At 28.5% G+C, this 137,679-nt stretch overlaps 7 protein-coding genes and 4 long non-coding RNA genes across 22 annotated transcripts; 7 read left to right on the top strand and 4 right to left on the bottom strand.

Annotated features, from left to right (window-relative positions):
- The first annotated feature begins 3,890 nt into the window (after positions 1-3,890).
- LOC136078686 (52 kDa repressor of the inhibitor of the protein kinase-like) lies at positions 3,891-4,339 on the top strand. Its single transcript, XM_065794471.1, has 2 exons — positions 3,891-4,234; positions 4,330-4,339. Exons 1-2 carry the CDS (start codon positions 3,891-3,893, stop codon positions 4,337-4,339), a joined length of 354 nt encoding a protein of 117 aa, XP_065650543.1.
- A 1,803-nt stretch (positions 4,340-6,142) lies between these two features.
- Positions 6,143-6,960, top strand: LOC136077739 (uncharacterized). Its single transcript, XR_010637239.1, has 2 exons — positions 6,143-6,456; positions 6,812-6,960. It is a non-coding gene; the product is annotated as an uncharacterized LOC136077739 (long non-coding RNA).
- A 32,234-nt stretch (positions 6,961-39,194) lies between these two features.
- On the bottom strand, positions 39,195-41,096 carry LOC136077738 (uncharacterized). The gene is made up of 2 exons (XR_010637237.1): positions 40,059-41,096; positions 39,195-39,376 (listed from the first exon to the last, which is right to left on the bottom strand). It is a non-coding gene; the product is annotated as an uncharacterized LOC136077738 (long non-coding RNA).
- A 9,783-nt stretch (positions 41,097-50,879) lies between these two features.
- LOC105846434 (uncharacterized) lies at positions 50,880-101,782 on the top strand. 12 transcript variants are annotated; one of them, XR_010637580.1, is made up of 8 exons: positions 50,880-50,981; positions 51,241-51,297; positions 63,978-69,330; positions 88,160-89,659; positions 95,390-96,380; positions 100,524-100,723; positions 101,102-101,251; positions 101,621-101,782. XR_010637580.1 is itself a non-coding variant. In XM_065793266.1 (6 exons), exons 3-6 carry the CDS (start codon positions 63,980-63,982, stop codon positions 101,716-101,718), a joined length of 7,011 nt encoding a protein of 2,336 aa, XP_065649338.1. In that variant the 5' UTR covers positions 50,880-50,981; positions 51,241-51,297; positions 63,978-63,979; the 3' UTR covers positions 101,719-101,782. The 12 variants fall into 12 exon arrangements, 8 of the variants coding, with proteins under 8 accessions (XP_065649338.1, XP_065649342.1, XP_065649340.1 ...); XR_010637582.1 differs by lacking the exon at positions 95,390-96,380 and having other exon boundaries at positions 101,190-101,251; XM_065793266.1 differs by lacking the exons at positions 95,390-96,380; positions 100,524-100,723 and having other exon boundaries at positions 101,190-101,251.
- On the top strand, positions 57,749-58,270 carry LOC136078685 (uncharacterized). Its single transcript, XM_065794470.1, has one exon. It carries the CDS (start codon positions 57,749-57,751, stop codon positions 58,268-58,270), a length of 522 nt encoding a protein of 173 aa, XP_065650542.1.
- Positions 85,489-87,637, top strand: LOC136078166 (uncharacterized). The gene is made up of 3 exons (XR_010637584.1): positions 85,489-85,616; positions 85,732-86,229; positions 86,333-87,637. It is a non-coding gene; the product is annotated as an uncharacterized LOC136078166 (long non-coding RNA).
- A 2,222-nt stretch (positions 101,783-104,004) lies between the features above and the next one.
- On the bottom strand, positions 104,005-121,723 carry LOC136078165 (uncharacterized). The gene is made up of 2 exons (XM_065793262.1): positions 121,588-121,723; positions 104,005-106,907 (listed from the first exon to the last, which is right to left on the bottom strand). Exon 2 carries the CDS (start codon positions 105,709-105,711, stop codon positions 104,968-104,970), a length of 744 nt encoding a protein of 247 aa, XP_065649334.1. The 5' UTR covers positions 105,712-106,907; positions 121,588-121,723; the 3' UTR covers positions 104,005-104,967.
- LOC136078684 (uncharacterized) lies at positions 106,317-106,730 on the bottom strand. Its single transcript, XM_065794469.1, has one exon. It carries the CDS (start codon positions 106,728-106,730, stop codon positions 106,317-106,319), a length of 414 nt encoding a protein of 137 aa, XP_065650541.1.
- LOC136078683 (zinc finger MYM-type protein 1-like) lies at positions 111,960-113,530 on the top strand. Its single transcript, XM_065794468.1, has 2 exons — positions 111,960-112,395; positions 112,479-113,530. Exons 1-2 carry the CDS (start codon positions 111,960-111,962, stop codon positions 113,528-113,530), a joined length of 1,488 nt encoding a protein of 495 aa, XP_065650540.1.
- Positions 113,582-114,505, top strand: LOC136078682 (zinc finger MYM-type protein 1-like). Its single transcript, XM_065794467.1, has one exon. The coding sequence runs from the start codon at positions 113,582-113,584 to the stop codon at positions 114,503-114,505; it is 924 nt and encodes a 307-aa protein (XP_065650539.1).
- A 2,547-nt stretch (positions 121,724-124,270) lies between the features above and the next one.
- On the bottom strand, positions 124,271-126,076 carry LOC136077737 (uncharacterized). Its single transcript, XR_010637236.1, has 3 exons — positions 125,750-126,076; positions 124,876-125,089; positions 124,271-124,755 (listed from the first exon to the last, which is right to left on the bottom strand). It is a non-coding gene; the product is annotated as an uncharacterized LOC136077737 (long non-coding RNA).
- Between the last annotated feature and the right edge of the window lie 11,603 nt (positions 126,077-137,679).

Below are 137,679 nucleotides of genomic sequence, written 5' to 3'. Positions count from 1 at the left end.
ACCCGTAAGTTGCTATACTTATGTTTGCTTCATTCGGCGCATCTGGGAAAGTTTTTGAGATTATCGCATCGTTTTTTTCTAACCTTTTTATTAAAGTAATCCTCGAGGGTCAACACTCTTCTTTATTTCCATTAACTTCTGGCGTATTTCAAGGTTCTATCTTTGATACTGTTTTGTTTCTTATCTACATTAGTTATTTTCCAGACAACCTTATATTTAAAGTGTCTCAATTTGCTGAAGACTCAAATTTATACTCCTGTCTTGACAAAAAGTCATCTCTTTTCAATTGCTCAGAACAAGCAGTGGTTCACTTATATAACGGCTTGAGGCTTGCAGTAGCTGGCTTCAAAAAAACTTAGTTTACTGCAAATAACTATTGCAATACTGTTGACATTCCTATATTAATGAATAATAACTCTCTCACTGAATTCTCTTTATTACGTCTTCTTGGACTATCATTTACTACTGATCACTAATGAAAGCCATATATACAATCAATTGCAAAGTTGTATACCATCAAAATATGCAATCAATTATACGATATATATACACATAATATATGTTATATATACAATATATAACTATATACAATCAATTGCAAAGCTTCTGCTAAGGTTGCTTCTCTTTACTTTGTTTGTCATTACCTTACTTCTGATTCTATTCTCTGCCTCTACAAATCTCAATTTGAACCTGTATGGAATGCTGATACCATATTTGGGTTGATCCTTCTAAAAAAATTTTCTCTTTTTTGTCTCGTTTTTGTCTTTTAGACAAGGTTTAAAAACACATTTTGAACGTGGTTAGGTCTGCTTTATCTGCTAGGCTCGAGCCTCTCTCTCATTGTCGTAAGGTTACATCTCTTTTTCTTTTCTGTAGAAAAAAAAAACAGATAACCTTACGACGATGAGAGAGGCTCAATACAAGGACAGGCACAGTAAAAGAATACAACTTTGCTTAATGACGATTCAAACGAGAATTAGTTTTGGTTGATGGAACTAGAGATGGTAGCTCTTTTGAGTGGCGACCATTATAGTATTTGAATACAGATATTATCATGATAGTATTTATATACAAGTACTATCATGGTCGCTGAAAAAAAAAGTAATGTGAAAATTTTTTAAAAAGAAATAACCCCTTAGCAATAACATGGGTTTTTTAATAGTGGAACTTGACAACAAGTTTGTCTATTTACTTTTATTGGTTTATATAAAAAAGATGCCTATAAGCGAACATTTCCCACATTTTTATTTACTATAGTATTTCCAAAATCATAAACATTAAAATTATTGTTTGCTATTTATCATTTCAACCTTTTAATTACCTATACAACTGAAAATTTTTTGAATAACTTTTTTATGAAAAGGAAGTCTTTATTTTTAGTTTATTTCGCCCTTTACTATAAATACAATTTTCATATATATTACAGGGGCGGATCTAGGGGGTATCCTGTGTTGCCCAGGATTCACCCATAATATTCTAAGAAGTTATAAAAAATTCCGTTTCATAATATAAAAAATACTAAACTTAAATTTATAGTATACTAATATGTATATATGAGTTCTTTAAAAAAATAAATATAGCCTTTATAGAAAAACATACACGGCTTTCACAATGTTTCAAAGACTTCGCTCTCCTCCGTGATGTTTTAAAACGCCGCTATTAATCAGGATTTTTTTTTTAAAGTAAACGGAACCGAAAGAACCCTTTTAATCAACCGTTATTGGAATGTATTTATTTTGGTTGCCGTAATTAAGGCCAAAAAAATCCCTATTGTTTTAGGATTCATTTGACCCGAATTTCCGGTAGACAACAAAAAAAAGTTGCAGGAACGTTTGATCAAAAGGGTTCTCTCGATTCCGTTTAAATATAAAAATGAATCCTTAATTATTCCAATAACGCCTTAATTATTCGTATAAACTTTAAATGAATAATTAAAGCTTTAAAATAAAGCTCTACGTATTCCAATAAATTGAAGTTTTATCAAAAATTAGTTTAAAGTAATTTTAAGTACAAATGTTATTTTTGTTTGCAATTATGGATTTGTTGCTATCCAATGCCATTAAAGCCAAGCATTTGCCTAATATTACGACATACAAAGTAAAGCTTCGTAATAATCTCAAAGATTTAAATTCAAAGTTTCCTGTTGTAAACAAAGATCTTCTTTCTTTAAGAAATTCTGAAATGGAAGCTTTTATTCCCATGCAAAAAGAAAATGAAGACTATATTGTTTTAAAGTATGAGTTTAAACGCGTTTTTTTATGTTTTATTTTGTTTATAAAACAATTCTTAACAAATAACCTTTAGTTACATATGTTTTTTTTAGTTATATTTAGTTTATATATGATATGACTTTACAGGTCAATGGAAAATGGTAACTGTCTTTACAACTCTGCTGCTTTATTAATAAATTCATCAGATAAAACACATGAAATTCTTCGACTATTAACTTCTGTTGAGTTGTTTGAGAAAGCAACCTTTTATTCAAGATACCCAATAATCTTAAACCAAGTAGAATCTAAAAGTTTTTCTTCACTCTCTAGTGTTTTCACGGCATGTGTTTCATTTGAGTCTTCTGATTCTTTTACAGAATTAAATGATATAAATATTTCTGAACTTATAGAAAAAGAAGCCTATAACAATTGCAGAAACAATAAATTTGCTTCTTTTCTTTGTTTCATTGCATTATCTAAATTCTGAGTATTTTATGGTGTAACACTGATTGTTGCTCTATTTCTAAGGATAAAGATATGTGGTCACCAAATCATTTTGTCCCTATTGTGAAAAGAGAAGTTTTATGCTTAAAGAAATTTGTTAAAAGTGATTTAAAAAGAGGATCGTGTTCAGTTTTGCCAAGTGTTCTATCGCATACTTATGTTACCACTAAGGTTCTTAATTTATCTTGTCAACCTCCTAAAAATCTATTTTCAAATAAAAAATTATTAGTTCAATCTCACATAAAGTTTTGCATAGATAATGAAACTAAAGTTGTAGATGTAAATATTGATATTACTCCTAATCCAATCTTAGTTAATTGTATTCCTTGTACATCAGATCAGTCTTCAAGCCTTCCTTTTTATGATGTTTATATATACTATTTTTGTTCACTGTGCATGCCATAAACTTAATTTAGTTATTAGTAAATCATGCAATGTTCAGAGTGTTAGAAATGCTCTTGATCAAATCAAAGATATATCATATTTTTTTAACATATCACCTAAACGTGCTAGCTGTCTTAATAAATTCATTTTTCCTGGTCAAGCAAAATTAATTGGTACATGTCGAACTAGATGGGTTCAGAAACTTAAAGGTCTGGTTATTTTTTTAATAACTACATATCCGTTTTTCATTTAATGGAAGAAATGGCATACAATGAAGGTAAGAGTTATAATATTGATACTTCTTCAAAAGCTTCATGTTTTTTAAATCTTATGAAAAATTTATCTTTTATTGTGAGCTTAGTTTTATCAAAACAAATAATGGACTATTTCTACGCCATCACTGTTGTTCTCCAAACTAAAGCATTTGATATATCACAACAGTGTAATGAGATAAATTGTTTGAAAACTCAAATTTTAGATTTAAAAAAAAATATTGATGTCTATCATAACGAATGTTACTTAATTGCTCTTGACCTAGCTAAGACTCTTGACGTTTCGAAAGTTAAACCAAGGCTCTGTGGCAGACACATTTATAGAGATAATTATCCTTCTGACACAGTTTCAGATTATTTCAAATATTCCATCACATCTCCTCTTCGATAGATTTGATGAAGGTGAGATGATTGTTTACAAAGGTTTATCTGGTATTCTTGCAACTGTTGTAAAAAAAATAAAGAAAAATGTTTTTGGAAGTCAGATTTTATGGAACTTTTACATTTTTATATATCGGATATGCCTCATCCTACATCAATTCATGCTGAATTAGATTTGTGGGAAACATTTTGGAACAATCAATCTGTGATCCCATCCACTATTACAGAGACTTTTAAGTCTATTGATATGAGGGGTTTCCCAAACATTAGGAAAGGTTTTTTAATAATGGGAACAATTCCAATTACTGCATGTGAATGCGAGAGGAGCATTTCTGTTATACGCAGACTGAAAACTTATATGCGAAGCCTCATGACAGAGTCAAGATTTAATTCTTTAGCTCTGATGTCTATTCATCAAAAAATAATTCCTGATGTAGAAAGAGTTTTAAATATTTTTTCTGTTTTAGGGGAACGACACTTAGAGTTGGTTTTACCTAATATTAATTTATTAATTTCTTTTTTGTTTATTGACTATATTCGTGTATTTTATTTTATATTTAAGTTTATCTTATATTTAGTGAAAATTAGAAAAACCAACATAAAAATTAAAAAAAAAAACCCTATTAAAAAAAATTTGGCCTAACTGCCTATCAAGAAAAGGAAAGAATCCAGAAATGGGGGACTAACCTAAGGCAACAATATTAATACTTTACTTAAACTGCCTATCAAAAAACGGAAAGAATCCAGAAATGGAGGGCTAACCTTAGGCCATATGACAGTTTACAGATGGAGTGCAAAGTCCTTTGGCTTACCTTCTCGTTGGTGCACTTCGTTAAATAGGTTAGACAAGTAAATAATGTCTAATTTATGAACAGAATAGCCAAGGCAATATTTTTATTAGTTTTGTTTTATATGGGTAATTGAGAACAATGCCAAGTAAGTAATAATAAAGTACTGATGCCGCTTTGATGACGAATTACCAATATATACTCGGCGATATTTTTTTGCAACCTCCCCCCTCCCTAGCCCGGGGGAGGGGTTTACAAAAAAATATCGCCGACTATATTTTGGCAACACCCACAAAAAATCCTGCATCCGCCCCTGGGAAAAAAACCAATAAGTTCATTTGAAAGATTCAATATTTTTGAAAATATTTTAAAGTTCAAATACAAGAAAATGCAAGGTAACTTCTAATGTTCACTCTTTGAAAATAAAAATATTCTAATTTTTATTATTGCTGAAGAGAGATGCGTGGGTGGGTAAAAATTTAAGTGAAAATAATAATAGTTGTATTAATAATAGTAAAAATTATGGTATTGTGGCAGAGCTTTTTAAACAAGAAAATCCAAGTTTAATACCCAACATGTCCCTTAAAGTACCATACTCGAATCATATCTAACCAGAACAGCCTTGTTTGTCAGGGTTGGTGTTTAAGTATTCAGTTAAAAGCTAAAAGTTATATACTTTATATATATATATATATATATATATATATATATATATATATATATATATATATATTTTATATATATATATATATATATATATATATATATATATATATATATATATATATATATAAACTATAAAATATAGAAATATTCTATAGTTTAAATATATATATGTATATATATATATATATATGTATACATATATGTATATATATATATGTGTATATATATATATGTATATATATATATATATATGTATATATATATATATATGTATATATATATATACATATATATATATTTATATATATATATATATATATATATATATATATATATATATATATATATATATATATATATATATGTATATATATATGAATATGTATATGTATATATTAGGGTGTCCCATAAAACATCATTTTTTGAAAAAATCTGCTCCCACCCCCTAAATGTGTTCTATCTAATGCAAAAACACTAAGTTTAAAATTCTTTTAAATAAAAAATATTTTAAGGGGTCCCTCAAAACCCTCAAATATTTAATGGCCCCTAATATTTAAAAAAAAGTTTTTTAAAAATATGTCAACCTGGTACTCAAATGAAGCAAAATTATATAAAAATTTCAAGAATAATATTTATTTTGAAAAAATATTAACTTATCAAAATTTTTATAAAAAACATAAAAAATGCATTTTTTTTTCATTTATTGTTAAAAAACGTAATTTTTTATGTAATAAAACCAAAAAAATTTTTCGAAATGAATATTATTCTTGAAATTTTTATATAATTTCGCTTTATTTGAGTACCAGGTTAACATATTTTTTGGAAAACTTTTTTTTGAAAATATTAGAGATTAAATATTCAAGGGTCTTGAGGGAACCCCTTAAATTATCTTTTATTAAAAAAATTTTTAAACCTAGTGTTTTTGTATTAGATAGAACACATTTAGGGGATGGGAGCAGATTATTTTTAAAAATGTTGTTTTTTGGGATACCCAAGTATATATTAGAACTTATAAAACTTGTAGAAAAAGGTTACTTATGTGCTCACAATATATATTTAAACACAGTATTTAAATTTGGTTAGATATTTAATCATGCTTTTAATTTATTTTATTATTTTTTAAGGTCACTCAAATGAGAGATATGGGAAATGCAACTCCACGGATAACAGTTAAAAATGTTGTAAAAATGATTTCATGGTATACACGCATTATTTAATAAGGATAGAAGAGAAGGAAAAATAAAATAAAAGGTGAGCATTGAATGCAAGTTTTTAGCTATTGCATCTTATATTAGACTGAAGCTTTTCTGTTAGCAGTAAATAGCAGAAAGTGAAACAGATTTTTTCCTATACATTGTTTGCAAATATATATGCGGTCGTTTTTCACTTTAATTTACCTTTTTTATGTATGACCTTCCAAAAACGATAACAAGTATTTTAGTATAAACTTTTATCATGGATGTCTTTTAGTTTGTTGACTATTTAGTAATTAAATTCAAAAGCAAAGTTTCTTTATTTTGCTTTTGAATAAAATTGTTTATTTTTGATTTTCTAAAACATGCCCCATGATTGACATAAAATTTTGTAATAAATATTATTTCCTTAGAATCTATTGTTGGTGACAAAATGGGTTATGATGCAAGCAACATCGAGGATGCCATTGGCGCCATATTAAAACGAGCCAAAAAATAATGTTTTTGTTAGATTGTATTTATATATTAATATTGTCAAAGATATTATTCTTTTTGTTTTTTTGTAATGATTTGTGTCAATAACCTTATTATTATCTTAATGAGGGTTTCCACACGTGTTGAATTCCTAAATACGTCTATGTTGAATTTTGGCACTGTGGGAAAAAATGACTTCATTTCCTATATCAAGACTCCATTTTTTATAGTTGTTAGAAATGGAGTCGGTATAAAAATGAGTTAAATAAAATTAAGCGTTGAATGAACGGACAAAATTTGGACGTTCTACGGACGTCCAATAGCGTCTATTGTGGACCTTCAACCGGACTGTTTTGGACGTTCTTGGACGTACTTTAGAGGTCCGAAGTGGACGGACTTTTCATTTGGTACGTCCAACGGAAGTCCGTGTGCCCATTGGGCTGTGACAAGGTGTATGTTACAAAAATTTTATTTAATAACTTTTTATTTGATATTGTATCAATGAGTTGCTGTTTTTGGAAAACCAGTGATATAAATTCTCTTTCAAAAAGTGTTTTAGATGTTATGACTACTTGTAATACAAGTTGTATGTTTGATGGTCCTAAATTTCTTTTGGAAATGTTGTGAAAACCTGTAAACAAATAAAGTCCTAATTTTTATGTGATCAAATTTGTTTTATGAAAAACCTTGGTTAGCTGCAGATGGAATTCTTTTTTTGGAATGACTTTGGTCCACGTTATCAAAAACATAAGAAATAATGGACTCAAAAAGCAAAAGTTTTTATTCTAATACTTACAATGCTCTTCCTAATCACCCTGAAACTTCTAACATTTTAAACGTTGGCAAGACTGTTGATTTTATTAAACTTGGTGTCACATAATAGAAAACTTTAAATGTAAAAAGTGTGGGCATATATTTCTGGTTCAATAATGATCAACAAATTTCCTCAGAGATCTAGATGGTAAAAAAAGAAGGTTTATTTTGGATTTCGGCGATACAGCATAATGCATGAAAAAAATTAGTAAATAGGCATAAAATATCAACACATGTCACAAGGCATTTCACAAATTATACACGTGAAAAAAATAGTCTAGCTGAATAAAACGGTAGAGAAATGCTTTTGTTACTCACTTATTATGTTTAGAAAATTTGTTAAAGAATTACTTGAAACAGAATTTTGAAATGAAAGAAAATTCTCTGTTGACATAATTTTTAAGGTGTTCTTAGAAAATAAAGATATCTCTTGTTTACATAAATATGTATTTTGAAATTATGATTTGCTTAACGAATATGAAATTTTTACCAGTATAGTGTTTTATTTTTTAAACTTTGGTCAAAAAAATATCCAAAATCATTTGAAATAGGTGAATTAAAAAGTTATTTTGACAATACTGTTCAACGCCTTCTTGTTCTTCAACTTGATTAAAGATAAAGTTCGTTTGACTTCCATATTCAATACTTTTTTGCTTTACTACGTTACTTTATTGAAGGTGAGTGTTATCATTACAATAAACTTTCCAATATTTTTTATCAAAAACTACTGAAAACTTTCTACACTAAAATCAAACAAAGAACTGTGTTGTTTTAAACAAAGAACTTCGTGTTAAGTTTGTCTTGTTAAGTTGATATTTATTCATTGACACTTTTGTTTTTATTATTTGTGTGGGTACCCTTCCATATCAACGAATTTTAATTCATATATGTGATCAACATATAATATCAATGAATTTTAATTTTAGTCGGCAAGTTTAGCTTATTTAGACCAGCGAATCGGCATATGTAGACCATATATTATAAAAAATTTTTAGTACTGTCGGCAAATGTGAAAAGTGAGGCCCCTTTTTTTTTTCTTCAGACAAAAAAAATACTTATGGTATTTTTGTTACAGGCAATAAAAATCCTGGATCCGTCCCTGAGTAGCCAATTACTAAAATACAAAAATAATATACAAAAAACTTGGAACATTATAAAAAAAGGTTATAGGTAAAAAAAGTGGGGTTCCTCAGGGATCTACATTAGGACTACCCCTATTTCTCATTAATAATTTAAGCAAAGCTTGTAGTGAACCAGATACTATTTTATTTGCAGATGACGCAAATCTATTTTATGCACATAATGATATAAATATTCTGTTTAACTCGGTAAACAAAGATCTATTAAATATTACTGAATGGTTTAATGCTAACAAATTATCGCTAAATGTAACTAAAACAAACTATACTTTTTTTAATTGATTTCATGACCGAGATAAAATTCCTTTAAAACTTCCAAAACTTTGTATTGCCAATCAGGACATAAAAAGAGAAACCAATTTAAAATTTTGCGGCGTGCTTCTTTCTTGATAAAAATGTGACGTGGAGAGACCACATACTCTCGAAATAAGATCTCGAAAATAAAATCTCAAGGAACATAGGCCTGCATTGCTGAGCAAAGCATTTTTTTAAATCCAACTTGCTTAAAGCTTTTATATTTCTCGATCATTCATTGCCATCTTAATTACGCAAACATTGCTTGGTGCAGTACAAATTAAAAAAAACTAAAAAAAACTATTTAATAAACAAAAAAATGCAATCTGAATCATTTCCAAAGTGGGTCGTTATACAGACTCCCAAACATTATTTGTTAATTCAAATATAATGAATGTTTATCAATTAAATGTCTATCAAATTTTTATATTTATGTTTAAAATTAATAAAAATATATCACCTAAAATATTTTACGCACTATTCAAAATAAATCAGAACAGATATCCAACCAGATTTTCAAATAACAATTATAATCAACCCAAAAGTTATTTTGCGGCGACTGAATTTTCAATTTCTACTACAGCGCCAAAATTATGGAATAAAATATTAACTAATGAACTTATAGCTACACTTAACAAGTTTAAGAACAAACTGAAGCAAAAACTACTGATGAACGAATTTTTGTTTGAAGTTTTAATGGTTGATACTGTTAAACTTATCCAACAATTAGAGGTTTGTCATTATCGGCTTGACAGTCTTAGAAAAGGATTGTGCCACTTGTTATTGCTTCAAATCTTTTTTTTTTTTTAAACTTATGATTTAAAAGAACTATTCAGATATTTCAAGGTATATGCTAGTGTAAAAGGAAAGCTTTAGGATTATGCGTATTTGCTCGCATGCTTTTTAGTAATTTAGCTTTTTTGTACTAATTACTTATTTTTCTTTTTTTTTAATTTTTCTTAACCAATACAAAAACAAAAAGTAAAAGTAGGACATGAAGTCTTTAGAAAAACGGTTTATATTATATAGTGTTCTGTTTTTAAATTATTGTTGTTTTATGTTTACGGTATAGACTAAGGGGCTTGGTGATAAGGCAAGTTATGCCTTTTTTTTGCCCCTGCTATTTGTATTTAAAGTATGTTTTACGACTTGAATAAGTTTATATGGCAAAAAAAAATAAAAAAATTGTTATCTTGCTCTATAAACTTCATCTCTTCTCTTCCAGTAACTTCCAACTCTAATAGTGGTTTCTTGTAGCCTTGTTGGAAGTAAAGATGTTGAAAAAAAAAGTTTCAGTGTTCTGAATAAGTAATTGTTTATATTGTGAGAGATCACGTTGGAGCCTTGCAAGAAGAGAACTCTTAGCTCATTGGATAAACACTGCAGCAACTTTTCCCTAGATAGAAAAAAGTTAAAGATGTCTTAATTCGAAAATGTCATAAATTTAAAACTTTGGTGCAAACAGAAAGATCCCGAAGCTCATCTTGAATACTTTGTTCCTGAGCTCTTATGTTTATATATATATATATATATATATATATATATATATATATATATATATATATATATATATATATATATATATATATATATATATACATCCAATTAATTATAATATTCAAATATAAATAGATTAAATAATATATATGATAAAATTATTTAATCTATTTAAATTTTTTGATACAATTTCCACAACACTGGATGGACAATTTCACTGGATTTTAGCTGTTTTGCATAATTTTTATGGTTAATTTTACGTTGGTATCTTTTTTGAACTCACAAATGAATAGCTTCTCCTGTTTTCTCACAGTAAGTATTATATAAATGTTATGTAAACGTTATATTTTTTACTGACCCATAGGCTGTGATTTGTAAAATGAAGAAAAGGAAGTGTATAGCATACTGCTATATAAACTTTCCTTGTTGCACTGAGCTCAACACTCGAATAAGTCATGTACATATTCAATTAAATCTACATAGGACTTTTTAAACTTCCAAGCAGCAGTTTCAATGTTATCTTGTGGTATCTGACGTGAGACTTTTGCTTTTTAAAAGACATTTAAATTTTCTAAAACAGTTTAAAACTAGAAATAGTTATATTTTTCATTATTATTAGTATCTCTTTCAAGTATATCAACTAGTTTTAGGTACATTCTTTCATTTTTTCTATCAAGTACTACATCTTATAAACATAATGCAATTTATGTTTAAACACTTCTCAAACAAAGACCATAAGCTAAGAAGTAACACTGCAAGTTTACTTGTACTTCCATTAAAACATTGAGATCAGGAACAGGAGCTTACTCCTTAAGATGAGTTTCAGGGTCTTCCTCTTTTTATAAAAGTCTTATATTTATAATATTTTTAAAGTGTGATATCTTTAGGTTTTTTTCTGTCATGGGGAAAGGCTCCAGAGTGCAGGATCCATCACAATATAAACAACTTTACTTACCAGCATGAATACTTATTCTGAATACTGAACTTGAGCATTTAAGATCAAATGGAATATAATACTTTATACATTGTAATTTCAGAAACTCAATAAGTTTGCAAAGGTTACTGTTAGCTTTAGCCTATTCGTTCTATGTAGTCTCTCACACTTAAATGTACACTTAAGTATAACATACATTTAAAAACTCAAGTATATTGCACATGTAAATGTAATGTATAACTTATGCAATACAAGTTTATACATATACATACATTTACAGTATACTTAAATGCCTCAATCTATATAATGTGATGAGATCTCATATTTTATTCATCCTATGTAATCTCATCACACTTAAATGTACAGTTAAGTATGACATACATTGAAAAACTTAAGTATATTGTATATGTATATACGTATAATGTATAACTTATACAATACATTTTCATACATATACAATATACTTAAATGTCTCAATATTAATCATACTTTGAGTATATGCATATAAATAAACATTTGTATATACATACAAAGGTAATTAAATGTCCATTTTAGTATATGCTTGAATTGAGAAACTGTAAGTTTTTTTAATAAAAGGAACTAAAGGTTTTATAACATTATTATTAAAAGTTATTATTAGTAAAACATACATGCTATTATAAAACCTTTAGTTTTCTCAATTCCATATTTTTAGTTAAGAAAATGCAGTGCCATAGCAAGCCAAAACAACACACTGTGCGAGACTGAAATTTGCCCAACCTTTCCCCCCCTCCCTCCATTTTAAAAAAGTTTTTTTTTAGTAAAACTTTTTTAAACCAGTAGTTTTGAAATATAGATATAAAAAATATAGATATTTTATAATTTTTAAACGCAAATTTTTCAAGCCAAGACAGATTATCAAATTGCGCATTGTTACTTGAAATCTACTCATTCAAAGACCAGCTATCTTTACTAAATTGGAGTAATATAAACATTAATGACAATGCAAATGACATATATATGAAACTTTTTTAAAACTTTTAATTCGGTCTATGACGCTAACTTTCCCTTTGTCGAAATAATTGCAAAACCTAAGAGTTTGAACTCTCCTTGGATTACCAAGGGATTAAAAAAATCATCGAAAATCAAACAAAAGTTGTATATAACTTTTCTTAAAACAAAAACAACTGCAAACTGCAAACAAAATTTACAAAAATTATAAATATTTGTTTGAGAAAATTCGTAAAAACTTAAAAAAAAATTGTTATTCAGAATTAATTAACAAATTTAAAAATAACACAAAGCGCATTTGGGAAATAATGAAGGAAATTACTGGAAAAAAAAAATCATGCTTAGGTTTTCTACCACAAATGATTAAAATTGATAACACTGTTATATTTGAACCAAACGCAATATCACATGAATTTAATAAATTTTTTACTGAAATAGGTCCTAAACTATCAATTAAGATCCCTAATATCAAAGCCTTATTTAGTGACTTCTTATTACCATTGGATAAGTGAGTATGCTCTGATGAGTTGTCCTCTGATTTATCAACTGAAGAACTTGAAAGGGCGTTCAAATCTATGAAAAAGAATAAATCATGTGGATCAGATGAAATAAACGGAAACGTGATTATAGATAGTTTTGAGCAATTAAAAGATGTTCTCTTTAAAGTTTTTAGCGCATCAATTAAACAAGGAATTTTTCCAGAGCAATTAAAAATTGCTAAAGTGACTCCTACTTATAAAGAGGGCGATCAATCTAAAATAACAAACTATCGCCCCATCTCTGTGTTTTCTATATTTTCGAAAGTTTTAGAAAGAATTATGTCTAACAGAGTATACAAACATCTTGACAAAAATAACTTACTATACGCTAATCAGTTTGGTTTTAAAAAGGATAACTCAACGGAGCATGCCATCATCCAATTTGTAAATGAAATCTCAAAATCTTTTGAACAATCAAAATATACTTTAGGTATTTTTATTGACCTATCGAAAGCCTTCGATACGGTCAACCATCACATTTTACTTGAAAAGCTGAAATACTATGGAATAAACAAACATGTGTTAAGGTGGTTCAAAAGTTACTTATCGAATAGAAAACAATTTGTTATTGGTAATGACAGCTATCAAAACATTTGTCTAAATATAACATGCGGGGTTCCACAAGGTTCAATCCTTGGACCACTCCTTTTTTTAATCTATATAAACGATCTAAATAAAGCAACTAATCTGATGAGCATCATGTTCGCAGATGATACTAATTTATTTGTCTCTAAGAGTGATATTAACGAACTTTTTGCTACAGCAAATAAAGAACTTGAACATTTATCCCACTGGTTCAAATCTAATAAACTAACACTAAACACCGAAAAAACTAAATGGACACTTTTTCATTCGCTTAAGAAAAAGAATTCCTTACCCTCAAACTTGCCTCAAATCTTTATTGACAATATTGAAATTAAAAGAGATCCCGTCACCAAATTTCTAGGTGTTTATCTCGATGAGAACATTACTTGGAATCAACACATAAATTATATATGCTCTAAAGTCTCTAAAAACATTGGAGTTTTATACAAAGCTCGAAATTATCTCAATAAGATAAATTTAAGACAACTCTATTTCTCATTTATTCATTGTTACTTAAACTATGCAAATATTGCCTGGGGAAGTACTGAAAAAAGTGAACTACAACGTCTTTATCGCTGTCAGAAACAGGCAATTCGCATAATTAACTTTGCTGATCGTTTTTCTCATTGTAAACCTTACTTTATTGAAATGAGAATTTTAAATATATGAGCTCAACGTCTGGAAAATTTTATGTTTTGTTTATATGTGGAAAAACAATCTATCTCCTCCAGTCTTTAAAGATCTCTTCAATTTAAAACCAACCAACAAATACGAACTTAGAAATATAAATTTTTTAGAAAAACCTTTTTGTCTCACAAATTCTAATCAATTCTGTTTTCAATTGCCTATCGTGCGCCACACCTGTGGAATAAACTTGTTTTGCCAAATTTTGATTTTGATCTAACTAATTCTCTTCATCTTTTTAAAAACAAAGCAAAAAATTTTATTTTTTCTCAAGATAATATTTTACAATATTACTAATCACTTGAAAAAATTTAATTTCTTGTTATTTTAACTTAACTTGTGAACTTATTTGTTTATTTTTTCTCACGTTTTGTATTTTATATTGTTTACAATATTTTGCTAGTTTATATTATTTACAGTTTAACTCGTGTAAAAGATTAATATATATGTATTCTTCATAATACCTTGCACTTCACAATTATTGTAAATAAAAAAATATTAAAAAAGATGTAAAAAACTATATATTTTATTATATTTTATAAGGTCCCGATGACAAGATCCTTGTGATCTTCTTTCGGAAACCTAGTTTATATTGTTAGTCTGCTATATTTATATATTTTTAAAAGTATTTTAATAGTTTAATTTGTTGTATAACGACTGACTTTGTAAACTGAAATAATAATAAAATAAAAAAATTTGTCTATCATATCAATTGAATCAACACGTGTTGATTTCTAAACAAAAACATAAAGGGAAGTTTACTAAAATATATAAATAAAAAATATCTAAAAGTAATTAACTAACATTAACAAAACAAAAACGCTATAATTAATTAGCTGGATACAATGCAATGAGTTCTGTATGATAAATAATATAATATTTAATATATAATATAAGATAATAAATAAGATAAATTAATTGATTTTTTTACTTTTCAATTATAATCTTAAAAGTTTAAATACTGTCTAAACAGTTTTACCTCTCGTGGTTTATCTCTGATTTGTCAAATATTCTGAAGCGACAAAATAATCCTCATCAGAACCGGAAAAGTCCAAGTCCAAATCCTTGAGAAGACTGGATTTAAAACCAACAGTTTGTTAACTTTGATGTTTTTGAATCTTCAACTCAAAAACATTTTGATTTTGACAACCTATGTCTTAAGAATGTTATTGATACAAATAATGATTTCTAAAAATAAATTCAGAGCATAGATATCTACAAAATTTGATGCGGAAAAGTTTTATTGCATTGAATTGAAAAACATTTTATGACTCTAAATTTACAGCTGTTAAATTTCCTAGAGTAAAATTTCCGTCGGTAAAAAGTTTTATAACATCGACCCATAAACTATAATTATACCATGGCGTTAAACAGACAATAAAACACGAAAAAATGCCTAATGAAAAACAGAAGTCTAGGAGAAGAGTACAATAATATTATTAAGCAGTATCAAGAAAAGGGATACTTGGAGAAAATTAACAAAAGGAATCTAGAAGATGGTTGGTACTTACCACATTATCCCATTCTCTGTCCCATAAATCAATTACAAAAGTCAGAATTATGTTTAATGGATCTGCAAAATATAATGGTAAATCAATTAATGATGTTATCTATCAAGGTCCAAAAACTTCAACAAGATCTTGTGACAGTTTTGCTAAGATTTTGAAAATATCCAGTGGTTTTAGCTTGTGATACAGCAGAAATGTATTTAATAATTTGAATAGATAAAAATAACCAAAAGTACTAGCAAATTTTATGGAGAACCTGGATCCAACTGCTGAGCCTGAGGTGTTTTAGTTTAATCGACTAGTATTTAGAATCAACTCAGCGCCTTTCATGGCTCAATTTGTAACGCAAGAACACGCTAGAAAGTGTGCGTAAAAATTTCCTTTGGCTTCTGAAGCTATTCTTGAAGCAATTTACAAGGACAGAACAATAACTTCTGTAGTTGGTTAAAAAATAGGAATTCAATTATACAAGGAACTCACGCTACTACGAGGTTCAGCAAGAATGTTTGCACGAAAGTGGCTTTCAAACTCGGTCGAAGTTCTTAAGGCAAACAGTATACTGCAGGGAATTGCAGCATACTGTTCAGAGTATTGCAGTATACAGGCTCAGTACTACTAGATTCATCATTTTGTAACAACAAAAGAGGCGAAGGAGGCAATAGGAAAAGTCCTGGTAACGATGGTGATGAATCAGGAGTTGTTGATGCAATAGAAAAACCTGTGTAATATTATATATTTAGAATAAATGACATATTTTATCACATATATAGTATACTTACCACACATATAAAGTTTAATCAGTTATTGATAAGAAACATTTTGTATTATATTTCTAAACTTTTAAAAGTATGTATTTCTAAACAAAAATTGTCGATACTACACTCTCCCAGGCGTATAACTTGAAAATACAAAAACAAAACCAATCAAATAAAAGCACTTTGAAAAAAGGGAATATACTTTTTAATTAAATCTGCACATTATTAAGTGTTCCCATTAATAGTAACAACTTACAATATACTTGCCATTCTTGGCCATCAAGAAGAGCCAGCAACACTTCCCCCTGAAGACTAAGTAAAACATCACGATCCTTTTTTTCTGTTCCATCACAGTTTGCAACAATTTTACCTGTGGAAAATTGGAACTTCTCAAAAACTGCCATAAAAATTGAAAAGTTAATCAAAAATTTATTTTTTGAATCAATATTAATATGTTGAGTTTAATTTAATTAACATTAAATTAGCATTCTCACCTTTTACTACCCTGACCATATCTTGAACAGGGCATTTCAAATTTGGTGACAATTTTTGATTAATATAAGAAAAACTTGATTCTTGTTAAGTATAAAACATTTAAAATAAATAAGGATTTGACAGTTTTAATTAAAAAAAACTTGAAAAAAGCGAATAAATTATAAACGGTGAATAAATTATAAACGGTGAATAAATTATAAACGGTGAATAAATTATAACCGGTGAATAAAAACACAGAAAGCTAAAAAAGAGCAATATAATCAAAAAATAAATAAATACATGTTAATGTAAATTAAGCATTGAAATCAAGTCATTATACTATGATAATTAAATATATTAATCAATAATTTTAACTTTATTCCTCTTTTAAGCATATACAGTGACGAAAAAAAATGCCTTCTTGATTATGTACAAAATAGCATCCCATAAATGGACGATTGACCTGCTCTCCAGGTTATTATAACAACCATTTGTTAGAGCATTCTAAATTATAAAAATCAGCAAATTCTATATATTGTTTTACTATTTTCAAAAAACAGGCAATAATCAAGTTCCTTAAAACAATAAAATATACTCAACTTTTCCTAAGGAGGGCATCTGATTGCTAGCTTTTCTCTGACAAATATATTCATTTGTATAGAAGAGGTGTCCATGAATTTAAAGTTTTTTAATGGATATGCACTGCTTACACCCATTTAATTGAAGCATATTATCAAACCTATTTTTAATAGCACCCACAAGTTCTAATGGAGGAGAACTTATTAATACAACTTTCTGACCACAAAGTTTCTGGACCTATAAAGTATGGACTTTTTCCAAAATTTGTAACTCACTTGCGCATCTCATGTCATCGCTAAAGTGAATGTTGCATTTTTAAAATTCTTTATACGACGTGCAACTTGTTTAAAGTACTGATGTTTAGCTTTAAATCTCATTACTCAGAGATGTCACAAAGGTCCAAATCGTGCTAATAATTTACGATAAGGTACTAAAAAATGTATCTTAGGTACAAATGATGTACAAATGAAACTTTTGAATAAGATGCTCAGGAATAAAAATCCAACCTATATCAATTTCTGGAGCTGAAATGATTTGTACTGTTTGTCGTCAAAGCAAATAGCTATTGTTTAGAAGTACAGTAGGGTTTTTTACTAAACGACTTACAAATACTAGTAAAAAGTAAAATAGTGACCATCACTCTACTGCTTTTCCATGAATTGTTTTATTGCTTGTTGCTAAATCATTTGGAATACATGGTATAGCAGGTTTATCAGAACTATCTGGAAGGCTGTATTTGAATTTTTCTATTTCTACTTTCAGCTCAACAATAGTTAATAACTTTTCTTCGGTTTCTAAGGTTCCGCACTACAATTGAAAAATTTACACTCAAAAGCCCTTCAAGTCTATCATGCATAAAGTCCCGTAGGAAACATTTAATTCTATTAAAATATGGCAAACTAGGTAAAAAGCAATTTCTAAAAACATCATACACACCACTGAGTGATTTATTAGTCTTTACTTCTTGAACATGATAACGATGCAAATCTAATATTCTCAATTGACATGAAGTTTCTGAATAAACATTTGAAAAAAGTTATACAAAACCATGTGGCGACAAACTCGACCTAATGAGAAGCATGTTGAAAAGCCCCCAAAAGAATGATAGGATAAATTATCACCAGAAAATGTGACAATAAAAGTATAGGCATGAATAATATTTCCTGCAATATTTAAATCAAGTCCATCAGTTTCAAGCAAATTAATATCATGCATTAGTTTATTGAAAATTTTATCATATCCAAACTTTTCGATAGCATTATATTTTGCAATTTAAAAACTAAGTGAATATAATCAAGGTTTGTCCATAAATTAGTTTTAACATTCCCGACTAAAAAATAAAAAATTGAAATCTTTTGAGAACCCCTTCTGATTCCTATTGCACTACATATTTCTAGCTCATCTTAGTACAAATGCGAACGAATAAACTTATCATCGACATTTAATGACTTAAAGTGTAAAACATCACAGTAATCTCGAATAATTCTATCATTTTCAAAGGCTTTTAAATGATTCCGTTCACAAATAGCCCATTTATCATCGTTTTGAAGATAGTTTGAAGAATTAGTTAATAACCAAATTAATTAATTAATTTATTTTTTTTTGGGGGGGGGGGGGGGATTAGTTAAATTTTCATTTTTTTTTGCATAAACATCTGTGTTTTTTAATACAGAAGCTGCAATGGTTCGATGTTTATTAAATTGTTAGAAGCTTGATAGAAGCTGCAATGGTTCGATGTTTATTAAATTGTTAGAAGCTTGATAGAAGCTGCAATGGTTCGATGTTTATTAAATTGTTAGAAGCTTGATAGAAGCTGCAATGGTTCGATGTTTATTAAATTGTTAGAAGCTTGATAGAAGCTGCAATGGTTCGATGTTTATTAAATTGTTAGAAGCTTGATAGAAGCTGCAATGGTTCAATGTTTATTAAACTGTTTGATTCGTCAACGCTTTCAAAGATTTGATGATTTTCATTAGTCTGCATGTCAAGCTCTTTTGGGGCAACAAAATCAAGGTTTTTTTGCATGTATAAATTTCTCAGATGATCAGTTACGAACAATTGAGAGACTGTGTCATAAATAGAGAAAAATGTTAATATTTGACGCAGCACAGAAATGTTATTGTAACTCAATACTTAGTACTTTGGGCCAATGTCTTAGTAACGATACAAAACCGTTCTGGAACGAATCAAGCAAGCATTTAATTTTATTACATTTTACAGAAGCCGTTGAAAAAGGTAGCATATATTTTTCACGCAACTACAACTGTGTTATACACAGATTATTTCCAAAACATTCTAAAAAATCAGAAAACTCTGCAATCAGTATATTACTACTTTCATCTACACTGTCAGTAATAGCTTCGTTCTCGGCTTCCGTTTCCTCAAGGTTTTCAATAACTTGATCTTAATCAATTTCTACACTATTTTCGTATGCAATTTCAGAAAGATTGACAAGTTTTTTGAAGTTAGCAAACAGAAGAAGGAAACAAGATGAAACTGGTGAAATTTGAAAACGTGACATCGAAACATATTAATAGTATTGTAATAGTAGTTGCAATTATTTAGGCTGCACAAAAAATTTATGTTTTTTCATGACTATGCTGCAACACCATGTGATTGATTAATCCTCTTACATCGTAAAATCTTTTTCTACAAAACTCTACTTGACAAAAACAGTCCATTTTGTAAATATAAAATCTTCAACAGATTAACTTCAAAATACTGCATTGAGCATTAAAACCAGTTGCAGCTATAAAACTATTAAAAATATAATAGTACAAAAAATATTTAAGCATTTTAAAAATGTAAATAGCTTGTTACCGTAAAGTTTTTTATTTATCATCAAACAAAAAATGTATTTTTTCTTATTATATGTTATTTATGGTTATTCTCTTCTTATCTATTTTTTTTTTTTTTGCTAAGAGGTTTTGTTTTGAAAGTTGTTTTAGAGTTTGCAAGACGCATTATGGCATTATCTAACTAGGGTAGAAAAATGCATGCTTAAGGTAGTATTTTCTACCATATTTCGCAACGTGGGTTCAAGATACGACTTTACTACCTTAAAACTTTAGTTTTTCTACCTTAGGGTAGAATAACGTACCCGCATTAAACCTTTTTTTTTAAGTGTCTAAAGCTTAACAAGAAAGCTTCAAAGAAGAATATAGCAACATTAAAAAAAGAAAACCGATAATAATATCAAGCAAAATTATTTCTTTATATCCGCAAATTGACGAAGACAGATATTGCGATTTTGTAGTCGATTGCAAAATGCCCATTACATACCCTACGATATTAAGCATCCAATCATTTTGCCGAGAGATCGTTCAATAACAAAATTGATTGTTAAATATTACCATAACGAAGCCAATCATGTGATGGGAACAAACTAATTATTAACAAAATTATCAGAACGATATCGGGTCATACAAGGAAGAGAAGAAATCTTAGATGCAGAAGCAAAATGCAACGAATGTAAATTAAGAAGATGTAAACCTGCTCAACAGCTGATAGCCCTCTTTATCAGCAATACGCTAAAAAGAATTACTACGTGCGTTTGCTAGAATTTGTATTTATTTTACTGATCCATTTCTTACTATGCAAGTGAGATGGAAGATACGACAAAAGAGATACTTATGCTTGTTTAGCTGTTTACTATCACAAATAGTACATCTTGATATAGCTTATAACCTAGATACAAATTCTTTCCTCAATGTATTTTATCGAATGGGAATGGATGAGGACTACTATTAGAAGTTTTGACTGGCAATGCTCACAGCGGATAGCTGTGAGTATCTTAACCAGCACCACTTATTGAAGAGGCTGCACGTGATACTAAGGTTGCATACTTTAGGTTTGACTACATTGACCCCACACATAATGCACAGAATTGGTTTTTAGTCCCTCTGCGGCATCATCAAACCGTGCTTTCTCATCCCTTTTTCTTTTCTTTTGCTAGAAGTTGTAACTGGGCTATGTTTTAGTCTCATATTTTAACTAATGTTAAATATAGATTACTGCTGCTCCATAATTAACATTTTACTTAAAATTTGTTATAGGCACAGGCTAAATATTCATAATTTAAAATTTCATTATCTACGGGGGTGGAATTTCCAAGAGGTATTGTTTCATTCATGATAAGTGTAAACAAATATAAGGTTTATTTGAGCTTAAATGCAGTTGTTATACAAAATAAAAAAACACATTAAACACATCCAAAATATAAATAATTAAACAAGTTCACCAAAAAATTTTTTGAAAGTATATTTTAAAGTACATCATATATGTACTTGCATTGATGAAGAAGTTTTGACATGAAGCTTACACCTTGCAAGGAAGTTAGCAATCAAAAGCACAGATCAAAGGTTATAGTTTGATAGATTTTTTATATTGTTCCATATCTTTGAAAAGAGTGGAATTACCCCCACTTTACCATACATAAATTTAAATAATCAATATGGTATAATAAGTGGGGATCGGAAACTTAAATAAATTTCCAAACATTATATTGAAACTTTTCGAACGTTATGTTGAAACTTTTCGAACGTTATGTTGAATGTTTTCAAGAGTTCTGATGGTGATAAAGGAATCGCAACTACTACAATTTTTAACATAAAAATCTTTAATTTTTTTTTTATTGGTTAGTTAACATTCTTAAATTTTTATACTACAATTAATGATTTTAAACTTTAAAATTGAATGAAATGAGTTTTAAACTTGTTGCTCAACATTAAATTAGCATTATAACCAACGGGCAGGAAACCAGATGCTAGGATACGCGTCAACAGCCTAACTAGGAAATTGCGAAGATTTAGAAACTTTCAAACATTTTATGATTAAATTAAATTATGTCACTTTTTTTATTAAAATGACATCACTGAGGATGTCATTTTAATAAAAAATTTTAATAAAAAACAGTGTAATTAAAAGTGATAGTAATAAAAAATTCCGTATATTAATGAAAAATACTATAAAAATAAGTTTTTGCTTTTCTTTGTTAGCCAATCTAGATATGTTAGCAAACTTACCAGCCGTCATTCGATTTCCATTTTTTCCGTCAGACAATTTTTGTTTTTTCAGAACAGAACTTAACTCTGGTAAATAAGGGTTTATCACTGACCCAAAGGTACAAGTTGTGTCAGCAAAAAGAGGTTCTACAAGAGTGTCGCAGAGCATTGGCGGCTTAGGTCGCGAGTAAATTACTTTAAGCTATGTTTGCTTTGCCAGCATGTAGATATTGCCACCTTATGTAATCTATACAGTCCATATTTATATATAAACTGGATTAAAAAAGGCCCTAAACGACGCTTATTCTAACAGTAATAAGGGCTGAATGGAGTACTTTTATTTTTCGCAATTGTTTTAAAGAAGTTTCTAATTCGATGTACAGTTCAAATAATTTGTGAAATGTGGCGATCGACCCATATTCAATGGCCACATTTCACATATTAGCTTCATTCTTGGCAAAAGTAAATAATGTTGGCAAAAATAAATGTTATCCTCCTACGCATTCCTGAACATCTTACCCATCTTCTACAACCTTTTATCATATTATCTACGCATTAGTTTTTTGATCTATAAAATACTTATATCAAATATTGTTTCAGAAACATGCAAGAACGCACAATGGACCAGTATTAAAAAAAGCACTTTACACAGCTACTTTGCACCCTATTTCAAAATTCACTTCCCGTGGAACAAATAAAAAGTGGTTTAAGGAAACTGGCATTTTTTTTTCTGAAAAAAATGCTGTTGAAACATGCTTATTTAATCAGTACTTTCAGTTACCAATAGCAACAACAAAGAAACCAAAATTCTCCACTACTCATTTAATAAGATCATTTTTAATGTTCAACTTTCAAAACACTTTTAACAATGCTTTTATGTCACAATATCGTATGTTTCATCAGCACTTATTTCTACACCATCTTCAGAACGCTCCTCATTCAAAGATTTTTTTCAGAAACAAATACAATTCAAAAGTGCAGAAACCATTTAGCGTGTAAGACCTGCTCATTTTATTAGGTTTCGCTATCGTAAAAGTGTCAATCTAAAGCATGTTTAAAATGAACGAGAGAAAAAGCTTTAAATTAATATATATCAGAGAATGAGGATTGGTTACAGATAAAACTAATAGTGATGATGAAAGGAATGACACTTTTTGTCTTAAGTTTAGTGCCCATAGAGATAGAGGTGATCTATAGGTGTGCTTTGATGCTTGTGTTATTTGGTATCAAGTAATATGTACTGATGTGAAAGTCAGGGAGCATAATTGTGGCGATTGCGGTGAGCTTCTGTAAAAATACAAACTTAAATTTTTTTTTTGCTCAATTTCCCCTGTTTACTTGCTCGTTTTAACTATTAATAGTCTTTAATGAAGTCTTTTCATGGGCTTCTGCATGAATTTTCATAGAACAGGTAGGGCATTTTCAAACATTGTGCAGAAAATAAGCTGACTGGAGCCTGGAAACAAAAATATTTAAAAATATTTTCCACAAATGTGAGGTAAATTAATGAGATAATTTAATATTAATTTTACTATCTAATACTAAACTCAAATTCGTTAAATTTTTTATTTCTTTTTGCAAAATATGCTCAACTCACATAAGCATGAAACATTCTCAATTAACATACTATGACATGTCAATTGAGTATATATATACATATATATATATATATATATATATATATATATATATATATATATATATATATATACACATATATATATATATATACACATATATATATATATATATATATATATATATATATATATATATATATATATATATATATATATATATATATATATATATATATATATATATATATTCTGAATGTTTTTAACAATATAAACAATGTTTTTATTTTTACTATTTTTAATTAAATGTTTTTATTTTTATTTTTTTTTACTGTAAATCATGCGCGGAGTGTTGCTACATCGACTGACATTTCTTTTCTTGCGATTTTTTTTATTCAACTTTTTACCGGTCTTGATACTATATAGAACTTTTTTTCTTCAGCATATAGTGTTTAACCTCGTATACAAATAAGTTGTCTGTCACTAGGAGAAAAATCATTAGTTTTACTCATTTAGTTCATTTATTTATGATGCTTACTTGTTTATTTCAATAGAAAATCTGGAAGTGAAATGTCCTTCTTTTCCCTGATACAATAAATATTGTGAATATAAAACATATATACAATATATGATAAAAGTAGGTATTTTTTTTTTCAAAATTATCTTTTTACATCTTTTAATTTTGTTTTAAGTAATATATAGAAGTAAAAAAAAATATAGATTCACTAAATTGCTTTTTTTTTAATATGGTTGATTGGTTAAAGATGGTGATTGCTTCCGGATTTTTAAGGTATAGAAAAAAATTTCTGGAAAAAAGTCTGTGTTTCCTAAAGTAAGTTATGGTGATATCTACACATACAGATGCGTTTTGAGTATTCAGGTTTTTTAGAGTAACTGTGGTTTTTGTTGCAGTTTTATTTTAATTTCTATTAGGAAATTACTATCTATTAAAAAAAAATTAAAACCTTATGGAAATTTTTGCTTCCTCGTAACTACAGCTTTTATATGTGAGCAGAAATTTAAGATCGTATCAAATATTTGATATAGTAAATGAAATACTGACTGCATAAATCTTCTGAAATCTTTAAAAATAGATCACGACTTGTAAAAGTAAATGATTAAATAGTAGATATCAAATAATGGCCTGTTACAAATATTTCTTTCATTATAATTTATGATGAAAACATTTTTACCAGGATTTGCTTTCATCATAAAAAATATTTGAAACTGAGTATAGTGGTCAATACAAAATTAAAAGCGTACTCATATCTTAAAAGTAATTTTTTCTATAAGTTGTATTCAAAAAACTGAACAAATATAAGAAAGGATATCTGAGTTTGTTAGCAATGAAGAATGTTGGAAAAATACAGTACGACAAGAGGGACTCGTTGCCCGTTTCGGAACATTAAGGCACTTCTGCAACAAGGCTTAACATTTTGTAATAAGGATCCTGTACCATTAAGTAAGAAGTGATAGAAGATTTAATTGGAGTTTATGAATGCAGGGAGGTGTTACAACTAACCCCTTTTTGAATGTATCAAAAATAATTTGGTGATGTGTCACCTCGGTACAACTAATATAGTAGCATTGGCGTTTAATGCTGAATTAGCAATCACGTGTTTCGCAAAAAAAAATTAAGAGTAAGATGAATGATTTAGCTATCTTTTTTCACTGCATGACCCAGTACTTAAAGAAGATCATTTAATGAGTGAGGAGTTGTATGTCGTGGTAATGGTAAGTACCAAACGCATTGCCCTGTTTTCTTGTTTATTCAAGGAATTTGACTATACGGATGTTATGCATCTTCAAATTTGTTAAGAACAAGGTGAAAAACTTGCAGGTTAATTAAAAATAGTATAACATTCAAACATGCTAATCTTAAGGCAACTTTAAAAATGGTTTCTGAAAATATGACAAATGTCTGGATTTGCAGAGCAAAAGCCTGTGAACTAATATGCGAAATAAATTGCGCTTTATATGTTTAATGTGTTTTTTAACTAGGGATCTGTCTTATTTTTGAAAATTTATTTAACTTTTACTTTACAACACATCAACGCCGTCTTGCACTATCGTTGGCAAGAACGTTTAAGCTTGTGCAACATGATTAAACAATTTTCAGAATTCTAGTTTACTCCATCTCCATATTTTGGCTCTTATAAGACTGTAATATGAAAAACTTTTACTTAGATGACAAAGCAGTATTAGTACACCCAATATAGTTGCCATAGGATGTGATACTTCTAAAAGAACACAATCTGTAAATGTTGCTTAGCAAACAAAGCATTACGGTATTAAGTTGGATATAACTTCATGCGACAAAGCTGTTTGGTATTAATGACTCACAACTAATGTATCCAGACATGCGAATAGTGACATAAAAATTTGAGTACTACATTAATTGTCAATCTAGTGCCACAAAGTAACGTCTTTATTGCGCCTTAATCTTGCGATAATATTGGATACTGCCCCGCATGTGAGAAACTCGGTATTACAACAAATAATGAAATCGAAGCCAATAAAATCAAGCAAAATTTGAAATTTCTTCATACCAGAATTCAATTTTAATGCAAATATTACATAAACCTAATTTTATGAACAAACATACGAACTCAATAAATCTTCTATTACCACTTTCATCTTAGATAAAAATTAGAATGGCAAAAAAATATTTTAGAAGTGCAGTAATTTTCAAGGTGTGTTCAAAATGTAAAGAAATGCATCAAGCGTGTTAGCAAGACGTTAACCAAAGTTAAAAAATAATTAAATACGAAAACATTTTCACATTTTTCAATGGTTTTTTTTCAACCAAATAATTTATTAAAAGAATCTCAGATATTATGTGTCGAAGGGAAACCCAATCTCCATTTAATTAAAGAAGTGATAACCTGTTGATACTCCACGTTTCTTACGGCAAAACAAATATTTAAACTTCTCTCCTACGCTAAAGATATTTTTAATTTGGAAACAACACGATAACTTTAATTCGGAAGCAATACGATAACTTTTAATTTGGAAGCAATACAATAATGTAACAGATACAATATATTGCATCTGTATTTGTTGTATGTATGTATTTGTTTAGCAAGTTTGTGTTGTTTTTTACATTATTGTATACAATAATGTAAAATACCAGCTTGCTAAACAAATACATTTGTAAGCTTTTGTCAAATAAACTTGATCTGACTTGGGAAGCAACTAAATTAAAATAAGCGATTTGATTAAAATCGCAATTTTTAGAATCTTAACATATTTACAAAGTAAATATGTTAAGATTCTAAAACAATTTAAAAAATTAAAACCTCTTTATTACATTCAAAAAACGCCTAAAAATTATGTCGGACTTTATCTGGCAAAAATGTTTGTGAATTAGTTTTATAGGCAAAAGCGAGATATACAAAATAAAATATAAGTTAAGAGAAATAGAGGACAGATCCCGCAAAAACAATTTAAGAATAGATGGTATCAAGGAAAGTGAGAACGATAGCTGGGGCGAAAGCGAAAATGAAGTACAATAATTATTTTCTGAATGTCTTGGTTTTGATAAAAAAAAAAAAATTAACATTGAACGAGTTCATCAAGTTTTCCAAAAAAAAAAGGTGGTAGAAAGAATCGAACTTTTGTGTTAAAATTACTGGACTACAAAGATAAAGTAGATATTATGAAAAAATCCTACTAACTAAAAGGAAAAAACATTTTCATAAATGAAGACTTTTGAGCTGATACTTTAAATATAAGCCACGGGGTGATGGAAGAAATGAAACATGGTGCAAAAATGATGAAACAAATTTGAACTAAATAAATATATTTCAGTTTACCAACCATGAATTTAAAACAGGTGGAGGCCTGAGTACTTATGTTTACAATTCTATTAACTTTATTTACTTTATGATCTTTGCGTGAATAAAACAGATTGCGAGTCATTAGGCATTGAATTGATAAGTAAAAACAAATAACAGCATAATTATTAATAACATATCTGGTAATAACATATCCGGAAAACCATCTGGTACTTTTAAAAAGTTTAAAAATTGTTTTAAAACATTCTTGACCAAAGTGAATAAAACGCAGAAGAGTGTTGACCTTGTGGGGGACCTAAACATTAGTTTATTAAATCATACATGAAACAGAAATATTAAACATTTCTTAAATTCTCTACTCCAAAATAACCTTATTTCAATAATAAACATGCCGACAAGAGTAACCAAAAACTCCTCTACTCTTCTTGATAACATAATAACGAACAACTTTTATGATGACATCTGGTATAATCAAGAGTGAACTCTCTGATCACTTTCCCTCTTTCTTAGTTTCTAATTGCATAATAATTAGCGGATATCCGTCTAAAACGACAAGATAGTCGTTTTAGATGGATCTATAGGCCACTGATCAATGAAAAATCCTTACAAAAGTTTAAAAATCTTTTACAAAATAACGTCAGTTGGTTGTCATCTTATTCTAGAGTTGCAAGAGGTTAATAATGCATACAATTTATTTCTTAAAAATTTCTGAAAATTATACGAAAGAGCATTTCCTGAAAAAAGTTTGTCATAAAAACCAAGTCTCTTATAACTCCGTGGATATGCGTAGGTCTACTTAAATCCTCAAAAACTAAACTAAATTTGTATGATAAACTTCTAAAAAAGAAAACGTATAAGAATGAGAAAATATACAAAAATTATAACTTAACTGAAACAATTCCGCTGAGCTCATCAGATTTTAATTCTTATTTAAAAAGGTACACTAATCAGTACACTAATGGACAAAACATACTTAAAATTTGCGAATTGCGAGATGCTTTTAACAGCCTTAAAAAAAAATAAAAGCGCAGGTTTTGATAAAATTAGCGTCAACGATGTAAAACCTGTATTTAATGTCATTGAGCCATCGTCATTTCATATCTTCAAACTTTCTTTAAAATCGGGTATGGTTCCCGATAACTTAAAAATTGCCCGAACTACCTCTTTTTTTAAAGGAGGAGAAAACTCCCTTATTTCAAACAATAGACCAAATTCTATCTTGCCTTGTCTCTCTAAAATACTATAATGTACAATAGACTTTACGACTGTCTAACAAAGAGTGACAGCATAAAAAACAGTTTGGTTTCAAAAAAATGCATTCAACTGAAGACGCCTTTGTTAAGCTAGTCAACGAGATATCTGACGCTCTAAACAACGATTATTTTACATTAGGAGTTTTCATTAATATATCTAAAGTCTTTGATACAGTAAACCATGATATACAGCTAAATAAACTTAAAAACAATGGCACTAGAAACAAAACTTTATTTTGGTTCAAAGACTTCCTAACAAACAGAAAAAAATTCATATGCTATGAATCAATAGTAACTGCTAAAAACTCAACAACTAGTGGGATTCCTCAGGGTTCTATTATAGGGCTATTATTGTTTCCAATGTACATAAATGATCTATACTTATTAACTCTGATAGATTTAAGTTTATTTAATGTACATGCAGAATATAATATTTATATGAGTATATACATTTTTTGGTCAGGTTAGGTGCTACTGGTAACCCAGTACAAACTGCTTTAGTGTGGTAACATGTAAATCAGTACAGCCTGCTTCAACCTGTCCTACTGCCTTGTAGAATACGCATTTTTAGGCAAAAGCTAGGAGAAGCCAACACCAACTTAAAACACTCCCAGCTTTAGGGCTCTTGGTTGAGCAAAGGCTAGAGATGGTGTTCCGATAAAAATGCTCATCTGAGGCAGATGTTAATTGCATCCGGCTACTGTCTTTTAGAAGGCCTCCTAGGGAAAGATTTATGGAGAAAACATATTTTATCTTTTGACCAGCCTTGTACCCCTTCTTTATCTATTAGGCTGGCACATTACATTGTTTATATTACAATACATTGTTTCTAGTTTACGATGTTGAATGGTGGATCTTCTTGACTCAATGCATGGGTTTTGCTTGTGTCTCTGTTTTTATGAGTAAACAACTCATTTTATTATTTCCAAATGAGGGTGCAGCTCTAAAACGCAGTTTTATTGTTCTGAGGCCGGCTGGTAGTCAGGTTTCCCAAACTCTGCTCTCAGAGAGGCTGATTCCATCAACAGTTGTAAAATTACCAAAGTATTAACAGTGTTATGTTGCCTATGGATGGTGTCAATGTTTTTACTTTTGGTGTGCATTCTCGAGGCCACATTTGAGCTCTTTTTTTACGGCTTAGGGTTTATTAATAGTAATGAGACAATTGCTTGGACTATTAAATAGTGTACTGGGTACTATCTATGCTTTGAGTCAAGTTCTTCAACAAATTTAAAAATGAATAAAGTACCAAAAACTATAAAACATAAAAAAAACCATGGTCATCACCAGGTTCTCTAAACCGATCATTCACTAATATTCGTGGTCTTCGAAGTAATTTTTCTTCTGTTGAGTCTTATCTCTCGCAAAGTTCACTAGACCTACTTGCTTTTTGTGAGACTAATTTGAGTCCAGGTGTCTCATCTTGCAATCTTAGTGTTGATGGTTATCTTCCTTTAATTCGTAAAGACTTTAATTGTCACATGCTTGGCCTGGGCATTAACATTTATAAAAGTTCACTTACTTGTCGGGAAACTAGGTTTGAATCCACAAACTATTTGTTTATGTGCTTCGTTTACCCCCACTTTACTCGATTGTCTTTCTCTTTGTTCTCTATCGCTCTCCTTTATCTCAAGACTGCGCTCTTTTTGATGTTATATCTGATCAAATTAACCAAGCTCTCTCTTTATCCATCAGCCAATATCGTAGTTGTTGGTAACTTTATTGCTCATCACAATGAATAGTATGATTCTAGTGTCAGTGATTTTGCAGGCATTAATGCCCACAACTTTTGCTTTTCTCAATCTCTAACTCAAATAGTCAACTTTCCAACTCGCGTTACAACAATCATTTAACTCCTCTACTTGACTTATGTCTTGTTTCTGATCATAGTCAGTGCTTAGTTTCTCCTCATTCACCCTTTGGTGCTCTCTAAAACTATTATTTCATTCTTCTTCAACATCAGAATCCCCCTATTGTTGCAACTCCTACAACTACTTTAAAGCTGACTGGGACTCTTTCCGTAATTTTCTTTGTGACGGCCCTTGGGTAAAGATCTATTGTCTTCCTGCTGATAAATGTGCTTTTGCATAGCTTCGTGGATTCGGGCTGACATGGAATCTTTTATTTCCTCTCGACGGTTCCAAGTCAAGCTTCACTCTCCCCCATTGTTTTCCTCACATTGTGCTGCTGCAATCGCCAATCGAAGCAATTACTTTCCTATCTATCAGCAAAGTAGTTCTTCAGAAAAATTACGTCTGTTTATTACTACTAAAAACCATTGTAAAAAAGGTTTTGTCTAACGCCAAAGCCCGCTATTCTCAGGTAATGAAATCTCGTATTTCATCACTAATTAGGCTCTAGTGACTTCTGAAGAATCTTTAACAGTATCATTGATAAGGGAAAATTTGTTATTCCACCTCTCTTGTATGGTTCAGAATTTGTCACCTCACCTAAAGACAAAGCTGAATTGTTTGCTAAGAACTTTTAACCAATATCGTCGCTTGATTTCACTAGTTCCGTTCTACCTGATATAGCCGTCAAACATGTTGATCCATTGCTTGTTATTCGTATCACTCCAGCTTCTGTATCTAAAGTGATTTCCTGCTTAGACTCTTATACAGCTTGTGGCCCGGACAACATACCTGTCATAGTTTTGCAGAAGTGTTCTCCGGAGCTGTCATCTATATTTTAAAAATTATTCAATAAGTGCTTATCAGAGTCTTGTTTTCCAGCCTGCTGGAAAGAGGCTATCTTCAAAAATTCTGGAGAGCAATCGGATTTGCTTAACTATCGTCATATTAGTCTTCTTTCTATCATAAGCAAGATTTTTGAATCTTTCATTAACAAACACTTAATTTCTCATCTTGAATCTAATAACTTACTTTCTGATCACCAATATGAATTTCGATCTTCTCGTTCTACAGCTGATTTGCTAAAAGTAATAACCGATAGTTTTTATCGTGCATTAGATAAAGGTGGAGAGGTTAAGAATATTGCTGTTGACATTTCTAAAACTTTTGATAAAGTTTGGCATGCTGGTATTCTCCATAAGCTTTTTTCTTACGGTGTATCAAGTAACAACTTTAAGATTTTTGAACCTTTCCAATCGTAGTGTAAAAGTTGTCCTCGATAGACAACACTCTTCTTCTTATTCTGTAACTTCAGGGGTGCCTCAAGGTTCTATTCTTGACCCTATACTCTTTTTAATTTACATTAACAATCTTCCAAACATTCTCACATCTAAGGTGGTTTTGTTTGCTGATGATACTACCATTTGTTCTTGTCATTATAAAAGCCAATAAAAAAGCCTTTGATTGCTTGGAGGGCAGCATTTGAGCTTGAAAAGGATATCACTTCTGCTGCAGCATAGGGGTCACAGTAGCTAGTAAACTTTATTTCAGATAAAACTCAATTTTATTCAGCCAATTGTTATCGCAATAATTTAGATCTTCCTATAATTATGAACGATAATGTAATCGTGAGTCATCTGCCCTTCATTTTCTAGGATTAACTCTTACTTCCGATGTTTCTTGGAAACCGTATATCAAATCCATTGCAAAATTTGCATCTGCTAAGGTTACATCTCATTATCGTGCTCGACACTTTCTTACTCCGGATTCTATTCTTTCCTCTATAAATCTCAAATCCGGCCTTGTATGAAATACTGTTGCCATATCTGGGGCGGATATTCTAATGATTGCTAATAATAGACAAGGTGCAAAAACGCATTGTAAACATAGTTGGACTTGCTCTTGTAGCCAACCTGCAACCATTATCACATCGTCGTAATGTTGCTTCTCTTTCTTTTTTCTACAAATACTATAATGGGTACTGCTCTAAAGAGCTAGCGTCTCTTGTGCCATCTACTAAAATTCATTCTCGTGTTACTCATCATTCAATTAAATCTCATTCTTTTTCTGTGACTGTTCTTAACTACTCCAAAACCTCTTATTTGTTTAATTTTTTTCTTCGAACATCAGTTCTTTGGGATTCTCTTCCTTCATCTTACTCTCCTGATTTATATAACTTGCAGTCTTTTAAGTTGTCTGTCAATCGTTATGGTTATAATACCGTTATAATCGTTATAATAATGGTTGCTTGCAACCTTTTTGGAAGTGAAGATGTTTAAAAAAAAAAAAATTGCTAAATTTATATTATTCCATGAATAAAATTCATAACATCCCATTGAAATTACTAAATCTTATTATAAACAAAACTATTATTAAAAGGAAATCTTCAGTAAATTTTTTAGGTGTGGAACTGGATGAAAATTTACAATGGAATTTTCATATAAACAATGTAGAAAAAATTTTTAAAAAACTGTTGGAATGATATACAGAGCTAAACCATTTCTAAATTTTATATCACTAAAAGTTTTATACTTTGCTTTTATATGTAGTTACTTAACGTATCATCGTAATATCTTATATTCATCGTAACATCTTACATTGATCGTAACACCTCATATTTATCGTAACATCTTATATACATCTAACACCTTACATTTTATATATAGTTACTTGACATACTATCGTACCATCAACTGTAACATCGCTTGGCAAGTACCAATCATACAAAACTAAAAAAGCTTGACAGTAAACAAAAGCATGCATGCCGAATTGTACTTGGTACTAAGAGAGAACCTTGCAAACCTTTCCTGTGTTTACTTAGATATTAAATATTTATAATATCAATTTACACCAAATTTTAGTCTTTATGTATAGAACTAAGCTAAGAGTGTAGCCAAAAACATTTGAAATCTATTTTAGTGAAATCTGTCATAAATACAATACAAGTTTATCGAAAAACAATTTCGTTGATCAAAAATATAGTTTGAAATTGAGCTCATACTCAATTAAGTATCGTGTGCCATATCTATGGAAAACATTTTTAAATGTAGCTAATAAAAAGATAACCTCTCTAGATCTATTTAAAAACGAATCTAAACGGTTTTTATTTTTTTATATGTTACACTTTGATCTTAAATGTTTCTTTTAAATAAAGTTAAACTAAAATTTAAAAATTAGGATTAAATTGAAAAAAAAAAAAATTAAAAATTAAAAAAATTTTATTATCAAAATCCATATAGCAAAATTTATAAACGTTATGACCTCTCTCTCAGAATGGTATGAGTATGTGTGTAATATTTATTTGTTTTTTGCTACTGTAGAAAATGTAAACAGTTTAGCAATCACTGTTTGCTTCTTTATGTATTAAAAATTAAATAAAACAATATGAAATAAATAATAAGTTAAATAAAACAATATATTATCTTATAGTTAACATATTTACGTCTTTATGATAAAATATTTGTAAATTACGATTTTATAAAAAATGGTGCTCGGTGATAATACATTATGTCTTCTTCTTGCTCCAGCTATTTGTTTTATTGTATATGTATATACAGGGGCGGATGCAGGATTTTTTGTGGGTGTTGCCAAAATATAGTCGGCGATATTTTTTTGTAAACCCCTCCCCCGGGCTAGGGAGGGGGGAGGTTGCAAAAAAATATCGCCGAGTATATATTGGTAATTCGTCATCAAAGCGGCATCAGTACTTTATTATTACTTACTTGGCATTGTTCTCAATTACCCATATAAAACAAAACTAATAAAAATATTGCCTTGGCTATTCTGTTCATAAATTAGACATTATTTACTTGTCTAACCTATTTAACGAAGTGCACCAACGAGAAGGTAAGCCAAAGGACTTTGCACTCCATCTGTAAACTGTCATATGGCCTAAGGTTAGCCCTCCATTTCTGGATTCTTTCCGTTTTTTGATAGGCAGTTTAAGTAAAGTATTAATATTGTTGCCTTAGGTTAGTCCCCCATTTCTGGATTCTTTCCTTTTCTTGATAGGCAGTTAGGCCAAATTTTTTTTAATAGGGTTTTTTTTTTTAATTTTTATGTTGGTTTTTCTAATTTTCACTAAATATAAGATAAACTTAAATATAAAATAAAATACACGAATATAGTCAATAAACAAAAAAGAAATTAATAAATTAATATTAGGTAAAACCAACTCTAAGTGTCGTTCCCCTAAAACAGAAAAAATATTTAAAACTCTTTCTACATCAGGAATTATTTTTTGATGAATAGACATCAGAGCTAAAGAATTAAATCTTGACTCTGTCATGAGGCTTCGCATATAAGTTTTCAGTCTGCGTATAACAGAAATGCTCCTCTCGCATTCACATGCAGTAATTGGAATTGTTCCCATTATTAAAAAACCTTTCCTAATGTTTGGGAAACCCCTCATATCAATAGACTTAAAAGTCTCTGTAATAGTGGATGGGATCACAGATTGATTGTTCCAAAATGTTTCCCACAAATCTAATTCAGCATGAATTGATGTAGGATGAGGCATATCCGATATATAAAAATGTAAAAGTTCCATAAAATCTGACTTCCAAAAACATTTTTCTTTATTTTTTTTACAACAGTTGCAAGAATACCAGATAAACCTTTGTAAACAATCATCTCACCTTCATCAAATCTATCGAAGAGGAGATGTGATGGAATATTTGAAATAATCTGAAACTGTGTCAGAAGGATAATTATCTCTATAAATGTGTCTGCCACAGAGCCTTGGTTTAACTTTCGAAACGTCAAGAGTCTTAGCTAGGTCAAGAGCAATTAAGTAACATTCGTTATGATAGACATCAATATTTTTTTTTAAATCTAAAATTTGAGTTTTCAAACAATTTATCTCATTACACTGTTGTGATATATCAAATGCTTTAGTTTGGAGAACAACAGTGATGGCGTAGAAATAGTCCATTATTTGTTTTGATAAAACTAAGCTCACAATAAAAGATAAATTTTTCATAAGATTTAAAAAACATGAAGCTTTTGAAGAAGTATCAATATTATAACTCTTACCTTCATTGTATGCCATTTCTTCCATTAAATGAAAAACGGATATGTAGTTATTAAAAAAATAACCAGACCTTTAAGTTTCTGAACCCATCTAGTTCGACATGTACCAATTAATTTTGCTTGACCAGGAAAAATGAATTTATTAAGACAGCTAGCACGTTTAGGTGATATGTTAAAAAAATATGATATATCTTTGATTTGATCAAGAGCATTTCTAACACTCTGAACATTGCATGATTTACTAATAACTAAATTAAGTTTATGGCATGCACAGTGAACAAAAATAGTATATATAAACATCATAAAAAGGAAGGCTTGAAGACTGATCTGATGTACAAGGAATACAATTAACTAAGATTGGATTAGGAGTAATATCAATATTTACATCTACAACTTTAGTTTCATTATCTATGCAAAACTTTATGTGAGATTGAACTAATAATTTTTTATTTGAAAATAGATTTTTAGGAGGTTGACAAGATAAATTAAGAACCTTAGTGGTAACATAAGTATGCGATAGAACACTTGGCAAAACTGAACACGATCCTCTTTTTAAATCACTTTTAACAAATTTCTTTAAGCATAAAACTTCTCTTTTCACAATAGGGACAAAATGATTTGGTGACCACATATCTTTATCCTTAGAAATAGAGCAACAATCAGTGTTACACCATAAAATACTCAGAATTTAGATAATGCAATGAAACAAAGAAAAGAAGCAAATTTATTGTTTCTGCAATTGTTATAGGCTTCTTTTTCTATAAGTTCAGAAATATTTATATCATTTAATTCTGTAAAAGAATCAGAAGACTCAAATGAAACACATGCCGTGAAAACACTAGAGAGTGAAGAAAAACTTTTAGATTCTACTTGGTTTAAGATTATTGGGTATCTTGAATAAAAGGTTGCTTTCTCAAACAACTCAACAGAAGTTAATAGTCGAAGAATTTCATGTGTTTTATCTGATGAATTTATTAATAAAGCAGCAGAGTTGTAAAGACAGTTACCATTTTCCATTGACCTGTAAAGTCATATCATATATAAACTAAATATAACTAAAAAAAACATATGTAACTAAAGGTTATTTGTTAAGAATTGTTTTATAAACAAAATAAAACATAAAAAAACGCGTTTAAACTCATACTTTAAAACAATATAGTCTTCATTTTCTTTTTGCATGGGAATAAAAGCTTCCATTTCAGAATTTCTTAAAGAAAGAAGATCTTTGTTTACAACAGGAAACTTTGAATTTAAATCTTTGAGATTATTACGAAGCTTTACTTTGTAGGTCGTAATATTAGGCAAATGCTTGGCTTTAATGGCATTGGATAGCAACAAATCCATAATTGCAAACAAAAATAACATTTGTACTTAAAATTACTTTAAACTAATTTTTGATAAAACTTCAATTTATTGGAATACGTAGAGCTTTATTTTAAAGCTTTAATTATTCATTTAAAGTTTATACGAATAATTAAGGCGTTATTGGAATAATTAAGGATTCATTTTTATATTTAAACGGAATCGAGAGAACCCTTTTGATCAAACGTTCCTGCAACTTTTTTTTGTTGTCTACCGGAAATTCGGGTCAAATGAATCCTAAAACAATAGGGATTTTTTTGGCCTTAATTACGGCAACCAAAATAAATACATTCCAATAACGGTTGATTAAAAGGGTTCTTTCGGTTCCGTTTACTTTAAAAAAAAAATCCAGATTAATAGCGGCGTTTTAAAACATCACGGAGGAGAGCGAAGTCTTTGAAACATTGTGAAAGCCGTGTATGTTTTTCTATAAAGGCTATATTTATTTTTTTAAAGAACTCATATATACATATTAGTATACTATAAATTTAAGTTTAGTATTTTTTATATTATGAAACGGAATTTTTTATAACTTCTTAGAATATTATGGGTGAATCCTGGGCAACACAGGATACCCCCTAGATCCGCCCCTGTTTCCATATTGTCAACATTTAAAGTAAAATCAACATCAAATGTTTTCAAGCCTATTAAGAATTTGGGTTTGCAAATCTTGAACCTGATGAAAATTTTTCTGCAAATTTAAAAGCAAATTGTATTGAAATTCAAAAAAAAGAATGAAATCAATAAAATAAGCAATAAGCAAGTAGATATATGGATACATGAATGTATTCAAGACACACAAATTAAATTAAAAAATTAATTAATATTAAAAAATCTTTCAACTTAATGGAATGACTTTAATAGCTCTACTATTTAAGCCACACAACTAATAATAGCCTTGCTGATTTCTCTCTAAATAATTTATTAATCTTAAAAAATTTATAATAATTTTTTTTTCATTCAAATAAAAAACAAAAAAAAACTCACGTTAATTTTTCATCTCTTGAAACAAAACTCTACCTTCATTAATTTTCCCCATTAACTTCTCAATGCATTTACAATTTTTCCTATCATAATCATCAATTATTTTACAAGAATTAGAAGCCACAGGTTACAAAAAAATAGCTACTTTCTCTTTTTATTTAATTTCAATATATATATATATATATATATATATATATATATATATATATATATATATATATATATATATATATATATATATATATATATATATATATATATATATATATATATATATATATATATATATATATATATATATATATATAGGTACGTGGACTGATTTTTTTAGATTGAGCATATCCTAGAATGTTATATATCATTAGAAAGCCCTTCAGTACAGTATTTTAAAGATGAAAAAATTATTAAAAACGAACAATTTAAAAAAAAGTTATGACGTTTTTAGTAGCAAATTTTCGATATATGGATTTATTGAAGAAACTGGTTCCAAAAAATTTTTTTTTTCCACTAAAATTGTTATAACTTTGTCAAATCTTATCCAAATGCCTATACCTTGGTATCAAAAGATAGATGTAAGAGTAGGCTATAAGTTCACATAACTCTATAGATAAAAGGGGTGTTTAGAGGGCCAGAGGGGGTACCGGAAAACCATCATAACTTTAAAAAAATACAAGTTTTTCACACGAAAGAGTGTTTTTCTGATAAAATATGTTATCTTTATACATAAAAAGTTAATCTGATTTGCTTCCATTCCATTCCCAAATATTAGTGGTCTATTTTAGATTAAAGGGTGGATGTCTTTGTTACGTTTAAACACCCTCGTAGTGAAATGTTACATTTTGATAAATATTTTAACCTAAAAAACATTGATTATATTTTGTGTTAAAAAGTTTAAATTACATTTTCTTATTTTACATCATATATAAGTGGTGTATAAATTGACATTAGAGGTGGGACATGTGCCACGCCCAACGGCCGCGCCCAACGACCCCCCCTCCCCTCCCAGTCTTATCCAACTTAAAAAAAAAATTTGTAAGATATTCGAAAAAAAGTTTTAAATTGAGTTTATTGAGAAAGAGAAAAAAGTATTCGAAATTATTTTACTAGAGGAGGGGCGTGTGCCACGCCCAATGACCCCCCCCCCCTTCTTATTCAAACTTGAAAAAAATGTCAATGAAAATTAAAAAAAAAATTTTTAATTGTGTTTATTTGAAAAGGGAGAAATAACTTTACAAATCTCACCACATTACACTAAACAAAGAAATAATATATAATAATTTATTAGAAATTAATAACATTATAAATAATGTAAAAAAATAAACTATTATTTCAACATCAATAATGCAAATATAATTTTTAGGAACTGTAAACATAAGGTAAACTAATTTAAAATCAAATAACTATTAACAAAGTCAACAGTTTAAACAAACTAAAACAAGAATAGTAAATAAGTATGCAAAATACTCTTCACATTTATTGACATTTGAAATATTCTATATTCTAAAATCATTAACATATACAAACTGATACAAACTTACCAGTGATAGGCTGTGTAGATTCAACTAAAAATAACAAAAAAATTGTACACAAAATAATTTGAAATTGTCAACAGTAAGTTACAAATTTAACAATCGTCAAAGCTGTTCTGCTTTAAAATGTAATATAAAACAATTTAATATAAAACAATTTTATATAAAACAATTTTATATAAAATTTAATATAAAACAATTAATTGTGAAAGTGATAGACTGAATAAATAATATGAACAACGTATTAATCAATGATAGCTTAAAAAATGTTAATGAGAGTAAAAACTCCACTGCACTTTGAGGGATAACACAATACTAATGCATTAAATAATGTATATAAATAGAAACATAAATTCAATAATCATTCAGAAACATTTCTAAATCATAAATTTACAAGCAGAAGGTTGTGCACATGGAACTAAACATTTTATAAAAATTTGTAATTGATAAGAAAGGTGTGTACATGTTTGCAAATAATAGTTTTTAAACTTACTAGTCATAGTAGTCGCTGAAGATGTAACTAATGATTTCAAAGTTGTAATTAAAAATAAATACTGTAACTGCCAAGATATGCATAAACATATTAAAAAGTAAAAATTTGTAAACATACCACTTATAGTAGATGTAGAAAGAGCTGAGGTTAAAAAATACTTAAAAAAAATTTATATTTCAGTTGTCGAAAATATATACACATATTAAAAAGTAATAATTGGTAAACTTACGATTCGTTGAAGACAAAGATGTAATTAAAATTCAAAATTTGTAATAAAAAATAAATATTGCAAATAATGACTTTGAAATTAGTAATCTTTAAAATCTATTCACAGATTAAAAAGTTTTAGCAAATTCTATAATCATTAACATATACAAACTGATACAAACTTACCAGCGATATGCTGTGTAGATTCGATTAAAAGTAACAAAAATAGTTGTACACAAAATAATTTGAAATTATTAACAGTAAGTTACAAATGTAACAATTGTCAAAGCTTAAGGTGCAACAACTATACTAATGAAATGAAAATAAGCAATGAAAATATAACTATTAAAATATAAAGATAATATATTTATAAGCAACAAGATAACATTAGGAATAGTTATAAATTTATGTAAACAATAAACACAGATAAAGATACTATACAATAAGTAAAAAACTTTAACTTAAGTTTTTTAAGTGTTTCTATATAAAAAAGATATTATAAATGTTTACTATTTATGTTTACATTATGTTTACATTATATTACATGTTACATATAATTATACATTATATTACATAATCACTTACTATTTATGTTTACATTATTTTACTATTTTACTATACTACTATATGGTTTACTATTTATGTTTACATTATGTTTACATTATATTACATGTTACATATAATTATACATTATATTACATAAATCAAGAATACATTACATTACATGTTACATATAAATGTTTACTATTTATGTTTACATTATGTTTACATTATATTACAAATGTTTACATTAACTCATTGTATACTATTTTCTCTTTGTGATTATGTTAATGTTTTTTTAATGAATAAACCCAAAATTTATGTAATTTATACTAATGAAATCTCAAAAAATCAACAAAAAGCCAGGTAGGATCTACTAAAAAAGAAATAAATATTAGACATGCTTATATAATGATTTAAACAATAACCCAAAGATAAAGAAGTATATAATCCAAAAATAATAAAAGACAATAATAATGATATCTTTTGTTATATTTTAAAAACACGAAGAAGTTTTTTGTTAAGATTAAACTAATGAAGTATGAAATATTTTTATTAATATGTGATATCTTAATAAAATTGTCAACTGGTACTAACTATTAACAATCAATTCAATAGTTTAATAGGCTATTATAAACCACATATAAATAAGTATATTACATACTTCATTAATTTAATCTTAACAAAAAACTTCTTAGTGTTTTTAAAATATTAAATGTTAGTGTTTTAAAATATTAAAACTGTTGCAATTGAATACCAACAGTTTTAATCTGAAACATTAATCTTTTTTTTATATGTTACATAAAGAACTTTTTACATTAATCATTATATTTTGGATTTGAAAATAGTTATTAATACTATTATCATGAATAAAAAAAATTGAACTTACTATCTGTTAGTGCATCTAAAACAGTTTTATTAAGCTTGATCATATTAAATTAAATCTAATAATATAAATTAAAATAATTTAAAATAAGATTTTTATTTGAATCGCCCCCTTATCCGGATTTCGGTCCCACCCGGATTTCGCTTAGCAAAAAATAAACAAACAGAAAAACTGAAATTTGGTACCTAAAGTCCAACACTAATTAGACTAATTGCTTATAATTATTTTTCGTTGAAATTTGGCATGTTTATAGAAAATGCATGTAGCAAACTATTTTAATAATAAAAAAAGCGGACTCTACATTTCTTCGACCACAAATCCAAGTGACAACATCAACCAAATTTTCATGCAAAATTCTCAGCAAAATACTCCATAAAAAAGTATGGTAGCGATACACAATATTTATATAAAAATCAAGCCAAACCTTTCTTCTTTACAAAAGTCGTCAAGGTTTATATATGTTTCTAAAAAGAACCACATCAAAAAACCGTTTGCCTAAGGCTACCTGAAAAAAGTGGTATACTTGGTATAACACTAATTAAACTAATTGCTTATCATTATTTTTCGTTGAAATTTGGCATGTGCATAGAAAATGCATGAAGCAAACTATTTTAATAATAAAATAGGCGGACTCTACATTTCTTCGACCACAAATTTATGAGAGAACATCAACCTAATATTCAGGAGCAAAATATCCCATTAAAAAGTTAGTAACCATGCATAAAAGTATTTAAAAGATCAAGATTAGCTTTTCTTCTTTCCAAAAAGTATCTATGTGTATATGTGTTTCTAAAAAGAAACTTCACAAAACTACGTCTGTCTCACGCTGTCTAAAAAAGAGTTAAAAAAACGAGAACCAAAATTTTAGCATAAAAATCGGTTCCGTAAATCGCGATTTCCACGTACCTAATATATATATATATATATATATATATATATATATATATATATATATATATATATATATATATATGTATATATATATATATATATATATATATATATATATATATATATATATATGTATATATATATATATATATAAATATATATATATATATATATATATTTATATATATATATATATATAAATATATATATATATTTATATATATATATATATATATATATATTTATATATATATATATATATATAATATATATATATATGTATATATATATATATATAAATACATATATATAATATATATATATATATATATATATATATATATATATATATATATATATATATATATATATGTATATATATATATATATATATATATATATATATATGTATATGTATATGTATATATATATATATATATATATATACATATATATATATATATATATATATATATATATATATATATATATATATATATATATATATATATATATATATATATATATATTACTCTATTTATAACTACTTTAACTATGTAAAAGAGACTTTTTAAATTAAATAATCTTCTCTTAACAGATTAGAAAAATATTTTATATAAAAAATCTTCAAAAACTATTTAGATTAAATCTCAAAACCAATATTCAGTTCAAACTCTTATGGAGAGTTATGGTGAATAAAGTTTTGTTTATCTTTTTTGTGCACCTTCATTATACGCGTTTCAACATAAAACGGTTCAACAAAAACGGTATTCATTCTACTTCGGTTTTAATTTTCCTTTGAATAAAATCCGGTAAAAAAAATGTAACCGTCGTAGAATAATTTACTTACAGTTTCATTTGCGATATACTTTTAGTTAAAGTTTAGTTTACCAAAAACGGTAAACTAAAATGTAACTAAAAGTAAATTGCAACCTCTGACCCTAACTCTGACATTCGATATAAATTGAACAATAATCAATGCGAGCCAAGTAAAGAAACTTAAAACAACTATAATTAGTTTTTGAAACCCCCATCAGATTTTTTGAAATCATATTTTAAGTTTCATCCGAAGCAATACAATTTTGATCAAAACGTTAAAATTAATTAACAGAAGTTTTATTTCAAAAACAATAGGTCTAGTCAACGGCTGACCTTTGAAAAAAACGCACAAAAACTGATTTGTTTATTTTGTCTGGCTTTTTGCAAAGCCTCAGATCAATCAAGATTCTTTAGTGGATATAACTTTACGAATTCCAAGCATAATTATCAAAGAACATCAGAACATAAAAGCAGTGCACTCTATGCTGCCTGCACAGAATATTTTAAAAATCAATGTCAAAGCTATTATAAGCATTTATACGCGCCGACATGATGAAGAGGTTAAAAAGAATCGTTTGATTTTAAAAAGAATCATAGAAACTTTAAAAGTTTTTGATAAGCGTAGATTTAAAGGTAAAAGTTTTAAAAGTATTAAAAGTTTTTGATAAGCGTGGATTTAGCTTCAGAGATGCAGAAGAGTCTGGGTTTACATTGCTTGATGACAGTGTAGATCATGAGAACTTTTTGGATATTCTTTTGCTTATTGGCAAATTTGATCCGTTGTTGGAACCTCATATCCACATTGTGGATAGAAAAAGAAAATTCTAGCATTATTCAGTTGGCAACAGAAGAGGTTGTGGCGACTTGGTCATATTTCTGTCAAAAGTGATGTTCTATTATGATCCAATATGTTTATGAAGCTGTACATGAACATGTAATATTGATAGCCAGTTGCACATCAGCAGCGTCAAGAATTTGTAGTTTGGTTTGTGCCATTTTTGAAAAGGTAGGCACTTAAGTAAATGTATTGGCTACGCAACCGATAGAGTCTCCAGTATGCAAGATCAAAACAATGGATTCAATACCTGGTTAAATATAGTCTCCTCGGGTCAGATTCATGTATGGTGCTCTGTGCACGTCTTAAATTTGAAAATAGGTGATGTTACTAAAAAAGCGGGTAAAGTTGTTACCTTATTTAGTTTTTTAAACACATGTGCAGTGTTTTTACTGGAATCATACTTACGCTAATGTTCAGCATGAATTTAGCAAGTTGAAAAATATATTTGTAATTGGTGAAACCCGTTAGTGGGCGAAAGATAGAGCTCATCCTAAGATATTTGGAAATTTTTTCATCAAAACCTCCAATCGAGAAACACAAGTTATTGATTATTTGTATATTGAAATGTTACAGATATTTCATGATATTTCTATTTTACATCAATTAAACTCAATAATGATGTCCGTACAGAGTCAAAGCTCTTTTAGATTTCTTGACAACTTTTGAATTTATTTTGACGGCATAATTGTTTTTGAAAGTGTTTGAGAACACAACGCCATTATCTGAATAATTGCAAACAACTCGAATGAATATAATACAAAAATATTGATTTGAAGTTCAGACTGGTTTGAAAGAGAAAAGAGTTAGAGCCAACAAACTACTTGAAAGTGCGAAAGATAAATTTAGTGTAAATGTTTACAACATTGTCATGATTCAAATAACCAGTAGTTTAAAACAGTGATTATTTAAGCATGGTATATGCTGATTTATCTTGTTTAGATCCAAGAGATTTTGCAGAAATTCCCGAAAAAAATGCCCAGTGATGCATTGCAGCACCTCAGTGGTTTGCTTAGAAAATTTAATACTTGCGTAACAAAAGACCAGCTTCAAACGGAATTATTATACTTTGCAGAGAATTTAAAATTGTCTTTACAATCCCAGCAGTAGAAAATAGCAACAACCACAGAAATAAATGCAAATCTTGCAAAATATGTATCGTTACACAATGCAAATTGAACTTCTGGAGTAACGATACACGTTACTACTGAAGTTCAATTTGCATAGTTTTGCGCATTAAATTTGTTTCTGGTTTACAAATTTTTGATAAGACAAGTCCGTCTTCTTCTTGCTCCGGCCGGGATTTTCTATTATTGTAATTTCTTTTTTGTAATTTTTAATAAACGGCAAAAAACAAGAAAAAAAAGTTTTGAAACATCTCTTGAAGATGAGTATAGTTTGCTATTTGACACGGAAGTATCTAACTCCGACAATCTAAATCCGTAGAATTTAAGTTTGTCTTTACAATTCCAGCAGTAGAAAACAGTGACAGTCACAGAAATAAATGCAAACCTTGCAAAAAATGTATTGCTTGTTGTTACTTTGTTCTCCAGAAGTTCAATTTGCATAGTCTAGCGTATTGAAATTTGTTTCTCGTTTATAAATTTGTGTTGACATAATCCTCATTACAAGTTGCTCGTGAAAGGTCATTCTCAAAACAAAATATATTTTAAACAGATTAAGAAATTTGATGAGCATTTCGAATGCTCATGTCTAATGTCTTGTGAAATGCTAATGTCTTGTGAAAATACCTTCTTCCAAGATTTTATAACAATGCAATCATTGATGTTTTGACATCGAATAGTCAAGCGATGAAAAAATTACTATACTTGTAAATTGTGAATAGCGATTGTGTCTACTATTTATAGACTTCAACTTACAGCAGTGTTTTAAAAATATCCATTTTTTATCAATATTTAGGCTTAGAAGTTTAAAAAATTTTTTATACATAAAATAACAATAAATAAATGAAACATAAGATGAGGTGGGCCGCCATGACCAAATTTTTTCAAGCCAGTCTGACCCTGCCTACACTTCTGTAGGAACATTTCATCAAAATTTAAAATACAATCTAAATCTACTTTTCAGACAATCAAACTAAAGCTTCGATATTATAGGAGCCAAAATATTCAATAAAGCCAACTTTTAATATATCCAATTTGTTATGTTATGTGCATATAACACTCAAGCAATGTAAGAGGTAATGGTAAATAAAGATTTCTAACGAGGCTAAGATCATTATTTTCTACTATTTTCTATAACTTATTGAAAACAAATAAAGAATAAATAGGAGGTGTGCATCAGACCTTTCATGACCCGTATTAAGGGTCCGGACTTTCTAGTCTTATATTATTAAAACACAATAATTATATACTTTACTAAAATCTGATTTTAAAACATTAGTATTAATAAGTTCCTCATAAGTAAGCTTGTAAGAAAATCAAGCATATTTTACAGCAATAAAAAAACTGGCTTCTTAATTTTTTGTCGTAAAAATCTACAAACCCGGCCGTGTAATTATCGTAGACCATGCACTGTGGAAAATCGTACTACAAAAACGTACCATAAATGTTTTTTGCTCAAATTTCAATTTCACTGCAGAAATTATACTTAGTTTTTTTAAATAGTTTAATAGTTAATCTTTACTATAATGCAGAGATTTCAGCTAATTTTATGTAAAAAGATAATTTTTGAAGCCTTTCTGTTTTATGTTTTTGTAAATATTCAATTGAAACTTATTTGCTTTATCATTTTAAAAGTTATTTTCTATAAAACTTTTTATGAATAAGCATAAAGTGTTATACATTTTTGAAAGCATCTTGTTATGGAGATTTTAAAACAAATTCATATTTTTGATTATATAATTTTGTTTACTAATAATTAATTGAACTATAAAATGAGCTGGAAAATAAAAATTCATAAAGTTCACCGATATTTTTAGTAGTTCCCCACGCTTCATTTTTGTAATTGATTTGTAGCTTAGGTGTCTATAAAATCGATTTATTAAAAATCAGGTGCGGATACGTGCGGTTTACAATAAATGAAACATAAGATGAGGTTGGCCGCCATGACCAAATTTCCTGGTGTCTATAAAATCGATTTATTAAAAATAAGGTGCGGATACGTGCGGTTTACAAAATTATAGATAAAAAAATGATAAAAGTCAGAAAACAGAAAACCGCTTTTATCGTGGTTTCAGACTATATATGTTTTTAACAATAGTTTTACGTAAGTCATTTTGTTAATTTTTTTACTGAGACTTAAGTTTGATGGACATGCATTCTATTATTGGGGTTATTATTGCTTCATGCAGATTAAATAAAAAGCCAAATATACTAACGCCATCTTTTATTAAAAGCCAAATATACGGCCATCTTTTATTAAAAAATATTGTAAAAGAATACTAGTGGGAGCATGAACTTTTTTTAACAATGACAGATGGAAAAGTGGCTCAGGTATTAACGGATACGCCTTCTGCGTCTACATGTACAATATGTGGAGCTACTCCACGACAAATGAACAATTTGACAAAAATGTCTAAATTGAGAAAATACGTATTGTGATACGAAAATGAATATTCGTATCACAATACGTATATCAATACAATCAATACGCCAATACAATCAATACGTATCAATACAATACAATCAATACATCAATCCGTCAATACGCGAATACAATACAATCAATACGTAAATCAATACAATATGAAGACTGTCCGCATTAAATGCCTGCATTCGGTGTATGGAAATGATATTACATATTTCCTACAACCTGTCTTTCCAAACATGGTCAGCTAAAAGTGAAGAAAAAAATGACAAGAGAAAAAAAGAAGACCTTGGTACAGAAACGTTTTCGCGAGCAACTAGGGTTAATCGTCGACTAACTGAAACAAGTAAGTGGTAATACCAACGATGGTAATACTGTCGACTAACTGAAACAAGTAAGTAGTAATACTAACGATGGTAATACCGTCGACTAACTGAAACAAGTAAGTAGTAATACTAACGATGGTAATACCGCTAGGAAATTTTTTTACAATGCAAGCTGCTCTTCTGAAATCACTGTAGTAAATGAAAAATTGAATAAGCTACTTTATATAATTCTACAAGCTTTCTCCTCAGGTGTTATGATAAATGCTGAAAGTTTTGGTGCGTATGATGCCGAAATAGGCCACATTTATGTGAGTAATTATACCTGGTACTATATGCCGTCTTCATTGTACAAAATTTTACTTCACGGAGAAAATATCGTAAAACATTTTACAGTAATGCCTATTGATCAACTTTCAGAAGATGCGCAAGAATCTCGTATTAAAGATTATAAAAAATTTCACCTTCGTCATGCCAGGAAATGTTCTAGACTACCTACAAATAAGGATGTATTTCATACTCTTCTGTACCCTTCTGATCCCTACATCACCAGCATTAGAAAACCGTTCAGCAAAAATGTCCACGAACTTGATGAAGATACTTTGCAGCTTTTAAAAGTCGACCTATATTTTATTCAATAAAAACTCGCTGTATAAAAATTGTTCGAATAAACAATTGTAAATATTTCTATAATAAGCATTTTATAAACTCTTGAAAATATTCGTGTAAATGTTGAAATATATGCAAATTAATTAACTACACGCAACAATTAAAAAATCAAATTAGGGAACGTCCATAAAGTACGTACGCTCGGAGGGGAAGAGGGGGTCTGCAGATGGCGTTTATATATGAAAGAAGACTCTAAATTAAAAAAAAAATCATAAAATGTTAGATAAATAGGTTAAAGGCGTAGGTACTTTCAGAGAGATGGAGGATACTCAAAAAAGCATATTGCAAATGCGGGGTGGGGGGTGGTTAACAACGACAAAAAAATGTACGTACTTTATGCACGACCCCTTAATAAAGTAATTAAGCTTAATATAAGAAAAATGTTTGCTAAAAAGTTTAAAAAAGTACATGTGTATTTTTTGTCTAGAGTTTAACCAAAAGCTCGCATTAATAAATAAATTTAATACGAATATGTTTTCCAATTAAATAAGCATTTTATGTTTATTTTGCTGTTTCGAATACTTTCAAATTTTTCATCTAATTAACAAGAACATGTTAAGTTAAAGATAAAATAAAAAATGAAAATTTTGAGTTTTTTGATTTTTGTTTACAAATTTTATATTTAAACTTTTTTATAAAAAATATTTTCATAGAAGTGCCATCATATACTACTTTACATTTGAGCAAAATTTCAAAACTTAATCTTTAGTAACAAAAAAGTTATTGGTTTTTGATCCAAAACAGACCTTTATTTTCCTCAGTGCAGTGGTGTAACTAAAATGCAAGTTTTTATTGCCGTGCGATTAAAAAAAAAAAAAAAAAATTTTTATGATGTTAAAAAGAAATGTCAAATATCAAATTCTCCGAAACAAAAATTTCTACGAATTTCATACGAATTTGCGCATAAGTCGTATCAAAATAACTTTTTTACAGCAGATGTTTATGGTAAATCTTATTTCCCAGAATTTTATTCAAATCAAACAAAGCAAAGTTAAATAATAATCACGCCATTAATAATATTAATCATCATAATTATAAAATAATAAAAACGCCACTGATGATAAAATGTATAAAGCGGATAATAATAAAGTATATCTAATTATTAATAGTATATAATAATTACAGATAAATAATACATTTCGAGTAATCTTGTTTATTATTTGTTATATATTTCTTGGTATGGTTGAATGTCGAGGTAGGATTTCAAAGTCGATTGCTGGCCAAAAACGTTTAGTAGGACTGATAAATTTATAAGACTTAAGCTAATTTTTTTAAATACCACAATTTTTCGTAGACTTGAGACACCACTAACAAACATAGCTAATTTAGCAAAAGCTGTTCTGCAAAGAGATTTAAAATAAGTTTTAAATGAAAGATAAAGCTAGTGTATATCAATAGTGTATATCAATTTTTCAGCTTAAAAGCCAAATAATAGTAATTATTGTTGTTGTTATTGTTGTCGTTGTTGTTGTTGTTGTTGTTGTTGTTGTTGTTGTTGTTGTTGTTGTTGTTGTTGTTGTTGTTGTTGTTGTTGTTGTTGTTGTTGTTGTTGTTGTTGTTGTTATTGTTTATGTGTTTATGTATAAAATATATTTATTCCATTTTAATTAACTTATTCTTAGACTAGACTCTAAAGTAAAAAATATTGATAAAATTAAAAAAAAAAAATCTAGAAAAAAAAAAAGAAACAAAGAAGAAAAAGAAACACAAAAAGATAAAGGTACTTAACTTAAGTTTTTATTTAATCCTACTGCCTCTAATAACTACCCAGTTAACCAGTGCAACTGGGTCCCAACCAGGATCCAACAGGGGAAATGCTGGGACCCATCTGGGTATCTCCAATTGTGATTTTGTCAGCGTGATCCAACTGGGTCTCCTCTTGGAATAGTCTGGGTTTTTGATGGAAAATTCCATATTGAACCTAGATATTTTTGCTGTATAGCGCGCACTTTCTTATTTATTTAAATTTTTTTTTTTAGATTTGCAAATTTTTTCATTCATGTGTTGCAATTTTTATTGAACATAAAAAAGTTAAGGTACTATTTATATTAAATTCGGTGAAAAGCAATAAGTTGTAATAGGTGCATGATTATTTGGTCTGACATAATTTGTATGAAGTAGTTTAAAAAACAGATTCGAATTTTATGGTATTTTTAAGCAATAAAATACTATTATTAAACAATGATTTGATTCAAACTGCTCGACAATAGTTCTATGCTGCCTCAGTAATTCTCTCATTACGCCATGATCGCATGATAATATTCTGCTTTAATTTTATCGTTTTTCTTCTTTAGTGCTTTCATCCTTTTTTACACTAATTTTTAAAATAAAAATAAAGGTTTGTTGTCACCCATTAATTACATCAAAGCAAATTTAAAAGCAAAACACTATTACTATTAAATCTTATAAACAAAAAATTTATCATAATTGTTAAAAATAACATAAATAAAAAATAAAATATAAAAATAAATAATGGAGAGCCTCAATATGAAACAAATAGATAGTTGTATAAATATTTTTATTTAGACATTAAAAAAAAAAAAGATTTATTAGCTATTCTTCTAATATTAAAAAAATCAGTAAGAACCTTGTCAAACTAAAGAATGAACTATGATATAGCAAGAATACAATGTTGCGTATTTAAATTTTTAAGTCTTGTTTAAATTAAGATGATATCAAATCCTTAGTCATCTTGGCTGATGGTTTCATATCTTTAAATTTATAAATTCAAAAATAGTCAATATCAATAAAATTTTGATTATATCTAACTAAATAATATTATAACTTTAAAATTATAATTTACTATAGTTTAAAAATATTGAAAAATTAAAAACAATTGTAATTTTGACTTATATTACAATAGCAAAATTTAATATTAAACTTATTATCGCAATTAAAATCCACCTACAATTTTAACTAAGTGTACTTACAACTATAATGACGATTATTCAAATAAAATAAAGGAATTTTCAATTATTTAGGACCAAAACTTCTTTTATGATTTCATATTGCATTTGAGGTACATTTTATGATTATATATCAAATTTATTTCACAGCAATTTCTGAAAAAATGTAACACCCTGAGATAAATTATTTGTAAAACTAATTATACATAGATGAATTTTAAACATTACTACAGTGTGATTAATGACTTTACATGAAAATACATGCTGCCATATACAATTTAATAAAATATACAATTTAATAAAATACAATTTAATAAAATGATTATTGAAATGATATTGCATAAATAACATATAAGCTTTACCATAAATGATCTAATTTTAGAAAAAAAATTATTAATCTACTAATCATCTGAATAAACATGTAAATAAAAATTATAAAAAATACCATGGAGGTAACAAATGAAGTTTATGTGAAAATTCCTCCAAGTGTTTACTTACTACAAATTATGTCATATTACTATATAAGTACTTTTTAAAAGGATTTTTCTAATATTTTTTTATAACATTTTATTGAAAACAATGCAAAACAAACTGTTTTTGGTCTGAAAAATGTGTTACTATTATACCATTCATGTAGTTGTAGTTGATATATCATTTCATAACCAGAAAAAATCTCAGCTGTAAACTCTTAAAACATAACATAGATATTATTAAGCCTCTTAAATAAAAAGATTTATTCAAGTCTTAAACAAAAATAACATAAATAAAAAATGCATTGCTAAAATAAATTATTGTTTAAGGTGTTTTTTTTTTTCACTAACACTCCATACTATAAAAAAAAAAAAATGATTATAAATGCAAAATTACAATACATTAACAAAGGTACAATTATTCATGTAATCTAAACATTTAATACAAATTTTTTTTCATTTTTATAAAATTAATATTGCTATCATATCCATATCAAGTTCTCACTGTCTTACATTTCAACTTTTAAAATTTTCATTCGTATTATTTTTACTTTTAAAAAAATATAATATTACGATGCTATTCTTACATATTCAGTTGCCATTGTTTTAATCATTTAGGCTAAAACTTTTTTTACCAATTTTAATTGTGACAAGTTTACTACAACCTAAAAAAATAAATATATATATTATATATAATATATATAAATTTTTGATTGAGCTTGAAAAGAATTTTATAATTTTTTTTTTTATTTTTTTTTTGTAATTGTAAATTGTATATTAGATTTATTTTACAACATGTCTGAATAATCATGAATGTTTTGTAGGTATTTGTAACTATATCTTGCTATAGTAAATCAATTTTCATTGTGTTATTGATTATATCATAATATGTAGTAACGTTTAATATCTTTTTTATAACTTTGTAAATACACATATAATATTATATCATTGTATGGCTATATGATATAGTCATATAATAATATAATGTTATACATGTATTAATAGTTATAAAAAAGATATATTATATAATAATAGTAATGATAAGATATATACTATAGCAAGTTACTAATATTTGCAAAACATTCATGATTATTCAAACATGCTGTGAAATAAATTAAATATACAATTATAAAAAGGTTCTTAAGTTCAATATAAAATTGAAAATTTAGTTTTGATCTTAAAACATTGTAAAAAGCTTATGTCATAAGTTTTTTGCAATATTTAGAATCAAAAGTACATTTTCAATCTGTTATAAATAAATATGCAAAAAAGAAACCCAGATTCAATTTGTGGCAATAACTTTACACCATATGGAACCCATCTTGTACCCAGATCAAGTTCCAGCTCAAACTCTATCCCAGCTCAATTCCAGTGTAAATGGTTAACTGGGTACCTAGTAAACAAATTCAAAATTTAACTGTTTATTAAGTAATAATATTAACATTAATAATTTTAACATAAATATTATATTTAATATAAATAATATTGTGTAATTCACTTTGGTCTTTACACTGATAACATCTAGTTCATCAATATTTCTTGGAAATCAATAGCATCAAATATATCTCATTCAATAGACATAAGTGTGATTGCTGCAAGATTTTCTTGATTCAAAGAAGATTGGAAATGATTTTTAAATATTTTAAGTTTGCTGAATGATCTCACCTGTGTAACAGTGAGTGTTAAAATAAATTTAACTGCAGCATACAATTAACAATATGTAGAATGCATATTAATTTGGTATAATTATTTTTGTAGGCATAAATTATAATCAAGCATAATTAAGCATGATTTTGAACTGTGATTATTATTAATATATTTTGATTTTCCACACCATGAAAAAAAAACAACATTTTTTTACTAAACATATATAATTAAATATAAAAATAGCATATTTTATAAATACTGAATACCAGCTATAATTTACTTATTACGTGAGAGTCTTTCAATAAAACTGGATCTTAATTATTCAATATTTGATCATAATGATGATGAGAAATATTGAGGAAAAATCTATGGAAACAATTATAAATAACGCTACTGACACAGCAATTAAACTTGGAACAAGTATAACAGACACATTAGACAAATTCTACAGGATCAAAACAGCTGATATGATCAAAGTTGCGTTGAGAATAGCCATAATTGAAATGAAACAACAACATGATAATGACATCAAAAACTTACGCGAGTAAATCGACGCTTTGGCAAACAGACCTCCAGCAGCAAATTCATGAACAACAAATGAAGAACTATCCTACCTTGACATGACAAAAAGGAACTAAATTGTCAACTTAGCGGCAGCTAAAATAAAGACAAGAAAGGACATATTGAGTCATTGTAGGACTCAAGAAATCAACAAACATAAGTGATGAAGAGCTCGTCAATGAGTTCTTTGATGCCATTGAAGTGAGATTGTACATGTTCACCGATAGACAAGATTGTACATGTTCATCGATATAAAAAGAGAGAAAGGAGACAGAACAGCTCTCAAAAAGGTGATCAAAACTCAACAGAGCTGGTCAGGGTCAACCAAGTAATACTTAAATCTGCAATCACCCAATGTGAGGCACTGAGAAAGGGTAACTACCACAGCATAGAACAATTTGCACAAGTCTACTCACATGGAAACGTCATTCCAGCCAAACAAGAAGCAATAAACAAACTATTTAATGAGATAAAGCAAAAGAATGAAGAGCTTGTAAAGGCAAAATTGGATAAGCCCTTTCACTGGATCATCCACAGATTACTGGATCTGTGCGATGCATAGTCATGGTTCACTAACACGCTAGACATTTGACTACCAGGATACCAAATACACAAAAAAAACAGAGGAGTTAGGGGAAAAGATGTTGCAATATACATAAATGACATACCTGTAGCTGAAATAGATATAACGCAATTGAATTCATCGGATATAGAGCAAGTATGGCAAGTTATAAAGTTAGGCAAAGAGTCAATTCTCCTGGGTTGCATTTATCGTCCACAAGACAACAACAAATTAATGCTTGAAAAAGGAATAAAGACAATTGGAACTGCAAAGTGAAGCATTTCATAACTGGAATGCTCATCCATGTTTATCTATGGCGACTTCAACTTCATTCACACAATATATGAAGAACTTGACTTGGACTGAGCATGAGCAACAGTTGCCTATGTGCAAAATGAGCATCAAAGTGATATGTTATTCCAATGTCTAAACATGAACTTTCTTACACAAATGGTAATGTTCCATACTTATAGAAGAAATAGGGAAGAAGAGCCAAGAAACACACTTGACTTACTTATCATTGAGGAACCAGACCGAATTATCAAACTGCATAAAGGTGACTCACTAGGTCACATACACCAGCAGGTGAAACAAACAACGACCAAATGACAGACAGCAACAAAAAGAGGTATATATGGATTAGTGCAAACTACGATGCCATCTCAGCACATATAATATCCATTGATTGGACAAGTATCTTCAATTCCTTTACAGCTAGCAATAACTATAAGTTATTAATAGAAAAAATTAATGCAGCAATCGAAATCTAAAAACCTGCAATCACATTACCTTTCAAGAGTAAAAAAGAACCATGGAACACCCTTGAAGTCGAAGTAGTTTTGAAAGAGAAGAGAGCAATATGGTGCAAATACTTAACAGCCGGTAGATGGGCGCATGAGGGAATTCGTAAGGAGCACAAAGCAGCATGTAAAAGACTCAGCAAGGTGGTGAAAGCAGCAACAGTTGGCTACAAGAGGAAGATTGCAGCATGTTATAACCATGACCCAAAACGACTTCATAACCAAGTTAAACATAAGCAAATAGAAAATGAAATGGTGAAAATGATGCAAGAAAAGTAACTAAAAGTATGCATGAAATTTCTCATTTACTTAGTAACTATTTTCAGTCTGCATTTGTTGTTGAGCCTCTAGATCAATTGCCAAATTTCAGAGATCAAATGCAAGCGGTAGTGGTGTAGTGGTAGAGCGCTCGCCTCATAATTGAGAAGTTCTAAGTTCAATCCCCACCACCTCCCTGGTAGTACAGCGCTCAACTTGTTTCACTGCGCAGCGGCCTTGTTTGTCAAGGTTTGTGTTTTGGAGTTATAGAGTTGAGGGAGGGTTGTAACTGCAAAAGTAGCCTCCTTGATTGTTGTGGCCCTTTCGGCCTTGGGGAGGTGAATAATTAAAAAAAATTAAAAAAAAGCATAGTATGATTTAAATGAAGCTACAATCATGCATGCAGTGCTACAGCAAAAGCTTGAAAATCTAATCAAAACAAAATCTAAATGACGGAATGGACCCTTGTGTACTTCACAATTGCGCTGCTGTGATCTCTGTACCATCAGCAATGATCTACTGTAAGTCTCTCTCCAAAGGCAAAGTACCCAATCTTTGGAAACTGTCAATTATAACACCAATCTTCAAGACCGGTAGCAGAAAGAAGTGCTCACACTACAAACCAATGTCACTAACATCAGTACCATGCAAGATAATGGAGAGCTTCATTCATGAACGAATCATGAAGCACTGCTTTAATAATGGTCTATTTAAAAAAGCTCAACATGATTTTTTACCTAAGCTGGGCTGTGTGTCTAATCTACTAGAAGCTCATGACATTCTGACCGACGCAGTACATTGAGGCTATGCCATATGTGATATACACTGACTTTATGAAAGCCTTCGACAAAGTGCCGCACAAAAGACTTCTACATAAACTAAGAGCTTATGGTTTATGTGGCTCACTGTTCAGGTGGATATCAAACTGGCTGGCTAACCGAAAGCAAAGAGTTGTTGTTGGCAAAGTTGAATCTGAGTGGAAAGAGGTAACTAGTGGAGTGCCTCAGGGATTGGTGCAAGGACTGTTGCTCTTCATCCTCAACATAAATGACCTACTGTACATAACTCACCACATCAAGATATATGCTGATGACAGCAAAATATTAGGTGTCATCAAAACAGAGGAGGACAAAGCACGCCTTTAGCTAGACATTGACAAAACAGTAAAATGGTCCAAAAAGTGGCTAATTTAATAAAAAGTGCTCTTCAACTTGGACAAATGCAAATGCATGCACGTAGGTCGCTCCAACAAATCAGTCTTTGTCTACACATTGACTGATCGGATGGGAATAAGACAAGAACTGAGTACAACTTCAGCCGAAAGAGATCTAGGTGTTCTTGTTTCAGAAGACTTGAAAGTCAAGTATCAAGTTGAAGCAGTGGCTGCAAGAGCAAGCCAGGTTCTAAGTTGGCTTAAGAAATCTTTCAGCAGAGGTCTCATTCTTTGGAAAGTCCTTTACAAATTGTATGTTAGACTACACCTCGAATTTGCTATCCAATCATGGTCGCCACATCTGAAGGGAGACATCAAGGCTATTGAAAGCATTCAAAAGTGTGCGACAAAGCTGGTCACAGACATCAAACATAAATCATATGGAGAAAGGCTTACAATTCTTGGCCTAACCAAACTAAAAGAAAGACGAATTAGAAATGATTTAATTCCGCAACATAAGATTGTGTATGGTGTTGAGAAAATCGAATTTATTGTGCCTCGAGTCTACGCACAAACGCTTTCCCAGTATAACCTTCGTGGTAATAACTCAAGACTTACTAAACCATTAGTCAAGTACTGTGCCGAAAGATAATAGTTCTTTACAAACCGCGTAGTCAATGCATGGAATGCTTTACTGCCAAGCGTTAACTTCTTTTCAACTGACACATTCAAAAGCTGATTTGACGCACTAACAATATAAGAATAGACACATCGTATGTCCAGTATTTGTCAGCATGGAGGTGCCTGGTGCTGCAACTCTTCATCAATATATTATAAACATTTTATTCCTTATGAACTAGAATTATTACAAATATTATTGATAAACCTGAATTATTATTGATAAATCTGAATAAACAAACAAATATATATATATATATATGTATATATATATATATATATATATATATATATATATATATATATATATATATATATATATGTATGTATATATATACATATATATATATATGAAGCAAATTAGATATGCAATTATAAAATATTTCATAGGCACATACTATTATTATATGCCTTAAGTAATAAGGCATATAATAATAGTATGTGCCTATGAAATATTTTATAATTGCATATCTAATTTGCTTCATATATACCATACACCAGTAAACTGCTATTGTATGTCCAATAGCATCAAAAACTTTAAGAAATAAATGAGCTGTTAAAATAACTTGGAATTCTCACAATTTACTTTTTAATGAAGTTGCTTTATATATGGATTTTTGATCAAAGATTTTTGATGAACAAATCTGTCAAAAACACACAAAGCATTTTTTCTAGATCATATCAGTTTTTCTCATTCCCCTAATGTTATATTGTTCTAAGTGTTCTAAGTTTTTTTATTCCAATTTTTGCGATTCTTTTTGCAAATGCTCATTTATTTATAAGAATCAGAAAAAAAGGTACTCAAGCGATTCATGTAAATTCTTGGCTGCTATATTGTCACAAGTATCACAAACATGCAAATTTAAAATATGTACATAGCATCAAACACAGGTACTGTTTTCATTTTATTACTTAATAAAAGACATTGTTAGACATTCAAATCACTCCAGCTTTGGTTGATAAAGCCACATCTTGATTAAACTCTACTATGGATTGTGGTCCAGACAACATTCATGTCACAGTCTTACAAAATTGCTCTCCAGAACTCTCTTCAATTTTCTTTAAACTATTTAATAAGTGCTTGACTGAGTCTTGTTTTCCTGCCTGCTGAAAATGGCACCTGTTGTTCCAATTTTCAAAAACTCCAGTGAACATTCTGACCCTTCCAATTATCGTCCAATCAGTCTTCTTTTTGTTATTAGCAAGGTCTTTGAGTCTTTGATAAACAAATTTCTCACATCCCATCTTGAACCAAATAACTTGCTGTCAGACAATCAATACAGTTTTTGATTCCCTCGCTCCACAGCTGATTTGCTAACTGCTTTGACTGAAAGATTTTATTGTGCATTAGATGGAGGCAGAGATGCTTGGGCTATTGCTCTTGACATATCTAAGGCTTCCAACTAAGTTTGGCATGTTTGTCTTTTCCATAAGCTTGTTTCATATAGCTTATCTGAGAAAGTTTTTGAGATTATCAAATCATTTCTTTCTAATCGCTTTATTATACAATGTTCCTAATACCCTTGCATCTAAAGTAGCTCTTTTTGCTGATGACTCAACTTTATACTCCTGTCTTGACAAAAAGTCTTCTCTGATAAATTTCTTAGAACAGGCAGCCAATCATGAATCTGATCTCACTTCTGTAACAGATTGGGGCTCACAGTGGCTTAAAAACTTTAACTCCAACAAATCTCAGTTATATACTGCAAACAACTATTGCAATACTGTCGACATTCCTATATTAATGAATGGCAACCCTCTCACTGAGTCCACTTCTTTATGTCTTCTTGGATAATCATTTACTACTGACCTATCACGGAAACCATATATGCAATCGATTACTAAATTAGCATCTGCTAAGGTTGCTTGTCTTTATTGTGCTTGTTAATTTCTCTCTCCAGATTCCATTCACTATCTATACAAATCTTTTATTCGTCCCTGTATGAAATACTGTTGTCAATATTTGGGCTGGTTCTTCTAATAATGCTCTTTCTCTTTTAGATAAGGTCCAAAAATGCATTTATAAAAAAAAACTTTTTTTTATAAATTCTTCTTTGATGGTTATGAACATAAGTCCTCTTAAAATGCATGCTGTGAATAGGCACTCAAGAATTGCTCTTGTTAAAAAGAAATTATTACATGTTCGAAAAAGAGTAAAGTTAGGTATTGCAAGGACTTTAAAAATATAGATCTTGATCAGTTTAGCCAAGAAGATTCCTTCAATAAATTGTCTAAGGAAGTTAAAAATAAAGCAAATGACATGGATATACTTATAGGAAAAATCAAAGAAAAAATGTTAATTTAAATCGGAATTAGAAAATTCAACTACTAACACTGATTCCAATTTCTTGGTCTAACAAAGACATAGAAAGAGAATTTAGTGTTACTAATTATATGGTGCAGATATCACGCAAATTGCTGCAGAAAAATGGTATTTTATTGTTCCCTGAAAAAAAAAAGGAAAAGAAATATCTCAAGAGACTGTAGATAGAATTATTGAATTTTATTGTAACGATGAAAATAGCAGACAAATGGCTGGTAAAAAAGATTTTGTGAGTATAACTCGAAGATCTCACATGCAAAAGCGTTTAATTCTCTCAAATCTAAAAGAACTATTTGCTAACTTTAAAACCAGTCATCCAGATATAAAGACTTGTTTTTCTAACTTTTGCTCACATTGTCCAAAATGGTGCATTACAGTAGGAGCATCTGGTACGCATACAGTATGTTTGTGCATCTACCATCAAAATGTTAAGTTAATGATTAGTGCAGTTGAATTATCAAAGGATCATCATGAACTTATTGATATGCTTGTTTGTAGTAGGGCTAACAAGAATTGCATGATAAATTGTTGTCCTTTGTGTCCAGAAGATTCTAAATTAAGAAATTATATTGAAAACGAGTTGAGTTCTTAAGAAGATATTGATGGAGGCGATGATTGTTGTATAGATTATAAACAATGGAAAACAACAGACTGATCTGAGCTAGTAAGTCAAACAGAAACCATAAGTAGCTTCATTAATACTCTGAAAAATAAGTTACAAAAGCTTACTGTTCATTCTTATATTGTGAAAAGTCAAGCTGCTTCTTTAAGAAAATTAAAAGATGAGTTAAGTAGTACTGAGGTCATTGTCCTTTGTGATTTCTCAGAAAACTATGAGTTTGTAGTACAAGACGAAGTAGAAAGTTTTCAACAAAATTCAAGCAACATAGCATTCAACAGTAGTTTACTATAAAGTAAATAATGTTCTCAAATGTGATTCAATATGTTTTATCTCTGATGATTTACTGCATGATGTAGATATGGTATATCATGTGATGAAGTTAATAGTTAAACATATTAAAAGCAATATTTCTCATCAAATAGAAACTGTTCATTACTTTTCAGATTGGTGTGCTGGCCAGTACAAAAACTGCAAACACTTCACAAATATATCCCACCATGAACAAGATTTTTTTGTAAAATGTACATGGTCTTTCTTTGCTACAAGTCACGGTAAATCACCCTGTGATGGTATTGGTGGGAGTGTTTAACAACTAACTTCAATTGCTAGCCTTAATCAGACAACATCAAATCATATAATTACAGTATCTGCAATATTTTATTTTTGTCAAACTGAAATCATAGAAATTAACTTTTATTACATATCTAAGGAGTCAAACATGATAATCCGAATTAAAATGGAGCAAAGATAAACAACTGCAAAATGCTACCAGGCACTCTCAGCTATCACAATTTCATTCCAATAAGTAACACAAAAATTGGAACTAAAGTTATTTCTGAACAATTGGAGTATTCATTTGTTTTTAATTTTCAAACTGATGGGATTGTTAAAGAATGCTTGTTTAATATAAGCATTGGAGTGTGTGTATGTTTGGTATACAATAAGAATCCATGGATTGGACTAGTTGAGGAGATTGATGTTGAAAATAAAGACTTTCAAGTTAGATTCATGCATCCATGTTACCCTTCAAAGTCATATTATTGGCCTTTTAGAGATGATGTGTGCTGGGTTCCATCAACAAACCTATTGTTAATGATTAATATCCCAACAACTCTCACAGGAAGACAATACAAAATCAGTTAAATTGATCATCAACGCGTTGAAGACAGCTGGGCAAACTTTAAACCAGAGAACTAATTTTTTATATTAAAGATGGTCAATTCTTATTGCCTTCTAATTTTAATTTTTCTTATTGCAGTTTACTTGTTTCTATTTGTTTATTTATTTTTTATTGTTTCTATATTTTTTGGTTTATTATTATAAGACTTTAAATGCAAATAAATCTAATTTAAAAAATAAAACCCTTGCAGTTTTTTTATATTATGGAGTTTGTTACATATAGAACCTTAAGAAAAAATTTCAGAATCATATCATTAAGGCATCTCAAGATAAACATTTTTTGTATGTGACATCAAAAAACATACAATAAGTGTTACACCATTTTGAAATTAGATTTTCATGTAGAAGCTTGATTTTCGGGGGGGGGGGGGGGTTTAGCCATCAGTTTTGAGTTCATTACCCTAACAAATAGTTAGATAAACATTTTTACCACTTTTGAACAAGTATTTCATAAGTTAAAGCTAATTATGTTGTGCAATTAGCTAAAAAAACAAATGGTGCTAAAAAAAACAGTCAAAAAAGAGATTGGGATAGAGTATCAATATTTCTGAAACCGTATGGATTCGAATACTAAAATTTTGAGTGAAGTGAAGAGTGAAAATCTCTCATTAATTTAAGGTTGTATTATAAAAATTATCAAAATCCAAGATGACATGGTGCCGAAAATTTTTTTTTTGGTTGATTTGACACAGAATGACCCAGTAACAAGTTTGTGTAATAATTTACCATCTGAAATCTGTTTAACTTCTGTTGCAGATATCTAAATGATTATTCGAACAAATGTAAGATTACATATTAATAATTATCAATGCAATATTATTCAATTGCAATAGATTTCTCTGGAATTGATTTTCTCTGATAGAGACTTATTTATCTCCAAAAAAAAATTTAACATAATTATTTTAATATATAAAATTGCTATATACTTAATTTTAATTCAGGTTTGCTAAATTACAATTAAAACCCTCTTAGTCCAAACTTTTTACTTTTTTTTTTTTTTATAATATTTTCATAGTTTTTTATTTATTTATTCTTAGTAGAGGATTTTCTAAACTTCTTTTTAATTTTTTATATTTTATATTTATAATATAAAGTTTATATTAATTATCAAGTTACTAATTACAAAAGAAACCATTTTTGAAGCAGAAAACAAAAACTTTAATAAATATCGAATGATTACCTAAATTGTTTCTGAAAAAATTTTATGTTAAAGAAATGTCTTCACTGCGGTAAGGATAAAAGAGATTAAAAGTTTATGAAGTAAAAAAATTAATAGTATGATCATAAAAACATTAAGTATTTAAGTTTAAAGATGTTAAGCTGGTTTTTAAATAGGAGAGTGCATTAAAAATTATGTTTACTTTAGTGCTTCCCTGCATAAAAACTTAAGCAATGAGGAAATATTAAAATTATATTATTAAAGATTATAAAGATAATTTAGTTACATTAATTGAAAATAAGCATTTTATTAACAAAAACTTCTTTGAAAAAAATTAGAAAAAATCTTATAAAAAGTTCTTTGAAAAAATATTAATTTTCAAATTTTTTTTTTTTAAGGTATGGTGGATTGTCTTGACTGTTCTGAAATATTGGTTGCATCTAGCAATTTATTCTTTTTTGTTAAAGCTGATAAAGATGTGCATTTATCGATTAAGCCAGAATTATATCAGTTAGTCAAATTAGAAAAAAAGATTTACGAATTCCAAGATAATAAAAAGTTACGCATAAAATGTAGTAACTGTGACAATAGTATTGGCTGTATACTTCCAATAGGTCCAGATGGAATAAATCTTCTGGCATTTGCTGCTGATAAAGTAAAACTTTGTCAACGCAGCCTAACAATAAAAGAAAAATGGTGGAATACATACAAAAGCTTTGCATCGAAAATAGATCAAAGAGACAGAGATAATTTATTTGGAATGCTAAATGAAAATTTTGTAGAAAAAAGTAACATCAAAAAAGGAGCAACCAAGACAGTCTTTCCATCCGCAGAAAATTTAAATTTGTTTGAATGGTTTTCAGTTTCACTTAAAAAAAATCCACGGCAATATCAGATAGAAGCGTTTGTGGAAGCACTTCAAAATAATTTAGTTGTTGTACTTCAAACTGGTTTCGGAAAAACGCTCATAGCTTCAATGTTAATAGGACGCATGTGTGAATTAAATCCACAAAAAATGGGTCTAATGATTGTTGATAGAGTTCCACTTGTTTTTCAACATGCAGCTTCAATTTCATGCGATACTAACCTAAGAATAATAAGCTTGTGTGGTGAAAATATGAATAAAAATGCTGTCAAACGTATAAATGATGGATGTTTTGATGTTTTAGTTATTACTGCTGGAGCATTTTATGAAATGGTTATGCAAAAATACATTGATGTAAACATATTTTGTGTGGTAGTAATTGATGAGTGTCATCATGCAACTGGTGGTCATAAGTATTTGGATGTTATTCAATTTTTTACTTCCATGCCATTAGCAACTCAGCCTAGAATCTTAGGCTTAACCGCGTCTCCAATTAATGCAAAAACCATTACTAAAGGTATAGACAGACTTCAAAAATTTCTTTTAAGTTTTCCATCTGCTAAGATTTTTTGTCCTGCACTATCAAAATCTGAACAAAATATTATAACTTTGGAGTTTGCATACTCAGAAGATCAGTCAAGTTTTTTAAATCAGGTAGTTCCAATGTTTAATGAACATCTTAAGAATAATATATATTCTCCTTTGAAAATTTCAGGAAATGAATTAAAGCATAATTTATCGAATTCTTACCAGATGATTGGAGATTTGCGTGCATTAGAAAGTAATTATCAAGAACATTCTGGAGTTATCTCAGCTATAAAAGTTGCTTATATTTATATAGAATCATTAGAAATGTGTGCTATTATGGGTGTTAGTACTGCATATAATGTTATAAAAGATTATGTGAAAGAAATTAGTACAGCCTATGAAAGTGTTCATGAAGATTCTGCTCGTCTAATCAAATTATCAAAAATTTTAGGTGATCTGGAGAAGACCTCAAAAGTACTTATTTTTGTTCACACTAGAAATGTTGCAAGGGCATTATACAAGTTTCTGTGTGAAAATTTTGGCATGTTTAATCTTAGAATGGTATTTGGTCATGGTGGATATGACGGTATGTTATGGGAAGGTGAACAAGAGCTTGCAATAAGGGATTTTGCGACAGGTGAATGTAACTTAATTGTGGCTACTTCAGTTTTAGAAGAAGGGCTTGATGTTGCTGAATGTGATGTAGTTGTTTCTTTTACTTCAGTCAAAAGTCTTATCCAATTTATTCAAGTAAGAGGTCGAGCTAGAAAACCTGGAAGTAAATTTTTTTCATTTCAAAGTATGCATGAAGTTGAAAGAATCAACGCTCTTTTTAAACAGGAAGAAATCTTGAATATTGTTTTACAAAAGCATTCTAATTCCCAATGCCATTTTTCTAATTTATCTCAAGATATTATAAAGAAAATTAAAGAACATTATATTGATAAGCCTAAAATGGAATTTGATAATAAAGAAGAAAGTCACGATTTCTCATTTTTAATTTATGTGGAAATCAAAAAAATTGATTTAACTAAAGCTAAAGAAAAAATTCTTGAGGTTCTTCAAGAATGCAGTGAGTTTAAAGTTAAACATTTTGAAATTATTAATACCACTGCTGAGATAAAATCATCTACTCTTCGAGTGTTTTCAAAAGATTGTATAGTTTTTCTTGTTGGTGCTCGAACACACTCACATATATCTACTTCTTTAGATGCGTTTTTACAATTTTGTAGAACTTTCAACTTCATTGTAAAACTTGATGATGTTTGTGTATGTCCATCATGGGCTCAGTTTAGTATTAAATCTTGTAATTTTGAATGCTCAAAAGACATTGAAATAACAAAGTTTGGGATCGGTTATTTTGTCAATAAAACATCATGTGTTATAGCAAAAGAAATTTATGCTAAAAGCTGTTCGTTTACCGAAAAAGAATTTATTATAACTTATTTTGAGGATATTTTTCAAATGTTTGTTAAAGTTCCGTTAACATCTTTTGGATATTTTGGTTTGCTTTCAATTGACAAGGATTCTTTCTCGTTGAGCTTGGTATTGTTGCATGCACCTTTTATTTACATGTTAATAGAAGACAAGAAGGTAAGAGTAATACATTCAGATTTACCAAAATTGTTTTCGAAGTTCTCACTATTGCAAATAACTTTTTCTATAAACAAAGTTCAGGAAGTTCAACAGGCACTACTTTCTCCAAAATTATTTCCAGTTCCGCATTTTTATGTAAAACTAAAAATTGTTGAGCAAGCTAATGATTTAAATGAATATTCATGCAATTATTCGATGGAAGCTTTGGAAGAAATAAAGTGGTATTTAGGTTGTATAAAAGATTCAAGACTGCTCTGTTTACCCAATGATCCACTAAATGATATAGTTAAGCATATAGAAAAAAATGAGTATTTAGGATTATCTTTAAATGAAGTCCTTCAGTTATGTGAAGCAGCAATAAAAGCAGTTTTCAGCCAATTGAATAAGTACTCGTACTTTGACCCTTTTTTTACTATTTATGAAAATGAATTTAATCATATCTTAAAAGTTCCTTCATCAAAATGGGATATTTTAAAGGATGTAATCCCTTCAAATTGTATTATGACCAAACGCGTTCTTGCAACACCTACTCGCATTGTGATGCTGCCTCCAGTTCCAGTAGCATCAAATAGATTGCTGCGCTTACTTTTTTGTTACAACAAATTAATTGTTTCCTTTAAAGATGAAGATATGTCAAAGTTACAAGATACCATGGAGTATATTTCAGTACTTATCAAAGATGGAATTGCGGTAAATGATTTAAGATATTTGTTTTTCACATCTTCGGCAAGTCAACTCAGAGATCATAAGGCCTATTTTATTCAGGTATCTTGTAATACTGAAATAAAAAAATTGAGAGGCCAAATTATTCCTCAGCCAGAACAGTTCAACAGTGTTGCAAAATATTTATCTCGCCTTGGTCTTTATGCTACAGCCGATATGGGAAAGTTTTTTAACATTAGCCTTGATATGTACTCTTGGATAGATGATCTAAAAGCAAAAAATGGTGAACTAACCACTGATGGATGTGGTAAAATATCTTTATCAATGTGTGCTTGTATATCAAAATTTCTTAAAGTTGATCAAACCTCTGCTCTACAAATTAGATTTTCTGGTATAAAAGGAGTTCTAGTGTGTACAAATGATGATGATCCAGATTTGAAAAACAAACCATTTGCCTTCCGTCCATCTATGAAAAAGTTTGAAAATGGTGACAAAAGTTTCTGTATAACTTCTTTCGCAAAATATAATTCTTTGAAGCTAAATAGAGAAGTAATTACACTTTTAAATGCTGTTGATTCTAATTTATTTTCTGGAATTTTATTGAAAATGCAACATGTTGAATTAGAGAGAGTTGTAGAGATTTTTAATAACAAAAGTTCTGCTGAAAAATATTTATGTGAATATTTTGCAAAAGAAAAAGTAGATAGGTTATCTATAGTTAACTTTCACCATGAAAAGTTTTGGTTTTCTGTCCTTCAAGGAATCTATCGACTCAAAGTGCGTAATTTACTGGAAAGAGCTAATCTCTCTGTTGAAAATGGATGTTTGGTGATCGGAGTGGCTGATCCAGTTGGTATTTTGAAAGAAGGGGAAATATTTTTACAAATAGATCATGACAACAAGAAAGAGATTATAATAGGTGACGTTTTGGTGTACAGAAATCCTTGTTTACATCCAGGTGACCAGAGAGTAGTATGCTGTGTTGATGAACCTTCTTTACATTATCTAGTGAATGTTGTTGTATTTCCTGTAATAAACTGTGAATGTTCTTTTGCTGCATCTTGCAGTGGTGGTGATCTTGATGGTGATCAATTTGCAATTATATGGGATAAGAAACTTATTCCACCGAGGCATTTAATATACCCTCGTTTTGACTACTCGCAACTAACTTTAGTTGATCCATCGAATAAAAATGTTGATGTTACAGATGAGAAAGATATTGTAGACTTTTTTATGAAAGTTATGATGAATGAGAGTTTAGGTCGAATTGCTTATATGCATCTTGCACTTTGTGATTTTATTGAAGATGGAGCTCGTAATCCATTAGCTGTTGAATTAGCTAAATCTCAAGCTGCAGCTGTTGATTATCCTAAAACCGGAATACTTCCTTTAGTTCCTTCTGAAGCTCGTAACCTTATTAAAAAAAATGGTTATCCTGATTTTATGGATAAGAATAGCTCATACTGCTCTGATAAAATACTGGGTTATATTTATCGTGAATGTAAATCTATTGCATTCAACTTTGATTGTTCAGCTGAAGTAAGTATGGAAAATGCATTTGGTTCTAAACTTATAGTTGAAGGTTATCAAGAATATTTGGAAGATGCTTTAGAAGTCTATACTTGTTATGTCCATAATATTAAAATGATCATGTCCTGGTTTGACTTGAAAGTTGAAGCTGATGTGGTTTTAGGTTGTGCTACATATAGTTGGAGTAACTATATTGATGCTGATAGAGGAAAAGCTGCAAAGTCTATTGCTGAATGCTACCAAGCGTTGGTAAAAAAATTTCGTGAAATTTTTTTTAGTGGTATTAATGATGTTGTTTCTAAAATGAAAAAAGCTTGTGCATGGTATAACTTGATTAATGACAACACAAATAATGTTTTTGAAAGAAAAAAATATTTAAGTTTTCCTTGGGTTGTAAGTGATGTGCTATGTGAAGTATTCCAAGAGAAACACAATCAAAGACCAAGTAGTTTTTTTATTGAAATTGGATCATCTGCTATCGATTATTTTAATAAGAGTTCATTATTGCTATTAAAGACCATCACAGATAAAGCAAAAGTTTTAGATATTATAGAATGTGAAATTAAAAGGTATGTTTTTTATCCTAATAAAAACTTTGCTTGATTGAAATTTTGAACTATGCATATATATATATATATATATATATATATATATATATATATATATATATATATATATATATATATATATATATATATATATATATATATATATATATATATATATATATAGATAGATAGATAGATAGATAGATAGATAGATAGATAGATAGATATATAGATATATAGATATATATATATATATACATACATATATATATATATATATATATATATATATATATATATATATACATACACATATATATTAAATATATATTTATATATATTTAATATACACATTTGTATATATAATATATGCGTGTGTACATATATATATATATATATATATATATATATATATATATATATATATATATATATATATATATATATGTATATATATATATATATATATATTTATAATTTACATATCAAGTTATAGCAGTAACATTTAACACTCAACCTTTTTTCGGAAATGTACCCCAAATTTGTTCCTACGAAAAACAACAAGTAGTGAAACATGTCAACCTAATTGGTTGTGCTTTTCCTCACACACAGGAAAAGTATACTGCTTTATTTGCAAATTGACTGGGTCCAAAAGTATCACTACTAATTTTTCAAGTTCTGGTTTTTGCTATTGGAAACATGTCTCAGTGCGTGTCAGTGAACATGAATCATCTAAATGCCACCTAGAAGCAATTATAACTTTGGCACAGCGTGGCAAAAAGTCTGGAGGAATTTACCATGAGCTAGCAAAGCAGGAATCTGAAATATGTGTGTACTAGAATCAAATACTGCAACGTGTAATAAGTACTATAAAGTTCATTGCAGACGAGGGTTAGCTTTTTGAGGTGATAATGAAATTGTTGGATCACCACACAATGGGAATTATCTTGGAATTTTAGAACTGCTGAGTGAATATGACACTTTTCTTGCTGCTTACATTAAGATGCATGCGAATAAAGGAAGAGGCCATATCAGTTATCTGTCTTCCACTGTTTGTGAAGAAATTATAAATTTGATGGGCTCACAAGTTTTAAAGTACATTTTCTGTTCTATCAAAAAATCAAAGTATTTCTCGGTATCTGTCGATTCTACACCAGATGAGGCTCATATTGATCAGTTAACTATTATAATTTGTTACATGGGTATGGAAAAGTTAATAATGAGAGATTCCTAACTTTTATCCCTAATACAGGTCACACTGGTCGTGAAATGACAGAGGCATTATTGAAATATCTGGAATCCAATGGAATCAGTTTACATGACTGTCGAAGTCAATCATATGACAATGCTGCCAACATGAGCGGTAAATATTGCGGAATGCAAGCTTTGATAAAGGAACAAAATGACCTATGCATTAATGTTGTGCACATTCACTGAATTTTTTTGGTAAGGCAGCAGCAAATACATGTTCTGCAGCAGAGAAATTCTTTGACTTTGTTCAAGAAGTGTACGTCTTTTTCACAGCATCACCTTCACGTTACCAAATCCTTACAGAAGCACTGTCTAGCTCTCAAGAAAAGACAAACGAGAAAAAACTGCTGACACCTAAAGGATTGAGTGATACTCGTTGGTCATGCAGACATGATGCAGTTAAGGCACTTGTTGTTGGATATGACAAGTTTAAGGTGGCTTTGGCTAACTCAATTAACAAGGAGGAAAAGGATATTGTTCGCAATGCTGCTGCTGGTCTTCACAAGCAAATGTGCAAGATCGAAATTCCGCTATAATCATTGTTTTGGAATGAGATATTGGAGCGATTCAATGCCACAAATAAGATACTCCAGAGTCCTGAAATGGTATTGCAGTCTGCAGTAGATGCCCTTACTTCACTTAAAGCATTCGTGGAATCAAAACAAGAATGTTTTGCTCAATAAGAAGAACGTGCAAAGAAATTATCTGGTTCAACTGAATATTCCCAAGCTCAACGTTGTCAGCAGAATAGAAATGTTCGCCTCAATCCTTTGGGTTATGAAACTGGAGATGAAGTTCAGCAATCCCCAAGTGATCAGTTTCACACAACAGGTTTTATCCCAGTGATTGACCAGATTAATATCTCACTTAAAGATAGAATAAATGCTTACAAGAATGTATGTGAGTATTTTGGCTTTCTGAATCGCCTTGATGAAATGAAACCAAACGAAATAATGATGTCTGCGAACAATTTGGTTAACAAGTACAAGCCTGACCTTGAAGAAAGTCTCGGAAATGAGCTTGTTCAATTTTCAGCCCTTCTAAAGCTTTATATGGATGACTATGATGCTAATGCAAATGTGTCCAAAGAACTTTTCTTTGACAAAATTTTAAATGCCAATAACTTCATCTCAAGTTTTCGAAATGTAGAAATCTTATTAAGGATGTACTTGGTCCTAATGGTCTCTAATTGTTCGGGAGAACGATCGTTTTCCAAATTAAAACTTATCAAAAAAAAAACTGAGGACCAACATGAGCCAAAGTCGACTTTCTTATTTGACACTAATGAGAATATAATGACATAGAATCCAATTTACTACGGGAGATTAATTTCTCAGATATTGTGAAAACATTTGTTTTGCAAAAAGCTAGAAAGGCTTACATTTCTTTATAATCTTACAAATTTTTACAAAGTTGAACAAAATACATGTTTATATCATTATATGTTTCATGTCTATTGGTTGTTTTTATTTGTCCATACATTGCTTTAGCATTACCCCCAATTTATATGATGGTCAAACCTTATGCGGAGTTACTTTAGATTTTAACACATTACATTACAATACAATTTTAGTACCGGTAAACGGTACTAAACATTAGCTATGCTTGTTTCAAAATCTTTCTCGAGGGCCCCCACAAATTTCAGTGCCCCAAGGCCACACAATTGTTTAATCCGGCCCTGTATATATATATATATATATATATATATATATATATATATATATATATATATATATATATATATATATATATATATATATACACTGCCGCTCACGGAAGTTAGGACAAAAAATATTTTTTCAAAAGAACAATATTAAAATGTAATTACGTTATAAAATTATTTACTTATATAAGTAAAATTTATGCTTATATAAAAATAAATCAAGTTAAATAAAATTTGTATCAAAAAAATTCTAAATTAAGTTATTTTAATGTAAATATATTAAAATAACTAACATTAAAAATAACATAAATTGTACTCACAAGTAAAAGTCTTATCATTTTAAATAAATAAACAGAGAACGCAGAAACATATTAAAGGTCACGTATGAATCTGTATTTTACATTATCAACTCAAATCTTTTAAGTTTGTCATTTAACAAGTATTTCTATTGTTTACTGTGTTTTTGCAGATATTTTATGTATTTTGTGTTAGTGTTTTAAAAATTTCAAGTGCAGTAGTTCAAAGGTAAATTTAAAAATTATTTTTTTAGTGTAAATTCAAAATATTGAAAAAAATATGCCTAAAGGTAAGCCAATAAGTGTTGAAAAAAGGACAGCAATACTCACTTTGCTTCAAGAAGGCTATACAGTTAGAAAAATAGCTGAAAAATTAAATCTGAGTGAATCAACAGTTAGCTACACGATTCGTCGATATCGAGAATCTGGAAGTTTGGAATACAGAAATCGTCCAGGTCCTTCTCGCATAACAACAAAAACTGATGACCGACGTATAAAAATCATCAGTAAGCGTAATCGAATGTTAACTGCTCCACAAATAGCAGCTATTTTCAACTGTGATTGAGAAAAAAAAGTTTCTGTCTGTACAATCAAACGAAGATTGCAAAAAGCTAATTTGCATGGTCGTGTTGCTATCCGAAAACCATATCTACGAAAAGTTAATCGACAGAAGAGATTCCGTTGGGCACAGCTCCACAAAAATTGGACGATGGATGAATGGAAACAAGTACTCTGGACCGATGAGTCAAAATTTGAAGTTTTCGGAAATAAGCGAAGAGTTTACGTTAGAAGATCTGCTGAAGAAAAAATGTTAACTCAATGTCTGGTTCCAACAGTAAAACATGGTGAAGGCTCTGTGATAGTTTGGTAGTTTCTCTCTGGATGGAGTGGGATATTTGCATAAAATCGATGGTATAATGAGAGCAGAACATTATAGAGATATCCTAGAAACAAGTGCAATCCCTTCGGGACTTTGATTAATTGGAGATAATTTTATTCTGAGGCATGATAATGACCCTAAACATACTGCATTATTATGTAGAAGTTATTTAGAATCAAAAAAAGCTGAAAATGTATTACGTGTAATGACCTGGCCTCCCCAAAGCCCAGACCTCAACCCCATTGAGTTACAATGGGATGAACTGGATAGAAAAATTAGAACTGTATGTCCAACATCAAAATCTCATTTATGGAACATTATAGAACAGGAATGGAATAATATTCAAAAAGAAACAATTAGAAAATTAATTAAAAGAATGCCGAGAATAGTTAAAGCAGTTATCAAATCAAAGGGTGGTTTTTTTGACGAAAAAAAAATCTAATTATAATGGTTTTTTTACATTTTTATTACATAAAACTGACTAATAATATACTTTATATTGAAAATGTATAAAAAATATAATTTTTATTAATATAAATTAAAAATTCTATAACGTAATTATATATTAATTTTGCTTTTTTGAAAAAATCTCTACTGTCCTAACTTCCGTGAGCGGCAGTGTATATATATATATATAGGAAAGTAGGGTCATAACAGTAAGGTTTAGATTAATGAAATATGAAAATAAAAACGACCTGTGTTTTTTTATCAGTGTATTTCAATAACCAACAACAATAAAAAAAAGCTTTTAATTTTAGCAATTTAGAAAAAAATGCAACAGTTTTTGAAAATGTTATTAAACAAAAATCGCTGGGGGTATTTTCATGGTACAATTTCTGTAGGTGTATCATTTTTTGTTTCTATAGTCTTGTCAACTGTTTGAGCGTTTTTTCTTTTTTTAGTTTTTATAACCATCTGTTTTGCAAGTTCCTCTTTATAAGGTGAACTGGTGAGTATAGCTGTTTTGCCCTTTCGGCATCATTTGCGAGTTTGCTGAGTTTTCTCATTTGAAATACTTACAATTTCTGCAAGTGAAGCAATTGTGAAAGAACCCATAGATGTCGAAGACAAAGTTTCTGATTCAGAGCAAGATGTCAGGGATAAATCTTGCAGTGAAATAGTTTGTGATTGAGACTTGGTAGTTAGATACCATTTACAGCTGTCAACATGTCTGCAGATTTCATATAAGCTATTCCAAATAGTTCTGGAATCTGATATTCGGTCACAACTCTAGGATAATGTGTACACAGCCAAATACGAACTTCGTTCGAATAGTTGCTACTAAATGGTGCCATGAAGGAGACATCTAGTGGCTGCAGATGGTGTGAACAATGTGGTGGAAAGCAAATAACAGCAACATAATTTTCAAGTGCTTTCATTATGAACTCCATATTTTTTGTATGTGTTGCATGACCATCTAATAATAGCAGTACAGGCCTTTTTTTGGATGGCATTACAAAGAACAGAAAATGGTCAAACCACTTCAAAAATATATTTGTTTGCATCCAACCACTAGGGTGATATGATGCAATAGTACCCGGAGGAGCTTTTTCGATAATATTAACATTCTTGGGAGCTCTAACATGGGGAAAAATGATCAAGGGGAGCACATGTATACCAGAGGCACTCATACACATTTCGATTGTTATGAATTTCCCTTGTTCAGTTGATGTTAGAGTTCCAACTTGTTTTTTACCCCTCTTAGCAATTATTTTTGACACTTTTTTTGGTACTGAAGAAATTCCTGTCTCGTCAACATTATATATATTATTTGGAGTTATGTTATTTTCATATATGCTTTTAGTCAATAGTTCAAAAAATTTATTCACAGCAGGTTGGTTAAATCCCATTGCTCTAGCTCCAGAAGTTCCCTCTGGCATACGCAAAGAAATAACAGGATTGCGTTTTAGAAAGCTTTCTGCCCACTGGTAGCCTGCCATTCCTGTTTTTTTGTTAAAGTTATGTGGCATCTTGTTCTTTTCAGCTAGCTGAAATGCCAATTCTCTCAAATCTTTCATTTTTCAGCAATTTTCTAGGAGCGGCAAATTTTAAGATCAACGTTAAATGAAAATTTGCCAAAAAAATTCTTTGTTCTGATAAAAATTATTATTATATATATATGTAAAACATTACATCGATATTTCAATATTTAATTTTTGTAAACAATTTACTAATAAAAATGTCTCTGAAGAAAGTTCCGGGACTCATTTTTGCTTATTCAGCATATTTTAGTACCAATATTATTTCTTTCTTTGAATAGGCGGGTTTTCAATATTGTTATCGTAATAGCTTTATTATTATAGATGATCAGTCGTTTAAATATGTTGGTAATTTTTTTTTTTTAATTAATATGTTTAACAATAATTACGCAAGTATTAAATATTGTCTAACAAGTTTTTAATTAAAAATTTTATTTAGAAGGGAGAAACTTTATATAACTTTTATTGTTATTAAATTCCTTGAAAATGGATAAAAGAAAAAAGTTGTCCGTGTCATGATAAAAACCAAACTAAACTAGATACTTTTTTAGGTTCAGAAACATTTTATAGCCCTAACAATTATTCTGATATAAAAACTTTGCCATATACAATCAATTCAAATGAGATCAGAGTACATGAAATCGAGATGGATGGTGAAGAATCGAACCAAAACAGAGAATCAAGCAAAACTCAATTCTCGAGCGAATCTCGATTCTCGATCGAGAACTGAGATAATTTAATTGGCGTGCTCCCTATTTGTACATTATCAAGCTTTTTTTGGCAAAAAATTTCGAATGGTGAAAGTCATCCTAGATCATGGCTAATTTATTCAGAAAAAGTGAATAAAATATTATGTTTCTGTTGTAAACTATTTAACATCCTTGCGAGAACATGATCTGCTAACTGGAGGCATTTATCACAAAATTTAACGAGGCATGAAGTTAGTGTTAATCATATTGAAAGCTTTGGCAATTGGATCGAGTTGAAAAGAAGACTAAAAAGTTCAAAAACTGTTGATTGTTTAACGGAAAAGCAACTTTTGAATGAAATTGATCGATGGGATAATGTTTTAAAAAGGATAATTTCCATAATCATTTTGATGGCATCACAAAACATAACATTTAGAGGATCATCTGAAGAAAACAATGGAAATTTCCTAAAAATAGTTGAACTTATGGCAGAATTTGACCCAATTATGGAATATCATGTCTCCAAAGTAGGGGAAAATCCAAACAAAACTCATTACGTAAGCAAAAATATCCAAGAAGAAATTGTTCAGTTAGTGGCTCGTGCTACTAGAGAGGAAATCCTTAAAAATATTCGGAAGGCCAAATACTACTCCATTATTACGGATTGCACACCAGATGCCAGTCATCAGGTTAACTCTTGTTATACGATATCTAGTCATAGAAAAACATAACGATTCAGTGGTTGTCGACATCCGAGAGAGTTTCTTAAATTTTATTATTATTGATGATACCACAGGTTTGTAAATTTTTGAAATTTTCCTGATTTTTTTGATGTAATATATGTTAAAAGTTAAGAAACATATTTAAACAAAATTTAATTTTACAGGTCATCGATTAGAGCAAAAAATTTTGTGGCTTTATTGAATGAAAATAAACTTCCACTTGAAGATATGAGAGGTCAGGCATACGACAATGGTGCAAATATGAGAGGCAAAAAGAAGGGTTTACAAAAAAAAAATTTAGATGGAAATAAACGAGCACTCTTTGTCTCTTGTACAGCACATTCACTTAATCTTGTTGTTGTTGATTCTGTAAAAGTTGGATTGGAAATTGTGACATTTTTCGGAATTATTCAAAGCCTTTATAACTTTTTTTCCGGTTCCACAAAACGTTGGAGTATTTAAGAATCGAAGTGTCCATCACTTACAGTTAAATCTTTAAGTGATACAAGATGGGAGAGTCTTTAAGTGATACAAGATTGATCGCTTTTACATCAGAGCTGTAAAAGCGATCAAGGAAAATATGCAAAAGATTTATGAAGCATTGCGTGAAGTTGCCAAAAGTGATTGTGATGGAGCTACAAAATTATCAGCTGAATCCATTGCTGCTAAAATGGATACTTTGGAATTCATAAGTGGAATTGTTATTTGGCATGATGTATTGAACGAAATAAACTGCACAAACAAAATTATTCAGTCAAGTTCATCAAATGTCAAAATTTCTATTAAAGTATTAAAATCCACTGTAGCATTTTTGGAATCCAGTTACAATCAGACTAAATTTGATGAGTACGTTACCACAGCAATAATTTTGGTAACAACTTCGGGTCTAACATTCGAGTTTACCGATCTGTCAACTGAAAGAGTCAGGAAGAAAAAAAAGTTTTTCGACGAAGTTGAAACAAAGCAAGTTCCTGTTTTAGATTTCAGATCAAAATTCTAAAAAAAATTTCTTTGACATACTTTTCAGTCGTGCCATTAAATTTATGAAGAAGCGTTTTGAAGACTTTAGAACAACCGTGTCTTCTTTTCAGTTCTTATTTGAAATTCCGAATATTTCAAACATGAAAGAAAGTATATTGAGAGATAATTGTAATTTGTTGGAAGAAACTTTAAGCGACAAAGACGAAAAGGATATTTCTGGAGAAGAATTGATGACTGAACTTTGTTTGTTGTCATGAAAAACAGATTAAAAAAATCCACTAGATGTTCTAACATTTATATTTACACGTGATCTTGAAGAAATATTCCCCAATACTTGTATTGCATTGAGAATCTTACTAACAGTTCCAGTCACTGTCTGTCAAGGCAAAAGATCTTTTTCCAAACTAAAGTTGATCAAAAACTATTTACGATCAAACATCAGTCAAGATAAGCTGAACGGACTTTCGATTATTTCTATTGAGAGCAAAACAACAAAGTCATTAAATATGAGAGAGCTGAGACTTGAATTTGCTCAAATGAAAGCCAGAGGAGTGCCACTTCCTAAACAATAAAAAAATTATAATTTAGGTTTCGATAAATTTTCGAATTTTCTATACTTTTATTTCAAACCTAAAATTTCGATAATATTTTCATTTTTTATATGTATAAAAAAGTAGTCAATAGTGTATGAATTTAATGATAAATACCAGAAGTTAATAAGAGTTTAATTATTTTTCCAATTTGGAATAATGATTTTTTCTTCAATTAGAGTGACTATTGAGATTTGAAGAGGTATTTTTATATTTTTGCTTTCATTTTTTTGTATAAATATAACACTCTACTCACCTTACTTAAATAGACCATTTTAGATAATATTTTAAATATAAAAGTATAAAGGTTATAAACTGCTGTTAGGGCAACTTTTACCCGATCAACACTATGAAGATGAAAATTTCATTCATTTAAATCGATTGTTGTTCTCTGATATTTTTAAAAGGCTAATTAAGAATTAAGGCGGCATTTTTTTTTTGCACACACTAAGAAATACCCGCGAGCCAGCTCTGTATATATATATATATATATATATATATATATATATATATATATATATATATATATATATATATATATATATATATATATATATATATATATATAATGCATTTCCTAATTTGAATATATATACCTATATATATATATATATATATATATATATATATATATATATATATATATATATATATATATATATATATATATATATATATATATATATATATATATATATATATGATATGTAATATAAATATATATATATATATATATATATATATATATATATATATATATATATATATGATATGTAATATAAATATATATATATTATATATATATATAATATGTAATATAAATATGTATATATAAATATATATATATATATATATATAATATTATATATATATTTATATTTATATATATATATATATATATATATATATATGTATATATATATATATATATATATATATATATATATATATATATATATATATATATATATATATATATATATATATATATAGGTATATATATTCAAATTAGGAAATGCATAATTATATACCTACAAAGAGTATAAATCAATATCTTGTTATATTTAATATAAAAAGATATCGATTTATACTCTTAGCTTTAAATTTTAATCAAAAACTCATTTATAAAAATTAAATAAAAAAATACGAAATCTTATTTCCGACATTTCAAAACAATACTATTTCTATTTAAGTTTTTACATGAAGCATTCAAGTGTGATGATTGTAATTATTGGCATTGATAATTATCTAACGATGACTAATATCAAAAGTACGCGGTTGTGCCTCCTGTGCGTCTATGCGGTTCTGCCCCAAAGGACAGTTTTAAGATAGAATGCAGTTTCATAGGTTGCTCATTAAATTATGCCAATGTCAAAAACGGTTTTTACTTGATGAAATAATGCTGATAACAAATATGTTTAAAACTAAAATCAAATATTGCTTAATCCTCAAAAAAAGGTCTGAAAAAATACGATGTAAATATAATATTTTTATCAAAATAGACATTATTATGTACAACTTCCCAGAAATGCAACAGGCGTTCTTTTTGACATAATCGAAATGAAGGAAACTGATTTACCGATGCATGGTATGCTTTTTGCCATATTAGGTAAGATTTTTCATAAGGAAATGTTGAAAAACGGTTAAGCCTCCATATGCGGTTATGCCCCACTTCCCCTATATATATATATATATATATATATATATATATATATATATATATATATATATATATATATATATATATATATATATATATATATCTATATATATATATATATATATTTATATATATATATATATATATATATATATATATATATATAATAGTTCAAAAATCTCAACAACAAAAAAAACTGCGAAAAAATGCTTTAGGTAAATTTTAAATAAAATTGGGAAAAGAGAAACAGCAAAATGAATGTTTTATTTAAACTAAAAAAGAAAATTAAAAATTAAAATGGCAGGATGAATGTTTTGATTAGGTTTTGAATAAAATAATTGAAAAAATAAATAAATGGCAAAGCAAATGTTTAAATTCTAAATAAAGTTAAATAAAAACATGAAAAAGAAAAAAGAAAAAAGAATAACTTAGTTTAAATTCTAATTAAAATAATTTAAAATAAAAACAGCTGATGAATGTTTTATTTAAATTCTTAATAATAAAATTAAAATATGTTTTAATAAAGAATTAAATATATATGAATAACCCTTTATTTCAACACTCTTTTATTTCTGATATACAGGGACTATGCCGTTGTCAGACATTAAATTTTAATAATCTTATACAAAATAAATAGCTAAAAATAGTAATTTCCAAGAGAAAATTTCCCCATAAAAATTGAAAAAACTTTGAAATTTGCAATAGATTGCTGTAATGTAAAGAGCAAAGAGATATTTTAAAACAAATTTTTGATATAAAAATTATTAAGTGAAAATCACTGAACAGAACCTTCTTATTTTTTTACTTTGTAAACATTATTATATTAGGTGTTAAGTAATAATAATAATATTAATAATAATAATAATAATAATAATAATAATAATAATAATAATAATAATAATAACAATAATAAAAACAACAATAATAACAATAATAATAATAATAATAATAATGATGATGATGGTAGTAATAATAATAATAATAATAAAAACAGTAAAACAAGCATTTTATTTAAATTCTTAATAAATAATTTGTACATAAAATTGATATTAAAATTTTTCATCAAAGTATTTGATGAACAAAAAAAATTTGTTGAAGTTTAAAAAAAAGCCTATATTTTTTTGGCAAGCATTTTTTTAAGCACTTGCCATAGTATTTGCTTGCGTGTAAGTGAGTGCAAAAAAGCTTAAGTGCGAAAGCACTGGTTAATTGGAGGAAACTGCATATATATTATTATATCCTTAACAATTCATAGCTAAGGATGCAAGTTTCTAATATCCTTTTTGTGCTCATTCTAAAAACATGGGATTTAATTTTTCAGATCAAGAATAAAAAATAAAGAATAATGAAAGGAAAGATTGCTTCCCAATGCCAAACCCTTAGTTAATGTAGTAGGATTTCTTTGCAGCAGTAGACAATAAGAAAGTCAATGTATGTACTGAAGCCCCTGCCACAGACTTTCAATACAGTTTTCTGCAGTTTCAAGTTTACACATCTTCGTTGGTATAAGAAATAGGGAATAAGAACATATGATGCTCTAGAGCAGGGGTGGCCAGACTTTTTAGGACGAGAGCCACATTCGAATACTTACGTGAGCCGAAGAGCCGCATTAAAAATTTCGTTAAGATAATTATTATGCATTCTTTTTTTAAAGATTTTTTTGCAAAAAATTTAAATAAGTAATAAGTGTTTTAAAATACTTCATGATATTGAAAATTAAGATTTTTATGAAAAGAAATAAATTTTTCTGAAGAACTTTTTCTAAAAAACTTTTTGTGTACAAATTTGATATTTACTACTAGTTTTTATGTCTAAATTGAAAAAAAAAATTTCAAAGACAAAAACTTTACTTTAAATGTAAGCTTGTTTAAAATTTCAAATTATCTTGAGTGTTTCGAAAAGTTCATTTCAATCAAGTTAAATAAAAATCTGTTTCCCTTTTTACTCAAACTAGAAAACCATTTTATAGAATTGTTAAAAGAAGCATATTCACATCATAAGTTTTTAAAAAAGTAACAAAATTACAAACAGGTATGAATTTTCCAATCAGGTACTAAGATTCTGAACTTTACTTGCAAATCTCTAAAATCTGGCTTCAAACTTGTAGTTGCTGTTCTAAGTAACTCTGACAAATGCTCAGTGGTGAGATTTGCACGATACTTTGATTTGACAAATTTCATAGTGGAAAATAAAGATTCACATGTGTATGTTGAACCAAAAATTGAAATAAATTTTATACTAATTTTTTTTAGTAAGGGATACTTAACCTCAGGCACTATCTTCCAAAGTTCCAATAAAGTTAGTGTTTTATGCAGCATCACAAGACTTTGATCTTCTTGATCAAATATTAATCAAATAAATAGATCTAATAGTTCTGTTTCAAATTGAGATACTTCTTCAACCATGTTTGATAGTATTGGACAACTATCACTAATAATATCAATTAAAAAAGGATTTAATATAAATCCAAAAGATGATTTGAGTGCATGCAAATCTATAAACATTTTTTGAAAGTCTTCTTGTGAATTCTGTAATTTTTTCCTGTATTATTCAATCTTATGATCATCATACTGAATTAAAGGATTAGAAATAATCATCTTTTTCATTTGAGGAAATGGTTAAAGGTTTTTAAAGTAAGATCTTTCTGAAAAAGGATAATTTTTTTTTGAAAACTGAAAATAGTTTGAGCAAGATCAGATATAATTTTTTCTTTTCCCTGAAGAGACAAGTTCAGACTTTGTAGATGTTGCATTATATCAGTCAAAAACAAAAGATCTTGCAAAAAATTCATATCATCAAGAATTTCAAAAGTCTTTTTCTTTTCAATCAAAAAAGATTTAATTGGTTCTAATAATTCTACAAACTTAAATAAAGCATCACTACTTAAAAGCTACCGTACAGCACAGTAAAATGATAAGTCACTTGGTTTGACAGCAAGATCCAATTCATTAATAAAGTTTTTAAACTGTCTGTGATTTTTAGCATTTGATCAAATATAATTTGCAATTTCTGACACTAATTTTAGAATGGTTGAAAAATTAAAATGTTTTGCTACTAAATGTTCTTACTAAATGAATCAAACAATGAACTGGAATGAACTCTAGGTACTTAAGATCACTTTTTAATAAACCAATAAGTCCAACATGTTTGCCAATCATCGCTGGTGCACCATCTGTAGTAACACTAACAAGTTTGTTGATAGGTGCATTGGCTTTAACTTGAACTGTTTCAAGAGCTTCCTTTATATCAACTCCACGAGTTGTATCTTTTAGCTCAACCAAATCTAGTAATTCTTTGTTCACAATTACATCTGATGTTACATACCTTACAAATACTGCTATTTGAGATTTATCTTGAACATCTGTTGATTCATCCAGAGCTAAACTAAATGCTTCACAGTTTTTTAAGTCATTCAACAATTACTGCTCAATATTAGCACTAATCTCAGATATTCTTCTTTCAGCTGTATGTCAAGAAATAGGAATCTGTGAAATTAATCTTTGGATTTTGCTATTTTTAGGATCTAAAACTAAGGGGACATCTGAAATATTTTGCTTTACAAATTCTCCATCAGTGTATGGATGTTTTTCTTTTGCAATGTTCCATGCTATAACAAAACTTGCTTCTGTTGTAATAATTGGTTCTTTACTGAAAGATGAATCATTTATTTGATTGTTAATTATCGTTTTGAGCAACTCAATTTTATTTTTCCTGTAATCTGAATTTAATGGATATTCCTTGGAAAAATTTATATGATTTGTTTCATAGTGGTGTTTAAGGTTCCCTGACTTGTTATGAGCAAGTTCTTTATTACAAATTAAACATATTGGTTTATTATTTTTTTCAATAAATGCAAATTTTTCTGTCCAATCTTTATTAAGTATTCTTTTCTCGTCATTCATTTTTCTTTTCTTACTGCTGTTGCGAAGTGAATTATTGTTAGTATTTACTTTTTTAATTTTATTTACTTAGTATTTACTTTTAATCCATTTCAAAAAAGTTTTGCGATTAAAGTTCCATCATAAAAAGCAAAAAGCACTGCAAATGAGGAAGCTTATGCCACTTAATTTTTTGTAATTTTAGATGATTCTTGAAGTCACAAAAAGCTTCATATAAAGGAAGTCATCTCACCATCCTAAATTTATGTAGAGATTAGGCTCAGCTTTATATTTATAGTTCTTTTGAAGTTTTATATAATTTTTGGTAAATTCTTTCAAAAATATATGGAAGTTGTTGATTTACAATTTATAAACTGAAGTATGCTTTAAAATGAGGTTCAGTATATAATGCTGACATCCTTAATATTTTGGTTTTGTAAAGTCTCTGGTTTCCATTTCATTTTGTATTTTTCAAAACTAAACCATCTAATTTTCCTGTGTTGTGTCACATATAATCATAGTAATACATTTCCATACATTCTAAAATTATTTATAAAGTTTTTTTGTTCTCAGAAATGTCATTGGATTTTTGACTTTTTTATTTAATAATTCCATAGTTGCTTCTATTATTTTCATTTTGAAGCATTATTCATGAAGAAGGTATTAAAATTAAAATTAAGTCAGACAGGAGTATGGAGAATACATAACTTGGTATTCAGTCTTTTATTTTCTTTCCATCAAAATATAGGCAGAAATCTTCTTCTTGTACTGTTTTTGGTAATAATTTTCTTCTTGTTTTCTCCTTGCCTCATAGTTGAAGATTTCTGCCTACATTTTGATGGAAAAAGAAAACTATTACCATAAATAGTACAAGAAGAAGATTTCTGCCTACATTTTGATGGAAATAAAATAAAAAAGACTGAATACCAAGTTATGTATTCTCCATACTCCTGTCTGACTTAATTTTAATTTTAATACCTTCTTCATATTACTTTTTACAGACTCTAGCTGATTTATTTGTACTTAAAGACTTAGTTATCACAGGATTAAATGCTAACTTAGTTCTTTTGAATAATCTCTTGATTTTTTCATTTCCAATGGTTCATAATTGTCTTGTGAATCTAAATCTGAATTACTTTCTGATGCATAACTCTTTCTCATTAAAATATTTGACTTTTGAAGGATGTAATATATATATATATATATATATATATATATATATATATATATATATATATATATATATATATATATATATATATATGTATGTATATATATATATATATATATATATATATATATATATATATATATATATATATATATATATATATATATATTAAGATAGTTAATGTATCTACTGAAGCCCCCAGGATATATATATATATATATATATATATATATATATATATATATATATATATATATATATATATATACACACACACATGCATATTGGCTTGCTACATTTTTATACATACTGGAATATTAACCAAATTCTTTTGATTATAACTTTGATAATTCCCAAATGTGGTAGAATAACAACTTTTTCCACTCTAATTTTTAATCCCCATTTTCAATTGTTTATAGTATTCAGTTGAGATAAGCAATCAAGTGGGTCAAGTAGTTCATTGTGTAATTTTTGACTGATTTTTTAATACAAAGATTCTGTTTTAAAGCCAGGGTTTTATGTGTATACAAAGATCTTACTTTTAAAGGTATATTTATATTATATGTATTGTTTGAAAGGTTTTTGCATTTTGTCAAAGCAATTATAAACATCTTTAATTTTTTTATCATTAAGTAATCTAACTTTTTTGCTTATTTTTTTAGCTATAAGTGAGACTTCTTATATCTTTCCATGTATATTGGACGAAATTTGTTGAATTTGAATAATACTGAATATCTCAGTATAAAATAGCTCAGTATAAAGTTTCTCAACGTTTCTCACAATCAAGAGAGATCACAAGCAAAAATTAAACTTGGGAGTATCTTTTTATAAAGAAGCAAAACAATCAAAACTCTTAGAACTGACAGTTCTTTGCAACCTGTGCATAAAGGAACTTGTGAAAAAAAAAGAATCACAACCCTTAGAACTGACAGAAAAATGTTTACATGCGCTTAAACAGATAAAATCCAGTAAATCTGCTAACCAAGCAAATGAGAGAAGGTATTGACATATCTCACCATATGGTGTAGAGACCTTTGAAGAAATTTGGGTTAATTTCTTAATGGCCGGCTCAAAAACCTAAAATATTGCAAACTTTGGTTAAAAAACTTTTAGAATCGACAAAAAAATATAAAAATTTCATGAAAGATGGCTGGAAAAGAGTAATTATTAAAACTCAAAATTAAAATTTATTTTGTTTTATGTATTTTCTAACATTATTTGAGATTTGGTTTTATTATTTGTTATTGTATTGGTTATTTTCAGGTTTGCTTTTGGGATGAGTTGGTTTTCCAAATTATAATGGATAAATCAGGGGAAAGGCTAAAAATAGACTGGATTGCAGCATCCAACACACCATATCCATCAATGCATAGTTGATTATAAATTTTAAGGGACTAGGCAACTCCAAATTGTTAGAGCTACTGAAAAAATTGTGGCAACACAATTTTTTAGTAGCTCTTCATTGGCGAAGAGTGCATATTTATGCATGATACATGATAGCCCCATGCTACAAGTGCAAACCTATAACTAAATATGAAGTTTCACACCATGCTACAAGTGCAAACCTATAACTAAATATGAAGTTTCACTGCTGTATCAACATATCCATACCCCTGGTGTGAAATTTCAAGAATGATTTTGAAAAGCCAGATTTGACTGGACAGTTATGAACACTTGGGATGATTAGATCAAATGCCCAAAACTATTAAGTAGCTTTTGGAGTTTATTCACATAAAAAACAAAGCTCTCTGCAGCTCATTACAAAAGTTGCATGAACCTCCCTTTGATTGATCTTCCAGATGACACACTTGTTCTGCCTGTCATGGAATAGCGCGTGGTTCTTGGAATATCCAACTGCTTTTTTGATCACTTGAAGATTATCTTGAATCAAAAAGCTTCTTGTTTTCTTAAAGCTACTTTTCTTAAAGCATTTGACTTGCTTGAATCATTACTAGCAGTTGCTAAAAGTGGATTACAAGAAAGAAAAATAATTCCTGCTTTCAGAGCTTTCAATGAAGTTGTAAAATCATGCTTTGGTCTTGATCCTAAGTGCAAAGATATTTGAAATTGCATACAGATATCTTGAAATTTCAATCACTCAAAAAAAGTATGCTGTTATCCAACACATAACCCAATTTCTTGAAAATCAGTCCAAAAAGCATGACTCTGACCAGCAAAGTAAACCTTCAAATACTCAGACAATTTTCAAAAGGACTTAGCTTTTATATCGAACTAGCATCAGAATCTGTTCATTTCAATTTTATTAGGCTATGGAAATATGGTGCCTACAAGAGATATTATTCTTTTGGAAAACAGCCCTAAACTTAAAGATTGTGTAATTGCATATTGTTTAGGACATATATAAAAAATAAGAAAAATAAATAGCAACATATATAAAGGATAAGAAAATAGCAAGAATTTTTACGGAAGAATGTAACATTTTTTTAAAATTGCATTTCATTGTGTTTGTGATTCAAAGAATTTGTAAAAATATTTTTTTTTTTTTTTAGTTTTTCCTTTTAAACTGCTAGAATATATTATTACACAACATATTTGTGAAGAATGAGATAATTTGAACTGGATTTTATGAAAAGTATAGATTTTTATTTATATGGTTTTTTCAAGATTTAAATTAAAATAGTAAAACGGTCATTTAAAAAAGTATAACATAGTTTCATAGTAGTTTAATAATTAAGTACAAATTATATTTAAATTGAAAGTAAAAATGATTTTTAAACTTTTAACTTCAGGTCTGTAAAAAACTTTTGAAAGAAATATTTTTACATTCATTCAAAAGTTATGATTTTTCTTTTAATTAATTACTTCTTTTATCTTACCGCTTACAGAATAATTTTAAAAGTTAAAAAATGATAAAAAGTCGCTTAACCAAATGATTTTTAAACTTTTAAATTCAGGTTTGTGTAAAACTTGCATTTCTTTGCTTTACCTATTTTTTTTTTTACTTTATAATTACAAAATTTATAAATCAGTTTTATACAAAATATAAATTAGTTTTATATGAACTTAATAATTAAGTACAAATTATATTTAAATTGAAAGTAATAATGATTTTTAAACTTTTAACTTCAGGTTTGTGAAAAAAGAATATAGAATTGATGAAGCATTTGAAATATCGATATATGGCTCAACATCAATATATGTGTGTGAACCTGAATCAGACGTTGATATATGTATATCAGCTGTTCAGAGTGTTTTTTTAAGCAACATATTTCCTCCACAAATGAAATTTCTTATGAATAAGCTGGAGAAAGAAAAGCATATTTTAGAATTTGTGATCTCGAGAGCATTGGAATCAGTTTCATCTTCTAAAAGAGAAGTTTTGAACACCAAAATTCCTATTGTTAAATGCACGATAGGTAATGAAGATAGTGCAATCAGTTGTGATGTTTCAATGAATTTGATTGGTCGACTTAAAACAAAATATATACATTTTCTTTATCAAAATAATTTCTTGTTTTTTCCCTTATTTCGGATATTGGTAAGTTGGGCACGAGTTGTTGGTCTAGTAAAAAGCTCTTCAAACGATATCGGAATCATGGATACAGCTGAAATTTATTTGCTTATTATTAATTTAATGGAAACATTGAAGTATGAAAACGATGCTGAAAACAATCGATATTGTTCAATTTCATATCTTTATAGCTGCTTAGATAAACTTAAAAAAAGAGATAAACACGAACTAGGGTTAATGTTGCACACTTTCTTTAAAAAGGCAGCAAATTTGAAAGGTAATTTAGTATTCTATTGGCCAGTACCTAATATTCCAGAAGTTGTAATTGATAACAAAGTAACTGAAAAAATATCAATTTTTGCACAAAATGCATTTCATTTGATATCGGCTACAAAAAGTATAAATGATTTATTTTTTTATATTTTGAGGTCACAAAAAAGTTTGGTAGAATATTCATTTAAATTGCCACTTTCTGTGTCCTATGCTATTAAGCAGGGTATCTCCTTTCATTCAAGTCGACTTTCAAAACTTAGTGGGGCAATTGTTTCTCTAACTCCAAAAGAAGGAACCGTAAATCTTTTGGTAACTGCAGTAGGCTCCAGTTTATCTATAAATCTTCTTCGTTCAGAAATACACAATCTTGTTCATACAAATAAAATTTTAGCTTTAGGCGTGTTACCTAAAAAAAAGTCTAAATACTTCATGGAAGGTTCCTCACTTTTAATTGTGGAAGGATATACCCTTGCATCTAACCCAACATTAAAGTTTGAAGAAAATTTAGGAGCGTTTGAACTATTACATACATGCAACAGAAAAGATTCTTTGTATGTAGAAAATAATTTTGAGTCAATACCTGTTTGGTTGGATGAAGAGTATATTAGGTTTCAATCTTGCATATTTAAACAGATGTTAATGTTTCCACGTGCTAATAACATTTCTATTGAAGCGACATCGCGATTTGGTTGTTTTTACTTAATTGACCTAAGTAAACAATTGCCAGACGCAAAAACATCTTTAAAATTGACTGAATTAGAGCAAATGATAGAACGAGGTCATACTAATCGTAAAAAATGGGACAGGACAGGTTATAGTTTGTCAAACAATCAACAAGAAAGAAGGTATTTTTTATTTACTTTTAGTTCATCTTTCAATTTGGTTTCAATTTATTGTATGTAAGGTTTATAGTTTTTATTTTTTTATTTTTAAGTTCATACTTGTTTACACAGTTTATTTATGAAAGAAAAGCCATTTAATGAACCTAGTTGTTAGTATAAAACCTAAAAATTTTAAAAATAACTATGGGGTCTCCTCTTACTCCTAATTTATCTCATTTTGTTATAAATTTTCACATTATAACAATATTTCGATTTTTTGCATCGTTGTAATTGAAACCAGGTAGTATTACTTTCTTAGATCAAGTTTTATACACTCCAATATTAAATCTAGAGGTATTGAGAATATTCGGTTACTATTCAGTGTTTGGCCTATTTGGTTACTTTTTTAAATAATATTATAGGTATTTTAATATTATTATATAGGCATAAGTGTGCCAAAAAAATTTCAAAACATTGAAAGGATTCTCATTTATGCCAATCTTTGCAACTACTTCGCACTTATTGCAATCATGCCAGTTTATTTGCACTTATGCCAGTTCGCACATATGCCAATCTTTGCAAATTCTTTTGGCACAATTGTGCCACTTTGTACTTATGCTAGTTTTTGCAACTGCTTCCTCGAACTTATGCCAGTTTGTACTTATACCAGTTTGCACTTATGCAATTGTTTGCGTATTCTTTTAGTGCACCTAAGCTAATATGCACTTATGCCAGTTTTTGCAACTGCTTTGCACTTATGTCAGATCAGCCTCCTAATAAAATAGGCAACCGTATAACTGATATTCCCATTAAAGTTAAACCATGCCTTAAGTTCAGGTTGTAGTAAAAATATCATTTTTGATTTTTAGAGTTCTTTGTGCTATATCTATCTATATCAACTACTGATATTATCTCAGAAATGAAAGATACACCGTCGCTGGTTATTTTTGTAATCTTTTTGAATAGTTTTTATACTAAAATACTCTTAAGTATAAAAACTTAGTATAATAACAAAATAACTACAAAATAACTGTCAATGAATATTCAGCAGCAGAATATTTGGTGCTTTGACCAAATGTCTAGCCGAATATTCGGTATTTGGCAAAATCATTTTTTGTAACAATTCTAGCTAAATCCAGTGGCGGATCCAGCATTTTTTAATCTTTGAGATAGCTAACTTCCAGACATGGAGCTAACTCTAAACATTTTTATGTTTATACTTATATCAAATAATGAGGGTTTGCAAAAAATTGTGGTGATTGGAGGCAGGGAACAAAAAAGCCCCAAAATTTTTGCTACACCTGCCCCAGACGTGAGAGCAACAAGTTGATGAAATATTTTTTGTAATATTCTCAACTAGACTTATATTCCTCGATAATTTTTAAGTTTCATAGTATTATCTCTCAGCGTTCAAAAATTATGACCATATAAAAATTACAACCCCCTCAAATTGAGGGGGATTTGAACTTTAAAAATTAAAAAATGCTGGATCCGCTACTGAAATACATATGCAAGTGTGAATAACTTTTACAATAATTCAAGGCTCATTTACCATGACAATATTTATAACAATAATACTGATAGAAAAACATATAAATATTTATTTAAATAAAAGCATTTTTCCACCTGAACTGAATAAAATTGAATCCATAAATTAAATTACAGAGGTTCAAGGTTAATATATATAGAGAATTATTTTGTGAATGTTCAAAACAAGTAACGAAGTACCTTTACAATTGTTAGGAAGATTTAACTTATAAAATTTTTTTTCTTTTAAAATAAAGTATTTTTTACTATAAGACATTTGCTAAAAGTACTAAAAGACATCTAAAAGAAGCAATAAATCAAACAATGTTTATGCAATTAATTTCATTTTAAAACCAACATTTTACAACCTATTGAGAATATGTTGAGCATTTAAAGAAAGGAAAAAATTTGATCTTTTTTTATCATTCAATAAATAACATTTAGTCATATCAAGAGAAAAGATCTTTTAATTACTTTTCATAAAATTGGTTTCTCCAAAAATTCTCAAACTATTTTTATTTCATTTTTTTGTATTTAAAACTGTATTTTAAAGATTTTGTTCTTCTACTAATGTAGTTTGAAGCATATTAAAAAATTCAACAAGTTTTTTAATTTTCTATAAATTTATTTTAATAATAAGAAAAAAAACTTCACTTGAGCGTTAAATGTAGGTTTTTCTTCTTTACTACAAAGGCTTTTTTTAATTTTTAGTTAAGAGAAATCTATAACAAAGAAAGAGTCTAGGTTAATGGAGTTTTTGCAATTTTATAATAAGTTTTATTTGTAGATACAATAAGCTTCATCTGGATACAGGTGTTTATGAATTGTTGTTTTATTATGTCTTGTTGTTTTATTATGTCTGGTAGTTTTGCCAATATGCCTAACATTACAGCTAGGACATACAAATTTGTATGCCCCAGCCACCTCTAGATATGAAATAAAAACCAAAAAAGCATCCATATTGAAATAGAAAAATATACTCTTAACATTCAGGTTAAAGGTTACAGGCTAACTTAAGTTAACTTTGTATTTAGGTTTTATATTATTGCTATTGTTTTTTTAGTTCTTTATCATTTTTATCTGAGTCATATTTAAATTTTATGAATATTTTTTTTTAATAATATTATTTACTATAATCTACCGTGTTTACTATAATCTACCTTGTAAACTATAATCTACCGTGTTTACTATAAGCTACCGTGTTTACTATAATCTACCGTGTTTACTATAATCTACCGGTTTTACTATAATCTACCGTGTTTAGTTCCTACTTTTATTGGTTTTATTACCAATTTTCATCATTTTATTTTACCTTTTTGTTCTATAATTGCTGTATTTCTATAATTTTAATAATTATAATGCTATAATTTGCTGTAATATAATATCCTTGTAATTATTTTTATTTTTTTGATATCATTGATACAGAAACCAAATGTAAATATATAAAACCAAGTGTAAATAAGTAATTAGTTATTAATTTATCAAGTAAAAATTTTGTTCACCGAATTTGTAAATTAAAATAGTAAAATTTTACATTTTTATACCTATATTATTAAAAATGATATAGATGCAAAATCTTGTTTGTATTAATGACTTATTTGAAAAATGTTGGTATTTATATTATTTTGTAGGTGTGAATATTCATTCATATGAATGTTCATCAACCGAGATGTTTATTAATTAACTTCCTTTAACGCAATTTTATTAAGTTCAAGTTTAGTTAATTCTAGTTCACAATCATTTGTGAGAATTAACTAAACTTGAATGTTTTATAAGAAATGTATTATTTAGATGGACCATGAAATAACTTTTTGTTATTTGAAAGATGATTTCAATTAGGTTAGAATTATCATAATCACCCTTTTACGGGTAACATGTAATCTAGATTTTTCTACTTCATGTTTTGCTGCATTGTAGTATTCATAAGTAAAAACTAGGGGTTCAAGTTCGTGGTGTAAGTATCATTAAGACTAGAAAAATTATAAATCAAAGTCTGGGATCAAGATGTAGAGTCCCAAAATCCCAAAAGCTATAATTGACAGACCAGAAAAATTACAAATCAAAGTCCCAAAAGTTATAACTGAACTCATTAAACCAATTTTTTCTTACAAAGATCTTGACAGTGATGAATTGCTCAAGAAATGTTTACATGGCCAAACTCAAAATGTGAATGAATCGCTAAATGGGATGGTTTGGACTCGCGCACCCAAAAGAGTGGCGCTAAAGAACATGTGGAAAGAACAGTTGTTGAGATTGCATTGGCCTCTGCAATAGTTAATTTCAATAATGGAGTTCAGGGTTTACTGCCAGTGTTTGAAAAATGTAATGTGTGCCTGGATATTTTACAACAAAAAGTTCTCTAAATGTAGATTATGTACGCGTTAAACAGAACGAGATAAAAAATACAGATGCCACAAGAAACAGGAGGAAAAAGCTAAGGGCTATTAAAAAAGGTTTTATTGACCAATAACAAAGCACAAGGTGTTACATACAACAGTAGTGGTTTTTAGTAGGTTTTGTTGTGTAAAAAACTTGAGTATTTTTTAAATTATGTTTTTCTAGCGATTCACTTTTTGTGTAATAAAAAAGATAACTTTTTAAGCGCTCATTGGAATTCTTTCAAATTTTCATCAACCATTCTTGAGTGTATTTGTGATGTGCTGAACCAAAGAAAATTAACTTTTTTTTATATTAAACTATTAAAATTTGAATTTTAGCAAGCTGTACATATACTTTTTTTTTTATTGATAGAATTTAATGGTTTTAAAGTTATTAAATGTTGTTTATTGTATAATTTTTAATTCAGCACATTTTTTGAACATATATAAAACTTCTTATAAAGTTTGGTTTGTAGAACATGTATGGTTCTCAAGATATTCTTGTTAAAAAGGTCAATTTTTTTGCCTAAGTTTTTCTAATTTATGCGCATAATAATTGAGCAGGGGGGTAAAAAAATTAGTTTTGTTATTTTTTGAAATGATTTAACCTAACACTTCAGAAAAACATAAATCTTCCCATATAATATCAAGTTTTTAATTTTTTTCCACCTAAAGAAAACTACCACCTTAAATCATTAGAATCCTAAACCTTTAAACTTTGGAATCCACAATATTTTGAAAAAAAACTGACGAAAAAAAAACTTGACGAAAAAAAACTGACGGAAACTCATTTTAAAGATTGAGATCGAAATTATAATTTTTTGTTTAATATCGAAAAGTATTTATTTCGAAATTCATAAATGTAAAACTTTATCGAAAACAATAAATACGGAAAAAATTTGAAAATTGTTTATATACATCGTCTGACATAGATAAAACATTCAAAGAGTGCTGCTACATCGACTAAAGGATTGGTTTGTGCAGGCAGCATTATTCTTTTTTTTAATTATTTCGATATTTTCGTCATTTTCTGCTTTTTTCAAACTAAAAAGTATTTTAATTATTTCGAACTTTTTTTTTCTTTTTAATTATTTCGAACTTTTTTTCTCTTTTTAATTATTTCGAACTTTTTTCTCTTTTTTTAATTATTTCGAACTTTTGACTTATTTCGAAAAATTTCCTATTTTTGGGCTATTTCGATCATATTCTGCTTTTGGAATTTTCGATGCTTTTCCTTTTTTACAATTTCAGTTTTATTCTCTATTCGATATTAATACGAAAAGTCTCTTTTCGAATTAATTCAGTTTAGCTGTTTTCGTTACTATTACTACTACTCTTTTTTTGTGCGGAAGTTTAAATATGTGAGCAACAACATCAACATCAAGATATTTACTTTCCTCAATCTTTACAATCATATGATTACAATAATATAATAATGATAATAATAATAATACTAATAACAATACTAACTTTATTCTTTTATAGAGCAAAAAGAATAGTATTTATAACAACTATAATAATAACAGTAATAATAATATTAGCAGTAATAAAAATAATAATTAATAATTACAAAAACAATAGAAGTTTCTATAAAAATAGAATGAAGAAAAAGAAAAAACCTAAAAAAAATTTAATATTAAAAAAAACCTAAAATTTTTTTTTAATTTTTTTAAATTTATTTATTTTTAAATAAAGAAATGAAGATAAATTATTGTGAAGTTTTAATTTTTTGAATTTAAAAATCTTACGTGTGAATTATGATCTACTTTAAGGTTGCAAAAAAATCTTAAATCTGATACCACTATTATAATTTTAAAAATGATTTATGGATTGTGTAAATTATTTTTAGCTCTGAGAAATTTAATTTAAATCCCTTACGAAATAGTGTACCGGATGTAGAAGGTGTCAAGAAGAAAATAAAAATAAAAAAGAAAAACTGTTTAAGAATTGCAACAGCATTTACTCCATGTTTGCTGGAGTCCAATACTAATGATGAAAGTGCAAAACAAAAACTTTTAAGAATTTATGACAAAGTTCTTTCAGAGTGTGGATTTCAGAATGGATCTTCTTTCTTTCGATTATTCGCTCCTTGGAAAGTAACTTTAAGCGTCAGCTCTAGTTTTGAAGTAGACATTAAGCTTGATAACAGTTTGAAAGTATTAGAAATAGCTGAGCGACCTTTAACTTGGTTAAAAGCCACGTTAGTTTCTAGCAAAAAACAATCATTCTTGGATCAAATACAAACAAATCCAGACATTCGACTGACAATTGTGTCTCAAGACGTAGTAAAAACAGACTCAGAGCTTTATAATGTTGTTTATCCTTTAATAAACGGAGTTCGTACTCTCCCGATTAACTTAAAAAATGGAAGACCCAAATTGACACCATTAGGTGGGAGGAATTATGTGAGCGTCGTTCGAAACGTTGAATGGCATAAAAAAATGTCAAGCGGTTTAATAGACGCCAATATTTCTTACGGTCAATCATTTTTTGGGTACGAGTTGCAGTTAACGAAACCTTTTTGCGAATTATCTTTACAATTCAATACTGAAAAATTAAGAGATTCTTTGGGAGAATTTTTGAAACTTGATTTGTTAAATGAATTTACAAAAGAGTTTTATTATAAGTCCATCGAAGTAAGAAATATTTTGGAAAAGTTTTTATCTCAGAAAGATTTTTAAATAGTTATAAATTATTTATGGTTTGTCACGATAACTTTAACGATTTTTAACGACACATGCAGCTAATTGTCACGATAACTTTAACGATTTTTAACGACACATGCAGCTAATTGTCACGATAACTTTAACGATTTACATGGTTAACGAAAAGTTTGCATGGTAATAACTTTTGTAATATACAATTTTTTGAATGAAATTTAAAATCTGTCGATGAATTTAAATTTAGTGTAAAATTTTAGAACTAACTGCCCTCACCTTTGGGCAAAAGAGGGCCAAAATTTTAGGGTGTTTTGTTACCAGGCCTCATCATCGCGATTTTTTTGCAAAGCCTCCTCATTTGTCATAGAAATGAACATACTTACGTTTGGAGAATGCACAATACGTGAAAGTGCCATATCTGAAACATTAAAAAATCATGTTGGCGGCCCTGAATACATATTCATACATATACAATATACTTAAATGTCTCAATCTATATAATACTTATACTTAAAGTATATGCATATGAAAAAACATTTGTATATACATACAAATGTATTTGAATGTGCATTTAAGTATATGTATGAATTGAGAAAAGTTTTTTTAATAAAAGTAACTAAAGGTTTCATAATATTATGTTTCATAATAACAGTTATTATTAATAACACATACATATTATTATGAAACCTTTAGTTTTTTTAATTCCATATTTTTAGTTAAGAAAATGTATGTATGTGAATAAAACAGAAGTATTTATTAGAAAGTAATAATAAAAAATAAAAATAAAAACTACAAAACATAAATTAACCAAACATTGAATTTTATTGTGGATATTTTCTCAATCCAGTTCCTTTCCCTCCATCCAGGTACTTTGTCTTATTGGTCTTATTATTAAATAATTTTAGGATAGTTGGTTACTTCTAAACTTTACTGGTTCCAGACAAAAGTTTTAAACGTTGTTTTAATTGCAGGAGTAATCTTTTAAGTTTTAGATGACTTTACCAAACTGTGTGAGACAAACAGAACACGTTTTATATAATCAGCCCGCAATCGTTTACACAATTTATCATTTTCGTGAATTTTTAATGGTTTTTGTCGAAAATTTATAAACATTTTTATGATTTAAAAAACTATATTTTTTTTTGTCCAAACCCCCAGACGTTCTAAATACCATAAATGGTGTTTACTAATGTATATCTAACTATTGGCAAAGGAAAATCAGACCTGGGAAACAATTTACCTTGGCGGTCACTTTTTCACACCAAAAAATCACTGTTTTCATAACACTAAAACGTAAAAAGATATTTTTAACTTAAATTTTATATTTCAGTTGCTTGTCAAAACCAAAATCGTTTTGGCCTAATTTTAAATTATTCTGGATCTCTGTGAGCTGTGTAATATGTTTAAAGATGGCTTTAGTGCAACGAGGCAAACTTTGAGTCATATTACTCAGCTCACAGTGATTTAGAATAGCTTAAAATTAGACCAAAATTTTTTTTTTTTTGAAATAATTATTTAAAAATGCAGAAAAAATTTGTTCTGTGATCAAAAAAAAAAATTTTTCGGTGATCTAAAAAAATGCAAACAAGAAAAGTAGCTAAAAAAATAAATTAAAATATAGACAGAGGAGTAAACAAATTTTTCACTGTAGATACCTAATTTTGGGTAGCAAAAACCAAGTTTTTTTTTGCAGATATTTTTACAAGTCCTATGTTCACCAAATTTTACATAAGTACCAATATGAGGTCGCGCTTTTTAAAAAAGTATATTTTTTATTTAGTTGCTATGGATACCTAATTTTGCTTAGCAACAGCAAAACTTTATTAGTTGCATATGTTTTATTTGTGCTATGTACACTATTTAGCACGTTTTTTATTATGAAATCCTCACTTTGATCATGAAATTCTCACTTTGATATTATGAAATGATCACATCGCTCGCGGAAAGTAAAATTTTTTTCAGTTTAATATGATTAACTAGTGCTATTACACGCGCTATTACTCGTAGCTAGATAAACTTGGTTTCCTGTAAAAAAATTATATTCTAGCTTGGTTAATTAGTTTTTCTAATTAGCAGATTTTACAAGCGTCTACAGAATTTTTCAAATTTGTATGGGTATTATTGTTCCCATGCATTCATAACCACTGAAAACCTTTGACAATGTATGCTACAAGTAGTACAAGCTTAGTAAGTGGTAAGTTTATATATTTAAAAATACGAAATACTTATGTACAGTATAATTCAGGCGAAATTACAAAATGAAAGAATGGCTTTCTTTTAAGAGTTGCACTATACCATCTGGAAAGTTTTCTTTTTGAGGGTGCTTAGGTGATCGTAAAGCACTGGTTACTGGATCGGATGAGCACACAAAACGCCGTAAAAGGTCTTCGTTTGACTTTGAACGCGAACACTTCCTTGAAAAAAGTTCGCAAAATTTTTTAAAGTCTTTATTTCGTGCTTCTAAGGCCTCTTCACTCATCATCCCAATTGACAACACTATCTGATCAACAACCTGCCACCCATATATCAAGATTTTGTGCAAGCTCTGTGGCATGTAGTACCAGGGATAAAGTTGTATAAATGGCTGTGCTGTTTCTAAGCAATAGTCTTTTAATTTATCAGCATCAATCATAAAACCAGATAAAAAAGTACACTGCACAACATATTCTTTTAATTAAATGCACATCAACATTGATAATTGCTGCTGTTTCTTTAGTATTTCTAAAGAAATGTCGGGCAGTATTGATCCAGAACCACCAGACCTAGGGATGTCAATCACCAGCCCAACTTCATTTCGGAACCTAGATTGAATTAAATTCTTTTAGCTTTGACTTTTTCTTTCTCTGCATCTGACCTTGATGTCTATTTGTTTACTTCAGTTTTGTAGTTTTGTAACAAACACTCAACATGCTGCGAATCCACGAAGTGTTCACAAGCCATACTTCAAACTGGTCGGAGTTAATGGCAAACAATATTAAATTGGTTCATTTGACTTAGTGTTGAACCACTAACTGAGCAGCACTGACTTGAATTAGTAGCTGTACGAAATGTAGTGGTTACTTTTCCACTTATTATAGTAACATCAGTTATGTGAAGAACAGTTAAGTTTTCATACTTAGGCACAGCAGTTGTAGTCAAGCTTCAAATAGCATTTTCAAGAAATTGATGCTCTGCATTCATTAGATCAGTTGTTTCCTTTACAAACCTAAACTGCACAATTTGGCAATGCAATGTTGATGACGGATGTGGATTTCTCCAAACAATCTTCTCCATTCGACCAGAAAATCCTGTCAATTCAAGTGGTACAAAGCAGGTTAGAAACAAACATGCTTCTTGGGCGAAGCTTCTGTTTTCCAGCTCATCAGTAACTTGTGTATAAATGTTTTGCCCAGTTGACCCATCAAAACCTACCTTTGAGCGCAAAATTAGACTATTAAAAACAAACGAATTGATTACATCATGTAATCAATCTCAAACTTTTCGCCTTGAAACTTCAAATCATGTTCTTTAATAAAGTTGTATACAAGTATACTGTCTTCTTTTTTGTGTATTGACAGACTGTTGAGTCTAATAAACTGGTGAATTTTGTTTCTTGTGACACTAAGCCTAAATAAAAACATCAGTTCAACATCTAAAATGAACAACCCCAACCAAATCAATTAATATAGATTATTAAATCCATTTGGTTTGACAAGCGCTAAATTAATAAGAACAAAATTTGAATTACGATATATATATATATATATATATATATATATATATATATATATATATATATATATATAATATATATATATATATATATATATATATATATATATATATATATATATATATATATATAATGAATATAGGTTCGAACAAGTTTGAAATTAAATAAAAAGAGAAAGTAACTATTTTTTTTGTACCTGTGGCTGGCTTCTAATTCTTGTAAAATAATTGATGATTATGATGGGAAAAGTTGTAAATGCGTTTAGAAGTTAAGGAAAATTAATGAAGGTAGAGTTTTGCTTCAAGAGATGAAAAATTAACGTTTTTTTTTTGTTTTTTTACTTGAATGAAAAAAAAATTATTATAAATGTTTTAAGATTAATAAATTGTTAACAGATAAAACAGGAAGGCTATTACTAGTTGTGTGACTTAAACAGCAGAGCTATTAAAGCCACACAACTATGAAATCATTATAAAACTGCTAAAAAAAATATTCCTCTAAGTTAAAAGATTTTTTAATGTTAATACATTTATGTATCTTGAATACATTCATGTATCCATGTATCTACTTTTTGCTTAATGCTAATTTTTTTGATTTCATTTTCTGTTTAGAATTTTAATGCGCTTTGCTTACAAGTTTGCAGAAAAATTTTCAGCAGATTCAAGATTCGCAAACCCGAATCCTTGAGAGGCTTAAAAACATTTGATGTTGATTTTACTTTGAATGTTAACAATATGGAAAAAAAAACTAATAAGTTTATTTGAGAGATTCAATATTTTTGAAAATATTTTAAAATGCAATAAAATGCAAGGTAACTTCTAATGTTTACTCTTTGACAATAAAAATCTATATTCCAATTTTTATTATTGCTGAAGAGTGATACCTGGGTGTGTAAGTGAAAATAATAACAGTTGTATTAATAATAGTAATATTTGTGGTGTCGTGGCGGAGCACTCGCTTTTTAAACAAGAAAATCCAAATTTAATACCCACCACGTCCCTTAAAGTACCGTGCTCAACTTATACCACAGCAGCCTTGTTTGTCAAGGTTGGTGTTTAAGTTGAGTGTTCAGTTAAAAGCTAAAAGTTTATATATATATATATATATATATATATATATATATATATATATATATATATATATATATATATATATATATATATATATTGGTTCTTACAAAAACTTGTAGAAAAAGGTCTCTTTGAAATGGAGAAGCCACTCCACAAATAACAGTTAAAAATGTTTGAATGATATTATGGTATACACACATTATTTAGCAAGGATGGAAGAGAAGGAAAAAGAAAATTTACTAGCACTGCTCATTATAAACGCATAAAAGGTGAGCATTGAATGCAAGTTTTTAGCTATTGCATCTTATATTACACTGAAATTTTTTTGTTAGCAGTTAGCAGCAGAAAGTGAAACAGTAGTACATTGCTCATTTTTTCCTATTCATTGTTTGCAAATATATTTGTGTTCTTTTTTTTACTGTAATTTACCTTTTTTATGTATGACCTTCCAAAAACGATAACAAGTATTTTAGTATAAACTTTTATTATGGATGTCTTTTAGTTTGTTGACTATTTGGCAATTAAATTCAAAAGCAAAGTTTCTTTATTTTGCTTTTGAATTAAATCGTTTATTTTTGATTTTCTAAAACATGCTCTATGATTGACATAAAATTTTATGATAAATATTATTTCTTTAGAATCTACTTTAGAATCTATTGTTGGTGACAAAATTGGTTATGATGCAAGCAACATCGAGGATGTCATTGGCGTCATATTAAAACGAGCCAAAAAATAATGTTTTTGTTAGACTGTATTCGTATATTAATATTGTTAAGATATTAAAGATGTTATTCTTTTTATTTTTTGTAATGATGTCAAAACTGGTCACTGCTAGGTACGTGAACTAATTTTTTTAAATTGATCAAATACTTGAGTATTATATATTATTATGAAAGACATCAAATACAGTATTTTAAAGGTGAAAAAATTATGAAAATCGGACAATTCTATAAAAAGTTATGACGTTTTTAGTAGCAAACTTTTGATGTATGGGTTTCTTGATAAAACTGTAGTCAAAAACATTTTTATTTTACATAAATTGTTATAAAATTGCTAATTCTTGTTCAAATATCAATAACTTGTTATCAAAAAATAGATGTAAAAATAGACTATAATTTCAAATTATAGCCCATTTTTGGTGTTGGGTTGTGGGTAAGGTTTAACACACCCTATCAAAGTTTTTATTCTTTTAAATATTTCAATCATTACTAAAAACAAGTAAATCTATCATAAAAAAATGAAAATTAAATTTCAATACTTTGAAAAATAGTAACTAGTGGTGTATAAATCGCCTTTATAGGAGGGGGCGTATGTTGCCCCCCCCCCCCCATCCCTTCTCCGCTCAGAACCTAAAAAAAATTTTTTTAATGAGAATTTAAAAAAAATGTTAAAATTTTTTTTTAAACATAGAGAAATTAGTATAAAAAATTATTTTACCACATTACAAGATGGGTCTAAGTATCCATTTTGTCGTGTAAAAGGATAGATTTCCCCTCCAATCTAAAAAAAAACATACAAAAACAACAAGTCTTTTGAAATATACAGAATAACTAACTTTTGTCTTGGCTTTTAGTGAATGATATAATTTTTGAATTCTATTAATGAATAAAAAAAGAATCATTTTTAACAATATGCACCTCCAGGTCTACCTTAAAGTTGAGTGTTGGGTTGTGGGTAAGGTTTAACACATTCTAGCAGAGGTCAATTTGACAAGTTGGTATCAATGAAACATAAAATTGTAATTGGTTTTAAAATATTTGGGAGCAGTTTTTTCCAAAAAACTCTGTATTTCTGCAAAATAATGCAGCAGGATCTGATTTGCAATTAGTAATTGTTTTCATCTTTTACTACCTGGATACCAGTCACACAATCAAAACTTGCATCCTCCGCTGATACATAAAATTTTGTCATCTATGGTCCAGTGAGAAGTTTTCCAAATAGTGCAAGCACCCCTATTTGTTTTATAGCAGTTGCATTACAAACTGCTGCTCGTAGAAGTGGTTGTAAACTAGAGCACTTTACTGTTCCAGTGGTTGATATTGTAGTAAATCATTATAATGCTGCATAAAAATAAAACAAGTATGAAAAAAGATGTGAAGGCGGTTTCCACGATACCTTGGAATAATACCGCGCGGTAGTTTTTTATTATCTAAAAAATATACAAATCCTTCTGGACCCCCTTTGATACCTTTAAATCTCATCTTGTTTATAGCTAATACAATTTTGACTGCCATACAATCATTTCCAAATAATCCGCACTGTTCCAAATCTAAAGATTTTAAGGTTTCGCGACATGAAACAGAAATTGTGTCGAGAGGGTGCAAATGGCAGTTTAGCTCGTTCAGATTCTTGCTCCAGGTATCACATATTTTGGTAATGGTAAGGTGGTTTACTGACAATCGGTCAGACATTGTGTTGGATATATTTGAGATTATTGAACAACGACATTCATTGTAGGGAAGCGAGTCAAAATCTGAATAAATAAGAGCTAAATGATCAACTGCACCACATAGATGGCTTTCATAATCAATTGCTATTCCACCAGGTAATTGGTCCAGAGCAATGAACTGACAGTTGTTTATAGACGTAAGGTGAACAGTGTTATATAAACATTCTCTTGTGTTGTTGCATCAAATTCAAGAATAAGATAAGAATTACAGACAGCCCATTCTGCTGATTGCAGTTCTGTAATAGTTCCAAGTTCGCGTGTCATTTGCTCAACAGTGCAACGATGAGGAATTTCAGTGAAGTTAACACCTTAATATTGCCCAACTTTTTGAATTAGAAATCCATTGTTACTTGTTGGGAAATTAGCCAATAACATGCTATATATTATCATCCTCATTTGTAAAGGGTAGATCTTTTCATCTTCTGACAAATAAACATATGTAATTTTCCCCTCTCATTTAGTTTATATCATTTTTTAATTGAGCAATAAACACTTTATCTGCCTTAATATCAATATTATGTTTTACTTTTATTTGCATTAAATTTTGTTTTTCTTTTACTTTCAATGCCTTTGTTTTTGCTTTAAGTTTGCGAATTATCCGATTGTAATAATTTGGTTTCATTTGTTGATTTAGGTCTCTAACTTCTGCTCTTAAAGCTTTAATAATGTTTTCTTTTCTTTTGATATTTTGCCTGAGTACTTTAAGCCTGGAAGACACGCTATTTAATTTCGATTTTACTTGTGCTAATTTTTCACGGTGATTTCTGGTTTAACTTGCTAACTGAGAAAATAAAAATAATAACCTATCAAGGAGTTTTTTTTCTTGGGGTGAGTTCTTCTCAAGATGCATGCTTTCTTGTTTTGTTTTTTTTAGAAATTAGAGAAGAGAAAGGCTTGCTATTAACTAAAGGTAAAGTAGCAGTGCTTTCAATCGTTGACACAATAGAAGACTCTGAAACAGGAATCAATTAATTATATTGATTAAGGGGCATCGACTGTGTTATTGCGATGCTTGCTGGAAGGTTTTCAAAGGGCTTATTAAAAAAATTCAGTGAACTTTGAACAATCCCGTACATAGTTGCAAGCCCATTTTTTGAAACATTAAGAATATTATCAAGTTGATATTTACTAGTGTTTAGGTTAAGTATCTCATTGACTCAGAGGCTGCCTTTGAACTTTGGAGACCCTGGGAAAAAAAACAAAATGTGAGGCCCCCCTGAAATGAAAAAAAAAATTTTAAATTATTTTCATTAAATTATTATTATAGTCATGACTTTATTAAAACTTGACTTTACGAGCTTTAGTATTAGCAAATGTTTCAACTAATGCACTAATATCTATGTTCTTTAACTCGTCAATTTCAATTGATATCTCAGCTAAGCCTGTAAGTCTGTACTGTGATATATTTGACCTTAAGTAGGTTTTAATTAATTTAAGTTTTGAGAAACTTCTTTCTGCGTAAGCAACAGTAAGTGACAATATTAATAAAATTTGCAATGCTATAACTAAATTTGGAAAAGATTGTTCGTAGTGATTTTATAAAATAAACTTGATCAGTGCCTTAGGGAGCAATTTTCCTAGAACCATACTGGATATTGCTTTGATTTCATCAAATAATTGATTTGAAATCACATCTGAATGTCGATCTTCAATTAAGGCAACCTCTAAATCCTTGCTATGTTTCTTAATTGCTTCAGTATTTTGGGTGACTTCTGGAACTTTATATAGGAATCCAAAAAGCTCAGAAAGTTCTTTCAGTTGATTAAATCGACTTGTTAAAGATGATAGCACTTGATCTACCAGTACATTGAAAACTTCCACCACATACTGTGTTTCTGGATTTAAAATTGGTTCATCTGCAGATTCATAGGAAAAAATAGTTTTTTTCTTTCGGGGACGAACTGTGTTTTCAGCTTCAAACTGAGGACTTACTTCTAATTCTTCTGCAATTTCCATAGCAAAACGTTTGGCATCCTTAATTCCTTTATCACGAAAGTCATTAAAATACTTGAGTAGTTGGTCAATTTCGGTTTGTGCTGTTGATAGATCATAGTCTAAAGACTGCATTTTTTTGCTGACCAAATTTACTTGAAATAATATGTCATACCATACACTCAAGCTTACCATGAATGTAAATTTGGACATTTGCTTGGCAAGATTATTTGCCTGAAATTTGGTAGATGTATCATACACTGAACTGTTAGCAATATCAACTAGAGCATCATAAACTTTGGAATATTCATATTTAATGTCTTTAAACTTTCCACTCGAGACTCCCATCGAGTATCAGACAGTGGCTTTAAAGTCAAAGTTTGCACTGATTTCATTAAAATGGCCCATCTGATATTAGAACCTGAGAAAAAGTTATAAACTTCTTGTACCAAACAAAAAAATGACACTGCTTTTGAAGAAGATTTTGCAGCATCACATACCATAAAATTCAAACTGTGGGCACTACATGGCACAAAAAACGCTGTAGGGTTAATGTCTCTTATTCTTTTTTGCACACTAGAATGAATCCCTTTCATGTTTGCTTCACTATCATATGATTGACCTCGACAATTTAGACCTGCATCTTTCAAATGTTTCAGGAAAGTTTCTGTCAAAACTTCACCGGTTGTCATATTTACATCAACAAATCCAATAAAATGCTCTTCAACTGCAAATAACTTGCAGTTGTAAAACCTAAGAACTAGGGTTAATTGTTCTTGGTGAGTTCCGTCTGTAGTGCAATCCATAATTATTGAATAATATTTTGCATTCTGACAATTTAAAATTATAAATTTCTTTATCTCTGAACCCAAAAGTTGAATAATTTGGTTTTGAATGTTTTTGCCAAGATCGTAATCACTTACTTCGTGTGATTTAATTTTTCTTAGATGCTCTTAAAGTATTGGATCAAATTCTGAAATCATTTCAATCAAGCCCAAAATATTTCCATTGCCTTTAGTAAATAATTTATCAGTGTGTCCTTGGAATGCTAAATTGTGAGAGGCAAGAAATTTTATAACTGAAATTATTCTCTTCAAAATGTTTTGCCAATACTCCACTTCTAATTTGATTTTTTTTAAGTTCCATTTATTGACAGTCTCATTTTTCTTCATTCTTGCAGCCAAATCCATCCACTTTATATACCATGCCTTGTGGTTTACGGACTTCTCATGGTCCTTGAGATTTGATGTTATATGTTTCCAATCAGAATATCCATTTTCAGTTAATTTTGTGCTCTTTTTTCCGATGAAAATATTTTGCATGGCAAACAAAATATGCTGTTTGAATGCTTGGAATAAACTAACCATTTTCTTTCACAGGTTTCCCCATTTGGAAAATGCCCTTTATAATACATCACAGAGAATTTTCGTCTATGGTTATCTTTTGGAAAATCTTCCTCCTTCAGTTTTATAGGACGTTGTTGAACCAGAATTTCTCTAAATGAATTCATTAAGATTTTGGGCCAAAGAGCAGCATCCTCAATTCTGAAATGAAAGAATTAAGGAAATTAGAATTGGATCTTTCATAAGAGAAGAAAGATTTATACAGTAGAGTCTCGATTATCCGACTAATACGGGACCAAGGGGTGTCGGATAAGAGAAAAAATTGTCGGATAACAAGGATATGGAGAACGAAAAAAAAAAATTTATATGCATTAGTAGGTTACAGTTCTTAATGTGATCGTGCGTATTTATATTATTTAAATAACGTAAAACAAGGCAAAAATATGCAAAATATCAATAGAAACTATGAAAAGGAAAGGTAAATTAACAAATAAAAAAAATGGGAAAAAAAATTATTTTCGGATAACCGAGTGACGGATAACAGGGACTGTACTGTTCTCATACAAAAATAATTTCCATTTTACTGTGATGTTGATGGAAACGTAATATTTTCTTCAACAATATTATTTTCTGGAACATAGAGGGGCTGTTGATTATCTTCGGGCTAAGGGCCATAAATCCCATTATCATCTTCTTCAAGTTGTATTGGACCTGGATCGTTTTCTCCATGATGATGAGGTAGTGTATCTGGATCTTCTTCAAGCTGTATTGGACCTCGATGAGGTCCAATACAGCTTGAATAATCTTCTCCATGATGATGAGGTAGGGTCTCTAGATTATCTTCAAGCGCAGGAAGTTGAGGGGTATCATCAGGATGAGGACGATGTGCAACTTTAGAAGTAGCAATCTCTTGAGTATTTGAATCACTCAGTGACTTAAGGTGACGCAAAATTGAATTCTTCTGAGTGGCGAGGTATTTTTCTTTCTCGAGTTTTCTTTTTCTCTTATTATGACCAGATTCAAACTTTCTTCCTGTCATAACTACTGTCTGATGAGTTTTGATGTAGTAAGCAATTTCCTTCTGCCCCAACAGGGATTGAGAAACAATATAGAACTGACTGAATGAAAGTAAAAAAGCCAAAGTACTTTGGAAAAACGAGTATATCCATAGTTATAGTATATTTATTCCAGTTGGTATGCTTTTCTCATTCAAATTGTTCAAAGTTCGCAAATCCAAAGAAAAAGATTTGACAGACATGTAAAAAAATTAATATTTTTATTAAAAAATATATACTTAAATTTTAAAATTATAAGGTCCTATAAATCCTGAGGCCCCGGCAAAATCTGGAATGGCAGAAAACAGTTAACAATTGATAACATTATAAATACATAGCATATAGTATAACATTATAAAGATGTTGTAAAAAATAGTCTTAAAAAATAACATAAAGACCTTTTACAACATGTAATGGTTACATTAACAACTAATATTTCAACCTCAATAATGCCAATTAAATTTTTAGAAACTGTAAACATAAGCTATATCAGGTTAAGATAAAACAACAGTTATAAAAGTTTAGTCTAATTTTGCAAAGTACTGATCATTTTTAACAATAACTTACATTTAAAATATTACATACACTAACATTAAAATTAAAAAGGGCTAAGTGCTTCGTACATATCTCTAACAAGGCATCAAAAGAGTTGTAATCTAATGTTGTATCAAATGTTTAAATCTAATATTATATACCTTAACCTAATTCTTAAAATCTAAAACAATACTTTATATTGTTTTGCATTTTAAGAAAAAATAAACGCCCCCCCCCCAACTCCGCATTTACCGAGTTTAGAAAAACAAAAAAAGGTACCAAAAGTGCTGGACTTTTTAAACTATCTGCTAATAAATATTATTCGCTGAAATTTGGCAAGTGCAAAGAAAATGCATTAAAGAAAATTCGCCAAATAGATTTAAATAAATGCTCAACACTCCTTCGACAAGAATTTAACGTGAGAATCTCAACAAAAGTTTAATGAGCAAAAAAATCAATAAAAAAGTTTACCATATATAAAAGTCACATAAAAAACAAGATTAGCTTTTCTTCTTTCTAAAAATAATCTACGTATATAAATGTTTCTAAAAAGAAACACCACAAAAATACGTTCGTCTAACGCTACCTTTTTAAAATATCAAAAAAACGTGGCACAGGATTTTAGCATAAAAATCGGTTCCGTAAATCGCTATTTCCGCGTACCTAATAGGTATGTGGATAAAAATTTCAAACTGTTTGAATACTATACTGTTATATATCATTGGAAAGAAGATCAATACAATATTTTAATGGTGAAAAAATCATCAAAATTGAACCATTTGTTCAAAAGTTATGACGGTTTAAGTACGGATTTTTCGATATATGGATTTGTTAAAGAAACCGTGGTTAAAATTATTTCTTCGCTTAAATTGTCATAACTTTGTCAATTCTCGTCAAAATACAAATATCTTTTTATTAAAAGATAGGTGTAAGAGTGGGCTACAAATTATATCAAACTCTAACTATCGGAGGTATAGGGCTGACAGACCAGACAACCACCTTACCCGTATGAAATTGAAAATTTTTTCATAAAAAGGTGTTTTTAAAGAGAAATTAAAAATTTTAAATTACAAAAAATGACTACAATTTTACACCAGACCATTAAATTATATGAGAGGTGTATGTTAGAATTAGAAGTGGGTATGGTGGTGATGAGGAAACAAGCAAGAATTTATCCAATTAGATAAGGGAAAAACCTGCCGCCGAAAAAGACCTGCCGCCAAAAAAGCTCTTTCTTAATTGATTGATGTCGATGGGATAGTTAATAGAGCATTATATAATTTTTCTAAATTATTTGTACGCTTTTTCGTTGCATTAAAAATCCATTTCTTTCAATTCTCAATTTAATTAGTAGTAACTCAGTCTGCACCACTAAATATTCATCCTCCGAAATATTGTTAATATTGTTGTGCTTAAAATATATCAATGCTTTTAATATACATGTTTTAATGCAATAAATCGCTCCAACATTGCAAGAAGACTATTCCACCATCTATTTACATCCAGTATTAAGTTGAGTTCTTTATTGTATGTAATTTTTACGCATTTTTGTAAAATTTCATTTTTGAGTGGTGATTTACGAAACATTCGTACAATTCTTCGGACCTTTCGAACTGTTTGTGCAATACTTATGCGGCCTAATAATTCGTCAGTGATCTCAACATCTCGTAAATTTAATAAATCGTTGTTTTGGCTGGACTGTAAATCCACTGAAGGTGCAAAATCAATTTCTTCAGGTTCGTCATTTTCACTATTATTTTCATCAGAATTCTAACTGTTTGATGCATTACACTCACTGCCCGATGAATTTGAAATCACTGTTTTTTGTAGAGAACATCACACCCTGCTAAATATAGCCCATGTGCATAACAAAGTTGTTGTTCCATCCCGCATAATCTTCCATATTTTTTCATAATTGATGCACCGTTAGTTACACTAGAAATTATATACTTCTTTGTAAATTAAATTTGGATAATTTATTTTCAACCATATCAATAATTTTTTCAGCTGGAAGCAACCTAACTATTCGAATCATGCCCAAGTTCCAAAGCCTAGTTTATGAATGCACATATTTAAATAGCGACAAATTTTTAAAGATGTCGTCCATCGAAATAGAGAATCGAAATAAGCGTCCATCGAAATAGAGAATCTTGAGCCACCTTGAATTTGCATAGATATTTCCTTAACCATTCCTTGTTTTGCTAGACGGTAATGACTTTTTACCAAATTCATTACATGTGAAGGGTTTTTTGGCAATATCACTCCTTTATCAGATAAAGATTTTCTTATCAGTTCAGATTTTACAATAGCATTAATAGAAAAGCCATCTACAGCCGCCAATTTTGAAACATTTTCTTCTATAGATTCCTTTTTGATAAATGACGTAATTTTAGGTTGAGCATTTCTAACTTCAAAATTTGTGTCTTCGTTTGGCCTTTTTTTTGTTACTTCAATTTCGACTTCTTTGTGAAGATTTTTTAAATGACGAAGAAGACCACTTGTTGAAAATCCTTTACACATTATTGTTGTTTTACATATATTACAAGTGACAGATTCTATGTTTTTTTCTTTTGTAAAATTTTGCCATGCCTTAGATCCACTTGACATGATGCGTTTTATTTATTATCCTATTAATTAAATAGAATAAAATTTTATATAAACATAAAACAATATTACCTACAATTAAATCCCAAAATAGTGTGCTAATGGTAGATTTACATAAACTACTTCAAATTTGTTGTAATTACTAAACATATATTTTAAATTTCAGTTACTTGGTTTTTCACTTATTTCACTTTTTACATACTTACTACTTTCTTAACGTAACTAATTACTTTACCAACTTTTATGCGTAACTCAGTGGCGGAACTACTGGACGCGGGGGGGGGGGGGGCAACCAGCAAAAGGGGGCCCACAAAAAAAAAAAAATATACTCTCAATAATATTTATACTATAAAACTCTTTTCCGCAGGTATAGTGGGCCCTAAAATATAAAACTTGGATAAAAAAATGTCATCCATCGTATTAAAATATATTGTTCAAAAATTTATTTTTGTATTGGAGTGCGTAGTTTACATTTAAACGAAAAGTTGTAACCTTTTTAAAATTGCATACGCAATTGAGAATTAAAGTACGATTATCAGCTGCGAACTGCCAGATGTTATTGTATAGTTAATTTTTATACCGTTATGTTGTGTTTGTGTATGAATTAGACAATTAGACTGAATTCGGTAAAAGTAATAATTTGTTGCGTATAAATTTTTTTTAAACTGTAAGAAGTTCTTCAATTAATAAGTTCTTAGTTGCGTATTCAATATTTTTAAAATATAAACAATATTATTTGTTATGTCGTTGCATATCAAGGATAATGATTCTATAATCCTTGTTGCATATACAAATTAACTTTTAAATGTATGTTCTCATTTTCAATTTTATATTAAATCTTCCGTTGTATTAAGTTAACTTTTCATTTCTTATTTTATCTGAATTACTAGTCTCCAATTTATTTAATCGTGTTACGAATAATAAAGTATTGTTGCACGAGAGTTTATTACTTCACTGATATATTTAATAAAAGGTAATTGATAAATTTGTAATAATTAAAAATTTTACAACAGGTACTGAATTTATAAATTTGTAATAATTTAGATTTTGACTCATAATAATGGAAAAGAAATTAAGTAGTACAAGCGGTGCAGCAAAAAGAAGAAAGTTAAAAGAAACAAAAGCTACTTTAGCTAAATTGCCGAAGCTAACAACGTTTTTGAAACCAATCGAAAAGCGAGCGGAAACGGAAGTGGAAAGTCAAAACTCTGCAGAAGTGGTATGTATAAATCAGTCAGTAGAACATGATGATATCGAAGAAAACATTGCTACTGGTAATAAAAATGTGAACGAAGAAGATGTGAATAGGTCTCCGAGAAACCACCGAAATAAAGACAAGGAAGATTCAAACTCTGATACGAATGACGCCATTGAACAAATTAATTTAGAAAAATCAAGTGAATTATTTTCTACTGACATTGCAAATTTTCATGGTAAAATACTAACAAAAGATATTAAGAAAATAATTGTATTATCGGAATCGTGTCGGCCAAAAGGTCTTTTATACGCGACCCCTTGCAAGAAAACCGTAGGTTTTCCAAGGAATATTTTAAAACTACCACAAAATATGGATCTATAGAAAGAATATGGCTTTGCTATTCCCCAAAACTTGATGCCGCTTATTGTGAGCCTTGTTGGCTTTTCTCAGAAGAACGAAAAACAAAGGATAACTGGCGTGAGCATGGTGTCAGAGATTGGCGTGGTCTTTCTAAAAAAATTAAAATTCACGAAAATAGTCAACAACATATATTTGCTTGTTGCATTTATGAAAAATGGCGACATAATGAAACAATTGATAAAAATATAGAAGAACAAATACGATACCAATCAAATTTTTGGGTGCAAGTCTTAGAGCGGATAGTAAATATAACATTAGCACTTTGTAAAAATTCTTTGGCTTTTCGTGGTCATCGTGAATCATTTGACAATGAATATAATGGTAATTTTTTAACCCAAGTTCAACTTTTAGCTAAATATGATAATGTTATGAAGCAAGTTTTGAGTATGCCAGATGGATCAATAAAATATTTAAGCCATCAAATTCAAAATGAAGTCATACATTGCCTTGCAACGCATTTAAAAGCCACTCTTACTGCTGATATTAATAGTTCACCTTTTTATTCAATTATAATGGATACAACACAAGATATTACTAAAAGAGATCAGCTCAGTCAAGTATTTAGATACGTAAAAATTATTAAAAATGAAAAAGATGAAGCCACATCAATTGAAATTAAAGAAGTTTTCTTGGGATTCACGGAAATATATAACCACACTGCTGCTGGACTACATGAAGAAATTTTAAATCTGTTAGAAAAACATCATATAAAATTAAGTAACTGCAGGGGTCAAGGTTATGATAGTGCGAATGTCATGAGTGGGATATACAATGGGGTTCAAGCCCTTTTTAAGAAAAATCAACCCAATGTTATGTATATGCATTGCGCAGCTCATAATTTAAATCTTGTTATTAACGATGCGGTTAAATGTTGTGTTGAAGTTGCTTCATTTTTTGTAATGCTAGAAGATGTGTATTCATTTTTCGGAAATAGCATAAACAGGTGGGATCTACTATCCAAATATACAGGAGAATCACAAATAACATTAAAAAGGTTAAATCCAACGCGATAAGCAGGACGATATACTTCTCTTTTCGCCGTTAAAATTCGCTTACTTGATATAATGAAAGCTCTTTCCGAGATATCAATAACAAGTACAAAACATAATATAATACAAAAAAATATGAGCAGTTTCGAATTTGTTTTTTTATGCGTGCTTTTGTCTAAAATCCTTAATGAGGTACATATACCATCAAAATTGCTGCAAACTAAAAATTTAGATCTTACGACAGCTTCAGGTTCTCTAAAAAATGCCAGCAAAAATTTAAAACAATATAGAAAGATGTTTGATTCAGCAAAACTTGAAGCGGTAGAAATAGCGACTACGTGGCAGATTCCTGCAATATTTTTTCAAAAAAGAAGAAAAATTGTGAAAAGGCATTTTGACGAATTATCTACAGATCACCGTTTTGATAGTAGTGAGGAAATTTTTCGCATCAATATTTTTATAAAAATTTTGGACGTCGTTATCAACCAACTCGACAATAGATTTAAAGGAATGCAAGAAGTGGTACAATTATTTTCCTGCATCCATCCAAATAAATTAATGGTAATGAAAGATGGTGAGATCATAAGCTGTGCAGAAGCCATTCAGAGAAAATATAGTGAAGATATAACAACTGAATTTCCGCTGCAAATGGTTATGGTAAAGTCAATGCTACACAATGAAATATCAAAAATATCATCTATACGTGAATTGGCTGACCTTTTAATAGTAAAATTGTCAACTATAGCAGCAAGAGTTCCACAAGTGATAACAGCATTGTTATTGTTTCTTACATTACCTGTTACTGCTGCATCAGCTGAACGTTCTTTTTCGAAACTTAAAATAATAAAAAATTATTTACGAAATACCATTGGTAAAGAACGTTTAAGCGACCTTGCAATAGTTTCTATTGAGGTAAAAGCGGCTGGAAAAATGGAAATGAAAAACATCATTACCGATTTTGCCAATATGAAATCAAGGAGGAAAGTTTTCACTATTTAAGTTCGGTTAAGTTTTAGTTTCGTTTTGAAGTTATCTTTATCTTTATTTAATTTTTTGTTTTTAAATATGGTATATGAAATAAAAATCTATTTAATATGTGAAGCTTTATTTTTTTTTTTAAAAACATTCTTTTGCGGGGGGGCCCAAATTTTGAAGTTCCGTCAGGGTTAACTCTTACTTCCAATCTTTCTTGGAAAACATATATCAAATCAGTTGCAAAATTAGCATCTGCTAAGGTTGCATCTCTTTATCGAGCTCGTCACTTTCTTACTTTGGATTCTATTTTCTATCTCTCTAAATCTCAAATCCGGCCTTGTATGGAATACTGTTGCCATATCTGGGGCGGTTCTTCTAATGATGCCTTTTCCTCTTTTAGACAAGGTGCAAAAACGCATTGTAAACATAGTTGGACCTGCTCTTGCAGCCAACCTCCAACCATTATCACATCGTCGTAATGTTGCTTCTCTTTCTATTTTCTACAAATACTATAATGGGCACTGCTCTAAAGAGCTAGCGTCTCTTGTGCCATCTACTAAAATTCATTCTCGTGTTACTCGTCATTTAATTAAGTGTCATTCTTTTTCTGTAACTGTTCCTAAGTGCTCCCAAAGCGCTTGTTCGTCTAGTTTTTTTCCTCGATTATCAGCTCTTTGGAATTTGCTTCCTTCATCTTGCTTTCCTGATTCATATAATTTTCAATCCTTCAAGTCGTTTGTCAATCGTTATCTTGCTCTGCAATCTGCATCTTTTTTCTTTCAGTAACTTCCAACTTTAATTAGTGGCTGCTTGCAGCCTTGTTGGAAGCAAGGATGAAAAAAAAAAAAAAAAAAGTTACAGAGTAAACTAGGTTAGTTTATACTGTAACTAAAGATTTTTAAATAGCATGATAGTAATAGACTTTTAATAACAATTTAACATTTTCAATAAGCCCTAAATTTCTAACACAACAATAAATACTCAATTTATTAAAACATAAAAAAAAATTATTAGATTACTATTTAATTAAAAAGCTGTCATAGTCTATAGCTTTTGAGTGAATCTAGGATCACTACACCTAAATTAGTCATTTGGTCAGAAAGATTTTCGAACAAAAACATGTGAACACCTTCACTGGTCAGAATTGTTGAGTTATCCTTACTAAGCTCTTTAACAGTTAATTTAATAGGTTTTAGGAACCAGAGAGTTCCACATTATTATAATGTCAAGTTTTAGCATCAATTTTATTATTCTTTTGTTCGTAAACATGCTTTTGCAATATGGAACTTCATATGGTTTTAAAATTTTAATAAGTTTATGTGAACTATTTAATACAGACTTGATATCATCTCAAAATGTTCTGTTGCTCCTTCCATGAGCAGTTTTCTCTTTGATATTATTAAAAAGGTTGCTGCAATTAAATCTATTAAGATAATCATTGCCATTACCATCAATAATTTTGTTTCTTTATCTTAAGCTAAAATACTATTTAGTTGAATGGTAACTTAAGCGATTAGCATTAAATACAATACATTATTTTAAAATTTTTTAGTTTCAAGCTCCAAGTTTTAAGGGTTCTACATTTGTTTAATATCCTATTTACTAAATACTTAATCCGTTTTTTGATGCAGCAAAATTCTTTAATAAGATTCAAAGTTTCAAAGTTTAAGAGATAGTTAAAAATAAGCTTTAAAACAAAATGAGATCTTTGTTTTATGTAATATTTGATTTCCTACATATTACATATGCCCCTGACCAAATGGCTACTGACCAAATGTCTCAAGAACAAATAGATATTGAACAAAAAAAGTAAAAAACATCCCTAAATCTAAAATAAAATATATATATTAGGGCATTGAAACAAGTATTTTGTAAAATATAAATCCACTTTAGGTCAAAAAATTACAGTTCTCTGTTCCAAAAAGCAAAAATTTGGTTTATTTAAGTCTCTGCTTAACTAACAAATAATTCTAATTTGTTGATCCAGGTTCCAATTATCCAAATCCAAATCTGGACAGTTCTATCATTGACCTCATTTTTAAATTTATTTTTTACCATTTTGAGAAAAAGGTTGACTTTATAATGTGAAAGTGTTGTATTGCAGTATATGTATTGCTTTCTCTACATCATCAATTTTTCTACTGGATGCATAAACTTTTGAAATATTTATGCACCAGCAGAATCATATAAAAAAAGCAAAGTACATATTTTTGCTGTTGAAAGTTATGTAAAAGCATCAAATAGAATATTTGATCAGCTGTAATGTGATGAATTAAAAAAAAACAGTTTGAAGAAGAATTCATGTATTAAAACAAGCATTTGAAATAATAAAGTTTTTGGGTAAGCAAAATTTACCTTAATGTGGAACTGGTGGCACATATAGGCTGTACAAGATAAATTATGTTAATATTGATATTAACATCATCCATTTTGTGGATAGATTGTTCATATAAAGATGGATGATACTAACATCATCCATCTTGATATTAACATCATCCATCAACTGAGAAATTACCTCTATTGATCAATACAGATAATTTCTTTTTTTTGGAACTTTTAAAATTTACTGCTGAATATGCAATTTTAAAACAATATTTAAACACTGCTATATTGTCAAGCAACATTTTTCACCTAATCGTTATTGCAATAATCTAGATATTCCTACATTTTAGAATGGTAATTTACTCAATGAGTCATCTACGCTTCGACTTCTAGGATTAATTCTTACTGTTTTTGACTTAAAATATGTGCTACGCACATATTTTAGAGGGTTTTTGACGGAGACTGTTTATACTCTACCATTGTTTTTACTTTAGATTTTATTTATTCATCAAAAAACATTGATCAAAAATCCATATATGAAGCAACTTCTTTAAAAAATGAATTGTGTGAATTTCAAGTTATTTTAACAGCCCATTTATTTCTTAAAGTTTTCGATGCTATTGGACATATATCAAAATATTTACAGTATAAAATATTTACAGTACAGTAATTTAGATCCTTTAGCTTGTTGGTAATGGTAGAAAATACATTTTGTAAAATTAAAAAATTTGTAATACTATTATCAATTGAAGCAGAGAAATTTTCACAAATTATGAATGATAAATTTATAAATTTTGAATTGAATAACCATATAATTTTGGAAGATAAATTAAACATTAATACATTCTAGACATAAGAAGTGCAATTATGATGAAACCTGTTTATATGAACCAACTTTAAATCCTATTGATGAGTTTAGAGAAAAAGTTTTTCAATGCACTATTGAATAATTAAGAACCAGTTTTATTGCAAGACTTTCAAGTAATAAGGAAACTATAGCTGGTATTCAGTATTTATAAAATGCTGTTTTTATATTTAGTTATATATGTTTAGTGAAAAAATGTTTTGCTTTTTTTCATGGTGTGGAAAATCAAAAACTATCAATAATAATCACAGTTCAAAATCATGCTTAATTATGCTTAACTATAATTTATGTCTACAAAAATAATTATACCAAATTAACATGCATCTTACATATTGTAATTTGTATACTGCAGTTAAATTTGTTTTAACACTCTCTGTTAATTAAGTACGAGCATTCAGCAAACTTAAAATATTTAAAAATTGTTTTCTCTGAATCAAGATAATCTTGAAGCATTCATACTTATGTCTATTGAATGAGATATATTTGATGCTATTGATTTCCAAGAAATATTGATTAACCAGATGCTATCGGTGTAAAGAACAAAGACAATTACATAATATTATATATTTTAAATATAAAATTTATACTATAATTATTGTATGTTAAAAGTATTTGTTGATAAACAGTTAAATTTTGAATTTGTTTACTAAGTACCCAGATAACCATTCCAAATGGGTCCCAGCTGGGATTGACTGGGAATAAGCCGGGATTTGGTTCAGGCTGGAAATTGATCTGGGTGTCAGATGGATCCCATATAGTGTAAAGTTATTACAGCAAATTAAATCTAGGTTTCTACTAGAATTAACATGGGGCTTCCGTGAAGAGTTTACGGCTGGTTTGAAGATGGGATGCAAGTGGTATAATGGTAGTGTGTATTTTCAGATTAAGAGCAGTTTTATTGGCATTGTATTCATTAAAAGTTTTTAAATAAACAAAATAAAATAAAAACTTCTAAAATGACTTGCTGCCTCTATAAACGCAACTTCTTTTTTACATACTCATGTATAAAAGAATGAAAATGTACTTTTGATCCTAAATATTGCAAAAGACTTATGACAAGTTTTTTGAAATATTTTAGGATCAAAACTACATTTTCAATTTTATATTGAACCTAAAAAGCATTTTATAATTGCATATTTAAATAACAATAAAGTTATTTGTGTGTAATAAAAATTTCAATTAATTATCACTGAGTGTTTATTATCGTTTTAGAGTATGTTGTGAAATAAATTATTTAAAAAAATTACAATTATAAAAAACTTCAATATAAGATTGAAAATCTACTTTTGATCCTAAATATTGCAAAAAACGTATATCATAATATTTTTACAATGTTTTAAAATCAAAACTACATTTTCAATTCTATATTGAACTCAAGAACCTTTTGATAATTGTATATTTAATTTATTTTACAACATGTTTGAATACTCATGAATGTTTTTGCAAGTCAACTTTCATCGCGTGATTACATGATTATATCATATTGTAACGTTTGATATCTTTTTTATAACTTTGTAAATACACATATAGTTAATATCATATTATTACATGACTATATGATATAGTTGTATAATAATATATTATATGTGTATTTACAAAGCTATAAAAAGATCTCAAACCTTAGACTTGCATTCATATTCATATGAATTTTTTTTATAGCATAGTGTGTTAGTAAAAAAAAAATACTTTGAACAATGATTTATTTTGGTTACGCATTTTTTATTTATGTTATTTTTGTTTAGGTCTTAATGAAATTTTTTTTTATTTAAGAGGTTATCTAATAGTATCGATGTTTTGTTTTTAGAGTTTTACGGCTAAGATTTGAGCTGGTTAAGAAATGATATATTAACAACCAGGAGATCTGAATGGTATAATTGTAGCACATTTTTTCAGACCAAAAACAGTTTGTTTTGCATTGTTTTCAATAAAATGTTATGAAAAAATATTTTAAAAAACCCTTTAAAAAGTACTTATATAGTAATATGACATAATTATAGTAAGTATGCACTTGCAGGAATTTTCACAAAACTTCATTTGGTACCTCCATGGTATTTTTTGTAATTTTTATTTACATGTTCATTTATTAGTTGATTAATAGATTAATATTTTTGTTCTCATTATTTTATTTAGATCATTTATGGTAAGCATGTATGTTATCTATGCAACATCATTCCAATCATTATTTTATCAAATTGTATATGGTAGCATTTATTTTCATGTAAAGTTATCAATCACACTGTAGTAATGTTTAAAATTAATCTATGCATAAGTCTTTCAAATAATTTATCAAACGGTGTTATACTTTTTTAGAATTTGCTGTAAAATAAATTTAAAATAAAATCATAAAATGTACCTCAAATGCAACATGCAATTAAAAAAGAAGTTGTGGTCCAAGATAATTGAAAATTCCTTTATGTACGTTTGAATAATTGTGATTATAATTATAAGTATGCACTTGGTTAAAATTGTAAGATGATTTTTATTGCAATAAGTTTAATAACAAACTTTGTTATTGTAATACAAGTCAAAATTACAGTTATTTTAATTTTTCATAATTTTTAAACAATAGTAAATAATAATTTTTATATTAAAATATTATTTAGTTAGATATAGTCAAAATTTTATTGATATTAACTATTTTTGAATTTATAGAGTTATAGATAAGAAACCATTAGCCAAGATCACAAAGAATATTTGATATCATGTTAATTTAAGCAAGACTTAAAAATTCAAATAAGTAACATTGTATTCTTGCTATATCATAGTTCATTACTTTGGTTTGATAAAGTTCTAACTAACTTTTTTAATATTAGGTGAATAGCAAATAAATCTTTTTTTCTTTTTTTTTTTTAATGTCTAAATAAAAATATTTATACAATTATATTTTTATTTTTTCACAATAATATAGAAAAAAAAATTTTTTTAATTTAAAAATAATTTTGATTAAAATAAAACTTTTGATTAAAAAAAGTTAAATAAATTTTTTCTAAATTATAAAATAAAATTACAAAATTTTTTCTAAATAAATGTAAAATTTTCAGTTAGAACCTTATCAAAACAACAGGACAAGTTGTTTACAAGCTATTTATGTCAAGTCTAAAAATATCAAACATTACTGTTAAATAACATTGTTTTAGATTCCCTGCATACTGCCTGTCAGCACTTGCGATTGCAACTGATGATAGCAGCTGAAGAAGTTCAAGTATTATTAATTGTTTCATATTGAGGCTACAGTTTCTCCAGTATTTATTTTTGTATCATTTTTTATTCATGTTATTTTTAACAATTATAATAAATTTTTTGTTTATAAGATTTAATAGTAACAGTGCTTTGTTTTTAAATTTGCTTTGAGGTGATTAATGTGTAACAACAAATTATGGTAATAAATAGCATTCATTCCAGCTATGGTTATCTTACATGTATACAATTTATATACTGCATTGAGTTAGTTTGTGCTTTTAGTTGCCTCATAATTGTTTGTTGTGTGTAAGATGCATACACTGCATGATATGTTATTAATAAATATTTCTAAATCTATATTTATTTGGAAGTATATATGCTATAAATTGTTATATTATTCTTTATAATTGTTATATTATAATTGTTATATTATTCTTTAAATTGTCATACTATTCTTATAATCTTTATTTTTATTTTAAAAAATTAGTGTAAAAAAGGATGAAAGCACTAAAGAAGAAAAGCAATACAAGTTAAAGCAAAATTTGTAGTTTGAATTGTATAATAATAGTATTTTGTTTCTTAAAAATGCTATAAAATTCAAATCTGTTTCACGCTGACAAATCACGATTGGAAATACCCAGATGGGTTCCAGCATTTTTCCCAGTTGGGACCCAGTTGCACTTGGTAACTGGGTAGTTATTAGAGCCAGTGGGATTAAAGTAAAACTTAAGCAAAGTACCTTTGTCTTTTTTGAGTTTCTTTTTCTTTCCTGCTTCTTTTTTTCGTTTCTTTTTTTTTTTTTTTTTTTTTTTTTTTTTAATTCCAGATTTTTTTTTTTCACTTTTATTAATATTTTTTATTTTAGAGTCAAGTCTAAGAATAAATTAATTAAAATGAAATAAATATATTTTATACATTAACACATAAACAACAACAAAGTATTTATTTTTCTTTACGATCATTACACTATGTAAGATTTAATAGCAACAGCAACAACAACAATAACAACAACAATAATAATTATTATTATTTAGCTTTTGAGCTAAAAAAAAAAAACACTATTGATATACACTGATTTTATCATTCATTTAAAACTTATTTTACATTTCTTTGTAGAACAGTTTTTCCTGAATTAGCTATGTTTGTTAGTGGTATCTTAAATCTACGGAAAATTGTGGTATTTAACAAAATTAGTTTAAGTCTTAAACATTTATGATCAGTAATCGACTTTGAAATCCTATCTCGACATTTAACCACAACAAGAAATATATAATAAATGATAAACAAATAAGATGCATTATTTATCTGTAATTATTATACACTTTTAATAACTAGATATACTTTATTATTATACGCTTTAATAATTTTGTGCGTTTTATCATCAGTGGCCTGAAACCCTATTATTTAATTTTGTTTTGTTTGTTTTATATAAAATTCTGGGAAATAAGGTTTACTAAAAACATCTGCTGTAAAAAATTTATTTTGATACTACTCAAGGCCTTCTAAAATAAAAGGTCCGGTCATGGGGAATATGACGTCACATTAGTAGTCCATTGATATTTGTCTTGTTTTAAAAAGATTTTTTTTAATTATAAGCTTATGCAAAATAATTTTTTTGTATTTTGTTTAACTTAAATTATCTGATTACAAAAAAAAAAGTGAATGAATAAAATGATAATAATAACAATCACATTTATGTAGTAACATTTTTTTTTTTATATGATTCTTCTCATGAATTAAATTTAAAAAATATAACAAAGGTCTCATTAAGACTAATAAATTTTTATTTTTTTATTATTAAAGTAACTTTAGCAATATTCTTAAATAATATCTTATGAAAGTTGCCAGCTTTCTTAATACTTTTAGAACTTTTTTATACTACTTTTTCGACATTTTGAAGGTTATTAGCTTTTTTTGCAATAATTGTTTTTGGTAGTTTACATATGGCAAGTCACGCATCATATAGTATTGAAATATAACAATTGCATATACCATCATTCATCTCAAAAAATTCTAAACACTTAATTGATAAAGATATTAGGATTTGTTTGTGCTTTGACATCAACAAATACTTGGATTCATATTAAAAAGATAACAAAGAAGAAAAAATTAAAAAAAAACTTTTTGTTGCAACAAAAAATTTGTTAGCCATTTCAACCTTCCACGATCTAAATTAAATAGGTAACATCCATCCAACCATCTAAATTAAATAGGAATTCATATGCTGAAGTAATATCAAATTTTAATGAATGTTCTGATACAATTTTTTTTTTTTTCAAAGCTCACAAAATTTTTTCTTTGTAGAAACTTGGCCTGCAATTTACTCAAGAGAATTGCATTCAAAAAAGTAACATGTACATTATCTGATATTGTCACTAATTTAGAAAAACTATCAATAAAAACATCTTCAGAATTGTCTGTAATTTCAATTGCATTGATACGATTTCATTCAGAAAAAAAGTCTAAGAATAATATACTGTTATGTTTAGTAGAAATAATGTTTAAACCACTAATGATTTTAATTTTTTTTTTCTGATTTGAAACATTCCTGTTAACAGATAGAAAAAATGTAAATCAGTTAGCATGTATTTAATCAGTTTAATAAAAGTTATCTAGCGTTTTTTCAAGCAAAAACAGTTTGTTTAGTTAGGTAGCCATCTCTGCTTTTTTGTTAAAAATTTTCCCATCTTCATCTGAAGTCAAAAAGAAATCTTTTTTTTTTTTAAAAAAAAAAGATGATTATTTAAGTCATTGATAGGATTGCAATTATTATCTCCATTACAAATTCCTTTACTAGTAGACTTGACATTTAATAGAGTTTTTTAACTAAAGAAATAAACTCATGAGTTCCTGTTCTATCCTTGTTTTGGTTCATTTCCAAAATGGATTGAGGCTACTGCTGTTTTACCATCAAAATTTTTTAAAGCTAATTTAACATTTTGCTTTTCAATAGTGGTTGGGATTGAGCATTCCCAGACGGAACATCTGGTTTTAATCTCGGAATTAAAACCCGTATAAACACGTGTTTGTTACGATCCAGGCGTAAACCAAAAACACGAGGATTTCACGGGAAGTTTAACTGGAGTTTTACACGTGTTTTCTAAGGTTTCAAACACGAGTTTTTTTATGTTTTAAATACGTGTTTTTGAGGTTTTAAACACGTGTTTTATGAGGTTTTAAATTCGTGTTTTCTATAGTTTAAAACGGATTTATGGCATTAAATAAAGTTTCCAAACGGAAACTTTATTTAATGCCTTAAGTTAGTTCAGGCATAAGTTTTCCAAACTTATGCCTAAACTAACAGCTGCCCAGCACGGTTTAATGATAAACCAAAAATACGTAGGTTTTGTTAGACACGTTTATAGCTTTAAACATGTAAACCTTTTTTTATATATACTACATTATATTTACGACAATTTTATTGTTTTATTTTTGTTTTTTAAGGTAAATTATTTTACAATAACACTACGAAGAAAAAATAAACGTAGAAATAAAAAACCAAATCATTAGAAATAAGCTAATAAAAGACGCTTGGCACATGGTTACCATACATAATATTTTATTTCGATTGATCGCCTCTTCCGTCATTATAAAATCTAAAATCGTATAACAATACGCTTTCGCATTTTTACAAACAATTCCAGTAGCATCGAATGCTCTTTTTAATTTTTCTTAAAAGTCGGGTCTCGAACTTTACTAATTCCTCAATTGAGGTAACCTGTTCAAATTTAATTTCATTCAAATCTTCATCTAAAAAATATTGCGGAAGCTCAAATTTCTTGATGATTCGATGGAAGAGTAAAATTGCTTTTTTCCTTATTAATCACGCTTGTTTGTCTGTACATTTAAACGGAATCGACCCTTCATTCTTCTTTTCAAATTGTTTTTTAGAGCCACCTACTTCAACCTAAATAAGAAACGCCCTTTAAGAATTTATGAAACCCATTAAGAAACATAATTCATCAAATATACTATTGTACATTTTAAACATTCTAAACTTTTAAATTAAATGCAAATAAGTTATTACTTTGGAAAGACCCAGAAGCCCGAGTTTTCACAAGTATTTTCATTAGCATTTGTACCAGGATGTAAATCCTCTCTTAATTGATTTTTGCTTATAAATATAGAAATCTTTAAAGGTTGATTTGAAACCATCACATTTAGGTTTATCTTCATTAAGTTTCTGAAGTCTTCTATAAATATATTGTCTTCATCTAGATTATGTGATAACGGTAAAACTCCTAAAAGATAAAATTTGCAAAAACAAAATATACAAGAAATATTAGTGTCATTTTTAATTTTTTGAAGTTAAAGATAAATAACTAGAGTTTCAACACAAGTATTTTCATTAACAGTTGTACCAGGATTAATATTTTTTCTCATTGTCTTTTTCGCTGAACATGTGAAAAAATGAGTAGTTGACTTTTAGTAGAATTAGTAAGATTATTTTAGTAGATTATAAGTAAGTAGAAGACTTATAGTAGAATCTTTTCAATTTATGTTTTGTTGCTTATTAAAACCCACATATTCTGGTTTTAAAATGTTATATATATATATATATATATATATATATATATATATATATATATATATATATATATATATATATATATATATATATATATATAAACAAAACAAAAAAAGTTCAATATGTGCTAATGCATATCACTAGCCATAGCCTGCTTGATAATAGACCCTTAACTTTATCAGCAAAAAAAATATTATTTCTGCAATCAGATAGACTATGCAAGAAATTTTCTTGCTGGCTTCGGTTCATGCCATATTTTTTATACTGCTGACTCATTTTTTGTATCTTCTCAAACAATTAAAAATTAATTTAACATTTACATAATAATTTTCAAATATAAACAATTGATTTACAGATAAGTAAAGTTACTTACAGACAGTATTTTGCAACAAAGTATTACTAGATTTTGCTGTCAATATTGGTAGAGAAAGTTTATTCGATGAAGCATAGGTAGTATATTGGTGCAGCCTTGCAGCTCGAAGACAAATTTAAACATTCAGGAAATAAATTTCCAGCTAAGGCTGATCGATATTTTTCCATACATTCTTTCTACTATGCTGAATTTTTTCTTTTCATTTTTGTTAAATAATTATTATTAATAGGATATCCTATAGCATTTAGTACACACACATTTATATAGGAACAACACTAGTATTTTTCAAACATATAACAATAATAACAATACTAATAGTAATAACAATAATACTGTTAACACAAAAAATGTATTTTATATATATATATATATATATATATATATATATATATATATATATATATATATATATATATATATATATATACATATATATATATATATATATATATATATATATTCATAGCAGAAATAAACACACATATACAGATACAAATACACACAAATATACATACGCCGAAATAAACACACATATGTGAGTATATGTGTATATATTATGTATACATAACATATACATTCATTTATAAGTGCATATATGTATGTATGTATGTATGTATATATGTATATGCATATGTATATATATATATATATATATATTTATACATAAATACATAATATATTGACTTATACATACACACATATATACATATGAATACATAAATAAACACATACATATTTTATATATGTATTATACATACATATATAAAAAATACATTGTATAAATTATATAGATACACAAGTGTGTATGTATATAGATACACGTGTGTGTATATATATATAAATATATATATATATATATATATATATATATATATATATATATATATATATGTGCATATAAATATATATATATATATATATATATTTATATGTATGTATGTATATATATATATATATTTAAATATATATATATATATATATATATATATATATATATATATATATATATATATATATATATATATATATATATATATATATACATGCTAATGCTTAACAAAATCTGAATTTATTTAACATATAAATTTTCTCGATAATGTTTTCCTGAATGTTCTTATTACACACTCTAAAACCTTCCGAATAATAAAAATGCAATAAATTTGAAAAATCGCGTGCTTTCAGTAAAGGTTTCACATTCGTTGCGAAAACTTCTGATAATTTAATACTCCATTTTTGTAACTGAAAAACCATCACTAAAAACTTAATATCCAAACTGGTATTTTGGTAAAATATAGTAGTTAATTTCACGGAATCGAAACCCTATTCTTGACACGTGTTATTCTTAGTGTTTTCGGGAGTTTTAAACACGCAACAGAAACCACGCGTAACTTTTAAACGAGTTGTGCCGTCTGGGTTATTTGTCAAATTTGAAGCCAATTTAACAATATTATCTTTTTCAAAGTTGTACAACTGTCAAATATGTTCAATACATGCATTACATTTAGAGTCATCAGTAAAACCAGGATATCGAAATAAATGATCACTGTCAAGTTGTCTCAGCCAGTTGTTGCGAATACATTTCAATAGATGATTTAATAGACTATCAAATAGAAAAAACAGTTTTCTTGTTGAATCATAAGAATGTTGAATAAATGATTTAAAATCACTACCACAAAAGGCAATAAACATATTTTGATTAATTTGACTACTGTTTGAAATTAAAGAAAGAACTTTGTAACCACAATTTTCTATCATTTCAACCACTTTTATATTAATGTCTTTTAAATAGACAGCGGTCATATTATTTTATTGAAACAACATCTTTGAATGATACTGCAGTAACATCATTGTATGATGATACTAAAGAAGTTATAAATGTTTGCACAATGACATGCATTTTAGATAAAAAAAAAAACTAAAAGCCAGAGTATCAGGACTGTATTTAGGTTGAGCATAATTTATACTTTTATTTGTTCACATAAAAATACTAAACATTTATAAACATCTGTAGAATATTTATTACTGTCTTTAACTTTTTCACATAGATTTTTTAAATTCCATTGAATTGTTAAAACATAATCTGAACTGGGCATGATATTTTTATTACCAAGAAAAAATTATGTTAACATAGTGGACAATTGAGTCCAATAAGAAAGTTTACACTCATCGTTAAGTACCTTAGCCACCAAACTGCTGTCTATCTTCAAATTATAAGCAAACACTTCAACAACTAAGTTATTGTGAATATAATTTTTATTGATAAATACAAAGGAGTGTTAGGAAATAATGCATTATTTCCTTACCCATCATTAATGATGGGTAAGCATCTTGTGTTATTTTTGGTCTTTTCTTCTTAACACATATTACAGAACCATCATCTCGTTTTATTGTGTCAACACAAACAATAAATGTATGAACGAAATACTTTTCACACATTTGAAAGAACTAAATTTTCTAGAGGAATTTGACGAATCCATAATTCTTTTATCTTTGGATTAGTTGGAAATTTAAAACACTAACTTTTTCACACTTTATTAAAATTGATAAAAATATACTAAATTCATAATAAATTGCACTGAAAATATATAAACTAAATCTTAAATATTTACAACTTGAGATATTTAAAACAAACAGAGGTTGAGTTGTATTTTATCCACGTAAACAAAAAAAGCGATAACGCAAATAAGAATATTTAAAATTAAAAAGGGCTTTACAAAATATTATTGCATAATTATGCAATAGCAAGTAAGCAAAATAAAAATGTTTGGTTATGTCTAATAATAAAAATCCGTTTTTAAAGAATATTTAAAACTTTTATCTCTTCTTTTTAATACATTAATACAAAACTGATAAGTGAAAATGACATTATTTTTTGTGACTGAATTTCTCCCAACAAACTCATGTGATGTATGTAAATAGCTTGTAAATGAAGGTTGTAAATAAAGCCTTACAGCACTTAGTTTTCTTTCATTGTAACTCTTGTCTCAGCAGAACAAAATGCTCGTGCTAATGGCATTTTTTAATTAAAAAAGTGCGATAAAAATGAAGTGTAAAAGTATAAATAATATTATTCTGATAAACTCTTCTTAAATTTTAGGTTTCAAATCTTTACTAGGACAATAAAACTTAGCAGCGAATCAATTAAACATCAGTGTACCAATGTTTGGAACAATCTCCCTCATTCTTTTAAAACCGAAAAGTCAATTTCTCGATATATTTTTCTCAATAAATTAAAAAAACACTATTTGGATACTAGATAATAGTAACATCTATAAAAGTAATATATCACTGTTAATATTCTTATTAAAATACTCTCTCTTGCATATATATATATATATATATATATATATATATATATATATATATATATATATATATATATATATATATATATATATATATATATATATATATATATATATATATATATATATATATTCTTATTTTATACTTTTTTTTAAAGAATCTTTACATTTATTTACAGCTTTTCTGCCGTTCTTGTACAATGATTGAATGTGTATGTGCGTATGCATGTGTGGGTATATGTATGCGAATGTGTATATATGTGTGTGTATATGTTAAAGTATGTATGTGTGTTAATATGTGTGTATAGGTAGGTGTGTGTATGTATATGTATGTGCGTATGTATATGTGTATATGCGTATGTGTGTATATATTAGGGTAGATCATCATTGCATTTTTTTGTTCAAATTAGTTTGGATAGCAAAATAATGTTGCTCTAGCATAGGGGTGGGGAACCTGCGGCCCCCAGACACTCTTTGTGCTACCCCGAAATGTAAAACTAGGAACTTAAATTTTTTTTTTAATATTTTTGAGAAAATAATGAAATTTAAAAAGTTACTTTATTTTTACATTTTAGTTATAGTAAAGTGTATGAATACTAATGTTAATTTAGAGAAAAAATTGTTTAACTTGGCAAAGCTGGTACAGTAGTAATTGATTGACAGAAATAACAACAAAACAAAACAAAATGAATAAATAAAAACACCATACGGATTTTTTTTGTGACAGTAGAAATCAATTGACTGTAAGTTTTTGTATTGTAATGTATATCATGGTTTTCTAATTGTGTCTGATTTTTCAACTAGTGTCAAAATGTCAGTTCTCCCTAAAAAAGCAAGAACAGTGCAAGAGGAAAATCGGTCTTTTAATGAAAAATGGGAGGAAGATTACTTCATGATTCCAACCAAGGATAAAATGCTTTGCTTATTGTGTGACCTCACAATTGCTACTTTGAAGAATGCTACTGCAAAGAGACATTATGAGAACATTCATAAGTATCATAAGTATGCAAAATTAGAGGGAGAAGCTCGAAAAAATGCATTAGCAAAACTGAATTCTTAAAAGAGCAAACAACAGCAGGCATTTTCAATTGTTCAAGAACATGGAAATAGAGCAACTGAAGCAACATATAAAATTGCTCTCATTCTTGACAAAGGAGGAAAACCATATAGTGATATTGAAACCTTGAAGGCTTGCCCCATTGAAGCAGTGTCATGTATGGATCCAGATAAAGTGGATAAGTATAAGCAGCATCCGCTTTCTCGGCGAACAATCTCAATATGTCAAATGGAGGACGCATATTATTCAATTGCTTTAGATGAGTCCACTGATGTGACTGATTCTGCCCAACTTCTGTTATTTATTCGGGTTATAACTGCAGACTTCAAAAGTTATGAAGAGTTGTTTGCTTTAGCAACACTAAAAGGAAAAACACGAAGCTGTGATATATTTGCTGCTTTCAAAGAAAAAAATTTCAGGCTCAACTTCAGTTGAAAAATCTAGGGAGCATTTGTTCTGATACAGCTCCTTCTATGCGTGGAAAAAATGAAGGGTTCATTGGTTTCCTGAAAAAAGAATTGCCTGATCCAGATTGTCTGATTACATTTCGTAATTTTTTAAAACATTTTGTAAAACAAATTTTTTTAAACATTTTGTAAAACAAATAGATAATCGAAAAATTTAAGTCAGACCACTTAAGTGACGTCACAAGAGTTTTTTCATTCCATGAGCGGGCCTTCTATTTAGAAGGCCTTATACTACTCATGCGCAAACGATTAATCGGCATGAAATTCGTAGAAATTCTGTGCCGAATAAATTTCGGAGAATTTTATATTTGATATTTCTTTTTAACATCATCAGTTGTTTTGCTTTTTTAGTCACACAGCGATAAAAACTACAATTGTAGTTACACCACGCTCTACTATGATATACAAAACCGCTTTGACTGGGTGAAAGTACAATGTTTCCTGACTCCAAAAATATCAAATTTGATATCCAACTATTTCGTCCGAGACAATAAATTTGATTTTAAGTTTAAACCATTTTGCATAGACCATAAAACTATTATTGCAAAATTTGAAAGTTCCAGGTCTTCTCGATTATATCTTATTTTAATTTTAATTTTTTAAGTATAATTTACTATGAAACATAAACTTGGACGGTCACATTTAATTAATTTTTAAAGCGAGTGTTGGTGTGAATTATTTTTCAACGTTTTTTTTTTTGTTTTTTTTATATTTAATGAAACGTAAATAATTTGTTTTTTAATTTTTATAATGTTTTAGGCATGTTTGGGTCCTGTAAGAAAGGACCATTTTACATAAAAGCCATATAATTAAATAAACTTATGTAAATAAAACATTTATAAAAAAACATTTTTATAAACGTTGTAACTTATTTATTATTCGGCTTTCGAAAGATACTTAAAAACAACAATAAAATCATATTTTTTTGTTTTTAAGCTAAAAAAAAGAAAGAATCATTTGCTTTTTTGCTCGAAAACTTTAATTTAGCGCTCAAAAAAATATTTTTATTTTGTTTACATTTACTAATTTTTAAGGAAGCATTTCTTTACAACTCTACAAAAAAAATGGCGTTTTTAAAGCGGTTTATTTATGTTGATTTTTCAAACATATTTTAAAATCAAGATAGCTTCAAGTTTTTTTTTTAACTTTAGAATTTTTTATTTTTGAGTTAAATCTTATGTTTTTATAAATTATCTACTCCAGCTTTAACCAAACTAAAACAAAAAATTGCTGGTATCTAGTGGACAGGTTGAAAGCTATTTTTCACATGTCATGTGTGTACAAGAACTTTCAAAATGCCTAATTTTGCAAAAAGTTATGAAGATTGTCGGAAATCTTTTTGTGTTGTGTGCATGAAGAAGTGCTCACGTGAGGGGACTCAATTCCTAGCTGAAAGAATCTTCAAACTCTACCATACAAATCTTGATTTTAGCGATACCAAAGTGCAAAGAGGTATCTGTGACTCTTGTCGAACAACTCTTTGAAGAAAAGATGAAGGAAAAAATGTTGCTCTTCCACCTTTGTTTGATTTCTCTTTAGTAAAAGTCAAGCCAGCAACAAGGTAAAAGATTGAAACTATCCCATTTAAACAACCCTTTAAAGTGCTATAAACTAGACAATACTCCCCAACGATGTGGTGATTGCTTGAGTCTTGTTGGAAGAGGTCTGTCACATCAGTGCACTCAATTTAAAATTAGAGAGAATTTAAAACAGTTACCAACAGCAGATCCATTGGCTGTAGAACAAATTGCAACTCAAGTAATCTCTTCCAAACCTTCAACTCCAGGAGGTACTGTCAAAAATTTCACACCCAAAAGGTTTTCAACCTCTCAGAGTTAAGCCAAGTATGAAATTACACATATTGCGATATTTTAATTTAAACTAAAGATATTTTAAAATGTTTTAATTTTTTAGGAAGCTCAAACGCCATTAACCTTTTTCCTGACCAAGAATTAAAACTGAAGATCTTGTGCAGGTTCAGTTGAATACAAGATTGTCAAATCTTGGCATAAAGAAATTGGCATCAACCATTCACAGAGTCAGTGACACCAAGAATTCGGTGCCAAATTTTCCTGCTAATTTTGAGGCCATTGATGCATAGCTGTCTGAATTTTTTACTCAAACCAGCATCACAGTTTTTTCAGAAAGCAATGGCAACTCCACTGACTATGTGGTTGTGCATTGCAAGGATCTTGCCCAACTTCTCAATGAAGTCCTCCTTTCTCGAAGAGTTTTCCAGAGCCATGTAGTCAAATTAGGAATTGATGGTGGTGGAGGATTTCTTAGAGTGTCACTTGGTGTCATTGAGCTAAATTCTCAGAGTGATTCAAGGTCACCATTACATAAAAAACTTTTAACTGAGAGGATTGCCGAAGACAGCAGTGTCAAGCGCCAAATGCTTGTGGCTATTTCATAGGGATTTTCAGAAAAATTTGAAAATGTGAGACATATATTATCAATGATCACTTTCAACTCAGTCAACTTTGTTGTCTCATATGACATAAAACTTACCAACATTATATTCGGACTACAAAACCACGCAAGTTCTCACCCTTGCTCATGGTGCAATATTGAATCAAAGAATCTCTTCCAATCAGGATCATTGAGAACACTTAACTCACTTGTTGCCTGCCATCAAGAGTTTATTAAGTCTGGCAATGACATTAAGAAGGCAAAGTCTTTTGGCAATGTGGTCCATGCACCATTGCTGTCTGGATCTGAAAACAAACTCATCTTAGAACTTATATCCCCCAATAGAGCTCCATCTGTTTCTTTGTGTGGTAAATTGCATGTACAAAGCCTTGACAGAAGTTTGGCCTAGTGCTTTCAGATGGCCCTCAGCTATCCACATCAAACAAGATTCATATCATGGTGGGCAGTCCGCAGGGAATGCCTGCCACAAGCTACTCAACAATATAGACATCCTCCAAAGGATTGCAGAGACTACTTTTCATGTTTTTGGAATCATTAATGCCCTTCGAAAGTTTAAGTCTGTGGTGACATCGAGTTTTGGAATGATCCCTAAAGATAATTTTGAAGAAAAAATTGATCGCTTCAAAGACTCATATTAAGAAGTTATGAACATCAGTGTGACCCCAAAGGTTCATGCTGTTTTCTTCCATTTGAAGCAATTCATTGAGATAAAAAAGGCTTCATTGGGGATCTTTAGTGAGCAGGCAATAGAATCAATGCATCATCATTTTAGCTCACACTGGCAAATGTACAAGCGAGATCGCAATCATCCAGAATATGCAAAGAGGCTTCTTTCTTGTATTGTAGATTACAACAGCAAGCAATTGTAAAGAATCTAGTCTTTGGAAGAGTTTAAACTGAGAAATTTACTAGTTTTTTTTTTTAATTTATGAGAATCCAAAGTAGGTACAGTGTTTTAAAGCAGAGTATTAAAAAAAAGTTTTCGCAGAAAATTTGTTTTCAGTTTCGCATTTTTTGAAAGAATGTTTGTTTCAAATTTCTGTAAAATACCCATTTTTGTCTTTGTTATGCATATTTTTATATTTGAGTAATAAATATTAGTTTTAGAATGTTTTTGCTGTAAAAATCTGAAACTTGAAAGCTGTCATTTCGCCATATTGTGTAAAATGGTTATAACTTAAAATCAAATTTAACAAAAACAAGCCCAAAAATTTTCAAATAAAAAAGCCCAAAAATTTTCAAAAATGATATGATATTTGTAACCCCCTCAAATTGAGGGGGGGGGGGGTTCTAACTTTATGTGGTCATAATTTTTAAATGCTGTAAGGTGTGCAACAGACCTATATGATTTAGGTCTGTTGCACACCTCCAATTTATTCTTTATTTGTTTTCGATAAGTTATAGAAAATAGTAGAAAATAATGATCTTAGCCTCGCTAGAGATCTTTATTTATCATTTCCTCTTGCATTGCCTAAGTGTTATATGCACATAGCATAACAAATTGGATATATTAAAAGTTTGATTATTTGAATATTTTGGCTCCTATAATATTGAAGCTTTAGTTAATTGCCTATTTATTGCTTTTTTAACTTTGAGCTTTGAAACTTCGTTCTGTTCTTTTACTAAAGCCATTTTTATTTTATTTGATACGGCGGCAAAACTCAATTACAAAAAAAAAAAAAAAAAAATACTATCAGCGATATCCGGGTCATTGCCACAATTTTCAAAAGTATCCTTGTTTTTATGATTTAAAAATTTATCCCTTATGTCATAAAGTCTTGTCCACAAACCAATGCAAATACAATACTCCTCAAATTTTAAGAAAGTTTATCTTTATTGAAATATGCTGGATTTATTGTACGTTCAATAGTTGATGATAATCGTTCGGTAAATGTATCAACATATGGGCTGTTAATTAGATGCTTTGGAACTGGTAAAGCTGAAGAAGATTATTTTATATGAAGAAAAGAAAATTTACCTTATGTATGACAGCGTTCATCTCTTAAAAAATATTCGAAATAATCTTCTTAGTTCAAAGCGCTTCATATTCTCTTAAAAGATCATACCATCTTCTCTAAAAAGTTTATGAAGAAAATAAAAAACTTAGTGGCAATTTACGCAACATAAATAAACTCGCATTTCAACCTTTACATCTTGGATTTGATAAGTAAAGTGTTCCTCTTGCTTTGAATATCTTTCATTAAGCTACATCAGCTTCTATTAAAAGTTATTTTCCACAAGAATTATCTGCTGCTGAATTTTTACAGCTCATTAATAACTGGTGCTTAATATCGAATTCAAAGTCAAAGTATTCAAACAACTACCTTGGTTATGCAATTATAAGGGATGATAAAAAACATGAGTTCTTACGTTGTTTATTGCAGTGGATTTATGAATGGCAAATAATGCTGTAATAGGCAAGTGGAAAGTTTCTTTTAGCAAACTAATAGCAAATGCTGTCGTAAAAACATTAAAAAGATTTGCTGATTTGTGTGATGATTTACTGAATTTGGGTTATGATTATATTTTAACAAGTCAATTTCAAAGTGACCATCTGGAACCTCAATTTTCAAAATGTAAACAAATAAGTGGAAGTTGTTTTATTGTTGGTTTACGTAAAGTTGAGTCTGCTGAGAAAATGCTTCAAATAAAGTCATTAATGAAAGAGGGTATGGATTACTGGGAGTTAAATCTGAATGGTTGAAGATTTAATGGGTTTAATGGATAATGTCTCTGTTCGTACTTTTGGTGTGCATTATTTAGGCTACATTTGAAGCTCATTGTTACGGTTTAGGATTTATTAATAGTAATGAGGCAATTGCTGGACTATTAAATAGTGTACTGAGTTCTATCTATGGTTTGAGTTAAGTTCTTTAACAAATTTAAAAATGATTAAGTACCAAAACTATAAAATACAAAAAACCATCGTCATCACCAAGATCTCTAAACCTATCATTAATTAAAATTCGTGGTCTTCGAAGTAACTTTTCTTATGTTGAGTCTTATCTCTTGCAAAGTTCACCAAACCTACTAGCTCTTTGTGAGACTAATTTGAGTTTGCCAGTCTCATCTTGTGATCTTAGTGTTGATGGTTATCTTCCATTAATTCGTGAAGACTCTAACCCAGTGAAAAAGCGCACATGGGATACGCGTGGATTTTTTCCATATGTAACCCATGTGGGGATTATTATTTTGTCCAATGTGGGTTTCATATGGTAAATCCCACATGGGTTTTATGTGGTAAATCCTACATGGGATATAGGTGGAAAATACTACATGTTATAGATCTTAAATGCCACATATTTTAATCCAAATGGTATAAAAGTAGTCAATACTAGACAAATAAAAGTCCGAATGCTTCTATGATAATTTTTAAAATTCTTTTAATTTAAAAATTACTTAAATAGTAATTTAAAATTAATCATCGAAGCTTTCAGAGAGGCTTAACTTAATCTGGTATAAATATTATTTTTTCTTTTGCGATTTACACGCCGTTTTTTGTCGATTGAATTAATTAAATCGCTTTGGCTTGCATAATACCAAGGTTTTTAGTATCTTCTAACTTTCTTCAAACATTTTCTTAAAAAAAAAATATAAATACAAATATATATATATATATATATATATATATATATATATATATATATATATATATATATATATATATATATATATATATATATAAACTTGTATATAATAATAACTGAAGGCCGATTAAACTTTCACTTTTAACTTATATTGATATATTTTTATATTAGGTAGGGTGTAATGGCAGTCTATGTTTTCTAACAATAATCTCTAGTAAAGACGGAAATATAAAAAGAAAACCAAAAAGTTGTTAAAAGATAATCATATTTTTTGTATTTCAAATTTCATTAAGAATATTTATGTAATATTAAATAGTATCAATAACAAGCAGAACCATAACAAAGTATATATCTATATATTAAAAAGATAACTGTATTTTTAATTTTTTTTGCTAAAAATGGTAACAATAAAAATCACCAACAATAAAAAACACCAACAAAAGTTGATTCAAGCAAAAAAAAAAGTTTTATCAATATATCTCAACAGGGTAAATATTAACAAATCCAAACATATTGAAAGACATATAGGCTAATGAGAAAATAAAAAACATAACAAGTAAATAGCATAATTAATTACAAAACTAATTTTCACATAAATTATGATAGCTTTAGTATTTTGGGAGCCACTAATGTAGATTTATTAACTGAGCTTTCAAGATCATGTATATTATCCAGAAGTTCTTTTTCATCAGTAGAAATATCTCTAAAACATATGTCACAAGTATGACCATCGATACCATCAACAGGAATGTTAAGTTGTAATATCAATTTAGTAAGTTGAATATTAATTTTTTCATTTACAGATTTAGCGTTTCTAAAGTAAGTACCTCCAGATCCCTGTCAAAGCTTAGAAAAAGCTTTTTCAAGTGGATCTGTTTAAAACCAACCTAATAAGACATACTTTGCTCCATTACTCAACAAAGTTTCTACAAGATCAATAAAGCCATAACATGAATGCGCTATTGCATTGCTAGTATCTAGCGTAAGCTGTTTTACACGCTTACCTGTAGGTTTCATAAAATTTGACAGTTCAGCAATATCTCGTAGCAGTTGTAACTGTTGATCACCAACTGAGTGGATT

This window comes from Hydra vulgaris, chromosome 03 (genome assembly GCF_038396675.1).
Source record: "Hydra vulgaris chromosome 03, alternate assembly HydraT2T_AEP".
Lineage (NCBI taxonomy): Eukaryota > Metazoa > Cnidaria > Hydrozoa > Anthoathecata > Hydridae > Hydra > Hydra vulgaris.
Note: the sequence above shows the minus strand (reverse complement) of the source record. Positions and strands in the feature narration are given on the sequence as shown.

Excerpts from the sequence above, each read along its gene's own strand:
- LOC105846434 (XM_065793263.1), top strand. The coding sequence starts at position 63,980 with ATGGTGGATTGTCTTGACTGTTCTGAAATATTGGTTGCATCTAGCAAT. Across the intron at positions 69,331-88,159 it reads ATAGAATGTGAAATTAAAAG|GTTTGTGAAAAAAGAATATA; the intron begins GTATGTTTTTTA and ends TTTTAACTTCAG. Across the intron at positions 89,660-95,389 it reads AACAATCAACAAGAAAGAAG|CTCTGAGAAATTTAATTTAA; the intron begins GTATTTTTTATT and ends AATTATTTTTAG.
- LOC136078165 (XM_065793262.1), bottom strand. The coding sequence starts at position 105,711 with ATGGGAGTCTCGAGTGGAAAGTTTAAAGACATTAAATATGAATATTCC.
- LOC136078685 (XM_065794470.1), top strand. The coding sequence starts at position 57,749 with ATGGGAATAAGACAAGAACTGAGTACAACTTCAGCCGAAAGAGATCTA.
- LOC136078682 (XM_065794467.1), top strand. The coding sequence starts at position 113,582 with ATGAAAGCTCTTTCCGAGATATCAATAACAAGTACAAAACATAATATA.
- LOC136078684 (XM_065794469.1), bottom strand. The coding sequence starts at position 106,730 with ATGGTTAGTTTATTCCAAGCATTCAAACAGCATATTTTGTTTGCCATG.
- LOC136078686 (XM_065794471.1), top strand. The coding sequence starts at position 3,891 with ATGCCTCATCCTACATCAATTCATGCTGAATTAGATTTGTGGGAAACA.
- LOC136078683 (XM_065794468.1), top strand. The coding sequence starts at position 111,960 with ATGGAAAAGAAATTAAGTAGTACAAGCGGTGCAGCAAAAAGAAGAAAG. Across the intron at positions 112,396-112,478 it reads GGAATCGTGTCGGCCAAAAG|AAAGAATATGGCTTTGCTAT; the intron begins GTCTTTTATACG and ends ATGGATCTATAG.